Source organism: Anguilla anguilla, chromosome 7 (assembly GCF_013347855.1).
Source record: "Anguilla anguilla isolate fAngAng1 chromosome 7, fAngAng1.pri, whole genome shotgun sequence".
In the NCBI taxonomy this organism is placed as follows: Eukaryota; Metazoa; Chordata; class Actinopteri; order Anguilliformes; family Anguillidae; genus Anguilla; species Anguilla anguilla.
The window spans coordinates 43,611,495-43,733,660 of NC_049207.1; the positions used below are offsets into that span (position 1 = coordinate 43,611,495).

General features: G+C 44.1%; 5 protein-coding genes across 19 annotated transcripts; 1 reads left to right on the plus strand and 4 right to left on the minus strand.

The window, feature by feature from the left end:
• Positions 1–3,087: 3,087 nt before the first annotated feature.
• Positions 3,088–47,055, minus strand: LOC118231533 (tetraspanin-9). Of its 3 annotated transcripts, XM_035425409.1 has the most exons (9): positions 46,754–47,055; positions 42,069–42,118; positions 22,256–22,335; positions 7,442–7,633; positions 5,080–5,154; positions 4,454–4,555; positions 3,917–4,048; positions 3,540–3,623; positions 3,096–3,465 (listed from the first exon to the last, which is right to left on the minus strand). In XM_035425409.1, exons 3-9 carry the CDS (start codon positions 22,316–22,318, stop codon positions 3,394–3,396), a joined length of 720 nt encoding a protein of 239 aa, XP_035281300.1. In that variant the 5' UTR covers positions 22,319–22,335; positions 42,069–42,118; positions 46,754–47,055; the 3' UTR covers positions 3,096–3,393. The 3 variants fall into 3 exon arrangements, with proteins under 3 accessions (XP_035281299.1, XP_035281301.1, XP_035281300.1); XM_035425410.1 differs by lacking the exons at positions 42,069–42,118; positions 46,754–47,055 and adding an exon at positions 40,982–41,398 and having other exon boundaries at positions 3,095–3,465; XM_035425408.1 differs by lacking the exons at positions 42,069–42,118; positions 46,754–47,055 and having other exon boundaries at positions 3,088–3,465; positions 22,256–23,226.
• Positions 47,056–50,633: 3,578 nt separating this feature from the next.
• LOC118232566 (ADP-ribosylation factor-like protein 13B) lies at positions 50,634–53,620 on the minus strand. Its single transcript, XM_035427630.1, has 8 exons — positions 53,574–53,620; positions 53,030–53,100; positions 52,300–52,549; positions 51,851–51,956; positions 51,500–51,693; positions 51,253–51,370; positions 50,995–51,040; positions 50,634–50,785 (listed from the first exon to the last, which is right to left on the minus strand). The coding sequence occupies exons 1-8, from the start codon at positions 53,618–53,620 to the stop codon at positions 50,634–50,636; spliced, it is 984 nt and encodes a 327-aa protein (XP_035283521.1).
• Positions 53,621–55,478: 1,858 nt separating this feature from the next.
• Positions 55,479–73,048, minus strand: tspan11 (tetraspanin 11). 4 transcript variants are annotated; one of them, XR_004766124.1, is made up of 9 exons: positions 71,974–73,043; positions 69,511–69,605; positions 67,375–67,566; positions 64,287–64,361; positions 63,929–64,033; positions 63,630–63,788; positions 62,279–62,365; positions 57,959–58,127; positions 55,479–57,264 (listed from the first exon to the last, which is right to left on the minus strand). XR_004766124.1 is itself a non-coding variant. In XM_035425731.1 (9 exons), exons 2-8 carry the CDS (start codon positions 69,595–69,597, stop codon positions 60,061–60,063), a joined length of 783 nt encoding a protein of 260 aa, XP_035281622.1. In that variant the 5' UTR covers positions 69,598–69,605; positions 71,974–73,045; the 3' UTR covers positions 55,479–58,127; positions 60,058–60,060. The 4 variants fall into 4 exon arrangements, 3 of the variants coding, with proteins under 3 accessions (XP_035281622.1, XP_035281624.1, XP_035281623.1); XM_035425731.1 differs by adding an exon at positions 60,058–60,138 and having other exon boundaries at positions 55,479–58,127; positions 71,974–73,045; XM_035425733.1 differs by having other exon boundaries at positions 55,479–58,127.
• A 1,792-nt stretch (positions 73,049–74,840) lies between these two features.
• LOC118231672 (protein arginine N-methyltransferase 8-B-like) lies at positions 74,841–89,820 on the plus strand. 8 transcript variants are annotated; one of them, XR_004766123.1, is made up of 13 exons: positions 74,843–75,976; positions 77,637–77,732; positions 78,741–78,959; positions 80,156–80,311; positions 81,587–81,650; positions 82,974–83,116; positions 83,611–83,698; positions 83,803–83,918; positions 84,837–84,987; positions 85,343–85,464; positions 86,758–87,770; positions 87,999–88,017; positions 88,113–89,820. XR_004766123.1 is itself a non-coding variant. In XM_035425727.1 (12 exons), the coding sequence occupies exons 2-12, from the start codon at positions 75,908–75,910 to the stop codon at positions 86,839–86,841; spliced, it is 1,308 nt and encodes a 435-aa protein (XP_035281618.1). In that variant the 5' UTR covers positions 74,842–75,072; positions 75,886–75,907; the 3' UTR covers positions 86,842–89,820. The 8 variants fall into 8 exon arrangements, 5 of the variants coding, with proteins under 5 accessions (XP_035281620.1, XP_035281619.1, XP_035281618.1 ...); XM_035425727.1 differs by having other exon boundaries at positions 74,842–75,072; positions 75,886–75,976; positions 86,758–89,820; XR_004766122.1 differs by having other exon boundaries at positions 86,758–88,017.
• Positions 89,821–89,989: 169 nt separating this feature from the next.
• Positions 89,990–110,874, minus strand: LOC118231671 (ras and EF-hand domain-containing protein homolog). 3 transcript variants are annotated; one of them, XM_035425723.1, is made up of 19 exons: positions 110,628–110,874; positions 106,342–106,663; positions 104,002–104,113; positions 103,384–103,579; positions 102,537–102,683; positions 101,070–101,160; positions 100,492–100,587; positions 99,257–99,444; positions 98,805–98,876; positions 98,197–98,242; positions 97,770–97,858; positions 96,492–96,996; positions 95,502–95,634; positions 93,460–93,541; positions 92,757–92,871; positions 92,453–92,554; positions 91,971–92,047; positions 91,559–91,677; positions 89,990–91,462 (listed from the first exon to the last, which is right to left on the minus strand). In XM_035425723.1, exons 2-18 carry the CDS (start codon positions 106,546–106,548, stop codon positions 91,578–91,580), a joined length of 2,358 nt encoding a protein of 785 aa, XP_035281614.1. In that variant the 5' UTR covers positions 106,549–106,663; positions 110,628–110,874; the 3' UTR covers positions 89,990–91,462; positions 91,559–91,577. The 3 variants fall into 3 exon arrangements, with proteins under 3 accessions (XP_035281614.1, XP_035281613.1, XP_035281615.1); XM_035425722.1 differs by having other exon boundaries at positions 89,990–91,677; XM_035425724.1 differs by lacking the exon at positions 110,628–110,874 and adding an exon at positions 109,732–109,927 and having other exon boundaries at positions 89,990–91,677.
• Positions 110,875–122,166: the final 11,292 nt, after the last annotated feature.

Sequence of the window (122,166 nt, forward strand, 5' to 3'; positions counted from 1 at the left end):
ACTAAATATAGGCTAATAGCACTTCTGGGTGGTGCTGGTGTTTCAAACAAGGAAAATGAAAACCAGCACTCGCTTCCAAAATTCTTCTTAATTCTGGAATATTGTTAATGTCACAAATATGAGGTCTCCATGAAGACAGATTCAGGGAATTCCATTCACTTTATTCAAATGTTACTCATACAAAATCAGCTTTACAAAGGCTATAGTAGGTATGTTTGCATAGAAAGAAAAGTGATGTTAAATTAATGAAATGGCCCCACATTACAAATCACATATTTCATTAAAACAGTACAAAATCCATACAACCCTACATAATTAAATACAGAATTAGACAGCTTTAAATACAGAATTTCTGCCTCCTTGGAAGTTTGGTTTCTTCAGTAAATAGGAGTAAATGGAGAGGGAAGGCTGCACACGGCTTCCTTCCTCAGATCTTAAATCACTAATTAACCCTATGAAGATCAATTGTTTTGGAATGTCTTCTTTTCAGAATTCTAAGTCAGTGTTCTAGAACTCCACTGCTTTCCATTACTAGTGGTAATTGTTACATCAGCATTAGAATGTTGAGTTAACATTCTATTCACCTTTTATCTCATGCCTTAAAGGGTTAAATACTGCATGCTGCTAATGACTCATAACACAGGATATCAGAAACACAGCACAAGCACTTACTAACTGGGTAATGAGGAGCTCAGTAACCAGGGAAGTCCCAGGAAAAATCATCAATACACTTTGAAAGCACAAGAGGCTAAAGGCTAAGACCCATTCTACACAGAAGAATAAAACACATGCTGCTCATAATATTTAACAATGGTAGTAAACTGAAATCCCGACTGCAAATTCACTGAAGGCTCTTCTCTTGCCTGCCACGCCCATGCCCCAGCTGAAATATGATAATCAAGACAGACAATACTGTTGTCACTCCTTTTTTAATAAAAATAGCTGTTTTATGACAATAAAAAGGATGAAACAGAAATGGTTGTTAGCCATGGGTTTCTCTCATTAGAGAGAAACCAGCTGTGAATAGATACATATGCAAACAGTAAAGGACACATGAATGACTGGAAATGCTCTCCACTCCAGGAAACCCCAAAAAACTACAACTGAATTATCACACCTGTATTCATCACACTGAATTATCACACCAGTATTTATCACACTGAATTATCACAATGATATGAATTATTGCACTGGTATTTATCACTTAATTATCACACTGGCCTTTATAACATAGAATTATCACACCAATATTTACATACAATGACACAGGTATGGTTTTTAAACTGACTTGTGGAGCACTGACTTCCTATGAGCCACATTTGACATTAACAGTTTCATAATCATTTACAAACCAACCCAAACCAACCCCAACCTTAAACACATTAATTGTTCATTCATTTCTGACCCCAACCAAACCCATAACACATCAGTCAATCAATGAATCAATCAAGCAATCAGTAAATCATTTGTAACCCTAAACAAATCAGTCTTTGTCTCACGGAGCTGCTGGCCCTACAGTCCTTATGATAATTCAACGTGTGAAATGAAGGGACAGTGTGTAATATTCAGCTATATGTCATCCATTTGCTTTAACAATCCCTTTAATTTATGCCCCTGAATCCAAACACGATGGAGGAGGAGTATCTGAACCAGTGCCTTAGCATTGAAACACATAGGCATCATATCAACCACAGGCGCCACAGATACAATAGCAAGGAGATTTTAAAAATATAGGAGTCTTTTGAGGCAAATCACTGAGAAGAGTGAGGGTGGCAGGGGACAGAGTGGGAGAGGAATGAGAGTGGGTGGAGACTAAGAGAGGGAGGAGCCTATGTGAGGGGGGGACTGACAGTAGGAGGAGACTAAGAGGGAGGGGACTGAGAGTAGGAGGGGACTGGAGATGGAAGGGGACTTAAGGAGTGGACTTAGTATGGAGCAGTCAGTGAGCATTCTGCTTTCCCTCTGCACTACATGCAGCACTCCACTCCTCCTCTAACATCCACAGAAGGGGGGTGGGGCCAGGGCAGGGCTGAGTGTGCTGAGGATACCAGCAGAGATTCAGAACACAGGTATGGATATAGCCATATTACCATTAATGCTTAGATATAATGCGCTAAACAGATATTTCAGAAAGACTAAAAACCCAAATGGGAATAACAAAAGAAAACTCCTCTGAGAAGAACCTCCATCTTCACTTGACAGGAGACCCCCTGGAGAAGTCTAAAGGTTCATGGAGACTTTTAGAAATTCCTGGAGAATTATGGAGATTCTTGGAAACTATTGGAGATTCTTGGAGAAGTCTGGTGACTCATGGCAACTGTTTGAGATGCCTGGATAAGTCTAGAGACTCAAAGACTACTGGAGATGCCTGAAGAAGTCTGGAGACTCATGGAGACTACTGGAGATGCCTTAAGAAGTCTGGAGACTCATGGAGACTACTGAAAATGCCTTGAGACTGAAGGAGGCTCCCCAGCAGCCGTTTTCTCAGATTTCTCCTTAACAGAAGCAAGAATCAGTTCTGCACCATCTGGTTAACCATGGAGCTGTACTTAACATAAGTGCCACAGAGGGGTTGTCTGCTGCACTTTATACACTAACAAGACAAATTCAATACCACCAGGGCTGAATATACATGCTTCTGAGGGAAAAGCTTTTACCAATCCACTGGAATCTCTGAAATTCACTTCTAAGCTTTCTTCGATGTGGCCAATGAGTGGCTCTCCTCATAAGCATGTATCAGATACAGATCAGATCTCCTCCTTACATTCAAATGCTCTCTCCAAGGCACACCGAGATGGTGGCTCCTCAGTATATCCAGGCTGTCTTTCCTTACTACATCCAAATGGTCTCTCTTCAGATGGTCTCTCCTGTTCTCTGTCCAGTCCCACTGGCATTTTTACCAGCAAAATTATATATGCAATAAAACACATCCATATTTTCCACAAAACACAAGTTAGAAAAAAAATGGATTTCATTTTTTAAAAACTTTAAAATAACAGTTATCCACTGATTAGAAAAGAAAGCTCTGGCATGCGAGAGTTAAGCTTTCCACTTTTTACAGGAATTATTTATTTTGTATTTTGTCAACATTCAAAACCATTTAACTTGGGGAAGGGGGCTAAAGTCTTTTTTTTTAGTAAATAAGTGGGCCCACTGTTTAAACTGTTTAAAAGGATTAAACCACAGGAAGAAGGAGCAAATCTTGCTCTCTGTTTCTCTCCAGTTCAGTATCTCTTTGGCAATTTCAGTGTGATTACGAACTGTAGCCAGCTGGTGTGGGTGTGGCCCAGTGATGAGGGAAGACATGGGGCTGTCCTGGGCCTGTGGGGTCCCTTTCAGTGTCCCCCTGGGGGGGTCGCTGGGCCCGCCCTTTTGTTAGGGCTCCACCCCCTGCTAGGCATCGTACTTCTTCCCCATTCTGTGGATCTGCTGGAACAGGGTCATGGAAAAGGCCATGCCAAGAAGCTGGAAAGAGGAAGTGACATCAGTCAAGCTCTGATGAGAATATATTGAAGTACAAACCAGCCCCTGGAGCTCACCTGTATCACCAGTATACACATGGCTATGGTGCCCAGAAGGTGCTTATTGTCATCTAGCCATTCCTCTACCTTCTCATAGCAGCCCTGTAGGGAGGAAGAACAGCACTGCATTAGATCAGGACAGGATGAGGAGTGAGAGGGAGCGACGGAGGAAAGAGCAAGAGAAGGAGCAGAAATGGAGACGCAGACACACGGACACACACACGCACGCATGCGCACGCGCACACAAATACATACAGTGACAGAGACTGCCACAGAGTCCCACCCTCATCTAGAATACCCCCATGATCTAATGTAGATGAGCACACAGGGGAACAACTTTGAAACACACAGGGAAAGCCCCGCCCCATCCAGCCCCGCCCCACCCCACCACTCACCTGGGTCCAGAACATGCTGGTGGCGTTGCGGCCGCAGCCCTGGAGGTGCTCCTGGCAGCAGCGATCTGGCACCACCCTCTCCCTCAGAGCATCATGCCAGTCTGAGAATCCTGTGACTCCACAGCACTTCCACTGCAGAGAGCCAGAGACCCTGCATTACTGCCTGTACACGCACATAGACACACACACACACACACCTACACACACACACATATACATACATACACACACAGGCATGCATATACACACAAAATACACACACACTCATACACAAACGCGCTCACACACATATATGAACACGTGCGCACACACTCTAACTGTTACGCAGTCTGGGTCAGTCCGTAACAAGAAATACAGTAAAGGAACTGGGAAGTAAAAGGCAAATGGGCAATGGAAATAGCTGCAGCAGATGGGCAAGCAGCTTTGTGTAAGGATGCTGAGGTGCTACTGGTGACTTTCATGAACCACATGATGAATTCCTTGAATTCCCATGGGAGGCACGGGTCACATGACTGATGCTGGATTGACGCAGCGCACCTCTGCTTGGATGATGTTCCACGCGTTCCTCAAGCCCACGTTGTTGTCCGTGTTGTACAGTGCCAGCCCATCCTTCAGGTCCTGCTTGGCATTCTCATTCACCTGTGCATCATGGGAGAGAGTGATTGGTTATGACAGGCTACATACAGGAGAGAGTTATTGGTTAGGGCAGGCCATGGGAGAGAGTGATTGGTTAGGGTCTGATGGTTAGGGGTAGACCTGCTCTCTCATGAATCCCCTCTCAACTTATTATTAGTAGGCATTGCAGTGAATAAACATCACCACACTGAGCTGTTCAGACAAGGTGGCGGGAGGGGCTTACTGCTTGCTCACCCTCCACACAGGAGGTACGACAGCAGTGTCAGATTAGAATTCGGCAGGAAGAGAATTAAATCCCCCTTCATACATCTTGAAGTCACAAAACAGAGCCGAGAGACAGGAGGGATGAAGAAACGCTTAATCTCTCCTGGCAGTGAGTGGCAGATCCATCGCTCATACACACTCAGGAAAGCAGTGCAAATACACATCAGCGTGTATTTCTCTATTACCAAGTGTGTGTGTGTGTGTAAAGTAATGTTGAAATGTGAGGAAAGTTTTGGAAAAGGTGATATTTTTCACAGCCTTACCTTATCCATATAAACAAAGAACAGAATGAGCAGTATCAGCTCTGCCAGGAGGATTACCAGCAAGCTGATGAAGAACTGTGTGTGAGAGAGAGAGAGAGAGAGAGAGAGAGAGAGAGATCATCACAAATTAATTTTTAAGACTAGTGCACAACCATGCTAAATTACACTGATGACAGCTTTATTGTTTACTTCTTGTTCAGTTATTTTCTCAGATATATCCCATGCAATATAAACAATAAAACTCTTTAGATCAGCAGCTATTCAAAAATTGTTTAATGTATTTTTTCCAACACATAGCTGAAATGGTCTCTTTGATTATGAACCGGCTGATTGACTGCTCTATCTCACGTGTGTGTGTGTGTGTGTGTGCATGCGTGCATGCCTGCAGTTTGAAGTTCACCACCCTGTACTTTTTATCCTTTGTTTGTGCCAGGCTGTTATACTCTCTGTTGATACACATTTGATAGGACTAAACCATTTTTTTCCTCTGAATTTGGAAATGCCAAATCCTATTTTTAGGCCAGTATCTCCCCTGTATGGCTCTCTCATTCAGGCAGCTGAGCTGCACAGCTGCTCATGGAGAACACCGGTGCAGGCAGACTGCAGAGTAGGTCACAACCAGGAACACATCCCTGATCAGTGAATCGGAAATCCTGCTGTAATATCCCACTGATTTATTAACAATACAAGTGTAGATGTACAGTCAAATTAACATAACACTTAAAGTGCACATGCAGTCTCACTAATATTACACTTAAAGTGCAGATGTAGCCTTATTAACATTACACTTGAAGTGCAAATGCAGTCTCACTAATAGTACACTTCAAGTGCAGATGTACAGTCTCATTAACATTACACAAAGTGCAGATCTACAGTCTCATGAACATACATAAAGTGCAGATGTAATCTTATTAGCATTACACAAAGTGCAGATTCACAATCTCATTAACATTACACAAAGTGCGGAAGTACAGTCTCATTAACATTACACTTAAAGTACAAATGTACAGTCTCAGTAACATTGAGCTTAAAGAGCAGATGTACGTAGTTTCATTAATATTACGCATAAAGTGCCAATATACAGTCTTATTAACATTACACTTAAAGTGCAGCTGTGCAGTCTCATTAACATTACAGCTACTTCACTGGTCACGATACAGTCTCTCATTAAAGTGTCAAATCAAGTACGGTCTACTGGATGGGATTTATCGTAGAGAACCAATTGTGAAAGCAGCGAAATCTTCAGTCAGTTGCTTCGTTTTATCTGAAGTTTCAGAACTAAAAATGACCTCAGCCTCCATTCATCTGCAGATTCTCTTTTCATCTTTCTTTTAAGTCATTCTCAAGCGATATTAAAAAATGTAATACTATGAAACAGTTATATAAATAAGACTCTAAAATAGCTCTTTTAAAATGACTTACCCCTGAAAAAATGTGTAAGAGCTGCTAGAGTATTCTTTTATGAATTCTGATAAGATTGAGATACAGGTAGTAGATCCCAAATCTGTTGGAGATATATTCCTACACTTTTCTTTAAATATAGATGGCTTCTCTGTCTCCGTCTAAGCAGCCATTTGAAAATCTAAGGCGTAACTTAATTCAGATCTCTCCTTTCAGCCCACATTAATAATATCATAAAACAGCCTTCTTCCACACGGAGAATATATCTAAATAAAGTAAGATGTTGTCCCACCAGGATACTGAAAAAATACTTCATGCATTTGTGTCCTCTTGGCTTGATTACTATAATGTTTTATTGCCCAGTTGCACCAATTTGGCCCTGAAATGTCTCCAACTTGTAAAGAATGCACCCGATAGGTTTCTTACTAGAACTATAAAATGGGAACATTAATCCAGCGCTCAAAACTCTTCATTGGCTGCCTGTCAAATTTAGAATTGACTATAAACTTCTACTGTTAACTTATAAAGCTTTAAAAGGTTTGGCTCCAGAGTACCATAGCGAGGTACTTATTCCTTAGTCTCCTCTGAGATGACTTCATTCACAAGATGCTGGCTATGTGAAAATTCCAAGTTATATCTGAAATTACAATGGGAGGGAGAGCCTTCTCGAACAGAGCTCCTGTCTTATGGAACAATCTCCCTACGCATGTTCGGGCTTCAGCAGACTCTCTGTCTTTAAGTGTAAACTCAAAACATACATTTTTAATCAATCCTACAGTTAAGCTAATCCGATAGTCCTACATCCTGATCCTGATCACCAATGCATTTGATGATTTGAATGATGATTTTATGCAATATAAATAAGCACGTATGCTCTGGAGCAGATCATTTTGGCTGAAGAAGCTGGGCATTTTGGGAGAAAGAGCAGGGAACTGTGGGAAACACATGGTGGATCACTCACACTAAGTAGCAGGCACTTGTTTTCCTTAATGGCGCCCAGGCAGCCCAGGAAGCCCGTCACCATGACAATGGTGCCGATGGTGATGACCAGGTTGGCGGCGGAGAGGGAGGGGAAGGAGGGCGAGAACGTGGCGAAGCTTCCCTGTGACACAGAGAGCCAGATCCCCACTCCAAGCAGGCCGCAGCCACACAGCTGTGGAGAGAAAGACACTGCGGTTACACACTGAGATTACACACTGAGATCACATACTGCCAGCCACAGGTGCACAGACACACTGAGATTACACACTGCAGTTACACACTGATATTACACACTGCAATTATGCACTGTGAGATTATAACATTACATTGCAGCCAGATAGCTATAGACACACTGTGATTACACAGAGACAACACACTGAGATTATACACTGCTTTACACCCCTGCAGACACATTGAGATTACACACTGCAGCCCATATCTGAAGAGAGACACACTGAGATTACACTCTGCTGTTCACAGCTGAAGACAGACACACTGAGATTACACACTATGTTCAGAAGAAAGCGCTTCCTGTATGCTGTTTTACTGCACCCAGAAATGCATTGGAAACAGGAGCCAGGAGCCTCTAAAGGAACTAATGAAAGCTTACACACTGAATAGAGAAAAACCCTCAGAGTCTCCATCAGCATGCTCCACTGTGACTTATTTTTCAGCAGCAGAGAAGCAAACACATTTACTCTAATTACAGTGAATAATTACTGCAAATCCACTAAGCTAATAAAGGCGCAAGAAGGGGGTCAGCCTCATGGGAAACAGACCTGAAACAGAACAGGCAGAAGCAGGGTGTCTGATGCAGCTGTGCCATGCGAGTCCTCCAGGGGGCACACTTCTGCCACGAGTTAGGGGCCCCACTGTCTGACAGTTTCCCATTCAGTAAAACGTAGCAGTTTGCATCAGGGCAACACTAAGTACAGCAGAGATTACCACAAAACAAGTGCTGCATGAGTTGCGGCAAATGAATTAACTCCTACTGTACCACCAAACAACCATCTGTTCTTCACTATTCACTGTGCAGTGACACAGTGAATTCCCAACTGGAGAGATCACTCAGCTACAGGAAGCAAAGCTGAAATGTTCACCTACAGAGCACTGCAAAAACTTTTCACACATATATATAGCGATGCATAAACCCTGCATACCTACAAATCACTGCATAAACACTGCATACATACATATCACTGCATAAACACTGCATACAGAGTACTGTATAAACACTACAAACCTACAAAGTACTGCATAAACTTTTCACACATACATAGAGCTGCATAAATCCTGCATACCAACAAAGGACTGCCTAAACATTGCATACATACAGAGAACTGCATAAACACTGCATACCTACAGAGCACTGCATAAACACTGCATAGCTACAGAGCCCTGCATAAACACTGCATATTTACAGCACATGGCATACATACTGAGCACAGTATAAACCTGAGCATACCTACAGTGCACATCATAAGCTCTGCACACTTACAGAGCAGTCTGAACAGTTCAGGACCTTGACTCTTTTCCAAGACCGGCACAAAAGGGGAAATGAATAATTAACCATGCGTGTATTTGATAAATTATTTGGTTAATTGTACTGACAAACAGCACCTTCAATACCACAGTGCACTTAAGAACAACCCTCATCCTTCAAGCTTTCAGTTTAACTAATGGCTCTGTCACCTATTTGCAGCGAGCCCATTCTTTCCTTTAAGTGGCTTTTTGTATGATTTTTGCCGTATGAAAAATGAAAAGCCTCCGATAGACAGATTGAGGTTCCCAGTGGTCTGGCATGTGGAGATATGAGACACAGAAGTGAGAATTAGAAAAGGAGGATTTAGAAACTCTGAAGGGTGCCTGCACACTAATCATCAGTAATGAGAGCGGGTGTGCATGTGTGCATCAGCGTTATGGTCTGGTCTTAGCATATCCACTCTGGTCTGTACTTGTGGGCTTCGGTGCTGGGGGGCCAGGATATGGGGGTCTCCATGTATGCGAATATGTTAGCCCCTTCTGTTGTGCCCCCTTTTTTAACACGAGCGTGAAAATGACATACCCAAAATAAAATGGTTACTGTCATTGAACCCTTTTGACTACACACATAATCCTGGACTCTTCTGAAATGGAACCCTTGGGAGTTTGATTTCCAAGACTAAAAACTATAGATTTTGTTCGCTGTTCGGTTCACGATAAATAAATAGATAAATAAATAAAAACCCCAAAACATGGGGAAGAAAACAAACTGCTGTTCCCATCAAAATTTCTACAGACATGAGAACCCCAATCCTAAACTTAACCTAAACCCTCAATCATAACGTATCATAAGCTCCATATGTATATTTAGCTACATATAAAATATTAATCTTTTTAATCTGATAAATGAGCCCACCATAGTAAGCCTGGGCAGCACGGTGGTGCAGTAGCACTGTTGCCTCACAGGAAGAAGGTCCTTGGTTCAAATCCCGGCGGGGTCTTTCTATGTGGAGCTTGCATGTTTTCCACGTGTCTGTGTGGATTTCCCCTGGGTGCTCCGGTTTCCTCTCACAGTCCAAAGACATGCATTACTTGGAGAGTCTAAATTGCCCCTAGGTATGAGTATGTGAGTGAATGGGGTATGTACCGGGAGATGGACTGGCGATGGACTATAAGCAGGTATAGGTAATCGATGGATGAATGGAATGCTGGGATGCATGCTTTATGGCTCTGATAGCTGGGTGGTTTAGAGGCTATTTCTAATCCAGCTCTAATGCGGCATTATTTTCCATCTTTAATTATTCATGCACTGAGGTATGGGCCAAGGGGATGATAAGAGAATACCGCAGGTTTATCTTATGCTGTAGAGCTACCCAAACCCTACAAATGCAGACAAAATATAACAACACAGAGCAAGCTAGCCAAACAGTGGGAGCCATCAGGGTCCTAACCTCTGACCCCTAAAGTCATGTTTAATGGGGGGATCCAAGCTCCTAGATCTGCAGCTACCCTTTAACCCCATACCCCCATTCAAAGTCACCCTATTCCCACCCCCAAAACAACCGCATTAATATCTCCCTCTCAAGTCCTCCAAACAACACCAAATTAACACCACAAAAAACACAATTACATTAACAGTGGTTAACACGCAATCACATTAACATTACCTAATACACAATGACATTAACACAACCCAACCCACAATCACATTATCACCTCCCTCACACAGAGGCTCCAGGGTGAGTGACTGAATCATAGCTGTAGATAACTCACGGTTTTATGTATAATAGCCATTCCACTTGACCTGAAGCCAAGCCTCTGAGAATCAGGAGAAGCTTATTTCCCATAATTCACTGCAATAAAATGTTACCATTTTTCTTCTCATCGCAATACGTCTCCACCACATGGACCTACAGGGCGCTTATACAATTGGAACAGCTAAATGAGGAGGATGCCATGATTGGTATCAGCATTTTCCTGACATACAACTGATATATTTTCCCGAAGGGCAAAAGAAAAAATGGATTCAGGATTCAAAATGGTGGTTTTGGATAATGATTTCATTACGGCAGTTTTAGATTTCAGGTTGGTCCTCTCAGAATGGCGGTTATGGGTAGTAATTTTAGGATGGTCCTTTCAGGATGGCGATTTTTGATAGAGGTTTCAGAATGGTGGTTTTGTGTTGGCGGCTTTGTAATTCATTGCTGTGTGCAGTGGGCAGCTGATAAAAAGCAGAATCAGTGCAGTCAGTGCAGAAGCTTAAAACCTGACCAGTGACAGAAGGTGAGACAGCAGCCCACAACTCATCTGGGAAGAGGGTAATACGCGGTTACTAACCTCCCCAAACCCTGACCCCTGTGTTACCTCAGTACTGTCCGTAAGGGCTCAATAACCTGATATCACAGCATGTTTCATGTTCTGTGTAAATCAGGGATTAAAATTCTTCATAGGAGAGTGAGCTGCATTTATAGGAGCGTGAGCTGCATTTATAAGAGCGTGAGCTGCATTTATAGGAGCGTGAGCTGCATTTATAGGAGCGTGAGCTGCATTTACATGAGCGTGAGCTGCATTTATAGGAGTTTGAGCTGCATTTATAGGAGCGTGAGCTGCATTTATAGGAGCGTGAGCTGCATTTACATGAGCGTGAGCTGCATTTATAGGAGAGTGAGCTGCATTTATAAGAGCGTGAGCTGCATTTATAGGAGCATGAGCTGCAATTATAGGAGCGTGAGCTGCATTTATAGGAGCGTGAGCTGCATTTATAGGAGAGTGAGCTGCATTTACAGGAGCGTGAGCTGCATTTATAAGAGCGTGAGCTGCATTTATAGGAGCATGAGCTGCAATTATAGGAGCGTGAGCTGCATTTATAGGAGCGTGAGCTGCATTTATAGGAGAGTGAGCTGCATTTACAGGAGCGTGAGCTGCATTTATAAGAGCTTGAGCTGCATTTATAGGAGCTTGAGCTGCATTTATAGGAGCTTGAGCTGCATTTATAGGAGTGTGAGCTGCATTTATAAGAGCGTGAGCTGCAATTATAGGAGCGTGAGCTGCATTTATAAGAGCATGAGCTGCATTTATAAGAGCGTGAGCTGCATTTATAAGAGCGTGAGCTGCATTTACAGGAGCGTGAGCTGCATTTATAGGAGCGTGAGCTGCATTTATAGGAGCGTGAGCTGCATTTATAGGAGTGTGAGCTGCACTTATAGGAGTGTGAGCTGCATTTATAGGAGCAGGCGTGAGCTGCACTTATAGGAGCGTGATCTGCATTTACAGGAGCGTGAGCTCCATTTATAGGAGTTTGAGCTGCATTTATAGGAGCAGGTGTGAGCTGCATTTCCCCCACAGTGCATCTCTGCAGGCCTGAATAAACACTGCGAGGTCTGCAATGCTTTCATGCCTCGCTAATCTTCAGAGACACCAGAGCTCTGAAGGACGAGCACGCAAGAAAACACACTTTGGACTTCTCCTGGGGAAAGGGCCTGAACAAGGGGAATGCATCACTTTCCGAGGAGCTCAAGCACTTCTGTACATCAGCAAGAAAAATGGTGAAAATCTTAAAACTGAGACGTGCGAGATACTGGTGATGTTAGCAGGAAAACTGATTGTGGTGTGTGTGTGTGTGTGTGTGTGTGTGTGTGCTTGCATGTGGCACGTGTGCGTACTTGTCTGTGCATATAATTTTGTGCGTGCAGTGTGCGTGGGGGTGTGAGTGTATGTTTGTGTGTGTGTGTGTGTGTGCTTTCGTGTGTGTGCACACATGCATTGTTTGTGAATTCCCCTCCTGACTGTCTCATTAGCTCAGTGTGTTGATCCGTGCTGTAATTTTAATTAAAAACTGAATCTAAGAGAGAGGGTGTGGGGTGGGCTGGGAGATTGGTTGCTGAAGCATCTTTTTTTTGTTTGTTAAAAATAAACTCCCCAGATCCTCGCACATAACACACCTGCTGAGTGCCAACAACAACAAAAAAATACAGCAATGAGCCGGGCTCAACCGCAATGCCGAAAACAGCCAAAATGGTGACAAAAAAAAAACATGGGTGGATCTAGCTTGAAGCAATTCATGTGTTATCCCACTGTGGTTCGATTGAAGTGACAGGTGATTGATCACATTTTAAACCATGCAACATAGCGGAAGACCCCATTCACCATTCAACATATCGAGGATTTGTTCATTCAATAACTGGTTAATTACCATTTAGCAAATGCAAAGTGCCAAATAAGTATTAACTACTATTCACAGTATTTCAGTAGTAGTCAAGTATGAAAAATAGATGAATATCCCTTTTAGATAAACCATGTCTCAGTTAGTTAAGTGTAATATAATCAATGTATTTAATTAATGTATCCTCTGCTTAACTCACATAATGTTATTCAAAACGTATATCAAATAGACTAAGCATTTATTTTAAATTCAAAAGGGTATTGGTCAGATAATTGTATACAGAATTATTTTTATTTTTATTTTTTAACTTTAGCACAGCTGAAAATAGAGGGACAACATAAAAAATCTGTTTCTGTGAAATGGTAAAACATACGGCATGTAAATACCATGAAATAAAAGACCATTGTCTTTTGGACATATTCATCTTCTGATCTGAAATCCAAAGTCCTTAAGTATATAGCAAAAATAACAAATTTCACTCTACCCACTTCTATGGTGCACATTAGTCACAACCAAACCCACGATTATAGTGTTCATTAATCACAATCAAACCCCCTCCCATAATCTACATTAACCACAATCAAACCCAGTCCTGTCGTCTACATTAAACACAATCACACCCACTACCATAATCCATGTTAAAACAATCAAACTGCCACAAATGAAAACATCTTAGAAAATATCCTCGAATTTCTGATTAGGAGGGATAGGTTCTCGTTCGTCTGCAGCTGATCCCTTCACAGACCTCCCAAGAGGAGAGAGCAATTAATATTCCTTAAGAAGAGATTAATGACAAGAAGCCTCTGCTTTTCACAAGTGCCTCACAGACAAAGGATTGTGGCGGTTTCTGCAGTGAGAGAGCTCTTTGGACAACAGGATTAGCTCCTGTTGTCTTTCAATGCAATGAAACATACAAAGTCCCGAGCCCATTTTCAAAATGATCTATTTTTCCAAAACTATTCCATCCTTAACTGACCTTCCCAAAATGACAGAGCTGGAGTACTCTTCCTCCTGAGAAAATAAATATTAAATGTAGCTGCGGAATCAGCCTTCTCAAATCAGTTATACCAGAAAAAAGCCTCACAATTCAACAAGTCTTATCGAAATACAAGCAACACAGTACGGCAGTGGGCTTGTTAGACCTGCACAAACTAGAGACAACTGACCTGCAGCCTATGTACTGAAACCATAATACACTCCGTCTCATGTAACACGGTACTCCACATGACAATGCACAGGCGGAGCTCCAGACGGACAAACAGCCAACAGCCAACCGGTCGGGAGCAGCTCCTCGCACTGAACGTGGCACAGTGTGCGGTAACAAGCTTCGACGGCTCCTGCAGGTAGCTCCAGCAGTTGGCTGTCCGTTTGGAGCGCTACATCATTCCCTCCAGAGCGACGGTGCAGCCTAATTGGAGGACTGCGGAGTGAAGAGACACGGTGGCTGGCCGCAGATGTTTTGGGGGAAGCACGTGTACCTTCCCTCTCAAAACCCGACAGCGAATTTTTTTTATTAATCAATTAGCTGACAAGCTTAATTAATCAACAGGTTGAATCACTGCCCGTTCATCAGAAACGGTAAAAGGAAACTTTCTCAAGAACTGTAGCTTCAAGTAGCAGTGAGAACGACGGGCTATCTGCTGCCCCAGCAGCATATGCGCAGTGAGACAGGCAGGCTATCCGACGCCCTGGCCACGTATGCGCGGCGAGCAGAGAACAGCCGGATACGTGATGAGCAGAACACCCTGCCCAGACAGAGTGGCTCAGAGAGCTGTGAACATGCTTTTACACCCTGGGCCATTTTCAGAGCAGCCCATACGGCACATTCATAGCCTGCTCCATCTCACTCGGGGAGCATCTGTCCACCGAAGCAGAAGCATGATTCCACACGCGGTGCCTCCTCCCGGGCCTCTGAGTGTGTGTGTGTGTGTGCATATGAGAGTACTTACACACAAGTTTGTGTGTGTGTGTGTGTGTATGTGCGTGCCACGTCCAAAAGCACTTCCTTTTTCAGACCGAGTCTGTATGTTCATGGAACAACAACAAACAAACCTAACCCTGAACCCTAACTAAAACCGTACCCTAACTCTCACCCTAACCCTCAACCCCTAACCATAACCGTAGTCAGAACAAACGAACCAAACCCAACCCCTATCAAATGAACCTAACCCTAACCCCTAACAATAACCGTAACTCAAAACCCTAACCGTATCCCTAACCATAACTGACTGGCACAGCAACCTATGTAGATAGTGACCAAAGCCTGGCCCACTTAAACCTACCATCCCCTGCCACCTGGTCACAAGTGATGCCAGCCATGCATTTCTGGTAGAGATTCCTGGCGATGCGCCTCTTTGGCACATTCTCAAGAAACTTGGGTTCTTATCGCGAGCAAAACAGCTTTTCAAACAGACGTGCTCTTTTCAGAGCTACGAGAGCCCATCCACAACGCGCTGCGCTAACCCCGCTCGCCGTCCCCCCTTCGGGACCAGGCCTTTTGCATTATGCAGCAGTGTACCACCGCCGCGCAGCTCGCAGAGAACTGAACTCATTCCTGCGCCCTCCCGTCTGTACACAGCCCACGTAGCTGGGAGTGATGCATCGTCCGATACGGACAGGAAGTACACAAAGGTAGTCACCTGACAATGATGATGAAACGCACTACGGAACTTCTCCCAGCGTGGAACAGAACAGCCCACAACAAAAAGAAAGGATTCGGCACAGTATCAAAAAACAATGTTGCAATCTTTTGTAGCTATGCGCCTCAGTGTAGTTGTTTCACATGGAACCTCCAGGTAACCAGTTGCCTGAGGGACACTACAGAATCTGCTCCCTCAGAAAGCTGTTACTCAGTGTGCGTTCAATACCTCCAGTGCAATGTCAGGGAAGTGATGATTTGTTTGTAATATGTTTATTTTGTGAATCCAGCAGCTTTAACAGTCAACACCCCTGTTTAACATTCAGCACTGAATAGCGAGCACAAGAGCATCAACAGTTAAAGATTCCAACAACAGAAGTGATGGTTGTAGACAAATACAAGTTGAGCCAGTAGCAATCTCTACCTTCAGGCAAAGTACTTTCCATGTAACAAAACCAAATCGCACTGCACTGGTTTCTGCTTGAAACTGGAACTGCTTCTAAAAATGTAAATACACAACAGGCAGGCCTCAACAACCATTTTCTGTATAGATATTAAGACTTTCAATTGATGATCTCAATTAAACGTCCATAGACTGGCATTCAAACTTAAAATAAAAATGGACGCTGTGATCCTTGTGGCTGTCGGTGGCCATGCTGAGCCCCGACCCCCCAATAGTTCTTGTGTTCTGTGTCTCCCCAGAAAGCAATAAAACTTTCAAGGAAAGAAGACTCCAGGACACCCCAGGTTTGTATATATAGAGATAAGAAACGAAGAGTGACCTTCCGTTGCCCCAAGAACTTCCTTTTTATGCCTGTGGGAGGAGGAAACAGACCATAATAATCCTACAGTCAAACAGACCAAGCTACTCAATCACAAGTGATACTGTCTGGACTACGAGCATGTTTGCCAGATCAAATTATATTGTCTGTCACTCAAAGGCAATAATCAAAACTAGATATCAGACAGAAATGTCAGTACCTAATATTCAGGAGAACCATGCTGAAAACTTGAACTAGGGGCAGGATCCAAATTATTACAGACTGCCCTGCCCCCCATTTGTAGATTGAGTCGATTAGACCAGAGCAGTTTGTGTCCATTCCATCTCTACAAATGACCTATACATGTCCCAAAGGGAATTTAGTGCTGCTAATGTGCTCACTCACTTGTGAAAAGCTTGTTGCTTAGAAAGCACAGTAAATTGCTTTAATAATGCCTTATTCAGCCAAGACCAAAAAAGTAGCCCTCAATATGGATTCAAATTCAAGAGAGGCTGTGTGTGTGTGTGTGTGTGTGTGTGTGTGTGTGTGAGCGAGAGAGAGAAAGAGAGGAACGTTTCCCCAGTAGAGCAGTTTTATGTTCAAAGAGACGCTAAACTTCTTTCCTCATTTGCAGCCTTGCATCCCCTTTGCGTGGGAACACTCTGTAAGGAAGGGTGAAGATGTGACTCTCGGAGGCTGAGAAACGAACACTTCAGCATGCGTGAGTCACCACCAGGTGGGCTGACAGTACTGTTCCACAGGCAGGGTCACTAACAAAGGCCTTCTGAACCCCAGGTAAGCCTCAGACTCGCCTATCTCTACAGCCCAGGAGCAGATGGCCAGTATGGGCTGCAGACCTGTCTGATGAGTGGGTGTGTGGAAGGCCTGTCCTTGTACCTGACACCATTTCCTGCCCTCCCCACACAGAGGCTGATGGGTAATCTTCGAGGGTAGACACAGGCCACCTGACTCCTACAACAACACGGCCGTTACCAGGGAAAGGGGCAGGAGTGAACGGGACCATCCCTGCTACACTATAGCTGCTCTGGGTACTATAGTAATGCTGTGGCTGTCATCCTATGGCAGGGATGCATGCACTTATGACATCACTAAGTTTCCTCCCCGGACTGAGCTGACTATCTGAGGGCACAATGTAGCACCAATCTGAGCGTCTGGGACCAGAAGGGTCTGCAGCTCAATGCACCATAACATCGCAGCACAATTCAACGCAACACAATGCAACGCATCGCAACACAACCGCAGTTCCGTAAAAATCCTATGCAATGCAACATGTACCATAACACACAGTGGAACGCAGTCAAATACAACGCATCACAACACAATATGATGCAAAGAGATGCAATAACATAACATGTTATTTTCAATTTTTTTGCAATTTAAACAATAAAAAAAAAAAGCTTAAACTTTACAGAGAGTGATGGGACTCATCCGGAGAAAGAGAATGACTTTGTTCTATCAATCAGCCTCATTTATTGAGCCGAAATGGATGCATTTGCAGTAAAACTATATGATCCATTTCTAAAAGCTTAGTGGAGCAGCATTAATGTGCAATAACGGCACAGGACAGGGGACTGTTAAATAAACAAACCTGGCCCACCTTCCCTGCTTTAACAGTAAAAGTCACTCCCCTGTGAAAACACACATCTGTAAAACAAACTCTAATCTGCAGTAGGGGTGTGTGAGCGTGGCCTGAGACCGGGTGTAAAAGCTGGACCTCAGGTATCGCTGCGGTTTTAATGAACTAACACGGGTGGGTCCCTGATGATGTGGATTCTGCATTCCGAATTATTGATGGTGATGTTCATTCTGTATTAGCATGCTGATGGTGATTTAGATTGTGTATTCCTGACTAGGCCCTTGACATGGATTGCATTTTGATTGCGTCGATTGTATTTTCACACGCTGTAGTTCAGCTAGTAGCTCCATTACATGTAGTATGGCTAAGTCGCTACTGGATAAAAGCGTCTGCTGCCCCCCCATTGTTCATCATGCAGCTGCTGAACATGCCAGCAGAGAGCATGGAGCATGGTGCATGGTGCATGGTGCATGATGCATCTGGAGGGGAGGGGCTTGCTCCAGATCCACCACCAGAGGGGTGGGGTTTTGGTCCTGATCCACCACCAGAGGGGTGGGGTTTGTTCCCTATGTATCACCAGAGGGGTGGGGTTTGGTCCTGATCCATCACCCCAGGGGCGGGGGTTGCTTTCAGTCTGGCTGATGGCCCATAAATCCAGCCAATGGAAAACAGCCTAAAAATCCAGGCAACGAGTAACAGCCAATGGAAAACTGTCCTGAGCACAGGGCTTAACCAGTGTCAGCACGAAAGGCTGGATCACTAATGAATATAATTACATGTAATCACAGATCATCAGAAACCCACATGATCTTCCTGGTAACTGGGGTGGATGGGGTGGGGGTATCCCACAGGCAGGGAGGTATAGTCAAGCCTTTGACACTAGGCTAGCAGGAAGCAGTGTACCTGCATTGATTTCACAGTTATCTGCTTTCAGATGCTGACTGCTGTGTTCTGCATGCATTATCTCACAGGAGAGGGAGATATTAACATCGATATTCTCAGCAGCTGGGAACACTAAGGACAGGACTACCAGGTCTCCTGCAGGAAGTTGCGCGTTATCACGACATTCACCCAATTACTGACTTCCCAATAAACTCCAATTTTCATAAGTGATTGTGCCAAAACTCAAATTAGTCTGAGCGAGAGAAAGGGGAAGAGAGGGAAAGAGAAAAAGAGAGAAAGATACAGGAGGGGGGAGAGAGAACGAGAGAGAAACAGACAGAGCTTGCAGAGTTTTCTGTCCAATCAAAAGAAAATTATATATGACATTCTCATTAAAATATGGCCCAAAATCTTTGACAGCATCATCTTGTCTATTGGATGATATGGACATGATGTATGGGGCACAGCCAGCCAGCAAGACCACACTAGATGGGACAAGCATCCAACAGAAACCTTGCATACAGAATTTTGACAAAATATTAAATTAAAGACACAAAGAAAAATGACTGCAGGACAGAATTAGGCTGATTTCCACTGGTAATAAACGGTAATAAAAAAGGGCACTAAAATTAGATACATTGAGAGAGAGAGAGAACGAGTGAGCGAGAGAGAGAAGTATAAAGTTAAAACTGATTATGCAGATTATTGTGCTTCCAGCTTGGTCTGTATTAGCACATTAAACAGAACCTGAGACAGTTATGAGATTCAGCCTGAGAAATGTGGCTGGAATGCATCCTGCGGTAACTACCTTTCATATTTCATACGTCCCAAAGCGCCACGACACCCCCACAGAACACAGCTGAGCGACGGATGGACACGCTTGGCCTCGGAAGCTAGCCTGAGCGCCTCCAGGCTGGACCGTAGCCAATCCCTGGTCCCCGCGCCATCGGGCTCAGGCGATGGCACTGAGCTACGCCGGGAGCCGTGGTAACGTGGCCATAATTGCGACTGAGCTCACCTCACAGCTGAAAAGGCTGTTTTTCTGTGCGCGCTCTATAAAAAGAGCTGTCCTCCAAGGGGAGAGAGGAGGAGGAGGGCAACAGCAGGATAACGATCCGCCAAGCCGAGAGGGCAGGGCCATTACTGCCCCGCTGAGATGCGGTAAGCAGCGCGTTACACCCCCGTGCAGAGAGCAGCGGGGAGTGCCATTACAGCTGCAGTAAGAGAGCTCTAAGCAGTGTGTTAGACCACCAATCAGAGAGCTGTAAGCAGTGTGTTAGACCACCAATCAGAGAGCTGTAAGCAGTGTTACACTCCCAATCAGAGAGCTCTAAGCAGTGTGTTATACCACCAATCAGAGAGCTGTAAGCAGTGTGTTAGACCACCAATCAGAGAGCTGTAAGCAGTGTGTTAGACCACCAATCAGAGAGCTCTAAGCAGTGTGTTAGTCCACCAATCAGAAAGCGGTAAGCAGTATTTTACACCACCAAACAGAGCGCAGTAAGCAGCGTGTTACACCCCCAATCAGAGAGTTGTAAGCACCCTATCAGACAGCTGTAAGTAACGTGTTAACCCCCAATCAGAGAGCTGTAAGTAGTGTGTTAACCCCCAATCAGAGAGCTGTAAGCAGCATGTTACACCACCAATCAGAAAGCAGTGAGCAGCATGTTACACCACCAATCAGAGAGCTGTAAGTAGCGTGTTACACCACCAATCAGAGAGCTGTAAGCAGCATGTTACACCACCAATCAGAGAGCTGTATGCAGCGTGTTACACCACCAATCAGAGAGCTGTAAGCAGCATGTTACACCCCCAATCAGAGAGCTGTAAGCAGCGTGTTACACCCCCAATCAGAGAGCTGTAAGCAGCATGTTACACCCCCAATCAGAGAGCTGTAAGTAGCATGTTACACCACCAATCAGAAAGCTGTAATCAGGGTGTTTACTGCCCCAGTCAGAGAGCGGTGGCATCAGAACACACCCCCATCCCCATCGTTAGCCCCCTAACACGTATACCCCGTCCCCCTGTCCCCCCGCCCCCCAGGCTGGGGACAGCAGGCTAACATTATCTGTATGTTTGTCCCCCATGTGAGCAGAGGGATGGATCTATGGATCATCACATTCTGCATGAATTGGTGCACAGCAGTGCTCATGCACACAGAGACACACCTGAGCCCACATGCACAGCCTAAACTCATAATCCACACTCAACATTCACCCAAATTTCATAATCCCCCAATATCCATTATCCATCCCACTCCAGGACGGAAAGAGGGAAGCAGACCTGCTAAGCTGCCGCCCAACTGCTGAGAGTTTCTTTCTGTTCTTTCTTAAAGGTACACCAGAGCGTACATATCAATATTTTTACATTACATCTACACGCATATGACATATATAATGCTGTTTCCACAGCTGACAGCAGTCTTCCATCACATGATAACATAGTAAAAAATGACCGTAGACACGTTCCATAAACCTTGGAAGGCAATGACACTTCCAATCAAAATAACATAGATAAGAACCTGCAAACTGCTTACGCTGACAATATCCTTAACACCAGAACTGCTGCTCTCCAGACCACATCACATGAATTCTTAAAAGATCCCATATTAGGCTGACTGAACAGCCTGTGCAAGTCTCTCCTTCAGAACTGCCAGACGGCACACAGTAGAGTCAAGGCTGTCTAAGCACGAGGAGAAGGTAAATTCACATAAACTATATTTCATATAATTAATCTGAACTATGCCTACCCCAACAGGACACGCATTCAAAAGAAAACTAATAACGATATGCAAATGATTATACGCACGGTGGAACACACCGGAGATGTAAAAGGGCATCGTAATTAGTGTCACTACTGACCTACTGCCAGCAGCATCCAACCCTACAGACAGCACAGAAAACAGGGTCGGTGTGAGCAATGTGCACTGGAAACAGGACAGTGTGAAGAGTGTGCACTAGAAACAGGGACGTTGTGAGCAGTCTGCACTGGAAACAGAGACAGTGTGAGCAGTGTCCAGTGGAAACAGAGACAGTGTGAGCAGTGTCCAGTGGAAACAGAGACAGTGTGAGCAGCACGCACTGGAAACAGAGACAGTGTGAGCAGTGTGCATTGGAAACAGAGACAGTGTGAGCAGTGTCCAGTGGAAACAGAAACAGTGTGAGCAGCATGCACTGGAAACAGAGACAGTGTAAGCAGCATGCACTGGAAACAGGGACAGTGTAAGCAGCATGCACTGGAAACAGGGACAGTGAGAGCAGCAGTTCGCTTACCCAGAAGACCAGGTTGAAGAGGAACATCATGTACTTCAGACAGCACAGGCAGCCCCTGGCCATGCTGAACTTCTTAAACTCTAGAAGAAACACAAAGGACAGATCCAGGTAAAACACCACGTATTTGTTTCCCTTGAGCACCCCGCGCTTGCTGGCTTCACTTTTGTCCTCCGCGGCGGCGGCGGCGCTGGCGTCCGCCGCGGGACGGGGCCCGGCAGAGCCGTAGAACGCTCCGACGGTAAAGCCGCGCCGGCCGAACTGGCGGTCCGAGGCCGAGGCTCGGTCCGAGTCGCGGCTCTCCGCCGACGGGCTAAGACGCACCGACTCCTCGCTGCTCCACTTCTCCATGCCGTAAAACAACTGCGGGGGAACCCCCCTTCACCGTGGGGGGCGGGGGGGGGGGTGTCTCAAAGTGCACAGGCTCACCAGCCCCGACCCCCCAAAGTCACCCGCGTCGGCTCCGTCCCGCCGTCTAATTTCCAAAGGAACGGAAAAGTTTCCAACAGCAGGAAGCAGAGACGAGGGTTACGTGCGACTGCAGTGACACGCGCTCTGTCCAAAGCGTGTGTGGCATGGGGCAGCTCTTCTTCGCACGCGCTCAGATGCTCCAGTAGCGTCCGTCAGCAGCGCACGCACGTCCCCCGTGACGCGTTCGCACAGAAACGCCGCTTCCGCACCGAGCAACTTTCAGCGCCCCGCTCTCCACGCTCCGATCTCTTCTTCCCTCCGTCTGCGATGACCACGGCACTGATCTCTCAACTTTCCCCCGCACTCCCTTTCCCTCTGTCTCTATCCTCTCTTCTCCTGTATGCCCTCACCCTCTGCCTCCGTTTCTCTCATTCTCTCCTCCAGTCTTTCTGTCTATTCCTCTCTCCCCTTCTCTATCTTTCTTCCGCTCTCTCTCTCTCTCTCTGTGACAGCGTTGGTTTCTGCAGTGTCCGATGTGCTATTACAGGCTCCGCGTGTCTAACGGGTTCTCCCTCTCTCTCTTTCCTTCCCCTCGCTCGCTCACCCCCCCCCCCCCCCCACACCCCAGCCCCCTCTCACAGCCCCCTCCTCACTGCCAGGCAGCCCAGCCAATCGGGAGATGGGATGCGGGCGCTGGCCCCTCCCCCTACCGTTTTCAGCGTCTTTAGTAAGCTGACGGCTACTTTGCTTTGACTGCACAACTTCACTTCAGACACTCATCTCTGTCCTGCCAGGACAGCACAGAGACTGTGAGCCAATTGATGAATTAAAAAATAATGAGCCAGTAGAGGGGGGGATATTAATACACCCCCACGTGACTGAGGAACCGCAGCGAACAGGGCAGAGAGAGCGGCTCTGTTTAATTTATCAGCTGCAGTCCTACTGCATGTGTCCCTCATTCTCACAGTGGCGATGGCTCACACAGCCCATCCTCACCGCGCTCTCTCACTGAGAGCGATCATATGCCCGCGTGTCCTTCTGCACGTCTGCCTGTCTGCGCGTCTGCGCGTCTGCACGTCTGCCTGTCTGCGTGTCTGCCTGTCTGTCTGCATATCTGCCTGTCTGCCTGTCTGCGTGCCTGCGTGTGGGAAGGCTTGCTGCAGGTCACAGGCCATTTGTTTCCTTGTAAGGTGCACGGATCTGGCGGCTGTGGAATTATAGCACCATTCAGAGCATGGAGCAGGCCAGCGGATAATAGATACAGACACACACACACACACACACACACACACACGGGCACGCACACACACACTCTTTATGACTCTTTCTCTCTATCTTTCTCTCCCTTCCTGTTTCAACATCTGGAAATTAAAATGCATTTTCACAAGATGAACAGTTCAGCTAAATATAACATAAGGACACAATAGGAGACACCAAAGGAAAAGGAACCTGTGTTTTCTCAGATGACAGATGTTGACTTAATCACAGTGTAATGTGTGTGTGTGTGTGTGTGTGTGTGTGTGTGTGTGACTGTAGGCAGTATGATATTATGTGTGTGGGTGTGAGTGTGTGCTGCATGATATTGTGTTTGTGTGTACGCATGTTTGTGTGAATGCATGTGTATTCAGTATTGGATTTGTTTTAATGGAGGTATTGAAATACTCCCTCTCATAGGGTCTAATTCTGTCATTTATTTTAAACACAGAACAGACCTGGCAGCACATTTCACAGGCAGAGGGGACCTATTAGCAAGAGTCAGTCCTCTACAGACCGCTGTGGAATTCAGCTCTACTGCTGTTGTCTTCAGGTCTGAGGGCTGGTTTAAGCTTGGACTCAGGGCTGGTTTAGGCTGTATGAAGACCCTGTTTTGTGGGGTAAATAACTGATCTTTCCATAATCAGACTGAGGTCAGATTCGTTATGAGGGCACTTTACCAGGATGAGGGTAAAATAATCAGAATGATTAAATTCAGAGCCATGGTTAAAGCGCTTACCCAATTACATGCAAAGCTAAGCTTTCAGCAGCCTCTCTTTTCTTTAACAACAACCATGAGAATCCAATTAACCAGTTTCATTGAGCACTTGATTGGACTACCAGATGAATTAGAAGCACAGAGATAGAGAAATTAATAGAGATTAATTAAACGCCTAAACACAACAAACACAACAGTGACTCAGAGCCACTTCACAACAAGACAAAAGCCTCTCAACATCAAGTGAGGGCTTTTAGAACAGCTACGAGACTTCACACTCACTGCTAATAAAAACTGATCCGCTGTGCTAATAAAAAAGATCCACTGCGCTAATAAAAGAGATCCACTGTGCTAATAAAAGAGATCCACTGTGCTAATAAAACTGATCCACTGTGCTGATAACGGTAATCAGAAATGTAACAGTAATTGGAGATTTATTTATCTAATAAAATACCTGTTAATAGAAGCACAAGACAGTGCTGCAGTCCTCACAAAATCCAGAATACCGAGCTGGTACAGGCCCTGTCTAGCGTAAACCAACGACACGATGTCGGATTATGCGTTGGGAATGAGCTGCTGTTTAAACCCAGTGGCAAACAGCTTAATACGAGACGGGGGCTGCGAGAGACACAGCCTGCAAAACTCGAAATCAGCAGCTCTGCTCCAGAGGAAGAGCTCAAAGCACTCCCGAATGTGCCAGGACTCACTGCTACGGCCAGCACACGCCCACTGACCCTCAAAAAGCGGGTCTCCGGTGATGCCGCGGTAACAGGTGGGTGGGTCACCGTGGCAATGACGCGGCAAACGAGGGCGACGGCACCCTGGCGATGGTACGTCAGATCCAGACAGGGTGAGAATGGTGGTGCCAGACTTCACCCGGCCCACCCCCATAAATATGAACAGAGCCTGCAAAACTGCCAAATGATGTTTTAAATAAAATATATGTAAGTGGCAAATGGTAAATGGACTGCATTTATATAGCGCTTTTATCCAAAGCGCTTTACAATTGATGCCTCGCATTCACCAGAGCAATTAGGGGGTCAGGTATCTTGCTCAGGGACACTTCGACATGCCCAGGGCGGGGGATTGAACTGGCAACCCTCCGACTGCCAGTCAAGCGCTCTTACCTCCTGAGCTATGTCGGCAAAAAACTGTAACTGGGATTCACATTAAAAAATAAGAATAAGAAAATAATAATAATAATAATAATAATAATAATAATAATAATAAATTAATTAATAAATAACTTTTATTGATTTATTCTACACACAGTACAGAGTTTATCAAAGACTACACATTTTCAGAAATCTGGAACAGAGATGACATGACACCTCCGAAGGACTGACACTTACATTAATCACAGATCTACATGCTAATTGGCTTCATTAAATATGGTGGTAAAATATGAGCAATATGGGCATGAGAATGGTCATGCACTCACTGATGTCGCTTAGCAACGCAAGCAATGAAGCACAAAATGCACAAGAAAATCATAAACCCTCTTATATGAAAGATGGGCTCTGTGATGTTTATGTCCAACTGGAGTCTACATCATGTCCAACTGGGGTCTACAGCACATCCGACTGGGGTCTACAGCATGTCCAACTGGGCTCTATAGCACGTCCAGCTCTGGTTGGCTGGTTGAAATAGGCGTGTGTCTGCTCCTATAAGGAGGGTTCTCACAGGGGCAGCATCTGTGTCACAGCCAATCAAGGGGGACAAGGCTGGATGGGACAGCCCACAGACTTCTGTATCCCACACACGAATTCTCTCAATTTAAAGTTAACATTAAAGTCAAAAGTACACAAAAGCACTAGAGAACTCATACAGAGAATTCACGGAAAATCAAAACTACATAAAATATGTACAGATGGATCATAAGCCAGCATCATAAATCTCTCCCACAAAAGTGGACAACCACCCACATGTTAAGTCAGCTTTAGTGCTTTGATTTATTTTCTGAAAAGTTAAAGACCTAAGGCCTTAAAGAATGAAGTAAAAAACATTTTCAGAAAATCACTAATCTTTTCCTGCCCTAATACAGCTATACTTGAACTGAAAATGTGAAACGTATTGAATGATGTGGGGTTTTCAGGTCTCTTGATATTAATTCCAATGCATCATGCAAAAATGTTCAAAATAAAAATAACTGTAAGAATGAAATATACTGAATTCAGGTGAAGTTATAAGGTTCTTCGGTGAAGTTAAAGGGTTTTTTGGGTCTTCTTTTCATATTATTTTCCATGAGTCCTGTTGGTTCTTCATTGTTGAGGTTTTTGGTTTTTTAGAGTTTTTTTTTTTTAAATCTATGTCCGTAGCTTCATAATATCATTTATGGGGAATATCTAGATATATGCTCAGTTTTAACTCGAACAAGCCCAGTTTATCTGAACCTCTAATTTGAAATGTGAAAGTTGAAATTTAGTCACCAAAATTAAAAGTAAAAATAATTCAGTTTCAACTTGCAGAACTGACCTGTACTTACATGTTCTGCATGCACAAAAATTTTATATAGCTCTTCATTTATGTATTCCGGTTCAAATAAATATGGGCGGCCTCAGGTTTAGGATTTGCATTTTCCACACTAACTTACAAAGGTGAGCCACACACCACTGTAAACAAATTTGCACATGGAGAATAGGTAAGCACAGTAGGTCAAGTTAAAAAGGAATTATTTTTAAATTGTGAAGCTACTGACATGGAGAAAAAACCTCTAAAAAACCAAAAACCTCACCAATGAAGCAAGCATGTAAAGTATTATTAGAATTGACAGGAAATATGGAAAATACTAAGAAAATATCCTTGAAAATCATGAGGCTGAAATTAAGAATGACATATTCTGAGAGAATGTAACCTCATCATGACTGAGGTGAAAAACTTGGTTTAATGATGGAATTGATTAACTCTGGCTGTACAGGGGAGGCAATTCAGGGCTTTCAGATGATTCATTAGGGATGGAATGGACAGGTGATGATGATATTGGGGTGTTGCGAGTAATAAATGTGAGTTTTGAGGATGATAAAAGCAGGGAATTATGTTTGAAGATTCCAGCGTGGTGTGGGTAATGTATCAGGGCATTGAGGTTAATACATGCATGGTTTTCTGGGTTCATCTCCTCATGCCTCTAAGCTGACTTTTCTGTCACTCTGGATCAGAACCATGGTGAGAACTGGGGGAATAATTCACACTTAGCCTTTACAGACTGTATTCCGTCCATTCCGTACAATATCTACCAAAACACAAAATTCAATTCAATTCCCACGTCTATAGTTAGTGCCGTGGGCTAGGTTACTGCATGCAATAAGCAGACAACATGAGAGAGAAAGAGAAAGACTGAGAGAGAGAGGCTCTCTATAGGTAATTAACAGGGCTGCTGTTTTTAGGGGATTAACAGGGTAATTTTATAGGGGATTAACAGAGTTTCTCTCTTTAAGGGCCGCTGTCTTTAGGGGACTACGAGGGCAGCTCTGTTTAGGGGATTTACAGGGCAGCTCTGTTTAGGGGATTTGCAGAGCAGTATTTACTCTTCATAGGGGACTGGTGTGACTAGCTAATACTGCCTAAATACTTTGGCACTTTATTCACGTGAACAGGACCTTAAATGCACTATATAGTGTTGGTGTATTGATTCTGTTCTTGACTGACTGATTAACTTGCAAATATACCAGGCAGACAATAACAGCGAATAAACACTTTCCAGAATAAATATCTATGCAAATCAACAGCACCAGTAACACGCAAACAGGTGCGTAAATCAACTTCAGCAACATTTACATACGTACCGGTACGCACACGATTCCTAGGAATTCAACCCTCAAAGTTTATAAAGGATAACTCTCTTTTGATGCATTTTACCTTCCCATGATTCCTTGCTGCGGAGTCCTTTTACAGATCTAAAAAGGCGCCATGGACCTGCACTAAGACTGAATATTTATAGCACACAGCCGCCGCCGCCGCAGTATTGCCGGTTGCCGTCGGTGTCCTTCTCCCTCATCCAATCAGCTCAACTCCGACGATGGGAAGACGATAGTTTGAGGAGTCCAACTGAGGGATTTAACAGTGTTTGATTTTGCACAGGCACAGACAGAGCTGAAAGGAGCTGGCTAATGACTTCCACTTGCTGCACTCCGCCTTCCTGTTTCAGAATCTAAAGCAAAGCGCACACTCTTCACTCAAGTTAGCTAAATAAGGTTGGTTCCTTTCAGTTCTGCCCAATGAGTTTGATCATAGCAGGCAGTCCAATCAGAGACTTAAAGTGATTATAAAGGTAAATCGGCGAATGGTTTCAGACTACACTGTATGCGGTAATTATGCTATGTATTAAGCATCGGCAATAGTACGAAAAATCAAGAACATTGCAATATGGACTTATATCAGTCCAAACAATAAACACTTCCATCTATTCCTTGGCGGGGATTAAATGGGTGGAGTTATAATTTATTCCCAGGCTCTGAGCTATTGGGTCCAGGTTCTTCATGACATCATGAAGGACCTGACAAAATGGCCAATAAATGTTTTGGTCTCATTGCATAACTCCTCCCACAGAGGCAAATGAACGTATTCTGCCCTGCTAAGCGATACACTCCTTTGCCATAGAGAAGTGCTACCAAGCTGGCTATCTAGCTAGGGTAGTTGTATTACCCCGAGAGCTAGAGCTATAATTTTCATTTCTTTATTTTTTCATTTTTTATTTCATTTTGTTTCGTTTCGTTACCAAGCCTCCATCCGCATTGCAAGCATGTCAAAGTTATCTCCTGTATGCGCCCACCCTCGATGCACAAACGTAGAGGATGAGGTTGAGGGTCACGTTCTGCTGTCTTTGTTCTCAGTTTCCTAAGAATGCCGCAATTCAGAAGACCACAACCACGGCCATACAATCCTGAGTTTTCTTTTTTTTTTCGATACAGATTTTATGTCTGAATTTATATTACAGCTATTCACATTCCTTTTATAGATACTTGGCGGATGTGTTGTTGAAGCTTCCCTCTCTGAAAATGTATGGTTTTTTAAAAAACTATTTTCAGCCCGCTTTAAAAGGTAATTTGAACGAAATGTGAATTTATTTAGCAACTGTTTAGCAGTCAGTCAGGCAGGAAGCCAAGGCCTTCAGTTGACTGTTTAAGGGAACACCTGCTATTCCATTACAGAAAGCCTCCTGGCTGCAGCGGTGTGTCACTGATGAAAACTTAGCTTCAAATCACCCACTTACACCCCCTCGCAGCACAAAAGGCCAAACCCAGTAATTCTCAGCAGAAGGCAATGTGAAAGAACAGGAACAGACATCACGCAGACCTGAAGGTGAACCAGAAACCCCGCTAGTCTCTGAAGCATCCTCAAACTACGGAGGCAGTAGAAACTGTTTTACATGCAGACTGCAGAGAGAGTGAGAGAGAGAGAGAGAGAGAGAGAGGCGACTTTGTTCTAGTGAATGCATTAAAAGACGAAGCTTGCAGAGCTTTCGGTGCAATCAAACGAAAATTATATAACAGAGACATTCCCATTAAAATCTGGTCCAGAAACTTTGACAGCATCATCTTGTCTATTGGACGATACGGAGGCGATGTATGGGGTATACTCAGCCAGACAGACTGCATTAGACGGAACAAGCAGGCAACAGAAACCCTGCAGGCAGAATTATGTCAAAAATATTAAAGATACAAAGAAAAATGATTCAGGGACAGAATTAGGCCAATTTCCGCTGGTAATACATGTCCAAAACAGAGCATTAAAATTTTGGATTCAAGTCCCCACAATGCTTTGCAATTAAAGATGCATCCAGTATCTTAGTCCTCTTATTGCTTGAAAAAAAGAGCCTCCTCAGTCATCACAACACAAAAATAACACAACAGACAATGAATCATTAGACGCCGTCCTGTATCACATTATCTGCATTATGTGCTTATTGTTTCTTGTTCCATTACACACTTCTTAAATCCACCAGATTCAATCCAGCAAGGACCTCATTACGCTGGAAAAAAAATAGCTTGGGAAGAATAAATGGGAAGAATGTTTTTAAACTGCAGAGCAGTGAATGCATGTTAATTCGGCACAGAGCAGCCCAGCAGAATGGATTTTTATTAAAGAATTGATTTTATTGCTTCAGTAGCTTTGTCGTATGCAAGTGGCTGCACCTGAATGCACTCAGAAAACTGAATTTTAAATATATCTATGGAAATAAATTGGATTTTACATGGCAAAAATGGAATTTTATCACTTCATATCATTTTTGAATTTGAGAATTTTTGTTCAGTGGCTTACTGCAAATGATGTGAGCATCTACATAATGAAGACAGAAAAATAAATGTCTTTTGTTTAAAATGCACCGTCAGTAAAACTATTCTCTTTCAGTGCTGCCTTAAATGAGACCTGCTGTGGTAGAGTGGCTGTGTCCAATTATGTCAGACGGTGTGTGTGTGTGTGTGCATGTGCGAGACTATGTGTATATATGTGTGAGACTGTATGTGCGTGTGCTTGTGTGAAACTGTATGTGTACACGTTCTTGTGTGTGCGGGTCTGTGGGTCTGTGTGAGTGTGTGTGTGTGTGTGTGTGTTCCGCAGAGGGGTATGGTGCAGCTGTGACGAAGAGAAATACCCCTGCCCAGTGAAAACATAACCCTAACCAAACCCTAACCCTAACTGAACCCAAAGAAAATTAATCCTCCCACAAAGGCAGCTATTACACTTGCGAAAAGGGAAGGATAAGAACTTATGTATTTTTTACTCTCGGGTAAAAATTCCTTGGGCTAGTCATTAATCCTTATTTTCAGCGCCAACATCCAGCTCGTGTCTATTTAACGGCTTCAGAATTCTATTCACACACAGAAAACTCTGCCCACCGGATCAATAAGCTCACATAGCTCGGCGGAAAAGAGCAAAAATAACCTATTAATGTCAGTAAACAGAAAAACAAACAAAAAAACAGGGAAGCAAGAGGCTCCAATTCCGATTTTCAGTTGCTCTTTCCTCTCCGCAGTCAGACAGGACACCAGCTGGCTGGTCACACAATGCTGTTTGCGATGCCTCACGGATAGCACGGATAATATCTTCTGCCATTTTAACCCGCAGGGCCTGTACTGCCCCCACCGTCCCACCGTCGCTGACTCACATATTGCCCCTCCCTGCCCAGGGCTCACTACACGATAGGTCAGAAGTCAAGGGTCACAGGGTCAGAAGGAGGAATCCTCATTGGACTGTGTGGTTGTGTCTATCCCATTCTCAGTGCAATATCACAATCCTCCTCCCTTACTCTTTTTGCTTATGATACACGTCTGTGTCACGAGGCTAGCGACCACTAATATTACAGGACCTTAAAAATGACTTGAGCTAAAGTACTTCATAAAATGACTCCCTTATTTCAGCAAAACGTCAATTCTATTAAAAAGAAATGGTACGAACCAACCAGTGAAAAATAATCAGCATCTAATATTCTGAGGTTGACTCCACAAGTCCTTCACATATTTTTATGGACCATATGCCGAGTCCGGCCACATATTGCTGTGCCGTAAAAATCCCAGAGATTCCCGCCTCCCAATTCCACTTGATAATGTAATGCGAGGAACTTTACGTGCCATTTTTATGCCTCCGCCATTACACTCTGTGATCACAGTTAATACTGGCAGAAATTGTTTCAGCTCTAATATTGTCTGTTTCAGTGCTTAAAACCGGCTCAGACTGCACATTATAAAAGCTTAGCACATGCCCAACAGACTGCTGTAGTCTCAGTCAAATAGAAGCAACATTTCACTTCAGGACCCGGCTATGAATCAGTGAGTCCCACACATAAAAGCCGAATCAAAACAAGCCCATTGCACTGAGAAGCGTTTTATACTCAGATTTGAAAAGTTGGGACTCTAGTAGAGGCACAAAGCATAAGGAGCAAATGAAAAACTGTCATCTCATATGCAAAAGTTATGAGTACCATTTTAACTTCATAAAATAATTTATCGATTTTTAAACTCACTGGATATGGTAGCTGTCATTTAAGTGTGAAAATATCACTAAACTTCCTCAGTAAAGGAATGTGTGTAAAAAGTCTATTTTTCCATGATAAAAAATCATTTCCTGGTGTTCCATTGAAGTAAATCTAAGCTTTCAATTCATGGTCCAAAAGGGACTCATTTTAAATGAGTCATTTCAGAGCATTCCATTGCATTGAACAAAAGATATTAATGTTCCTTTTGATTTTGGAGGGGTTATTATTGACCACTTCTCCTGTTCTTCAACAGTACTGACCACTTCTGTTCTTCTGCAGTACTGACCACTTCTCCTGTTCTTCTAGCCACAGGATCTTTCTGCTTATAAATGTTGATTACAATAGCATTTTTCTTGCTTGGTAAAAAAAATAAAATAATGTAATGTTCTTTTCAGGAAAGAACAGAGTACTTTTTTTGTGAATTAAAAAAAAGTTATGAGGAAGTGTTCTGAGCGTTAGCTAGTATTAGCTTGGAGCATGATTACCGCGTGATGCCGCTAATGCCGCAGAGTCTCGTGCTTTGCGTTTATGGTGCATCGGACATCCCCGTCCACACAGCCGTCCAATGAGGAGATGGTAATCAGCCATAACCGCAGCAATACAGAGGCCGCTAATTCAATAAACAGGCCAAAGTGCCATGTAATCCTGACTGCCTTCCATGACCTCGGCCACGGACGCATTGTGACTAGTTATTTTGGTCTTGCACGACACAGCTGTGTTTAGGCTGTGTTTACCATGTGCCATTGGGCAGGCTGGAGAAGCACACCGAGTCACATGACTTTCACGCCGCATTTGCACATTGACAAAAGAGCAGCTGCAATCTTTCATCCACGCAGGTGAGATTCTACATTTTTCCACAGGTCCTGTACAACCCCAGTATAACCTGTGTGTGTGTGTTTGAGAGAGTGCATGAAAATACATGTCTGTGTATCAATGTATATATATTTTATGAAGAATCTTCTGCACACATCCACTCCTGAGAAGGAACTGAAAGACTACTGTCTTTCTCAATGGAACACATCAGACTGAGGAAAGAAGTTTGCCAACACAAGAACAACACTCAGTTCAGACGCACAAATGTACTGCCTCCCCCACCCCCCAACCGTAACCATCTCCCTTAACTCATTCTGAGCTGTTTCTGTATATGTATAACACTAGCAAATGAATAATTCCACTCTATTGCTGAAGGCTCCAGGTTAGAAAATTCTGTAAGAAACCCCTCAGATACATCAAACAGTATTGTATACAAAGGAGCGTCAAAGGAACACTTGTAGTCCTTGGTGCTACTGCAACGGGATTATTGTTATCTTGGTTATCTGACTCGAAATAGTGCTTTAACCTTTCTTCTGTGTTAACAGTTGCACATAGAAGGAGCCTGCAAGTGATCCACCAGTAGCATGGCTCTATACAGACCGCTATATATCATAGTTGACACACGTGTCTCTGGCATATGTAGCCTGCATAGGTACAATTGTGTATCTTGCTACGGCATTAGTGTATAGGTGCATGTGTATGACTATGGGGTACAGATATTCTGAATTCTGTGCTTATGCTAGGACCCTAAAACAACTAGGTGTGCAGTGGTAACAGTCAAAAAAGAATGCCAGGTTAAAATGAATGCAATTTATTTCACAGTATGTTAATAATGATAATATACAATGGTGAAAAGGTATGTGTGGAGTTGAATGGCTATATGCATATACATAGGAGACAGTGTTGGCAAGTCTCCCCAAACCATTGCACGTTTCCCCTTATATACTCAAAGATCAAAGCAAAACACCAAGTCATCAAGTAAAGACACAATCATGATAAAGTACAGATCAATGATCCTGCTTGCACTATATCTGTGAGCATATCACACTGGGTTAACCTTTGTATCTGGCTGGGCGCTGACCCATAGGTATCAAGATCTTTAGTCAGCACCCCACCACTAAAGACACCAACTTGTTCCCCATGACATCAGCTTTCCGACAATACAAAACATTATTACATCATGGAGAACCTAAGGTTCACAATGCAGATCCAATGGCACATTTTGCAACTGAGCACCGTCTCTTTATCACACTAGCTAACTCCCTATCAGCAGAGTAAACAGTCTTTTGGGGGTCTATTAAGAGGCAGACTTCTGTGAACTACAATTCTACATTGCACAGATATAGCATAAACATGTGGAATAATACATTGATGTTTGTAATAATAGAATACATAGATTTTTGTAATAATACAATACACAGATGTGCGCAATAATATAATAAATAGATGTTTGTAATAATACAATACATAAATGTAATGCAGTCATCTATGTTTCATTTGGCTGCAGAGGAAGTGTATGCGGTTTTTTGTTCACATGCTACCCCTTGCGAGCTATAATTAAGAAAGTTGCATGTTGTGAGCTGCAGATGCGCATTGCCAGGCGCGCTTTGCGGACGGCTCGCCGCAGTCCCCCGTTATCAGGGCCGCCGAGGCATCGCCGCGGCAACGCAGAGCCCCCAGCGACGCCAGCTCGGGAGGGAAGACGACGTGCACCTGGACTCAGGTGAAGCTCTTGCTGTGAAGCCCAGAGCCAGAACCTCGGTCACAATTCCATATTCTTGCGACTGTGTTCCGAACACAGAGCGCGCGGCGAACTGATTGCTAATATTTATTAATGCGCTTATGGGAATGCGGGCTGAGGAAGCACGCTGCGCAGCAATGCATAATTAATGAATGCTCTTTCTAGGCAACGCGCACAAGTGAATAAGAACTCATTCACAGTCTCGTCGCCTCACACCAGCACTGCGGCTTCACAGGACAAAAAAAATACGTTTTTTTTTTTCCCCTCCCCCAGAACATGAAGAAACGGAAAATGAAAGCCTGCGAGCAACAAGGCAGAAATGACTTTCGGTTTTATATAATGTGTCTGGGGCTGCACCATCAATTATAGTGCATAAGAAATTTTAGAATTAAATCATTCAGCCTACCCCTGCCCACCCACCCTCACCCTCACACACACTCACATACACAAACACAGACACAGACACACATTCTCTTGCACTTGGAAAAGATGCCCTGGGCTTCTCAGGACTGACCTCGGATGAAATGCAGTTCAAGTAAATGACCTTTTCTCAAAAGCATAACAGCAGCACACCCGGTGGGAATTGACACCACAATCTTTGAACTACAAGCCCAGCACTGGACCCCATATCTCTGATTGGGTACTCTAGGCTGCTTCTCTCTGATTGGGTACTCGGGGCTGCTTCTCTGTGATTAGTTAATAGAGGCTGCTTATCTATGATTGGGTACTCAGGGCTACTTCTCTGTAATTGGGTCCTTACAGAAGCAATGTGCTGTAGTCTCTCTCATTCTGTAATAAAGGAGAACATAAATGCAGCCCCCCTCCCTGCTCTGAGATTTATGCCCTATAATTAAGACCCAAGACTCCCAGTCATATGATTCAGACTGGACTGCTGTTCCATGTGTTCTGTGAGCAAAAAGAGCTGCCATATAAAATGACTTTAACAGCACATTTCCAGTCCACAGGAGAAAAACCCACAAAACCTACAATATTTTTCCAGACATGGAATGGCCAAGCATATTTGTTTTTGGAGGTGAAATGGAAAGGTCAGACCATCAAATTAGCTGCAGAATGGACCTGTCCCAACATGCTCTGCAGAGTGAGCCTGTCCCAGCATGCTCAGCAGAGAGGACCTGTCCCAGCATGCTCTGCAGAGAGGGCCTGTCCCAGCATGCTCTGCAGAGAGGACCTGTCCCAGCATGCTCTGCAGAGCGGGTCTGTCCCAGAATGCGCTGCAAAGAGGACCTGTCCCAGCATGCTCTGCAGAGAGGACCTGTCCCAGCATGCTCTGCAGAGAGGACCTGTCCCAGAATGCGCTGCAAAGAGGACCTGTAACAGCATGCTCTGCAGAGAGGGCCTGTCCCAGCATACTCTGCACAGAGGGCAGGCGCCGACCCTCGAGTCCGACAGACACGCTGAAGGTGAACAGTATCATATTCACCTTTCTTATCTGCAGTGATCTGACAGAGAGATCACAGCAAGATCAGAAAGCTGCATCTACCGGTTACAACCTGACATGCTGCCAAAACACCACACACTTAAGCTGAGAGACACAGCTAGAGAAAAACACCTTTCCTAAGAGTGAACCAGACCTGTCAGGGATTCAGATTTTTTTGAAGAGATTTATTACAGATACTTTACACACTGCGAACTCTCAACCACTGGAAACAACCACTGAGAAACAGAACAGAGATACAGAAGCACTGATATACAGAAGCACAGAGACACCAAAACACAGAGATGCGGAATCACTGATATACAGAAACACCGGCATACAGACGGGCACTTACAGAAGCACGGACACAGAAGCACAGAGAGACAGAAACACATAGTTACACACGCACTGATTTACAGAAGCACAGACACTCTGGCGCAGTACAAGCGATATTAAATGACGTCACTCTGAAAATAATCTGCTGCTAAACCAGAGAAAAAGAACCCCATTCCTGTATGTTTCTATCAGCAATAATGGGTCAGTTAATGATTTAGCTTCATAAACCAACACCGGTTCAAGTGTAGATTAGAGTGCCTTTCGTACAGGGACAGACGGGCTGTCTTCATCTGTCATTCATGAGCCCACGATCAATTTAGACAAAATATCAGATCGCATAAAATAATAAAGAGCAGCAACTGGAATGAAGTCAGGAATAGACACGGCGTCCTCAGGTTCCTTTCTCATGGATATCGACACCAGCCTACTCATCCCCGCGGGCACATCGTTCTATTAAGCAGAGAGTCCAGCTACTGAAGGTGGGAAACAGTATTAGTGCTGTGATGATGAGTAATCTGCGAGGTTATTTCAACCGATATTACAAAAAAATATCAGCGTCACGGCTTTGGCCATCGGCTGACGTTAAATCAGAGGGAATCAATATATGTGTGTGTGTGTGTGTGTGTGTGCATGGGTGTGTGAAGATTCATGCAGGTGTGTGTCCATAGTAAACAGCATGTGTGTGTATGAGTGTGTGTAGATGCATGTGTGTGTACGTCCATAGTGCCGTGTGAGTGTGTGTGTGTGTGTGTGTGTGTACGCATGCGTGTATGTCCATAGTGCTGTGTGTGTAAATGCATGTGTGTGTTGTCCATAGTGCAGATACATGTGTGTGTGTATGTGTGTGTGTGTGTGTGTGTGCACGCACACGCATGAGTCATTGTCTCAGCATTCCTGGCATGTTTCCTCAAGAAAAAAGCTGAGTGTCTCAAACAGGTTTGTGATTCATTAGTGGGCTGACAGCATGGGCACTGTGATCTCTTCCCCTCCTCACCCTTGCTTTCTCATCCAGAACTGTGACCCTTTATATGTACGTACTCATCTACACCAAAAGTACAGCGGCTACCCCGGAGAAAAACAGAATCCAGTCAGTAACTTTCCTCATAGTGACATAACAAGTCTCCTGTGGCAGGAGACAGATGCAGGTGTCAATCAAAGCCTCCCCCTCAGAGGCCTCACTCAGTCACAGACGCGTCGGCAGGCGATGGAAACGGCCAAAGCTAACAGCGTGCAACTGTGCAACACAGACGGCACTCCAAACATTTCAAACAGTTCACCCAAGAATAAAATTCATTTACATTTCCCCTAGAGTGCTATCTATCCATCCAGAAAATTTTGCTGAGATTTGATGAGTTTTATAGCTTATCCACTGCAGCTCACCATGATACAACAGACCTCAAAGGGGCCAACATTTGTGACGCTCAAAGCGTCAAAAGCATCAAAAATTCAACAATAACGTCTCTCCAAATATAATGACACTATTACGAACCAAACATCACAGCTTTGTTTCGCACCCATTTCATCGGAAACTACTTTCTGCCGAAGTACGCCACCTGTGTATATCCACACAAAGTATCAACCGAAGCATGCCAGTATTCCGGGGCGCAGTATCAACATTGTTAAACCGGTATAGCTTTATTTTATGTTTGGGTGAATTTGCCCCTTTAAAGCACCAAATCCCATAAATGACAAAACTAGTGCTTTTCATTCCACTGCAATAAGCACTAAGCAATAAGAGTGGCAGTCGCTTAGATGACAGGTGGGTCAGAATGACACACTCACACAACACAATGAGCACAAAGTCCCATCTTTGGTGCCATCTAGTGATACTGGGAAAGAACACAGATCATCTATTCTCTAAACGGACAAATATATTAATACAACAAGGGTTACTATAGAAGAATGCCCCCAAAAGCTTGTTCATTATATGAATGTGATTTCTGTTCCATTCAGTTAATTCGTTAAATGCTCCAAAAATACTGCAGACTGACAATTTCTTCAGTCGGATAGTTTTTCTTGATAAAAATGTCACCTTGTAGTATTTGTCCTAAACAGTACAAGCTTGCGGAAATGTCCAAATAATATGTGCAAAAGAACTTATTGATTTTAAAGATATTTGTGTTCTTGTGCATTTATACCTTCTATACAGCAATGCTAACTGCAGAAGCTGTTATATCATCCACATTAAAATGCATCACTTATAACATCCTAAAGTCAGACTGAACAGCCCCCAAACCAGACTCCTAACATATAGCACATTTTAACAATCAGTATGTGAGCAATGACACAGTTAGGATGAATATATTTATCATAGAACCATTTCCCTGGGGGACTTTACAATAAAGAAACATGCAATGCGAATAGGGGGGACACTCCAGTTAGGCCATTTTGACTGTCGTGATCTTGGCCATTCTTAAGCACTGCCACAAGATGGCACCCACCTCACAGAAACATAAGTGATGAAGACAGCCCCTGTTACAATCTGCCAATCAGCAAAATTGCCCCAGGGTCCTCCTGCTTGATCTATAGCCCGGGCTGCTGGTACTGGGAAATTAGCCCTGAAGCTTGTTTAAACATGGATATGAGAAAGCTAGTCTCCTTTTTACACAAACACGGCTACGCTAACCACATAAATCCCCTGATGTAGCGGATCCAATCAAGCCCTGTAAAGGCTCCATCAATTGTGTCCTTGAGGCAGTTGGGAATTTTATGGAAACGTCCTCCTTTAACAGGAGGGCCAATGGGAGGAGGGTTGCCATGGAAATGTTCATAATGAAGATGAAGGCAGGGCCTCTGCTTCTGCAATCAACTCGCATCGCCAATCTGAGCCAATATGTGCCAGTCTAAACTAAACCTTTTTATACCGTCTGGAGCTAAACCTTAATGGATGCCTGAGGCAGGCGTCTTTTCTGTGAAGATGACTCCCTCTCTCTGGGTGTGTAGCACTGAACTGACACTGGCACTCACTGGGAAAAGCAAGAAAACTGGTCTCTCACGCTTGACACATCCCAGTGTTTCCCTTTTAGCATTAGCGGCTATGCTGAACAGATGCTAACAGACATGCACTGATCTAAAGCAGATGTTTGCGGACAGTAGCCTCTTTAAGCTACTGTGGCCGCTTTTGTGGCCATGTACACCACACCCCGCCTTTAATCAAACCGCCCAATCAGTGTATTACACCACCCCACCCCCCCACCCCCCCACCCCCAGCACCCTCCATCCAGCTTAGGAGATCACACAGCAACCCATCCAATCACAGCACAGCACAATTTTCACTTCCAGCCGATCAGCACACAGCCTAGCTTCATTACCCTACTGCCCAATCAGAGTAAAGCCCAGCTTCACAACCATGCAATCAGAACACAGCTCAGACAGCTTAATTATCACCCAATCACAAAACTGTCCATTTATTATTATTATTGTTGTTGTCATTGTTGATAATAATAATAATAATTATTATTATTATTTTTATTATTATTATTATTATTAGTAGTAGTAGTAGTAGTAGTAGTAGTAGTATTGTTGTTTTTGTTATTATTATTGAATGTGGCCAGTATTATTATTGAATGTGGCATCTCCGGTAAAAACATGGCAGCGGGCAGTCTTTGGCTCTATGTTCTGTGAGGGGAAGGAGACAGAGCCGCTTTCTTCTCCGACAGCTTCGAGCGCATCAGCAGAATGAGCCCTCTGTCAGAGCTGCCACACTCTGACCCGGCGGACGCGCTCGATGTTCTCACACGCGTTACGCAACGCCGGCATAACGTTATCACAAGGCTCTGACAACACATTAGCGGGGGCGGGACAGCGAACGCCGAGCGTCTGCAGTAGATAGGGAGCGTTTCCTCGCCGATAGCAGCACAAAATTGGGATAGTCCCACACGCAGGGTCGTGGCCTCTCGCAAGAACCCAGGATGCCGTGTTTTTCTCAGACCGAACGCCCCAAAATTAGATCTACATTACGGCCTCAGCTCCCTCCTCAAACCCCCCACAGCCCAAAAGGCATACCCCTCTTCTGCCTTCCCACTCCTCTGCAAACTATTTTTACTTACCGCTTAGTCATGGAACAGAAACCTCTGCTTTCGGCGAAGCTGTTGCAGCAAACTGAGGATCCCAAATTAGCCTCCTGAGAGCTCCCACAGGAAAACTCCCATGCTCCCGCACACAGGAGATCTCCCACAGTCCCACTCCCACACACAGCGAAGATCACTCAGCAGTGCTCCCAACTGATCTCAGCTTAACACGGCTCATTAAGGACAGGGTTTCTCTTCTCTCCGATCTGACAGCAGCACATGCAACACTGAAACCATGACCGATATGGCTCTGTGGAGCCTGACCCAAGACAGATTCCCCAGTTCAAATGGTCATTGAACCCATTTTGGGGCCTTTGGAGAACAAAGCATTTTATCCCAAAGACCTTCTATCCTCTTGCACCTGTGATACAGGAATATGAACACATTTTACCTTCCCTACTGCGTCAGCACCCCATTTGTGTCAGCCCCCTCAACTCTCTGTACTTCCTGCGTGTATAAGACCCCCCCCCCCCCCCCAAACTCTCTGTACTTCCTGTTTGTGTCAGCCCCATCCCCCTTACCCTCTGTACTTCCTGTGTATGTCAGCCCCCCTCACCCCCCCCCCCACCCTCCACCCCTTACCCACTGAACTTCCCCCTTAGTCACCGTACTTCCTGTGCATCACTGCAGTATGAGGTCACTTCCTGTGCGCCATGAAAGCAAGCCAAGAACACTTCCCAACGGGAAGCGGGGCCCTGACTAGCCGGCCCACTGCCCCTCCTACTTGCATTTCTCCCAGCCTTGGGGGGTCGGAGTGCTGGCCGCTCCGCCGTCAACCGCCCACTCAATCTGGAGCCCCTCACAGACAGGCATGCCGAAAAATGAGTGGGGGTAGAGGGGTCAGGCTGGGGGTCGGATGGGAGCTCAGCGTGGGCTTGTGCGTCTGTCTGTCTGTAGTTGCTTCTCGAAGTTCCACAACAGTAAGAGGGTGTGGTTGGTGGCCAGTTTGTTTAAAAAATGCTAACAATGGTGACCCAGACTCACTGGACAGCTGTGGTACAGCCAGAATCAGCACAATGAGAGAGAAATATGCCTTTAAATAACCACTCTGAGGCTGATCGCTTACCTGCTTTAATAAGGAAACAGACCAAAGCAGCTGCACACAGAAGGACAGATCTGCGAGAGAAGGAAAACAGAGATTACTGAAGCACTGTTTATTCATTACATGCCTTGGCACTGAGGACAGATACGTAAGAACTGACAGCTGATACAGACCTGAAATGCATCCGGTTTGTAGATAAATCAACTGGATCAGTGTAGCACTGTACACGTTACTGTTATGTTTCACTCTATTCAGGTCATTTTACCTTTGTTCCCCTCTACCTGCGCACATTTAAGCTGACAGGGGACAGACATGATGTTCCACTGACATTCAAAATAGTAGCTGTTAAAAATGTTAATCACTTATCTTCAGAACACTAAGGGGATATTTCAAATAATCAGTTAATTCATACTTAAGTGAAATTACTTTGCATAAAGACAACCAACCCTATTGAAATTCTGTTTTTTAAGTATTCAGTGTCAGTTCAGTTAAAAGTGGAATTTGAAAACTGCAAGCTCCGTTCAACCTCTCAGCTCTCTGAAAGCTTTCAGTCGATGAACATCCAGGCACTTAGAAAAAGCAGTTGTCCGCAGACATCAACCTGCTGGACAGCGTCACCCGGTTCATTTTCAATTAAATTTCTATTCCAATTCGATTTTAATTTCCGTTGTCAGCAGCGATCGTGGACCGGGGAGCCGATCGCCGCAGAAGCATAAATAATCAAAGGCGCGAGGACAACAGCATCGAAAAAGAAATTCACACCCTGTGAATAATGCACAGCACTGCACAATTAAAATGTGCTCCGCAAAATCATTTAGAACTTGAACTGTGTGGCCCAGCGAGGCTTGTGGCCCTAAACAAGCAGACAGAGTGTTTATGCCAGCAGCCAGCTCTGTTCCTGTGCTGTGAATCACAGAGTTATTATGAGCAGGGCTTTCCTGTGCTCCGAAACACAGAGTTATTATGAGCAGGGCTTTCCTGTGCTCCGAAACACAGAGCTATTATGAGCAGGGATTTCCTGTGCTATGAAACACAATGCTCTTTTGAATAGGGCTTTCCTGTGCTCTGCAACACTGTGCTCTTATGAATAGGGCTTTCCTGTGCTCTGCAACACAGTGCTATTACGAGCAGGACTTCTATGTGCTCTCAAACACAGAGCAAGCTTTCCAGTGCTCTAAAGCACAGAGCTCTTACAAGAACTTTCCTGTGCTCTGAAACACAGAGCTCTTATAAGCAAGCTTTCCTGCACTCTGAAACATAGAGCTCTTACAACCAGAGCTTTCCTAAACTCTGAAACACAGAGCTCTTAAGAGCAAGCTTTCCAGTGCTCTGAAGCACAGAGCTCTTACGAGAACTTTCCTGTGCTCTGAAACACAGAGCTCTTAAGAGCAAGCTTTCCTATGCCCTGAAACAGAGCTCTTACAAGCAAGTTTTCCTGTTCTCTGAAGCGCACCACTCTCATTGAGAGGCCCTGCTGGTTGGTACAGATTAGATGGGCCCTAGGGGCCTAGCATGGAGAGGGAACAGGCCCCAGGGCCACAGAGAGAGAAAATGTTGATATAGCACAGCTGGGCTATTGTTCTGTGTCAACAAGGGAGCCCATGATGCATTGCTACTGGTCTGCTGAACAGAAGCTTCCGGAAGGGCTGGAGAATGGAGGCGATGACACAACAAGGCACAGCGTTCCAGCTAAAAGCCACATCTCTGTGGAACAGAGAGCATCTATCCTGCACGGAAAAAACAACTGGCGCTCTTATGGGAGAGCCGCCCTCCAGGAAGCGGACCAGCGATTCTGATGATCCGGAACCAGTAGCGCGGACGTAACGCTGTGTGATGCCTCAGGTTGACCAGGCAGAAGGAGAGACGGACTCTCCCGAGAGAGAAGACAGGATGTGGAGAAATTTCTCTCCAGCCAAAGGGCAAACAGGGATCTGACCCAGGGCGGCAGAGAGGACTCAGATAAAGAAGCCCAACCCCCCCCCCCACACACACACAGACACTGCAGGAAATATAAATAACAGAGGCAGCAGTCAAGATACTGCAGAGCTGAAACCAGATATGTTGAAGTTGTCTTCCTCTTCACATTCATAAGTTGTGCCCTGGGAAATGTAGCCATATGATGTCTTTCTTAGTAAACATCCAGGCATGCGTGACCCGCGTGACTCCTGACCTTGCCAGGACCCATTTTTCCTTTCCAAAGCAAGCAGGCAGCAACATAATCTCAAACGGCTGTAGCAGGATATGTTATATTGCCTCCTTTTACAACAGACAATCCTGATCGTTCCTATATTTTTAATGAAAAGGGCTCAAAACGAACATGGCAAAATATTCTCATTGGATTAAATGACTGGTTTCATCCTGTTTGGCTAAAGCAGAGAGCACGCGTCATGGTCGAACGGGCTGTGCGTTCTACCATCTGCAGAATGACTCAGAAGAATCTGATGAGTTCCTTTAAGATGTCCCGTCCCTCTGAGCGCTTACTGGAAGTTCTGTTTCTCAAGTTTTCCGTGGACTGACTGAAAGTGTAGATGCCTTATGTGGGGAGAGCTGCCAAGTAAATTCAGAAGAATTGCACTAAACTCAACCAAGCAAAATCAATTAATCGCCTTTTTTTCTTCCCAAAAATCAATTAGTACTGACACACTGATTCTGTTCACTTGTGATTCGCAACACTAAATAACCTGACAGAAAGTCTTCCAAATAAGAATCGAAGACCGTACTTTTTTAGTAGTGCCAAGAATACAGCTCGGATAATCCCCCGATTACCTAAATATTTTTCCTGTTACGGGAAACGCGCAGCGCTCCATCATTTCAGACCCTCCCGGGACAATCACCACGTCGCGCCTCCGCCACATACCCCTGTGAATACCACCACTTTCAGCTGTTACTTTAGAATGTTCCCAATTAATGATCCAATTCCTCACATTCTTCCGCTCAGCAGATGTTCTGCTATTCCTATACCCTCCATCCTAGGTAATATAGTCGAATCACTAACCTTTTAGATTCATCCCAATAACCCATGAAAATATTTAGCCTATGACCTCTGTCAGAAAGTAGATACTAAAATAATCTTATGTCATTTAGCTGTACAACATGCTAAACATCCGAATTATTTTAAGTGTTAGTTTAAAAATACATTTTAAAAAATAAACGTGCACAGACAATACGAAGCCACGATGTCGAACTTTTAAATTAAAACGCTTATTTCACAAACACCCCCAGCAGCTAAAGACCTATATGGGAAACTACGAAAAACTACTGCGGTCACGCCATGTGCACTTTGAAAAAGCTCGGTCAAGCTATCGGCACTTAAAATCTTAGTGCGCAGTCAACATAACTCTTTACGGTAACCCGAGATAAATGTACTACTCTCAGAACACTCGACTAGATTCTTGAAGTTCGGCTTCCCAGGTATTCATGCAAAGATGTTTGTGTATTTTTACTGTTGGAATTATAGGATGGCAAAATCCTATAATTCCAAAATGGGCATTCAGTAAATACATGCCACTTTGTTAAGCGTTCAACAACATTTTGCAATTATGGGATGGCAAAATCTTACAAAATGGCTATCCAATCCTATACATCCCCCTTTTAAAAATTCAATAAAATAATATAAGCAAACTGTTTTATACAAAGACCGCCTTCCCAGGTATCCATGCAAGGATTCAGAGCATTTATACTGTATGAATATGGCGTTATTGCCGTTTTGGATGACTTTGCTATCCCATAATTCCAAATTACTACAGTAAAAATGCACGAAATCAATTGCATGAATACCTGCGAAGGTGGTATTCAAGAATGTGTTACAGTCTTCTGAAAACAGTTTGATTCCACTATTTTATGTTTTTAAATAAGCACCATCTATAAAATTGAATACCCATTTGGAGGAATTGACCATCCCATAATTCCAAATTATTTCAGTAAAAATGCACGGAATCCATTGCATGGATACCTGAGAAGGTGCTGTTCAAGAATGCATTAGAGTTTGCAGAGAACAGTTTGATTCAAATATTTTATGGGATTTTTGATTACATCATCTAGAGAATTCAATGGCGATCTGATGGTCATTTGCATCATAATCGGGTTACCGTAAAGAACAATGTAGACCGCACACCAAACTTTTTAAGTGCCGATAGCTTGACCGAGCTGTGAACAGATGATCGCAGTGGAAAACCCCGTAACATCGTTAACAGTGTAAATAAGAAAGATAATAACGCGTTATTTCAACTTTTTCCGTTTTTCCAATCTCCAGCCTACCGTAAGCCTTTGTTTTGTATCCGAGGGTGCGTTTTGTCATTTAAACTACAAAATTACACCCGTTTTGGTTGCAATGCACAATAAAACATAAGCCTATAATTTAGCAAGTCGTTACAATATTGTACACATTAATGTGATGCTATTTGATATCAGTTGTTATTAATCCTTTTAAAATGAACTAATCACCAGTAGCGACAATACAAAAAGAAAAACCTAAACAAATAGTTGATTGTTTACGACACTCTGTATGAATGATTCATGTGCCAACTCTGTATAAACAAAGAGTCAAAAGTTCCCCAACATAATAAAACAGCATTTAAAGACATTTTGTCAATTGTTTTTTTTGCAATTGCTTCAGCGTTTGTTCACCGCAAAGCAAATCAGGGCATGCGAATGTAAGTAATGTGAAAACATTTGGGCTTCAAACCTACAGTTGTATTTTAAAGCCTTACCTTGTAATAGTCTGTCTCCTGGTGTGATGAACACTATCGCTCTCAGATCAAGGCCGGGAATCAATGCCGCCGAACTTTCATGAATGTAAACTTAATCATTCAGCTCTTGCGTCCTAAAAACGACGTCTTCCTCAATCCAGCCCTGAACCTCCAGTTCGAGTTCCCACAAATGATTGGCTGTATGGAAACACACATTTGGTTCTGGTGCTCTGTGCCTGTTAATGCTGCTAACTCCTTGCTGAATAATGAGCGCAGCGATCTTCCCTCTCTCTGGAAGCGGAAATGGAGTGCGGTACAGAAAGAAACGGGATACGTACTGACTCCTAGCGACGGCAACAACTTTTTTTGTGGGCCAGCACGGGGATCATTATAAGCCGTTTTGCGGACAACTCCTGACAGGACGCCTTCATAGGATTTAAAGAATTTCCGTTATGTAGCATGTGCACCGTTTTATAAAACTCAATGTACAGACCCCATTTCCATTTTTTGGTGTTGAAGTGTCTATTAAGAATATCTGACAGTTATGAGAGACTGTAACGGGTAATTTCTGCGACTGTTCACACCACCTCTACAACTATACGGGGATATTAAATGTTTTAATGATGTCCGATATGCTACAGACTGAAAATAATTGGTGTACAGTACGGTTTCATTTTTATAGATCTCTGTTTTATCCACTTTACTTTTTTATTGCGATTGGAATGTGTTGGGGGAGGTGCTGTACGGCCTGGTGTGTCTCGCAATAAACCCCGCATAATCACACGGACTAACGGGCTAATCACAACACAGGCCGGGAAAATGTGCTTTTGAAAGATTTTTCTTGTTTCAGTGCATTACAAGGCGGTTTCGTCAATTGGATGAACACTCATTCTATCAAGTTCCACGCAAGTCCCTGCAGAAAGCGGCCACGCCGCATGCGTTATTTGGCTCTGCACAAGTACATGGCAACAGGAATTCAGAAATGCACTTGGCAACACAGACAGGAAACAGCAGAAAATTTCCACTGCACAAAAACAAATAAACACAATCAAAGTAGACAGATTTTATCAAATTCTAAACAAATACACTTTATTATATAAATAATACAACGTGTTTCTGCAGTATTTACGTACCTTTCCGTCATTTAGCTGATATACACACTGTTGAATTAAACATAACACACATATATGCATGCATCACACACACACACACACACTAGAATGTTTTATATAAAATTAGCTTCATAACCAAAATAGAATGTTACATATTTAATAAATACAACAGCTTTCACTACCGCAGACCAAACTTGTTCCAGCCCAGGCCAGGTGGGCTGTGGCATAAATGTCCTCTTATCAGGAAGTGAACAGACCTGGATGCCTGCTTTCGTTTTCCACAAGATCATCTCGTGTGTGTGTGAGTGTGTGTGCGTGTGTGTATGCGCGTGTGTGTGCCTGAGAGTGAGTGTGAGTCGGTAATCATCGTGGGGTGGTTATAGTATGTATCATCATGCTAATGTGTGCTGGTCTTCTGGTGTCAGTCTGATGCGCTTAAAATCCTGTCCCTGCCATGGCAACGTCGTAACAAAGAAGAACGTCGCATTTAGAGAAAAACAAACACCTTTCAATGAGAGATGTTACCGCGTGCGACATATCTCAGGAGGTAAGACCGATTGTCTGGCAGTCGGAGGGTTGCCGGTTCAAACCCCGCCCTGGGCGTGTCGAAGTGTCCTTGAGCACGACACCTAACCCCTAACCCCTAACTGCTCTGGCGAATGAGAGGCATCAATTGTAAAGCGCTTTGGATAAAAGCGCTATATAAATGCACTCCATTTACCATTTACCGCCAGGAAAATTACGTGTTGGAATGATTCCCACGTTCCGTGCATTAAGAATGTACCTTAAACCACCTCTGGAAGATTCTGCTGAATCTTACTCTCATTCAGACACTAATGGAGATTATACATAAGGCTCTTATCCTAGAGGGTGATGCAGACAGGCAAAAATATAATGTTTAAAATAGTTATTCTGTTTAAGAGGTAAAACTCAAATCATTAAGTTTATTGTATGAAACCCAATATTGTTCTGGTTGTGCTGTGATTGACACGCAGTGTTTGATTGATTAATTGTTACGTCACAGCCTAGAATACCAGGGTGAACCCCATTGTGATGTCATCAATGTGAGACCTGTCCTCATTTCATTCAGCCTTCATATGGATTTTCAGTGTGTGCTCTCTACTTGAGTACTCTTGCATGTTTTTTTAAAATGGAGTGAAGTACTACATAGCATATGTTTGCAATACAGCAAAATGCTTGGACCGTAGCAGTTCGTATTTTACTTTGACAGACAGAGGTGGAGCCACTAGTGTGCACAGTCTGCTCGAAATGTGTAATATGGAACTATTTCCTCTATAATGTTTATTTTCTTGGATCACAGCTGCTTTGGTTTGGTGCTATCTGCTTTGGTCTTCTACGGTTGCAGAACAGATTTCTTACAGGCAGACACTGGTGAGGCTGCAGGTTTCCGTGGCTGATGAAGTGTTATCCTGTTTGATTTGGGGCTAATTACTGTAACGCATGGGATATTCCTGGCCATGTGACTTGTGGCTTTACGGTGGCTTTGAGTTTTTATTCTGTCTTTTTTAGTGATGTCTAATTGTACTTGTAAACTCATTCCTTCTTAAATATCAGTTTAGGAGGGTGTGAACTACTTCATTCGTCCTCGAAGGCACCTGCGACTACATAATCATGGCATGCATTTTTGTTCTAATCTAATGAACATGTTGCTCATATCTGTAAAAATCCGATTGAAAATAGAGCACAGTCTCTTCTATCAATGTCCGGGTGAATTGCAACCCTAAATGCTGTTAGCCAGGTTTCCCTGGTTTGTAGAACTCCTTCATTCTTGCCAGCTGTTACTTTCTACAGAATTCTACTAGTGACCATCTCCGCAGTGGATTACAATTGTGACTTTTAAAAAAAAATCAAGATGCGTGTACCCTGGCAGATGACGTGATGCAGGCAGAGTCAAAGGACAACTTCCAAAAACGTGCAGTCATTGGCAATCAGTGCTGTGTTGTCTTTTTGAGCAAGTGCTGAAAATGTGTAAAATGCCTTGCATAAGTCTGGGACAGTTAGGATATGGCATTAAAATTGCAACCCACGCTTAAGAATGAATGTTCCACTGACGAAAAAAGAAATAATGCATTGAAAGGAACTTTATTAAACAAAACAGCACATTCACAGACATTTACCATATTGTATAATTTAGCAATTTGTATTATTATTATTATTATTAGCAGTAGTTGTAGCAGTAGTATTAGTTGTATTAGTAGCAGTAGGAGTAGTAGCAGCAGCTGTAGTAATAGTAGTAGCAGTAGTAGGAGTAGCAGTAGTAGCAGCAGTAGTAGCAGTAGCAGTAGTAGCAGTAGCTGAAGTAATAGTAGTAGCAGTAGTAGCAGCAGTAGTAGGAGTAGCAGTAGTAGCAGCAGTGGTAGTAGTAGCAGTAGTAGGAGTAGCAGCAGTAGTAGGAGTAGCAGTGGTAGCAGCAGTAGTAGTAGTAGCAGTAGTAAGAGTAGCAGCAGTAGTAGGAGTAGCAGCAGTAGTAGGAGTAGCAGTGGTAGCAGCAGTAGTAGTAGCATAAATTAAAAACTCTTAAACACTTATAAACACTTCAAATTGGATGGTCAAATTCTCAAAGCAAAAAAAGATTACATAAACAGTATAGTTGTGTGGAAACATGGTAATGGCTGTTTTGCTTCTCTATGGCAGAGCTCTTGGGGGGGTAAGGTGGGAGGGTTTGGCGGCTGGGATTGGAGGAGCTCGCACAGGGTCACCTTACGCCGGGGGGGGGGGGGGGGGGGGGGGGGGGGGGGGGGGGGGGTGGGGGGGGGGGAGGAGCCCTGTCACTGTGGCGTCACCACATTGTGCTTGAGCCAGCCAAACCAGCTCTTGAGGCAGCCGTGTGTTTTGGCGGGGCCATCTGGAGTCAGAGGTGCCACTCTATTATTCTTCCTCCAGAAGCTCAGCTTCCTCTTCCTTTTTGGGCTGTGGTCTGCTGGAGCCGGTAGGGGGTTACATATAGGATCATTACTGCTTTTCTGTAAAATGTGCGTTTCCTATAAACCAGTCCCTATATTTCCTCTCATTCTAAAAAAGTAAGCATCTGCATACTTCTACAGTTACAATTGGGCTAAAGAAAAATGTGTGTACTGTATTTGACAATTATGTGTAACATTGGAGAGGCTGAGGGGGAGGGACACTTACCTTGGTCACTGTCCTTCTTGCTCTCTGTCTTCTTCATTGTCTTCATCTACATTTTGAGCACAAACACGCACGTGAACACATTTGAACCACAGGTGTTCCAGTCATGACTCTTTCCAGTCTTGATTGTGAATTGTACAGTCTTCTGGTCAGATCCATGGTATATCTTTCCCTGTTTCATTGTATATTCAACTGAGTTGTGTTCAGCCTTCTCATCCCTGATCTCTTAGTATAAGTTATTATAGCCAGCTGTGTTCTCACCTCTGGGATGAAGTCTCCAAATGGCTGGACAGGGTTTCCCATGGTGCCCTTCTCCCCCTGATCCAGCTCTGCAGTCTTAGCCTCTTCCCGCTCAGCCTCCTCCTGCTGTCTCCTTTCCCTGTCATTTCAAATATTAAATCATTTTGAATCACACAACACAAGTAATTTCATAGTGGGTCCATGGATCGGCCCATCTATGCACACGTATATGTCTACGTAGCCTTGTCGGAGGGGGTACAGCTCTTACCTCTCCTCTCGAACCTTGCGCACCCTCTCTGCCCGCTCTCTCCTGAACTTCTCCTCCTGCTCCCTCTGCTTGGCCGTGTCCTTCTGCACGCGCCCATTGATGATGCCATAGGCTGTGCCCACAGACTCCAGAAGCCATTCCAGTCCATCCTCAATGGCCTTCTTGCCAACGGTCATCACAGCAGAATACGGCACCTGAAATGTTGATTTTGCCTCGTGAAGCTTTGATGCTGTCTCCTCCAGCCACATGATGCACACTTTGTGCCCAATACTACATCGCTGTCAAACACTGCATCAGAACAGCACTGCAAGGTTGTCATCTCCTTTCCATCAGACTCCTAACAATACTCACTACTTTACAGCGGCATTTGTTCTGCTTCACAAGCGTCTCCAGGGACAGGTGATCTACAATATCTGCCTCCCGCAGGGCTTCTTCTCTGTCCTGTTTGTTTGCCAGGCTAACACAAAAGGGACATTTTGTATATTTTCCAAATGTCGCCCATAAACATAATCCATTAGAATAAATTATCCATAGCAATATTCTCATCCTAAATTGAGATGATCTTTTCATGATTAAATATGATTTAATTGATTTTTGGGCTATGACTGAACAGCCCTGGAATTTGTGTCTTCATGTTCTTCATTCTCTGGTTGACTCACTAATTGGCTCAGAGGCGCTTGCAATAATTATATTTTACACTTATTTCACACTATTTAACTTGTTTGCGCTCTCTGTACAGTACCACCCTTTCCCTCTTTAGGACAGGTGGTGTCATATTCGGCGCAGCTAATTGTACTCACAGGAGAAGTGGCTTCCCCTTGATGAGGGGGTGGCTCAGAACCTTGGCCAGCGTGTCCTCGGTTTCCTTCATGCGCTGGCCGTCGCTGGAGTCCACCACAAACATCACGCCGTGACACTCGGCGAAGTAGTGCTTCCACATGTCACGCATGTGCTCCCCCCCGCCCAGGTCAAAGATGGACATGTCATACTGCCCCTGTTTCAGGCTCACGGGGCAAAATCCCACGGTAGGCCATACGTCTTCTGGGTTTTCTAAAGGAAGATCAAAATAAAACAACAAAAAAATCCTATCTTAATGTTTCAAGCGGGGGAAAAATCCATTCATTCTGAAGGTTTTTCTGTGTATCACAGTAATTCTGCTCTGGTACAAAAAATAATTTAATTAAGTCATTTAAATTTCCAATCCAGCATAATATTTTCACTAAAACTTACATATTTTGAACAACACTTTAAATAAAGAACAGCATAGGCTACATCTATGTACTTGAATCCACTAGGACTGTGGCAATATTACAGTCCAGTTTAGAGTACAAATGAGGTTTAGAATATTACATGCCTTGAATATTTCAAAATACTTTGAGTCTGCTGAGAATCAATGCAGTATTCAGTGTTTCACAGCATAAGCATTATATTAAAACTTGTGGTTGGGTCCCTAAACTAATAGATGTTTTATATTTTAAGCATGTTAATATAAACAAGCAAGTAATGTGGCATACTTAAATAAAACCTTACCTCCTTGAATGCTTCTGATTGTTGAAGTTTTCCCCGCATTATCAAGCCCCAGAATGGCCAAAGTAACTTTCCTAGAAGTTGAAAAGATAACAAGCTATAGTGCTATTTATGAATTGCAACTTATGTGGTGAGGTACCCAAGAAAGTTTCTTTCATAGAAATATATCCCGACTCATTCTGGTGGTTAGTTTGGCCAAGTTCAATATGTTATCTTTATTTATTATGTATTGATTTCTTCATCAGGGACAATGCACAGCTTGTACCATAGCTATAATAATAAATCATACATACAGGAGTATCCAATCTTGTCACACAATTAGCCACCACTCTTGTAGATATGCTATATTGCACACATTAGCTATCTTTCAGTTATTCCCTTTACTTTGGCCCTCCTTTATTTGATTGTTTTTACATGTCATCTGAGTAGATTCCTGTGAAATGATAGCTGGACTGGTAGTTATCACTTAACCATCTTGTTTCTGAAGCCTGCTTCTGGGACAATAATGATCTAATTGCAAAATAGTAAAAAAAAAAATTAATCTCACCTTTCAGGCCTTCTACGTTTTCTTAAAAATTTCCAACAGTTCTCCATCAGGATGAAAAAAAAAAAAAATTACACAACTGAAATTACACAATTAAAAGCAGAAATAGAATATCTCAATACAGATGATCTCCAGCACAAACACTGGTGGATAATGGGACATCCCACACTTAAATAGTTTTTGATTTGATTTTGATGTTATGATGTCACAGTATCATAATTCTATTGCCCTGGTAACATAAGAAACAGAATGCCACTGTCATAAAAGATTCTATCAACAGCACACATATTCAGGGTTTCTTCTAGGCAAACGTTCTGGACATAGGACATTCACTATACTCTTGTGCTTAGCTGTGGTTTGAGCAATCTCTGCTACTGTAGAGAAGAATCACACAGCCCGGCATTTCTGCAGAAAGCTTCACCGTTTTGCCATTTTGGAATTTTGCTTGTGTATACCATGAGCTTAAACTCATTTTTAAGAGTGTGCAAGAATGTTAATGAAGCTATTTGTTCCTTCTTTAATTGTGAAGGCTTTTCTTTGACGTTTGTATGCAGTCGATTAAATGAAGTAATTATAATCAAGAAGCCTTTATTATAGTGTAAACTGCAGTCTGTGTTCACACTCTGTCATTTGCACTAATGACAGAGAGGGAAAGAGCTGCAGGAATTGGCATACGGCTGCACTCAAAGCTTAGTCTGTCCCCTGGGCAGGACAACAAGTAACTGTGGCAGTGTTAGGTACTTACAGCTCGCCTACATGCTGTGGAGAATACGACTTTACTGGAAATAGTATTGTTGTACTGGAGAGTGTGGCTGTACTAAGAGAGTGTATGACTGTACTGGAGCGTGTGACTGTACTGGAGAGTATGACTATACCAGAGAGCGTAAGACTGTACTGGAGCATGCATGACTAACAAAGAAAGGGCCTTGTTTCATAAATCACCAACACTCCAAGTCACAATTAATAAGAAGGGCGATGGCCAGGCCATAACACCCTGGTGATAGGTAAATAGAACGCCTGAGGCTCCAAAATTAAGCAAGAAATATAGGTGTATACATGTAATTTAGAATACAGACACAAAGTATGGATGGACTGAGACAGGCTGATGCTGTTTGGCTGTTCCGTGCCACTGTTTCTTCTGTATGAATTTCTGTATAAATCTTGCCATGAGACAATCTGATGGTGTTCTAGGAGCTAGGAATGAATAATTGAGTAAATAAAATGGGCCTGGGAGACTGAATAAGTGAGCTGATATTCACATGAAGAGAGAAAGGCACATTCAGCCACTGCTGTTCTGCTGACTGTTTGGATCGAGCATGGGGCAGTCAGCCCCCCCCCCCCCCCCCCCCCCCCCCCCCCCCACACACATACCCTTGCCCTAACCCATCTCCTTTAAAGGGGCCACTGGCCTCAGCACTTAACTTCTCACACACTTTAAACTGGCTGGGGCTCATTCCAATCAGGTCCAATCAGGCAGATCTCATTAATCAGACCCCGCCCCTCTCCTCAATCACAGCATTTGTTACCACAGCTGCTGCTCGTTTTCTTTAATGAGCTGCAACTCAGGTGGAAGGGCCTGTCAGAGATGCTACGGAAACAAGCCTCTCTGTTCATTCTCAAGTCAGACCAGGACTCCAACTCCCAGAGGGCCATGCAGGAAACAGGCTGCTTTCTGCTCTAAGTGCTGCTTTCAGTACAATTGTTCGCTCGTGATATTTAGTGAATTGCAGGTAATAAAGCAATGATGAAGACTGTGAGTGAGCAGTTAAGATGTATTCAAGGTACTGCTGCACATTATGAGAATGTTTAGGTTTAAATGTATAGTTAATAGTAATGACAATGCACAGGTGTAAATGTCACTAATTATGCTGTTTACAATGGGAACTACTATTTAAGAAAGACGACAGGTTATTCTTAAAATATAGTTAGATTTATTGAGTTCTGCAAAATCTTTGAGTTGTTTGCATATCACATTCTCATTCTACATCTGGAACAAATACAAAGGCTGCATAATTTCTCCAAAGCTCAGCATTACATCAGGTGTGCAATGCTTTCGTACTTCAGGGGAAAAGGCCACATTAAGGCATTAAGGCAAGAAGTACTTCAGAACAGCATACATTTTTTTAAAACTTCAGACATTTTAACAATGAAACAAACAATGTTCTACAAGACAGATTAAATTATTTTGATGCAAATAAGAGAGATGAACACATCCATGAGCACATACACATCTACAGAAATACTGTATGCCACAACATTTGCTTCCAATTCAAAATTATAATGCAGAAGCTGCAGCACACAATAATGAACTCACTACATATTAGACATAATTTAAATGAATACACAGTATATATTCTAGCATTTATTTCACCTGACTGAATTAGCAGCTAGCTTAAATGGACTGACATGTTTTCTACATTTAATAATTACACTTTGTTTATTAAACTCAGTTCCTTTCTCACTTCTCACTTCCTCATCTCCAAAGCCCTACCCATTTCATATTGGACTGACAACTTTTACAAAAGAAAACAGACAACTGAAAGAATTACGTTAATAGCAGACTGGTGTGAAAAGAATAGTACAGTAGATTGGTCATTCATAAACCATGACTGCAGAAATAAAGTGTTTAAACTTTAGTCCACATAGCAGCATTTGGGAAGACATGTAGCAGCTGTTCCAACACCGGGCACAGGATAATACTATGTGATTATGAGATATTGTTTGGTCTCAAGATGATTTTCTAGGTCCCATTTAAGAAATATTAGGAAACTCTTGTTCTACTATTAGGAATGTTCTACTCAAATTGTATTCACCCAACAAACTATGACACACTTAATTACTCATTTACACACTAGTGCTATCATTAGTTGAAGTAAAAAAAAAAAACCTGCTAAATTAACTTGTCAATTAGTGCTTTGTGAGAAACTTAAAGGACTTTAATTTAACCCTCAGAAAACTGACACAAGGCAGGACACAAGCAGCACTGACACAAAGAGCACTGACACTAACAGTAGCAACAGAGTGGAGCAGCCCCTCTCCATACAGATCCGTCCATAACCCCACCCCCTCCAGACAGCTCTATCCACAACCCCACCCCCTCCATACAGCTCTGCCCATAGCCCCACCTCCTCCATACAGCCCTGTCCATAACCCCACCCCCTCCATATAGCTCCATCCATAATTCCACCTCCTAAATACAACTCTGCCCATAACCCCACCCACTACATACAGCTCTCTCCATAACCCTACCCCTCCATACAGCCCTATCAATAGCCCCACTGCCTCCATACAGCTTTGTCTATAACCCCGCCTCCTCTATACAACTCTGCCCATAACAACAGGGTCTCCTGTACCCCCTGTCTACATTTTGTACTTTGCAGCCAACATCATTAATCGTGACATGACAGGCAACACATTGGGGTGTTTGCTGCAGTAGGGCTATTAGCTTGGTCCAGAATTTATTTTCCTCAATGTACCCAAAATCTTTTTTATGATGGAAAATAAAAAAAACTATTTCTATGGCTTTTTGAAGGGAATTTTAAGATTTACACTCAGTTTAAAAATAAATGCTAATTAAACGTAAGTGTTGAAGTCACAAGCCAATGAGAGACACACAGTAATAATGCCCCGCCCATCAAATAAACACTGCTCCTCTACTCCTCTCTGTGTTTGTGTCACACTGCTACAGATCACACAGGTGTAACGGCTCTATATGCTCTCATAACACACACACACACACACACACACAGGAAACAGGAACTCTCCAGAGCAGTGCAGTCTGTGTCCCTGGTACACTGTTGTCAGTAGCTCTGCTCACATTGTGTTGTCAGTGACCCAGAATGCACAGGATTCCCAAAGGAGGCAGGCCTAATGCAGGACTGGAGGGGGACCGCCTGGATGTGACATATTTCATATTTCATCATGAAGTATTACAGCGGGGCATGAGAGCAGCTGAATGCAGCATCCTGAGGAACCATGAGTTCCCATGAGCCCATCCACAGAGGGGGCAGAGGGGCAGTCTTAGGGGGTAGGGAGGCAGGGTTAAGGGGCAGAGAGGGGAAGGGGGTGGGGTTAGGGGGTAGGGGGGCAGGTTAGGGAGCACAGAGTGGATAGGAAGTAGGGTTAGGGTATAGGGGTAGGGTTAGGGGGCAGAGAGTGGATGAGGGTAGGGTTAGGGGGTAGGGAGGCAGGGTTAGGGGACAGATAGGGGAGGGGGTGGGGTTAGGGGGTAGGGGGCAGGTTAGGGAGCACAGAGTGGATAGGGAGTAGGGTTAGGGGGTAAGGGCAGGGTTAGGGTGCAGAGAGTGGATGGGGGTAGGGTTAGGGGATAGGGAGGCAGGGCTGGGGGTAGAGAGATGATGGGGGTAGGGGGTCAGGATTAGCCGGCAGAGAGGAGAAGGGGGGTGGAGTTAGGGGGCAGAGAGATGATGTGGACAGACTTAGGGGGTAGGGGGCACAGAGTGGTTAGGGAGACATCATTAGGGAGTACTCCAGTCTTCAATAGGGATCCAGCTTAATTCTTCTGTGCAAGCAGCAGGTAAATATCATTCCGCAGATCTACAAAAGACACAGCACAAAGAAAGAGTGGAGTGACACATCTGGCACAGTGACACATCTGGCACAATGACACGTGCTGCGGTGAAAACTGTGAGATGGGGGTGAGAGGGTGGGGGTGGGTTTAGAGCATGAGGGCTTACCATTTACAGTTACTGATCTAGTGATGTAGGACTAGTTATACCTGTGGTGCTCTAATTAGGTCATGAGAGAAAGAGAGAGAGAGAGAGAGCACACCGCATCAGAGAGTTATACAGTTATAGTAATTAGCTTCCGTGTAGCGGTAGGTTTATGTGAGACAGTGGCCAATGGAGGCTGACTCCCATTGCAGTTAGTAGTAGGCACGGGTACAATCTGTGCACTAACGCACAACAACAGATTCTTCTTCTTAAGCTTCAACATTCTGGTTCCACCACAGGTAAAGACAGGAGTCACACTGAACTCCACAGGTACAGACAGGAGTCACACTGCACTCCACAGGTAGAGACAGGGGGGAACACTAAACTCCACAGTACAGACAGAAGTCATACTGACCTCCACAGGTACAGACTGAAGTCATACTGAACTCCACAGGTAAAGACAGGAGTCACACTGCACTCCACAGGTACAGACAGGGGGCACACTAAACTCCACAGGTAGAGACAAGGGGCACACTAAACTCCACAGTACAGACAGAAGTCATACTGACCTCCACAGGTACAGACTGAAGTCATACTGAACTCCACAGGTAAAGACAGGAGTCACACTGCACTCCACAGGTACAGACAGGGGGCACACTAAACTCCACAGGTACAGACAGGAGTCATACTGAACTCCACAGGTACAGACAGGAGTCATACTGAACTCCACAGGTACAGACAGGAGTCATACTGAACTCCACAGGTACAGACACAGGTCACACTAGGTACAGGTTTCTCTTTGGTATTTGGTTCCATGATGTTTGTTTAACTTAAAGACTAGAGAGTTGAAAATGTATGATGACCTGCTAAAGTGAATAATGTTCAGCTGTCTCAGAGACATATGTGACCAGTGTTCAGCCGCCCCATACAACATGTGAAGGATGTTCAGCCATTTCACAGACATATGTGAAGTTTGTTCAGTTATCTCACGTACATGTGAATAATGTTCAGCTGTGTCACAGAGACCTGGACAATATTCAGCTGCCTCACAGACATATGTGAACAATGTTCAGCCATCTCACAGACGTGAATAATGTTCAGCTATCCCACAGCCATGTGAACAATGTTCAGTCGTCTCACAGAAATGTGAACACTTTTCAGATGTCTCAGAGACCTACTACCATTTCAAAAGCAAGGGAAACATTTCCAGTGTTGACTCACTCTGGGAGGCAGTGTGTGGGCTGGGCGGGCTTGGGGGGGATGAGGACCAAAACAAACAGAAATAAAACTGAAAGATCTGCTTTCCTTCCACTAATGAAAGCCTGGGGAGCTGATAGTGTGTATTTATATCAGACTGAGCCTGAGGTACACAGCCAACCTGTGTCTGACCGTGAAAGCTTCACTATCAGTGCTCAAAGGGAACACAAAGCCTTCTGGGATATGAGAAGAGGTGGAGGGGATTTCCGTGGTGATGGGCAGCCATGCATAGCTCAGCATATGGGCGGAGACTCGCACTCTCCCTCTGGAGTCAAGCTGCATTAACTGTTAGCCATTAGCCATTAGCCACAGTTAGCACAAGATACACATTCCATGCACAAGCCCAAACCCACCTTCTTGGTTTTTCTTTCCCTCTCACTTTTTCTTTCCCCCTCACTCTCTAATTCTCTCTCACACAAACACTCACACACACACATACACACACACAAACACAAACACACACACGTACGCACATGCACACACACGCACACACATCCTCTCAGACCCTGTCAAATCCCTCCTACTGTACAGGACCCCAGAACCAAACAGAAGCTAACCAATCACACGTCAGAGAAGAACTCCTCCTCTTCTTTATAGAGCACATAGATAAAACAGGAAGTCAGGACAGCACCAGTCAGCTGTAGAGGTGGGACAGAAGAAAAGGTTAGAGTGCCAACCCTAGGACAAGACAAGAACTGCAGCCCAGCTTGAGAAAACATGACAGACACACAGAGATAACTCATACAAACTCATCTGCATCTGTTCTGGACTTTAGTACAGACACATATATCACACATATAACAGACGACAAGGAACACAAGTTACTTACATGCACACACATGCACACACACACACACACACACTCACAAAACATATCATGCATAAAGAATCTGAACCAGAGGGAATACTTAACGAACACGCTTTTGATTACAGGTCTCCGGGGAAGAGGCTGCTGGGAAAGCTGATGTCTCTTTACACTCACTAAAATCTTCATTCACAGATGCAAAGTTCCTAAGCAGGATGTCTGCACCAGTCCCTACATCAGTCTTCTCTAGTGTCCTCACAAAGCATGTGGCGAGCAATGAAAGGATCCAGTGTAGGTGCAAAAAGATAGTTGAGCAAATAAAGTAGCAACCTGTCATTTTCAGACAGAACTGCACAGCCTCAGGTAAGGTTATTGACCGCATTACAGAAGTAACGAAAGGTTCAAACACATTTTATCGCAACCCTTTACCCTAATGCTGGAGAAGTACTATAATTAAACCAACCAGGTAATGTGCAAAAGCAATTAAAATTAATGGGAGCACATCGTTAGCTTATGAAAAGACGTGCAAGTCAGCTAAATTTAAACAGAGGTAAAATAAATAAGAAACTGGAATACTTGAACTAAGTTTAAAATGAGGTCATCTGTCACCTGACCAAACCAGGTCTAAAATGAGGTCATCTGTCACCTCATTAAACCAGGTTTAAAATGAGGGCACCAGACACCTGGCCAAACCAAGTTTAAAATGAGGTCTCCCATCACCTGACTAAACCAGGTTTAAAATGAAATGAGGTCACCTGTCACCTGACCTAACCATAAAAAATATTCTGACTTCCCAAAACACATACATGGCCCTTTTATAAAGACAAATAGTGCTCAGGGTTCAGTCTGTAATTTACAGGGTTTATCCTTCAAACTGTGACACGGCTGTTCATCAAATCTACCCAGAATCCTCGAGTATAAAGTCATCTGCCCTGATGAGGGGTTCGTCTCTCACCAAGGCATCATCGTTTATTCGCCATGACCGCTATCTATGGCATACAGGAAACAACAGCTATTTTTCAGGAAACCAAGAAACTTTCTGCGCAAAATTTGGAAGATTAATGATTTAGTTCCAAAGCCATCATTTTAAGTTTTTTTTTCTAAAGCGCGGGGACAGAAGAGTCAAACACAGCTCCACAGAAAGATAACGGCTATCTTGTGCGAAACTGATTGGGATTGTCAAAAAAATTGAAAGTCATATGGCTCTTCTGGAAAAGAGGTCAAACATCTCATTAAAGTTTTCTACTGAATGCATTCCAAAAGTAATGAAAATCATACAGGCCCCAAGCCACCGCATCTTGTACTTTGCAGAACCTGCAAAATTTTAAGTTTTGTTCCAGTTGCAAGCCATGATGCCACTGTTATGCCCCAAAGCTCATACTAAGAGCTACCAGGCAATGTTGGGAAAGCATGATGGCCAGTGTTCATGTTAAATCTGGACCAATCTCCATCAAGCACAAATAAGCTGAGCGGCTCTCCGTCAACCATAGAAACCCTGGAATATTCTCTGCCAATCACAAACACCTCCACATCTTTACATAAGCAGATGTTGAGCCTGGAAAATTAGAGCCATGTTCACTATAACAATAACCCAAAGGCTTATTTTTCAGAGGGTTACCTGACAGACACTTGCACTAACTGCTGTCTGGGGACCGCTTTTGAAAGGAAATTCTGCTCATTATATTCTGGGAAATGACTCGTTAAATTCAGTTCTTGGAATAAATCAGAAAATTATAACATATACCCCAAGAGTCTCATAATGATTCATGCTCTACCTGAATGACAGAGTTAAGAACTGCTTTACTGACACAGCTAAATTACAAAAGGAATATTACATGTATATGCCTTAAGTTTTAGAGATCTCACAGAATTAGGCATATTGATAGCAGCCAGGCAGTGCTTTAGCTTCGAGTATCTGTTCTGAGTGGGGTTTAGTGATCCCTCAAGTGAGCTGTACAGGTGAGGGGGCTTACCTGCAGACAGGCCACACCGATCCCCACCGCCCCGATGATGAGCAGGTGATCGGCCAGATACTGCTCCAGCTTGGTGATGCAGCCGCCCTGTTCAGGAGAGAGACGATCAGGATAAGCACATCACTAGCATGTACACTGAAGAAATACTGCCAGGTGCACTAAAAGGAGGTGCACTGAGAGAGGAGGTGCAGGGAGGGAGGAGGAGCAGGGAGGGAGGAGGAGCAGTGAGAAAGGAGACTGAGGGAGTGAGGAAGTGCAGTGAGAGAGGAAAGGCAGGGAGAAAGGAGGTGCAGGGAGAGAGGAGGTGCAGGGAGTGAGGAGGTGCGGTGAGAGAGGAGACACAGAGAGAGGAGGCGCAGGAAGTGAGGAGGCCCCATTATTCAAACACATAGTTTCCTCCATCAGCACCATCTGGCACCAGCGCCCGCTGAGTCTAAACAGCCCCACAAATCACTTTCCTTTCCTGCATCCTCTCTCACCTCCAGCTCTGTTCCAGCCCATGAAAAATCAGATACGGGCAGAAACATTTCAGTCACAAAAGTCATTAGAGAGCCAGGTCTGCATCCAGCAACGGGTCTGTGAAGGGAAATCCATCTTTACAGGTTGCCCGCTTTTACTACCCCATTAGTTTCAGCAGGACGTTTAAAAATGTAGTTTCTGAGCTGTGGCTGCCCTCGCTGGAGGCGAAGGGAGGCCATCGGCCGTGTAAACCTGAGCTAAGAACAGCATCTGTACAACACCCTCCAGACCCCCGAGCGCAATTCCACAGCACACTCGTTCATGACGCTGACCAGTTCTACCTCAAGTCAACGTTTCACAGTGTCCATGGGGATATTACACTTTCACTGCTGGTACTGTATCAACCTAGCAAGGGACTTCAGTTACACAGAGCTGGAATGTAATCCATCTGTTAATTCTGAATGTGCAGGGTTTCAGTTTAACCAATTTGAACAGCAATTAAATTTATTGTTAAAAGATGTTTTAAAAATGGCAAAAAAAAGATATTTAAAAAAAAAAAAAGTCTTGTATTCATGTATAAAATTGGACAAAGACTGCATGACAGATAGAGCCATCATAAAGTCCACAGGCAGGTAGAGCCAACATGGAGTGTGCACGCAGACAGAGCAAACAAAAAGCCTGCAGGCAGGGTAGAGTCAACATGGAGTCTGCAGGCAGATAGAGCCAACATGGAGCCAGCAGGCAGGTAGAGCCAAGATGAGAGATGGAGGAGTGTAGTGAAGTGTAAATAACGGAGGGAGGTGTAGAAGATGGAAAGATGGACAGAGGTAAAGAAGATGGAAGGAGGCATAGATGATGGGAGTGATTGAGGGAGGTGTAAATAGAGACCTACCTCCACCTTGTAGATGTTGGAGGGGTGGTCTCTCTGGCCACACTCAGGGGTGGGCGTCTTGCAGCAGCTGTCCGGCACCACCCTGTCCCCACCCTCAGGCGAGGTCACATACACGCTATGCAGCCAATCAGAGGAGGAGTTGCTGCCACAGCACTTAAACTGCAGCAGGAGAGGAAATAGGAGAGATCCTGAGCGAAGGAAAATTGTCTTTGGGGTTGGGGTTATCATACAGGGCATCACACAGAGCTAAGGCTGGGGTTAAAGTGTGTCACACACAGGGAAGGCTGGGGTGTGCTTACGTCCTGCTGCAGCCTGTCCACAGCTTGTGTGATGGAGTCCTTGCCTTGCTGCGCATAGCTGCTTGTCATCGTCTGGTTCAGATGCTGTTTCAGCTCCTCACTCAGCTGCGCAGAGCATTCAGCCAATGAGAAAGACACAGACATGCACACACGCAAGCACACACACACACAGATGCACACAAACAAACACACTCAAGTTTGGGTGAATGTGTTCAGGTGTGTAACACAGGCAGTGTCTACTGCTCCCTGTTCACTGCCAACAGAGAACAGACATAAAAAGGAGGTGTGTGGGGGCCAGTACGTGCATGTGTGTATGTGTGTGTGTGTGTGTGTGTGTGTGTGTGTGTGACACACTCACCTGTTGGTAGTATACATATGCCAGGACTCCGGCCACAAGCTCAATCAGGAAGATAAGCAGCAGGCAGGAGAAGTACTGCAACAGAGGAACCGAGCAGCTTAAATTCTGCATGAACAGCACACTATATATGCAGACCTGCACACTTAGATGTAAGGACATACAGACCTATAATCATACAAATATATACAGACCTACAGATGTAGATACTGCATACAGACATACACAAGGTGTAGATACCAGCAGGTACAGAACACACACCCTGCAGGTACAAGTGTGATGCAAACACAGTGCTGACAAATATGATGCAGATTTTTCTTCTCTGTACAGTATGTAAATTAGTTAGTTGAGGAGAGTAGGGCTGGTCCTGCTGGAGTACGCCGTTGTGGTCAGTATCACTGCACTCACACTGAGCATGCTCACTGGAGACGTGCACACTGCACTCACACTGATCATGCTCACAGGAGCCATGTGCACTGCACTCACACTGAGCATGCTCACTGGAGCCAGGCACACTGTACTTGCACTGAGCATGCTCACTGGAGCCATGCACACTGTACTCGCACTGAGCATGCTCACTACAGCCATGCACACAGTGAGTCTGTAATGCAGTGGATTTCAAAAAGCCTGTTACTGTAGAGTCTGTGCATGTAAATTAGCCTCTGTGCTAAGATACAGGGTGTAGTGTGGACAGGCAGGTTCTATTTTTACACTGAAATAATTCAGTTATCACAGTGGAAAAGGCCAGAGCTTAACTATGAGGAGGGGGTCTGACAGAAACCCTCCTGAAGATGAATCTGGGATTCAGGCATTATACATGCTTATTGTCGTCATGGTGACAAACAGTGGTTCAGACATTGCACATGCTCATTGTTGTCAAGGAGAAAATCAGGGGTTTATGCATTATACATGCTCAATGTTGTCATGGTGAGAATGAGGGGTTCAGGCATTATACATGATTATTGTTGTCAAGGTGACAATCAGGGGTTCACAAATTATACATGCTCATTGTTGTCATGGTGACAAATGTCCCATTCTTACATTTCTGGGAGAGATGAAACTACAGTTGGGCCACAACCAAGATTCTACCTCTCCACCAATCAAAATCTGACACAACAATTTCCAGTGTATCCTGTTATAAAGTTGGATATACTGTATACTGTACCATGCTCGCAGTGTCCTACCTGGGAATCAAACCTGCAACATTTAGGTCAGAAGCCCAGTTGCCTAACAATTATACTATATTGCTTTGTTTACATGCAACACTGCTCTTGCCTGCTCAAGCAGTAGTTTATGATGTCTTTTTCTGGTGTTTTGCCCCCACCCCCATCACACATAAACCGCTGAGTAACTGTGGAAGGATCCAGATAAGAGATGTGCAGTGACAGGTCTCTGAAATAATCCACAGGATCAGTCCATAAATCATCCATGAACTGCACCTTCATCTTCCTCTGATAAGAAAGTCATTTCCTCTCCTGCTTATGTGTTTTCTGTTGCAGAACAACCCTGAAAATACTCCACAAGCCTGTGCTACGCTGTGCAAAATTCAGTAACTGATAGTCGGCATAAACACCTAATAAATTACAAAGGCCTAGTTGTGGACATGTCTCAAGTGTGCGCTCTCAAACTGCAAGTGTGTGCTCTCAAACCACATAAATCTCTGACACTGTGATTAAAGTTTTACCCAACTGAATTTCCTTTTGGTTCAAGCCCAGGTTTTTTAGCATCACACAGAATCACCAGACCGGTGCGGCTTTCGTGGTTTTACAGGTCTGTGAGCGGAAAATGTTCGGCAATGCAAACAGAAACTGATAATTGCATCAGCCAGTAAAGCGGATCAGAGGCAATGCAATCGCTTCTCTGCTTTTCAGTTCAACTGAACTGCGGGGAAGCAGAGCACACAGTTTGATCCCAGGGAAGTTCACACCGTTTTAAACCGCTTCAGGACAGATGTTGTACAGGAAATCTTTCGGACTCCAAACGAAGCCCCAAGGAGCCTGTAAAATGGCTGCCAGTGATGTCGCTTGGCCGTAGGCGGTCATGTTAGACGGCAGTGATGTCATGAAATGATCCCGACAGGCAAATTGCCATAGTGCTACTCTCACCATAGAGAGCACAGAGCCAGGGAGCGCTACCGGAACCCCCCGGCGTGAGCCCGGTTATAAACCACACACGTGCAGGTGGAGGTCTTCATTCTACTTGCGTTATGAAATCTGACTTCACAGGAACCATATGCACAAAGCTTACAGGCCCCACGAAGAGGATGCGGTTGCCATACAAGCTTATTTTTGGACCGGATCTCCATGTGCCCTTGGCACGTTTCTCAATCTGTGCATCTGAATGATTCTTTTAGTAATAAAACTAGATCCATTCCATATCAGAATCCCCCTTTATCTGTAGAGGATGAAGGAAGATAAAGCTCACTCACTGAAACCCCCCTTCCATCAGCCCCCTGGTGTCTCAATCTGGCAGCCCATCTTCTCTCTTGGGGGGATATGGGACATGTGATGCTGCCATTCCTGTTCTTATCTCCACTTCACACACACAGGTTCCATCAATCCAGCCTTTTCCATTAACATTTTGAGAGTCAGTCAAGGTTGCCTTTACTGAAAAATCCTGATAACATCAGTTCCTCACCAATGCTCAGTCAGCCTCAGGACATCAGTCACCCCTGAAAACCCAACACACCAACACTGTCTCACACACACAGATATCCAACACACCAACCCTGCCTCACCCACACAGATACCCAACACGCCAACCCAGCCTCACTAACAGATATACCCAAGACACCAACTTTGTCTCACCCACAGATATACCCAATTCACCAACCCTTTCTCATCCACACATATACACAACACACAAACACCGTCTAACCCAAATATACCAGCACACCAACTCTCTCACCTACAGCAGCACCCAATACACAGCATGATCACCTCTATTTCCATCTATCTCACTCAGTCTTTGTCTTTCTCTCCCCGTCTCTCTCACTCTCTCTCAGTCTCTCTGTCTCTCTCTCCCCGTCTCTATCTCTCTGACTCTCTCTCTCCCTGTCTCTCTCTTTCTCTCTCCCCCATCTCTCTCTCACCATGGACAGACAGCTCCTTTGTTCTCGGATCACAGCGCAGCAGCCCAGGAATCCCGTGACCATGACCAGGACTCCAGCGAGGATGAGGATGTAGGCAGAGACGGCGAAGGCACTGGACTCCAGCAGGCTCAGGTAGTCACTCTTATCCACCAGCGTCCAGAACCCAACAGCCATCACTGCAGCTCCACCAAGCTGGCGGAGAGAGGGGAGAGAGAAGGAACCTGATTTAAAGTGGTGTTGGAAGGTCCACCTTATTACGTCAGATGATCAAGTGGGGGAAATTGTGATTCTATATGCAGCACAAATTGACCGAACTATGATGCAACACTCTTGCCAACATTCTGCATGGACTGTAAGACATTTCATACAATAAAGCCATAAGTGAACCACAGCTACAAATGTAATACACACAGACATTCTTTGATAACTACAGTACTGAAGCATTCGACTTATTTCCCTGAAATAGCCAAAGATTGCTTGCTACAACCAGCTAGTCAGTTGCTAGCCTAGAAGGTAAACAGCCCAAAAGGAACTGACGTGCAGTCACTCATAAGGCACATAATCAATCAGATCTTTCTTTCAATTTTCCAATCATGAGGCACGTGAACGCGAACGAGTCAGATGGCTGAGTTGTGATGTATTCCCGACTCAGAGAAAACTAATGAGCAAACATCACTAGAAAGCAGGGTGAGAGAAGACATGGCCACAGCCTTACCAAATTACAGTAGCGCAAATGGATCCAGCCTCATCCAATCATGCTAGCACCAAGTGCTCAAGTCCTATCCAATCATGGTAACGCTAATAGATTCAGCCGCATCAAATCAGATTAACGCCAATGACTCCACCCCCAACCAATCAAGGGAATGGTGACGGCTCAAGTTCCACCCAATCACTGTAACACTAACAGTTCCAGGCCACACCCACACACCAACACTATTGATTCCACCCCCACTAAATCACACTAATGCTAATGGCTCCAGCTCCACCTGGTCATGCTAATGCTAAGGGTCCCAGCCCTACAATATTTTCCCTACCAATCAGACACACTGATTTCTTTCCAAACAAACAGTCAAGATTAATGAAACCTTAAGACTCCACAGGGCTAGTGAAGACCCCTCCACCACACTGCCCCCTGGCCCCTACCCTCCTGCTCAGACCCACAGCTGCCTACTATTGCAGAATCTCCTAATTTTTTATCTTCTGTGTTTTGTTTTGTCGTTTTGGTTTTCTATGCATCACTGCTGGAGTAGATGTTTTGCTGTGATACAGCCCTGATGCTAACTGCATGGTTTAATATCAACAGGAAATATATATATATTCCTTGCGTGTGACCTCTGACCTGTTCTGCATCCAAAAGTAAAGCAATCTGGATAAAAGCCATTGGTATAATTGCCCTACGAAGCACTTAGCCACAGTGGTCAGTTCCAGTAATCAATGTCACAGTCCAACAGCTGGTTCATTGTATTCTTGTAGGAGCGTGAAGCAAACAGCGTGTAGCAAACAGGACTCAAAGTCTAGAGTGCCCCCCTCTGGAAGCCTTGTGTGCTGCAGGCCTCTGTGTTTTCAGTATAAATAATTAATGACGAGCTACACTTCTGAGAACGAGCTATTTATACACAAAATCCTCCTCCTGTACACACACACACAATCACATGCACACACACACACACACACACACACACACATTGATGAGCGATATAATAAGAGGAAAACAAAAACATACCCTTCCATTGCCCTCTGGTGAGACCAATATAAGGGGTTATCAGGGAGTATGAGAGTATATTGGGGGTTATATGGAGTTTTAGGGAGTTGATTGTATACCTGGGAATATATAGTGGTACAGGGTAAGTTTATAGGTATACTGGAATATTCTGGTGTATTTGGGGGTATCATTGGCTATTTGGAGGTATTTGGGCGATGGGCAGTTTAAAATTGACCTTACCCACTTGACTTTCTAGATTTTGATATAGTTGTCTGCAGTTCTACACCCCTCTCTTTCTGCTAACATTACTGGACTCTTCTCTGTACTTACAGATCATAATTACGCTACCCCTGTCCCCACTAGTCCTGCGAGCTAATGGCTTCAAACTGAAGCCCAAATTAGGCAGACATTCAACATAAGCTTTTGAAACTCACCCAGAAAAGTAAGTTGAAGACAAAGAGAAGATATTTCAGACAGACGGTCAACCAGTCGTCATGGTCTTCTTTGTACAGACGAGACATCTTTCCCTCTGAAAGAAAAAGAAACCACATTACCAGCTTCCGTATGTCAGTGCTTTCGAGCTCAAAGGTCAAAAGGTCAAAACGGGCTCGACAGAGCCAATGACACAAACCAGAGCACTCTGAAAATTCCTCAAAGTAGAGAGAGAGTCTCTAAATAATTTTAAAAACATAAATCACTAGACCTGCAAAAATCTGTTCCAATAAAAATCAAAGGGGCTCGTCTTCTTCCTGTAATCACAGCCTCTTAACCACATTTACTTTAACCTGGGCACATTTTTCATATGTTGGCAGATCAGGTCCCCTTCATTGCAAATGATAGATTCTGACCTTCTCTGGGTGGTTTTTATCCCTCAGTATCTCACAGCAGTAAGAAGGTATGAAATACAAATGGTACCATCCTCCCTAAAACATTTCCATAAATACAGGAACCTAGAACAGAGTGTGGTAATCAAAGCTAAATGCAATGCTAAGGAGCTAATTCCTCTTTCACTGGTAACTGGACTAATTAACAGCTGACCATGATCATCTGGCAACTGACACAACCATGAGTCAATGTATTGTGTGTTCCTAAAGAATATTAAACAGAAGTACAGAAAAACACAACGTTACGTAGGCACAGTTTCCGAGGTATTGTTACAGAGGTGACCTTACTCACTGAGTAACCATTACGAGGTCCCATTACTAAGGAATCGTTACTGAGGCATCATCATAGACGCATCGTTACTGAAGTGCCGTTACGGAGGCACATTTACCGAGGAACCGTTGCCAAGATGCCTTTACCAAGGAACCATTACGGAGGTGCGGTTACGGTTTCTCCCTCCAGAGTGAGCTTCTCGCTACTTCATCTGCAGATGAGTTATTTTAACAGCACTTTTATCATTTTAAATCATACTAAACATAAACTTGGCAAAATGTCAATCAAATCCTTTATCCTTCTACCACATAATTACAAAGCTTGCCATCTGTTGGCCAACAGAAAGTTTCCCTGTGTTTACATTGCACTAGTGAGAAAAATATTCAAGCTCGCAGCAAACCCCAGCACTGTCATTTCCATCCTCTCAAAACAGGAAATGTGAGAAGTGGGTGCGTATAAACACATGCAGTAGCCATCAGGACTGGTGCCCAAACCCAAGCCATTCTGCTAATTACTGCAACACAAGCCTGGCACCCACAAGCTGCAGATTATTCATTATATTACTGATTTATCTAAACAGTTTCACTTCCTGTGTCTTTTAGATGCACATAACCGATGTTCTGAAACATTCATGCACTGTAATTCAGCACAGTGGAAGCAAGCTGTTATACATTCATATCTTTAAACAATAGTCAGTGTGTCCATCTGAAAGGGCTCTCTCAGAAACCAGCCTTTATTGAAAGTGTGGGGACAATGCATTACAGGGAGAGTGAGTGGAAGATGTGAAAAGTTTAACCTCCCTGCCCATGTCGACCAGCCGTGAGAATTGTCATGCATGTGCCAATATTTAATACATAATTGAGAAATATGAGTTTGATTATCAGAATAAGAAAGTCTGAATTAACACTGTCTCAATTGGATGTTTCTCTGCCATTGTCATATTCACTGATACATTAGGTTAGAGTAATAATATCAAGTATTCGGTTTCCTTCTGGAGAACTGAATCATTATGGCATGATACATTTAGCTTTTTTACGAGCATTTATAGATCATTCGTACTTTCTGTGAGAACTACTCATACAATTCCCTAGAAAATCTTCAAGTTCGGAAGAAGCCGCTGAACTGTGTGCTTTCAGTGGGAGAAAACAGCCATGAATGTAAATGCGTATTTCATTTGGACAGTCACAAAATTGACAGCGATTGTCGTCTATTGCGATAAGTACGCTGCTCAGATGTTTGTTTACATACTTCGACAAAGCCTTCTGTTGACTGCAGTTTCACATCTGTGACTGCGATACATTCAAACAGAGATATAGACAGCTTATAGCCTAAATAACGAACTAAAAAAACAAGCAGAATTTTCAACAACAGCGAATCTAATAAAAAATGCACCTTCAACATATTTACTTCCCCGCAGTCATGTCGATGAGGACACTACGTCAAAGCAGCACCTCCGCTACATTCTGAAACCGCGAATGCGCTATGCGCTCACGCATTTAAAACGTACCGCGCAGATATAAAAAAATCTAATAACGCGTAGTATCCATAGTAGCCTACATATTCATACTACTTCCAATATTCTGTGATACACATATAGTTAAGGATAGTCTTAAACATCCGACGTTCCCACATTCCCCTCCCCCCAAAAGAATGAACAAGTTTGTTGCACCTGTCAGACACAGCTTCCAAAACATATATGGGAAAATATAATAGTGCATTAACAACAGCTGTGATAAACTCACCATAAATATCCTGAGCGCAGTGTAATGGAGTATATGTCGTTGATAGACGGCGTCCAGCGGTTCCGTTATCTCATCTGATCCTATCTGCAGCTCGCTGCTCCACTGTCCCTCAGCGCTGGGAGGCGAGCGGGGTCGACTTGGGTTCAAAAGGAAATGCAGCAATCCCCCGCCTCTTTGTTTCTGTGTAACCCGATCTAACTTTAAATGAATGACAGCTGTCAATGTAACCCCACGCTGGTTACATTGTAACTTTTGAAAGACAAGCAAACAGTGAAAGCAAACACATTGAACTCCATTGAAGAGTTCTGGCATTTAGCTCCAACAGCAACTATATCTGCAACATCTGACTGAAACTAAATTTATAAATTGACAGTATTTGAGCAGCTTGTTGGTGAGGGAGAGATGGTGCTGCACTGTGATATGTGCACCACTAATGCAGTGGAAGCATGGCTATGAGTGCCTCCGCTACACTGTGAATGAATGAATGCATGCTGACACAGAACAGTAGGTATCCATTTCATCTGAATGCAGATGGGATTTCAGTATCATGCAAATGCTCTGATTAAAATCAAGGTTTGGGCTGCAGCACAGAATGGGGTGGTTTCCCTCATGTTCCCGAGACTCATCTCACGATGAAAGACAGATCCAGAGCTCAGAATAATAATTGCTCTGGTGGAAAAGTGCTCTGTCTGACCCGCTGACCTCACGCCTCTACAAGCAGAGATCTCAAAATTTGCCATCCTTCGTCCTTTCTCGACACCAAAGGGCAGATCTCCGCAGTCTCCCTCTCTGGTGTACAGTGCGCTGGCTCAATTCTGCTTAATCGAATAAACCAAAAGCCTATTAAGAAGTGATATATGGCCACAGGGAGAAGCTCAGGAAATCATCACCTGTTATACAGCCACTCTGTGTGAGGAAACAATGTATCACCAGCCACAGAACGGGACGGTCTGCATAAACAATGTTACTGAGCCGGACCTCTATCTAATTACCCCTCAATTTATACATAACTCATCTATATTTAGCCAGCATTAATGTCAGGATGAAATGAAAAATAGATGAAATGTAGAGTAGCATGGACGATGGCTGGAGATATTATTGTGGAGGCAGGATTGGCTGTTTCTTCCGGTGATCTTTGCGCTCCTTTCTACAGCATGACTGTAGCTTTGACTTCAAGGTCAAAAGCCTTTTTCGTGACTGTGCGCTACCGCCTAATATCTTCTGAGAAAGAGCAATGGGTTCAACCCCGTCAAGATAAAAAAGCAGAAACTTGCCAGCAACAAGTCTGTGAATCAGCTGCCACTCAGCCAACAGCGAACCCACAAAGAAATGGTGAACCCTGCTGGAAAAAAAACAACAAAAAAACTGTCAAAAATGAAAGGCCAACCACACAGCCAACCAACAAGCATAATAATCAATTTACAGTTTCACAAAGCAAGAAGCCACTAAAAAAAATAAAAACTACATCATAAAAATCAAAATCTAACATTGACTTGTTTACTCTTCTGTTCTTTTTCATACAGCTGTGAGATGCTGTGACTTCTTATGGCAACAAACTGTGCTCCCCGTCCAGTCAGTGACAGTGAGCTGGACCTCATACCCTGAGGGTTAGCCAGATTCATATCCTCAATTTCCCTTTGAAGAAAGAGAGAGAGAGAGAGAGAGAGAGAGAGAGAGAGAGAGAGAGCATCGGCATTAGTCCCAGAGGATGGAAATGAATCAGCTCTGATCTGCTCATCATTGCTTCATTTTTATAGTCAAAACAGAATGTCAACAACAGTAATTCAACACTCAAAACAGCAAGAAATTACACAAAGAGAGTCAAAGCAGACAAAACTACTTACTCCACACAGAACTATTAACAACACATTCATCTTCATCATGCATTCGACTGCTTTCACACTTCTGTTTGAAATGGCAGAGCAGATAGCTCATGCAACTTTAATGTGAACGATTTGCTATTATGGCTGACTGAAATAGAGGATATAAAATATTATTGGTGAACAGCTTCCAACCAAAGTGCAGACCAACAATTTAGCGAGATTATGAAGAGGGATTTGTGTGTGGGTGAAGATTTTTTGCACCAGAGGCAGTCATGAATTTGCTATGTGGTACATCTCCGTCCTGAGTTATGCAATCAGAGGTGTAGGCGGCAGAAGAACAGCATCCTTAAAATAAACACCAACCTGCTTAATGTACAGCTGTGACCTGCATTCATCTGAAAATAAATAGCAACCTACATAATATACAGTTGTGAGCTGCATTCATCTGAAAATAAACACCAACCTATATAATCTACAGCTGCAGCTGCATTCATCAGCATGACGCCCATTCCATCAAACGCTATCAGGCTTCTCTCCATAAAATTTTATGGTTTCTCAATTTGCACAGTTAAACTAACCAACATTTTTGGGGAGTCCTAACAGAATTACAGCCAGAGATTAAGCCAAACAGCCAAGCGGGAAACAAACATGCATCTCCAAGATAATTTATAGAAACATCTGACGAGACTCACCATTCTTTTTTTCTCTGATAAAACACATTTTAATATTTAACAATACAACAACACACAGTTGGTAATGAGAAATCTAAAGCAACCGAATAAAGTCTAAAACGTGTGGTTCTGGGTGCAAAGTATAAGTGGCAGTTGAGGAATAGCCATCATAGCCCATATTATTCCTCCTCATCCTCATCTTCCTCCAGAGAAGAAGAACAAGATCAACACCAACAACAAAAATACCGCTTACAACTTTGCGGCACTAAGTGTTGTAATTAGGATAGACTACTCTTTATATATAAAAATAATATAATATAAATCATTTATGATTATAATTTCACTCGGGCGACACAGTCGACATCGTTCATTCTCAGTGATCAGCCGAGGCAATGCGACGATGCAATAGACCAGAGAGTTTGACAAGATGCGTCTATAGCCTATTTCTCGGATGAAAGACACAGCCGACATAGCGCGTAGGAAACAGGGAAGCGGTGATCCTATTGGTCCTTATTGCTATAGAGATATGACTCCGATTTCCACATTCTCTAATGCACAAATCTAGTGCGAACTGCGAAGGTAGAACACCAGTTGGCGTGTAGGAGGTAGCGAATTATGAAATGCATTCTTGAACATGGAGGTCGAATGTAGGATTACTTTCCTATTGTTCCAAATGTTATTTTCATATTTCAGCCTCGGCAGGTTAAGTTAAACTTACGCTACATGACGCGGGCGAATAATGGTGAAACGCAATACGAAATGGGGCAATTAAAACTCAAGAATATTTACGTCTAACGCAAAAGGAAACCGCATTATTTTTAAGAACAGGATTTCAAGAAATGGTCCAATTAGTGAACTGACAGGATTGTGATACCTTCGTCTTGGGAGCCCGCTAGAACTTCTCTGGGCAAATAATACAACGAAAAAACGCAGACACAGCACAAATACTGAAGGATCGTTAACATAAACATTTGATAAGAGTGTCGGGGACATAATTTAATTGTTTTTCTCCAATGCGATGACATGTTTTTAAACCCTATTCCGTTTACCGGGCTGTGATGAAGTTTGTGACTCTAGGCTACATGTCTCAATAACGCGCAGGGGGGTAACGGAACGCTTTCTGCACTTTTCACGATAGTTGCGGCATTAATGCTGCAAGCCCTCACAAGATGAAACACAACAGATAACTTTTGCACAGTGGATTCTAGGACCCTTTCAACTAGAATTAGAGGTCGCACTTCTTTGGGGACTTCACCAAGTTTTTAATTGTTATTAATTGTTTTCTCAATTAAAATAATGTATTTGGCCATTGAATAGACTAGTGTCGATTAACAGGATGGACAAATAATTTAGCGGAGCTAATTATACAGGAGACATGTTCTATTCACCTGATTTCTCGGTTTTTTCCTCTCCTCGAGTTGAATAAATCTGGTGGCTCTTATGGGAATGAAACACTCCTCCCGCTGCATGCTCCTACGGAGAAAAATGGCGGAGGCCGAGAACCCAGAGGTAGGTAAGCGAGAAGTATCGGTGCAATGCTTTCAAATGTGTCTGCAATTATTTCCTTGTTTGCCTTATGTGGCTTCTCGTGTAGTTTAAAAAAATATATAAACCCAGTTTTTTTTCTGGCTGCAATAGCTTATCGCTTTTTCTGGCTGTCACTTCTCTACACGGGCCGGTCATCTGCAGCAGGGAATGCAGCAAGCTGCGTGTCCTACTCACGTCCGCACCGGAGAATGTCACCTATTTTCACTTCTGCGTTCGCATATAATGAAAGCAAATTCAGTTGTGTGAGATGTTGAGACCGTGGAAAAACTAGCCTACGTCTGGTGTTGCTGACACTGTGTATCCGAGCTAAATAGCCTTGCATGAATGATAGTTTTCGCACGGCTGCTTTATATTTTGAAACCGGGTTAATGAATTCCCTGGTTAAACTAAAATTAACTGTCACTAAATTGCAGGCCGTTGCAGGTACAATGAGGATTCCCGGCGCCCGGGGATTTGATGCGGTAATACGTAGAGGCTGTAATTTATCTAAAGTGGACCTGAGATCCCTGTCTTGCCTTACCAACTGTAGTCCGGTGCGTTGTTAGTAATGATTAGTTTCGTCTTCCGTCTGTTACAGCTTGACACATTTCAATCTCTGCTCCGTGTTTTAGACAGAAATCTCCGGTGACACAAGTGAATTACTAATATTTTTGTTCACTACGGATGTTTAGCCTGGCCTTATGTGGCCAAAGCACTACACGATTCATGCCTGCATCACAACCTTAAACGTGTACATTGTTTTACACAGCATTTTCCCAAAGAAATAATAATAATAATTTGATTACATTTATATTTTTATGTTGCCAGCCACTACACAGAAGGTGCATAGTTTTACGAATATGACATATATTCAGCAGCCTATGACTGATCGGGGAGAGAGACAGAGGGAGAGATCTAAATCTTAACATTAAAATCTGTGTGTGCTATGGACAGGAGTGTAGGATACATTCCCAAGTGTGTGTGCTGTGGACATGAATGTCTGGTGTGTGAACTATGGACAGGAGTGTAGGATGCATGCCCTAGTGTGTGTGCTATGGATAGGTGTAGGACACATTACTAAGTGTGTGTGCTGTGGATATGAATGTCTGGTGTGTGTGCTTTGGATAGGAGTGTAGGACAGATGCCCAGTGTGTGTACTATGGGTAAGAGTGTAGGATGCATGACATAGTGTGTATGCTATGGATATGAATGCTTGGTGTGTGTGCTATGAATAGGAGCGTAGGATGCATGACCTTGTGTGTGTGCTATGGATAAGAATGCTTGGTGTGTGTGCTATGGATAGGAGCGTAGGATGCATGACCTTGTGTGTGTGTAGGGAGGGTTCTTTGAGGAGATAGCCTGTTCTGTAAATATGAAGCCCAGGATGTTCCTAATGGTGGCACACAAGTCACCCTTGGAATGGAAGGAGAATTTGTGTAGATGTGTGGATTGAAGATGACACATTGTGTTCAGATCAATGGATGTCTCTCTTACACATGTACATACATGCGCACACACGCGCACACAAACACACGTACCTTTAAGAGCTGATATCGTGGCGTTGGCCCTTCCTGTTGCCATGGCAACGGGTTGGCTGTTCCACAACTTTTCCGGAATTAATTTCAGGCTCTATGTCCACCAGGCACGGGAGACACAATGCAGAGAGCCTGGAAGACAAAACATGGTGCCGAGTGGGACAGGACATGGTGACACGTCTTTGAAATTGACCAATCAGGAGGTGCTTCTTCAATTAGACTTGATATTGAACTTTTATTTTGGTCCTGAAGGGTTGTTACTCAGTGGAGTTTGAGATGCATGACTGAGAGTCCCACAGGTTCCCTTCCAAAGCTCTAAGTGAAGTAGCTGTGTGAAGCTGTTCGCATGGAGACAGCAGTGAAGCTGTTTGCATGGGGCATGAAGACAGCAGTGAGGCTGTTCCAATGGCATGCAGAAACAGCAGTGAAACTGTTAGCGTGGCACATGGAGACAGCATGGAAGCTGTTTGCATGGCGCATGGAGAAAACAATGAAGCTGTTTGCATGGGGCATGGAGAATACTTGGAAGCTGTTAGCATGGCGCAATGAGAAAGCTTTTTTTTTAAGGGAGTATCTAAAAATAGACTTCCAAGAAAATGAGGAGATGATACAGCATGGCAGTGGAGTCTCAGTACTTCCCCCTCAGACTGTGAGATGCTTAGAGTCTCTGTGCTGTCGGGAGGCATGTACGGTCTCTGTGTTGTTGTTCTTCAATGTTATGCGTCAGTGAGGTGTGTTCTTAAGAATTGCCCTCTCACTCTCATTGCAGTTCTCACCACAATACTCTCATTCCTGGCTGCTGTGGAGATATCTCACAGCTTAAAAACGCAGCCTAGCAAAGCTTTTTTAACACAGTGGCTTAAAAAATTATCTGGAGCAATTGCATAAGTCTTCACATTGGTGAGGTTTATTTGATTAGAAAATATATTCCGTACAGTATTTATTAATTTTGAGAGCAGTTTCACAAATATCTGTACTTTATTGTGATAACTGTACGTTCATTCACTGAGTCAGGGATCTGTGTGAGCATGCCTATGTTGTCTTGAGGTGTGGTTGAAACTCCTCCCACTTATGATCCATAGCCTTCTGCTTATTCTTCTCTTTCCCTCTCTCTCCCTATCCCTGTCTCCCCTTCCCCTCTTCTCTTTGTCTCCCTTTCTCTTTTTCTCTCTTCCTCTCTCTCTCTCTTCCTCCTCTCTTTCTCACTCCAGCCCCCCATCCGTATTGTCCCTTCCCAGTCTGTACAACCCTCCTCCCGGCCCAAACCCATACCCTCAGTCAACCATGTGCCCCTCCTGCCCCACACACCCCATCCAGGGGGCTCTTCCAGCTGTCCCGGTCGGGGAAAGATGGCTAAGTTCCTAAACCCTGAGGAGATGACGTCCCGCGACTATTACTTTGACTCGTATGCTCACTTTGGCATCCATGAGGTATGGTGGCCTGGTACCATAAGTCTTATCCAGATCCCCAGTCTTATCCAGAAAGGGCCAGTGTGGGTGCACATACCTGATTCTACTAATTCTACAACCACTAGAGTTTTTTTGCTAAGCACATTGATTAGTAGAATCAGGTGTTGTGCACCCACACTGGCCCTTTCTGTATAAGCCTGGGGACCCCAGCTCTAAAAAATGAAAAGCACTTGCTAAAATTCTGGGCTTGCAATTGACATTGGAATGAAAACCAGCATACACAGCGGTTCCCCAGGACCGAGTTCGAGAACCGCTGACCTAGTGGATTACTAGACCGGTCGCATGTTATGGCATTCATGAGACCTGCATTACAGGGCCAGTACCTAATGAGGTTAATAAGGTGTAATGGCACTCAGTTGGTGTAATGGCACTCATAAGGTGTAATGGTACTCATGAGGTGTCATGTCACTAATGAGGTGTAATGGCACTGATAAGGTATATTGGCATTGATGAGGTGTTATGGCACTTGTGAGGTGTTATCACATTGATGTGGTGTTATGGTACTGATGAGGTATAATTACATTGGTGAGGTGTTATGGCACTTGTGAGGTGTTATCACATTGAATAGGTGTAATGAGTCGCTGAAGAGGTGCTTTAGCATTGCTGATGTGTAATGAAACTGATTAGGTAGGATGACTGAGAAAAATGAGACAGAACAAAAGTGTTTGATTTCTGTTGCATTTTTACTAAATAGGTCAAGCCTTTCCGTGCACAGCAACTGTGGTTTGCAGAGAAAAATAATAATAATAAAAAATAATAATAATTATTATTATTATTATTATAATAATAATAAGAAGAAGAGAAGAATGCAAAGTTCTGGCCTGGCCTGTGGCTCTGTAGGTTACTGACCTCATTCTTGAACATTAGCCTTGTTTTATACATCAATACACCTGTGAGATTCATGTATCTACTTCAGTAGGCTTAGAAATATTGTACCATAGCAGTAATAGATGTCATGTCACTGAAAGCTACAGCCTGCTTCTGCCATGCGCTTCTGATGGTGTTGAAACTGACACTCATTGCATTCTAGTTATATACATCTATTTAAGATCTGAAATGTAAAAGGGAACAGAGATTTGAGAAGTGGTTGTTTTGTGCTGTAGTGCATAGCAGAGCATTCTATGTTTAGTGTTTGAGAGATCCTTCCCTCCCCACAGGAGATGCTGAAGGATGAGGTGAGGACACTGACCTACAGGAATGCCATGTACCACAACAAGCACATCTTTAAGGACAAGGTGGTCCTGGATGTGGGCAGCGGCACGGGCATCCTCTCCATGTTTGCAGCTAAAGCAGGAGCCAAACACGTGTACGGGGTGAGAACAGCGCCCCCCTACTGACCTCCGGAGCCACACCTGTACATACAGTACCACACCCACACTAATATAGAGCCACACCAGCAAAGCACCCTTCTGCGTATAGATTCACTCCTATGGGAAAGCTGGTGAGATCTTTAGAGCCTTCTGGTGAGCAGCCAGGAGGTTAAAGGGCTTTAATGGCACTTTACTGATGCAGCCAAACTGTAGAACGAACTGTACAAGTGCAGGATGTGTATGTGCGTGCGTGTGTGTGTGTGTGTGTGTGTGTGTGTGTGTGTAAATGCCCTTGTGTATACGTGTGTGTGTTTGTGTGTGCGTGGGTGGGTGTGCGTGTGTGTGTGTGTGCGTGTATGTGTGTGTGTAAATGCCCTTGTGTATACGTGTGTGTGTGTGTGTGTGTGTGTGTGTGTATGTGTCGATGCATGTGTGTGTTTTTTGTGTGTGTGTGTGTGTGTGTGTGCACGCGCGTGTGTGATAATTGCTAAATCTGCTGTGTCCGACATCTGATTTCCTGTTAAATATCATAAGCGCTAATGTTCAGTATAGCTGAGCTCTTAAGTGACACTTTGCTGAGACCTCAAAGGAAGTGCATCTCTGGGCTTCTGTCCAGAATGTTAATGCCCAATATGGGTCCTACCAGACCTTTTCATCCCCCCCGAACCAGAAAGCGTGAAATGAGTCCTCTTTTCTTCACCTTTCAAATAAAACATTACGAGGATGCAGGAAGGAAACATTATAGCAGCCCTGTATCTACACACTACGCTACACTAAAGCTAAACAAACCCTACACAAGCACTACACTAACACTACACTGATACTACAAAAAACACAACGCAAACAGCTGACACAAGCACCACTGTAACAATGATTCTACAACGATGAGGCACTAAGCCATAACACAGAACCATACTGTGCCATTTAGATTTTCTGCCTCTACTGTTAAACGGTGCAGCTATATTCCTGAAGAGTCTGTAGCTACCCTAGCCACAAGAAGAAATTAAACTCAGCTGACAGGAGCTAATGTGTGAACACAGGCTGGGCCTTAGTGACTCCTGGGAGTACGCGATATGGTGATAATGCACAGTGCTGATGACAAACTGGGGATAAATCATAACATAACTATTAAAAAGGACTAACTGCTTCACATTGAAAGGTTTTCTAATCAAGCCGGTTTACCCTGTGCATGTTTTAAACTAAACAAACAGGTATGGGATTGTGTTTATGCCATTTTGAATTTTGTATACCCATAATGCATTGTTTCTTTGTTTCCAGATTGAATGCTCCAGCATTTCTGAATACTCAGAGAAGATCATAAAGTCTAACCACCTGGACGGTGGTAAGAGCAGCTCGTGAAGCTTTTCCAGGTCATATTCCGCACTTTATATTGGGCAGACAGGAGTGGAGAATGGCAGTCATACTCACTTGCTGTTTCTGAGTGTGTCTCCTCTCTGATCGGCTGAGCAGGCTGGTGACAAGGGCTGCTAACTGAGGTCACAGGTTGCCTCTGCTGTCAGGATTCACCTGACAGTTACAGGGCCTCTACTTGGTCGAAATGGAGGAAGTAAACACAATGAATTAAATGCAGTCAGACCAATTATTTTCATGCGGTTGTTATTATACACGGACATATACAACTGGTCTTGTGCAGGTATCAGTAGCAGGCTGGCTGCTCTTGCACAGTTATCGAGCTGTTTGTGTTTGCATGGTCCTGTGTACTGAGAGGTGACGTGCGATTGTCAGCACACTTGAGTCACGGCTGTTCTTTGCTCCAACGCATCCGCGGGGTCCGGTCCTTTTGCATTTTCACCACCAACGCAGGATCCTTCTCCAGATTTATCTGCTGTTTTCAACAGCGCAAAGACACAGGGCACATTGTACAATAGCATGGCTCTGCTTCCCCTGTAAAAGAGCTGCAGTATCCAGTGAACAGAGCACAATGCTGCACAGTCCATCGGGAACATTACAGCAGTACAGCAGCGAGCATCACCCTTTTTGAAACGGTGAGCTGCGGTCTCACCCAAAATACAACATGCCGCTTTATTTTTATATGAACTGAAGGATACATGAGCTTATGGGAATATTCCAAATCTGTGTCATCAAACATATGCTCCCTTTTCTAACGACAGTTTGCACATAAAAATCTATAATGTGATTTACTGATAGTGATACTTAATTATTTATGCAGAAGGCTGAATTCCACACATTTATTGGGGTTCTGAGAACAGAATGTCTCTCAAAGAGGAGGTGCCCAGCCTTTGGTGTAAGCCCCCTAAAATGGGCCCCCTTTGGCTGAGGACCCCCACAGCAACAAAATGTTTTACTGCTGACACATTTGTCACCTCCCACAACAAGCTGCAGTGCAGCCAATCTTAAAGGCACCAGCACACGGGTACATGTCTTAAGACCTGATGTCATACTATGGGTTTCAGGCTAATTTATGTCATTTTATTTATATGGCATTTAAAGTATTGTAAATATGTCACTGCTGTATTCCAGGATTAACTGAAATTTTATCTGAATATGATTTTATTCACATATGGAAGTATAATTAAAAATTCTATTAAAAAGGAAATATTTTTCCATGTTGCCTGGGACCCCCTGTATCCCCACTCCACAAACCCTGGTTTGGGACTGCGTCTTACGCATCTTTGTCTTGCAGTCATCACCATCTTTAAGGGGAAGGTGGAGGAGGTGGAGCTTCCGGTGGAGCGGGTGGATATCATCATCTCAGAGTGGATGGGCTACTGCCTTTTCTACGAGTCCATGCTCAACACCGTCATCTTCGCCAGAGACAAATGGCTGGTAGGCCCCCTGATAGTGTGAGCTGTCCTGGAATAACCTGCTAATGCCGAAAACAGAGTATACACGCTGGAGGAGTCTGTGTGTGTGGCGTGTGTGTGTGAGAGAGAGAGAGAGAGAGAGAGGAGGAGGGTGTGTGTGTGTGTGTCTGTGTGTGTGTGTGTGTGTGTGTGTGAGAGAGAGAGAGAATGAGGGTGTGTGTGTATGTGAGAGAGAGAGAGGAGGGTGTGTTTGTGTGTGTGTGTGTGAGAGAGAGAGAGAGAGAGAGAGAGAGAGGAGGAGGGTGTGCGCGTGTGTGTCTGTGTGTGTGTGTGTGTGTGTGTGTGAGAGAGAGAGAGAGAGAGAGAGGAGGAGGGTGTGCGCGTGTGTGTCTGTGTGTGTGAGAGAAATGAGAGTGTGTGCATGTGTGTGTGTCTGTGTGTTTGTGAGAGAGAGTGTGCAGTGCTGATGTCTGTAAATTGGTGAATCACTGACCCATTTCCTTTTTTCATTAACAGAAACCTGGAGGCCTGATGTTTCCGGACCGAGCTGCTCTCTATGTGGTCGCTATTGAGGATCGACAGTACAAGGACTTTAAAATCCACTGTGAGTGTCTTTCTCTCTGTCTCATTCACTTCCTCTCTGTATCCACTTGTTGTACTGTAGTTTATGTATGTCTGTCTGTGATTAATGTTGCCTGTGTTATTCAGGGTGGGAGAATGTGTACGGCTTTGACATGACCTGCATCCGTAATGTGGCCATGAAGGAGCCTCTGGTGGACATTGTGGACCCAAAGCAGGTGGTGACCAACTCCTGCCTGATAAAGGTTAGACATCTCTGCTGTGTGCGTGTGTGTGTGTGTGTGCTTGTGTGTGCTCTGGGTTTGTGCAAATTATGTGAGAACTTAACTTTCAGGGATTTGTGTTGTGAATTAAATATAATGAGTTTGCAGATATATACCACAGGGAGATGTAGTTTTCTGTGATTCAGTGCATGTTCCCTTCTCGACAGGAACTGCAGGTATGAGTCATCGCATGGGTCTGTCTCTACAGGAAGTGCTGGTATGAGTCATGGCACGCTTTTCTCTCTACAGGAAGTGTTGATGTGGGTCACTGCATGCTTCTCTCTCTGCAGGATATAGGAAGTGCTTGTTTGAGTAACGGTGTGTTTCCCTCTCTACAGGAAGTACTGGTGTGAGTCACTGCATGCTTCACTCTTCAGGAACTGCTGGTGTGAGTCACTACATGTTTTCCTTTCTACAGGAAGTGCTGGTGTGAGTCACTACACGTTTTATTTTCTACAGGAAGTGCTGGTGTGAGTCACTACATGTTTTCCCATCTACAGGAAGTGCTGTTGTGAGTCACGGCATGCTTTTCCTTCTGCAGGAAGTGCTGGTGTGAGTTACTGCATGTATTCCCATCTTCAAGAAGTGCTGGTTTGAGTCGCTGCATGGGTCTCTCTCTACGGGAAGTGCTGGTGTGAGTCACTGCTAGGGTCAGCAGATTTAGAATCTGTCAAAACCACACAACATTGACACCTGGGGGGCCCTCAGAACTGACATCAGACCTGGGAGTCACTGACACGCAAATTCATTACAAACTACCGGTGAAGTTCTTCCATCAATTACTTGGACCGGCAGTCGGGAACACAAACCGGATCTGTACAAATAATTTGAAAACCAGACATTCCGGTCGAAAACCGGACGTCTGGAAACCCTAGTCATTGCGTGGGCTTCTCTCTACAGGAAGTGGATATCTACACCGTGAAGATAGAGGACCTGTCCTTCACCTCGGCGTTCTGTCTCCAGATTCACCGTAATGACTATGTGCACGCCCTGGTCACCTACTTCAACATCGAGTTCACCAAGTGTCACAAGAAAACTGGCTTCTCCACAGGTAAGGCCCCAGCTGAGCCAGGTGAATATATAACCCGCGGTCTTACCCACTCCAGGCACCAGAGGGCGCTCTGCCCTGTCACACAGCATATCTAAATGACTTCTGCAGTGTTCAGCTTCATTTTTACTCTGTTTTTATTTATTTAATTGCAGGCATCATGCAGGCCTTACCTGCTGTTAGATATGACCTTGAGCTGCAGGTTTGTAGCACTGGAAAGTATCAGGTTCAGAAGTCACGCTGGTAAAGAAGTGGGGAGAAGCACTGTGGAACTTGTGTGTTTGACGACCCTGAAGAAGATCTGGGTCGCTCGCTAGCCTCTGAACAATAACTCTGAAAGCGTCTTTTTCCTGCACAGCCCCTGATGCTCCTTACACACACTGGAAGCAGACAGTGTTTTACCTGGAGGATTACCTGACCGTCCGCAGGGGGGAGGAGATCATCGGAAGCATCGCTGTCAAGCCCAACGAGAACAACAACGTGAGTGTCTGTGATTGAGTGTGACTGAGTGTGATTGAGCATGACTGAGTGTGATTGAGTGTGATTGAGCATGACTGAGTGTGATTGAGTGTGATTGAGCATGACTGAGTGTGATTGAGTGTGACTGAGTGTGATTGAGCATGACTGAGTGTGATTGAGTATGACTGAGTGTGACTGTATGTGACTAAGTATGATTGTGACTGAGTTTGATTGAGTGTGACTGAGTGTGATTGAGCATGTTTGAGTGTGATTGAGTATGACTGAGTGTGATTGAGTGTGACTGATTGTGATTGAGCATGAATGAGTGTGATTGAGCATGACTGAGTGTGATTGAGTGTGACTGAGTGTGATTGAGCATGACTGAGTGTGATTGAGTATGACTGAGTGTGATTGAGTGTGACTGAGTGTGATTGAGCATGACTGAGTGTGATTGAGTATGACTGAGTGTGACTGTATGTGACTAAGTATGATTGTGACTGAGTTTGATTGAGTGTGACTGAGTGTGATTGAGCATGTTTGAGTGTGATTAAGAGTGACTGTATGTGACTAAGTATGATTGGGACTGAGCGTGATTGAGTATGATTGTGACTGAGTGTGACTGAGCGTGATTGAGTATGATTGTGACTGAGTGTGACTGAGTGTGATTGAGTATGATTGTGACTGAGTGTGATTAAGAGTGACTGTATGTGACTAAGTATGATTGTGACTGAGCGTGATTGAGTATGATTGTGACTGAGTGTGACTGAGCGTGATTGAGTGGCTGAGCATGACTGTGACTGAGTGATTGAGCGTGACTGAGTGTTGTTGGGTGTGGCTGAGCATGACTGTGACTGAGAGTGATTGAGCGTGACTGAGTGTTGTTGGGTGTGGCTGAGCATGACTGTGACTGAGTGTGATTGAGTGTGACTGAGTGTGAATGAGTGTGATTGTGACTGAGTTTGATTGAGTGTGACTGAGTGTGATTGAGCATGTTTGAGTGTGATTAAGAGTGACTGTATGTGACTAAGTATGATTGGGACTGAGCGTGATTGAGTATGATTGTGACTGAGTGTGACTGAGCGTGATTGAGTATGATTGTGACTGAGTGTGACTGAGCGTGATTGAGTGGCTGAGCATGACTGTGACTGAGAGTGATTGGGCGTGACTGAGTGTTGTTGGGTGTGGCTGAGCATGACTGTGACTGACTGTGACCGAATGTGACTGCGAGTGATTGAGTGTGACTAAACCCACTCGGTTTCACTCAACCCTGTTTGACCTCCCGCCTGGACTGATTCGGCCCCTCTTCCCGTGCAGCGGGATCTGGACTTCACCTTGGAGCTGGACTTCAAAGGGCAGCTGTGTGAGGCCGCCATCTCCCACGAGTACAAGATGCGCTAGGCCCCCTGCTGCAAGGGTGCTACGGTGCCAGGGGGAGTCCTGAGCCCCACAGAGCAGCAGACACCTTCATCACAGTGGTGCTGACCAATCACATACCAGGATGCGGGAGGAGTCTTCCGTGCAGGCCGTCCAATCGCAAGCCGACACCAGCCACTCAGAGAATCACTCAGAGAGGAACTACAGGATGCAACACTTTCAAGTTTCAAGAACGTTCTTTTTCAGTGTGAATGTTATTAGTGGTAATTATACATCATTGTTTAAGGAATGATATCAAGGTGTATTTGTTTGCTTGTGCTATTGATTTCAGGCTATGCTGAGTGGTGTAGGTCTTGCAGAATAATGAGAACAGAAGACACTCTTTCTCACACTTCTTTATATTTTAAAAACGAGCTTTCACATGAGCTCTTACACCAGGATTATGTTATGAGACTGTTTTAGGGAATATTTACTGCAGTAAATGTACAGAACCAGAGAGAATTTATGTCATAATGAAAGGAACCATTTGCAGTATTGACTAATAAGTTATTTTTTTCATATTTATATTTATTTGCATGTTTAGCCATTTAGCCAGTCAAATCATGATTTGTCAATATTTATTGTACCATTTAGGGTATTAACATGTATATTTTTCAGAAAATCGACAAGGCTGTAAGATTTGAAACAGCCATTTTTAAAAGTCAGTGCTGCAGGGTTCTCATAGCTCTTATTTTGTTAACTTCTGCATTTAGGGATTGGGGGTTAGGGCTGGGTGAATTATGTAAATTCACTGACGTGAAGTGTGAGTGGTGGTGTGTTTACTGTAGGACTTAGGATGTTTTTGTGCAATAATAACAGATATGGAGGGGGGGGTGTTGCTTGTTGGCATGTGCAGTATGGTACTTAGTGTGTTTCAGGGGAAAAGCAGAGCCCCTGGACATCCAGGCTTTAAGGTGAACACTGCTTGCTCAGGTGAGAGAAGTTTGTTCAGGTGAACACTGCTTGCCCAGGTGAGAGCAATTTGTTCAGGTGAACACTGCTTGCTCAGGTGAGAGCAGTTTGTTCAGGTGAACACTGCTTGCTCAGGTGAGAGCAGTTTGTTCAGGTGAACACTGTTTGCTCATGTGAGAGCAGTTTGTTCAGGTGAATGCAGTTTGTTCAGGTGAACACTGCTTGCTCAGGTGAGAACAGTTTGTTCAGGTGAACAATGCTTGCTCAGGTGAGCGCTGTTTGTTCAGGTGAACACTGCTTGCTCATGTGAGAGCAGTTTGTTCAGGTGAACGCAGTTTGTTCAGGTGAACACTGCTTGCTCAGGTGAGAGCAGTTTGTTCAGGTGAACTCTGCTTTCTCAGGTGAGAGCAGTTTGTTCAGGTGAACTCTGCTTTCTCAGGTGAGCGCTGTTTGTTCAGGTGAACAGTACTTGCTCAGGTGAGAGCAGTTTTCTCAGGTAGATGCTCTCTGCTCTTGAGCATTGTTCTGTTGGTGGAGGAACTTTGGCTCCATATCCTCCCCTTATAACAGGCTCTCTTACACCAGGGGCACCCCAAAACCATGTTAATAGGTTTGGGAGGTATGGCGCTTCCTGTGGGACTGTTCCTCATGTACTGGGGTGCTAGTGGCTCTCCTGCACCCTGCTGGTCAGCCCTGGAACTGTGGCCTCCCCTCCCCATCACCTGTGCTCTTAACAATGGTCATTGCCAAGGCAACGGCTGGAGGCTTCATCCGGTCCAACTGTGAGCTCCTTCACAGCAGTGAAGTACTGTACTGACCCTTAAAGAGACATCCTATCCACTAATACTGTTCCCTATCCGGTAACACATAGCTCCAGCCTATCCACTAACACAGAGCTTATGATATCCACTGACTATGCTGCTCTCTATCCATTAACAATGCTGCTCCCTATGCACTAACTCAGTGCTGCTCCCTATCCACTAACAATGCTGCTCCCTATTCACTACACAGAGCTGCTCTCTATCCACAAGCACAGCACTACTCCCTAATAGTGCTGCTCCTTGTCTACTAGCAATTTTGCTCCCAGTCCATTAACACAGAGCTGCTCCCTATCCACTAAGCCAGAGCTGCTCTCTATCCATTAAGACAGAGCTGCTCCCTATCCACTAACACCAAGCTGCTCTCTTTGCTCTGTGCTTGGGGTTATTTTACATGCCCATTCTGCTGTCGGAGCTGCATTTGGTTCTGGTTCTGGATGACTGGTGGTTTGTCCGTCTGGGCTGTGGATAACCCTTCCCTAGCAGCATTGGGCACATCTAACTGGGCCGAGACAGAACCATCAGCACCAGCGCACAAAGCAAAGGACAGGGTTTTGTTAGGGATTAGGATGTCTCTGAATTTACTTTTTTTTTTTTTGGTTCAGTATGAAACTCTGTATTCATGTATTTCTTATGTATTATCATCTGGTACTGTACTGTGCATATTGGAAATACTGCAATATCTTTCTCTTGTGTCAAACATTTAGGACAATATTGATAAGAATAGATTAAAACAGCATGCATATTGGCAGTGTTGCCTTAAATATTTTTTGGGTTATTTACAGTAACAAAGTTAAGAATAAAAGTATTTAAGGACATATACAAAATAAGATTATTTATATTACAGTAAATGTTTTAAGGAATATTCTACTCAGAGTTTAATATAAATGATGGAGATCTAAAGGAATAGTCTTAGTTTAATGTTAATGAATAAGATCACAAAGGAATGGTCTCAGTTTCATGTAAATTACTTGAATCAAAAATCATCTCTGTTTAATGTTAATGACTAAGATCAGAAAAGAATAGTCTCAGTTTAATGTCTAAGATCAGAAACTGCCGAAACCTTTATTTTAGCTGAAGTCTTTTACAGCTCAAAACACCACCTGGTCAGGAACCTTGCTAATGTATTAGTACATATTTAAGATTAATAATGTCAGTGTACAGTTTTGTCTTCCTAATGTTACAGCTACCATGGAAGTTTTTACTGTCAAATTAATAAACTGACTGAACCATCTCCATGGAATTGTGGTACAGACTTTGTCCACAGGGTGGCAACCCGATCACACCAAGATCTAAATGATGAAGTCCTGGTCTAAGTGTACTTCTCAGAATGATTAAAGATTACACCAGAAAGGAGAATAATTTTAATAATCCAGGAGATTAATCAGAAACACATCTCACCCTTTCTGTGTTATATTTGTATTTATTCATAATTTACCTCACATATTTCTATTTTCATAATTAAACTCAATCATTAAACATATAACAGAAACTGTTTTTCCAATTGTACAGGAATGTGCAAATGCGATTGATAGAAACCAGAAATGAAAACAACAGTTTGCGAAACAGTGCTGACGTGTGCTGGTTTGGTGCTCTGCTCTGCAGTGTTCATTATCAGTGTTCATTTCACAGTGTACTTCGCTGAGTGTTAGAATAATAAAAGACAGATGCCCTTCTGATCCAGTGCAAAGTGATAAACAGAATCTCATACAATAGACAGTTTAGGACACAATCTAATTTTCCACAGTGGGGTATGTGCTCTTCTGTACTGTTTTAATGTCCTGGCCACCGGTCACCAGCAGAGGGCGCCACCGCACTAGAGAAGCTTTGAACAGGTTTCATTGATGCACAGAATGCTTTTAAACATCAGGCAAATCCATGCGCGTGGTAGCTAATGCTGTGTGCTGATGCGGATAAATTTTGACTTTTCAGGTGAATAATAACAGCACTATCGACATTTACACTGAAAAATAGGCCAGAGGATAACCAAATTATTTAAAGTTGACATATTCTAACAGGCTTCAGTGAATTCATGGTGACATCATGTTGAATCCCAAAAATACCTTTTCTACAGCGAAAGTACACTAAGCTGAATAAATATTTGTATTTATAATATTACAGCTTTTGACACACTTTCAAAATCACAAACAATAATTAAACATTAACTTCCATGTAAAAAGAAAAACATTCGGTAAGCTATTCAGGACAATACTGTACATACAACGCACAGTTCTTATTACTGTAACTACCACCTCTGTCACAAATACAGTAAACTGTAATTACACAATATTTTACATTATCATCCAAGGTTTTCAGTCATGGTGTGTGTTTACATGGTAACCAGATTCAAAGAAACCTCACTGGACATTTTAAGCTCAATAAGGAAAATGGTCTTTCTGTACTGTATTTTTTCCAGTTGCAGTAAAAGACCAATCAAAGATCAGAAGAGATGGACAGCCCCTTGTAGAAACTGTACTGTAGGACCATCTTAAAGTAAACAAAGCATCTTTCTCCCCTTTGATTTACAAGTAAAGCCATTCTGTTTTTGTTTTGAGGAGGAATTATTTTTAATTTTTAAAACTATTTACGTAGGAAAATAAATTGCTATTTTATATATAATAGTGCATCGAGAAACTAGATAAATTGGCAACATTAATAATGGAATTCACTCTTGTTGCTCAGATGTAATATTCATACAGCCAAGACTGGGTTCTCTTCAATGTCCCCTGCAGTAAGCTCTGGAGAGCCCACAGAACCTTTTAAATGTTTAAAGAGGTCCAGCGATAGAGGAACAGGACACAGGAGAACCAGACCGTGGGGCAGAGGAGAACTTGGGACGTGGGGCAGGAGGGACAGAGGAGGTGCCGGCTGTGGGGCAGGAGGGACAGAGGAGGTGCCGGCTGTGGGGCAGGAGGGACAGAGGAGGTGCCGGCTGTGGGGCAGGAGGGACAGAGGAGGTGCCGGCTGTGGGGGGACAGGGGAGGCCCAGCTTTACGATCGGGAGCAGCAGGATCTCTTGGTGTTACTGGGGGACTCCTGCAGTAACTGCACAGTCTTCTCCTTCTCCCGATCCTCCTGCGCCTTCAGAATCCTGCAACACACACACACACACACACACACACAGTATGAGCATGGTATGTGTAACTGTGTATGTGCGATGTTTTGTGCGTAAATGTGGTATGTTGTATAAGTGTGTAAGTGTAGTATGATGAGTAAGTGTGTAAGTATAGTAAGGTAAGTGTGTAAGTGTAGTATGGTGTGTAAGTGTGGTATGGTGTATAAGCTTGAAGCTGGCAGGCCCAGGGGCATACTTATCCCATTCCCTTTAACATTAATATTCCCTGTAATATTAGACAGAACGTTCTGCATTAATTGAACACTTGCCTGGCCAGGTGAACCATGGACTCCACCACATTGTGACCAGAGAGGGCGCTGCACTCATAGAAGATCAGCTGGGAGTCCTGCAGAGGGGTGGAAGGGGTTCAGGGCAGGGAGTGGTAAATGCAGAGATATTAGTATTCCAAGCAGCGAAGCAAACCCTATTGTTTTTGTTAGGATTTTTTCTCTCGTTTCACTTCAAGCAATCGTGAGCTGGAATGGCCCAGAATCACTCATGAGGAACAAATCAGTCTCAAGGACCCTTCAAGTGTGCCATACTGAATTTTTCACACCAATTTTCAAAATGCTTCTTCTCCTTGAGAAATTGTCTGATTTGGATGAAATTTGGGATCTTGCCTCATCTCAAGTACCTTTATGCAGGTGTTCCTTTCCTTGTGGTTATATTACAATATAGCCGAATGATGATCCAATCAATTTGCAGAGGGTGTAGCTTATCACTGTCACGAACAGGCCCCTTGCTCACTCACCTTGGCTAATTTGTCACCCAGTCTCTCCTGGACCTCCCTCGCGTTCTCTTTGTCCGTTTTGTTGCCCAGCAGCATGATGGGAATGGTTTCCCCGGCTCCTTCCTGGAAGCATCAGTGGCACCTCAGTGAGGCAGATAATTCAATACCTCTACCGAACGTTCCCACAACGCATCCAGCACCTACGCCAAACGTTCCCACAACACTTTCGGCACCTCTACCGAACGTGTGTAATAATGCTTATCCCTGTCCGTGCACAGGTTAGCCTGATCGGCAGCATCAGGGCTCACCTGTACGCCTGACTCACCTGTATGCTGGTCAGCCACTGGCGAACGGCGGTGAAGGTGTGCACGGAGGTGATGTCATACATGACCACAACTCCGTCTGCTTTCCGGAAGAACTGCTTGGTGATGCTGCGATACCTGCGCAAGCAAACACGCCTTCAGCAAGGTAACCGGGTTCTCACCTGTAGTGAAGGCCAGGGGCATATAGAGGGGCTGCAGTGCTGGTGATTTCCACTCTGTCTAGCTCACTGACGGACTCTTATCACTGCTGCTTTTTAGACTTTTATATTCAATCGTTTTTTTTCTTTTTCCCATATTTGGAATGGCCAATCATGTTCCTCCTCACTGCAGCAGGTCTGCTAGCTGAAGTGCTCCGGTTTGCTATCTGAGCTGTGCAGTCCACCAGCTGAGCTGCGCAGCCAGTGCGTCAAAGGAGTGCACTTAATTTGCAGCTGTTACAGGCACACTGCACGTCTCTGGTCAACCAGAGGAGGCGCTGGTGCATAATGAGATGAGGACCATCCAGCTGACCAATGAGTACGATCCCCTCCCTCCCCGGGCAACCCTACAGCCAATCATGGTGTGGGGGCTGCCAGACCTGGTTCTACAGCAGATAACAGCAGTCATCACTACACTGATAACACACAGTCCTGGCTGAATTGAGTATACTTTTGATTTTAAAGGGAAACAGACAGGACTGTGAGAGTAAAGGCTCGTGGATCTCACCTCTCCTGTCCAGCTGTGTCCCACATCTGCAGGGCCACCTTGCTGTTCTCCACAATCAGCGTCTTCACACTGTAGTCTATACCTGCGGGAAACCCAAAGAGCGCAGGACAGGACCTCAGAACTGAACCCCAGATGCAATTTATTTGAGGTATTGGTTAGTGTGTTAACACAGACACACAGCATCATTGATGCGAAACACCATGAGTGCTAATGGCTCCTCACCAACACACTCACGTTCAGCATTTTAAGCTTGCTAAACGTGAGTGTGTTGGTGAGGAGTTACAAGCCAGCTATGGAGGTGCTTTATATCTAAAATACTACAAATACAAAACTGAAAACAAATCAGTAAAAAGTGTTCAAGGCCGCTACATTTCAGGTAAAAAGTCAGTTTTCCGTAACTTCCTAAGTAGAGCTGCAGGGAGGCACCGTTTCCCCCAGTACTCTCTCATGTAGAAAAATCAATTTTAATGAGAAAATATGCATCATTTCCAGATGGGAAAGTCAGATGAAAGCGCAGCCATTGATTTTTAGAAATAATTTTTTGCAAAAAATAAAGAGCAAAGTACTCATCCAAAGGAGAAAAACAAACCCGAAAGGTCAGAAATCACAGGGCTTTTAAATACAGTACTTCACTGCAGTCAGCTCTTAGTGCTCATATTAAAAGTACGATCCCACCTTTAGATACACTAATATTTACAAGAATTAACATTTAAACAAAAAAAAAAGCAACGTTACTGTACAAAAGTAGCAGGATAACTCTCAAAAAGGATACATCATGATACAAACAAACTAAAGCAGATGAAAAGATATGGTTAAAAGGTTTCTCATTAAATAAAAAAACATATCAGAAAACAGAAAAGCTCTCTTCAGCACTAATGGATGCAGTGAGTGAGAAACTACTGTGTGTGTGTGTGTGTGTGTGTGTGTGTTGCTGATAATTCGCACACTGCTGTCACTGTGCAAGAAAAAGTCCACTGTAACTGGAACAGCCAGCAGCTCTGCCTGTCCGACAGTCATCATTACATTATGAAGAGAAAGAGTCTTGCTGAACTGGGGAGAATCCTGTTGTGGGGTGAGAGACCGCAGAGAGACTGCAGGGTAAAGAAACCACAGGGTACAGAGAGACAGCAGCGTATAGAGACCACAGGGTACAGAGACCTCAGGGTACAGAGAGACTGCAGGGTATAGAGAGACCTCAAGGTAAAGAGAGACCACAGGATACAGAGAGACAGCAGGGTATAGAGAGACCTCAAGGTAAAGAGAGACCACATGGTAGCGAGAGAATGCAGCGAGAGATTTCCCTTCAAGCCCCTGCATGTGACGGTGTTTGGCCCCGTGCTTTTCTGTGCTGCTCAAACACACGCCCTCACGCACTAATCTTCCACGCTGAATGCACACAAAGAGTTAGATAAAGAGTTTAAGACAAGAATGAGCCATTGTTCTTCGGCCAAATGTTTCTGCACGAGAAGGGCTAACAAGCATGTTTCCGTGATCTTTATTCCTACAGCGTGTTCAACTACGACGAATGCGACTACGGTAAAATTCCCACACCAGTCATTACAGCCCCCAGTGGGCTGTAACTCTGTAGAGCAGAGACTGTAGGGGGGTCTAGCATTGAGGCCTGTACTGCTCTCCGGCTGTACACCACACATGAACTCGCCCACTTGTCGAGAATATGGCGAAGGATGACTCATCTGACCATATCACCTTTTTTTCCACATTTGTGTCCACTCATTTATTCAGGTTTTTACTTTAATTTGTCACCCATCTGTATATGCAGCACTATGTGCCGTTCATGCCGGAAGTAGGTACACTTACAATTTAGGCATTTTCCAGACTTGCACAAATTCCATTTTCACACACAATCTATTTTTACAGATAAGATATTTTCTTTGCTTTACTCTGCACAAGGGTACAACCGTGTACTGTTGTTACAAGCTCAGTTCCTTACCCATAATGCTACACTGCTACCTAGGACAGGTAGAGGGTGCTATATGCAATGAGAGCTACAATTATGGTGTTATATACTGCACTATACATACCCACAGTTGCAGAGGTTCCTGGGTAAAAGCAGTCGTCACAGAAACGGCGCAGCAGAGACGTCTTGCCCACGCTGGAATTCCCCACCAGCACGATCTTAAAGAGGCGGTCTGGAGTGGAGGCCACGCCCTCCTCCTAAGAGTGACAGACACAGCAGGTCACTCCTGGACAAGTCTGATGGTCACAAAATTGAATAACAAAAAAAACTTGATACACTAAAAAATAAAAATACACTGACTTTAATTTTCTGTTTCTGACTGAATACGCCCAAAGTCCTGCTGGTATCAAATGAGTAGCAGCTACATTTGTCTGGTGGACTTTTAATTTGTGCTAAAATGGCTGAAAGGACAGTTGATGACTGATGATCTGAGGAGACTGCTTAAAAAGTGCTGTTTCAGAAATTAGGCAAAACATAGGAGTTGTTTAAGAGCGCTATACATGGACACACACACCTGAGGCAGCGTAGTTACACCATACAGCCTGACCTAATAAGAGAGCAGCTCAGTCAGACCGTACACTTTGTCCTTATAAGAGAGAAGGCCTGCTCTGGCCTCCTGAGAAATGGCGCACCTGCCTCCACCATGTGACCTTCCTCCCGTATGCCAGTTCATCTGATATGGAAAACCCGCACACCTTTCCCTCTGGGTTAATTATCAACTGACAGGTACAGACCCATTATATGGGTTCTGCATGGGTACAGACCCACTACACAGGTGCAAGAGAGTTGTGTCGGGGTGTGTAGAGGAACCAAGCTCGTGGTTTGGAGGTTGCAGGTTCAACTCCCGAGTGGAGCATTGCTATCCTACTTTGCTCTGGATAAGCGCATCTGCTAATTGCCTGAATGTGTAAAGTAAATTGGTAGCAGAGAGAGAGGGCGATATATTCCTAGGGAACATGTGAAAAACAGGAAATAAAAAAGTTTAAAGCTTAAAAGCAAAGTACATTTTAAAAAGTCTTTTACAGTAAAACAGCAGACAGGGTGCACAGCTTACCTGCCGGATGGTTTCCTTGCCGACAGGCTGCCCCCTGGGGGAGGAGGGCGTGTCTGTGTCAGTGAGGGGCGTGTCTGTGTCAGTGTGGGGTGTGTCTGTTTCAGTGAGGGGCGTGTCCGTGTCATCGTGGGGAGTGTCTGTGTTGGCGGGGGAGGGGTGAGCCCTCTGCTCTGTGGGTGGGGAGTCCTGTAGGGTTTCGGGAGCAGTGGAGGTCAGAGGGCAGGGGTAAATGTCACTCATCTCCAGATCTGAGCACTCCTCCCCCTCCCCCTCCTCCTCCTGCTCCTCCTGCTCCTCCTCGCCCCACTGCTGCAGCTGAGCCTGGTAGTGCTGCTGCAGCAGGTGGGGCAGGTGGTCCTCCTCGATGGAGATAATCCTCTGGAGCTGACCTTTACCGGGGCCCGCTTTCGAACCCAGAGCCTCGGCGCTGAGGCCCGGCCCCTGCCCGTTCACACCCCCCAAGCTCTTCATCGCGGACAGCAGTGCCAGGTCGTCCTCATCGTCACTAATGAACGAGAGAGAGAGAGAGAGACGTCCTCTGTGTGTTATTCAAGAGCGTGTGCTACCCACAGACCACTACATGTGTTACTCTGCACCATGTCACTCAATTTAATCGCCTCCAAACCCACAGACAGCACAGCTACAGCTGCACGCTGACAGTAAATAAGCACTGCAAAACAAATAAGTCTGGAGCACACTGATACAAAATAAGCCCTTTAACGGTGAAAAATAAAACGGATGCATTTCAACGCTACTGTGTCATGATCGGTCATATAAGAGAGGCATAGTACAAAATCAGCAGCTCTTAGTCTCCAACAGATGTAGCCAATGATTGACACAGATCACGTGCTTCCAACAGGGGCAAACATAAGGCCTGTATTTGAATATAGACTACCAGAACAATCACCGCAATACTTACAGCAATACAAATGAGACAACTAAAAAACAAATCACCAATCGGAAAAAACAATCGACAATAATAAATTGTGTTTCTGTTATGCTGAATATCAACACTTATAGAAACCAGGACAGATTAAGAAACTCGTTGAGACCCCAGGGTTCAACCATATTGAGGGTATAACTCCAAAGTGAATCTCTACAGAGAAGACGATTCGCAACGTAAACATGCCCTGCGTCTGACACAGCTCTCAGTCGGAGCAGTACCCATCCTCCACCCTTTGCCCTTTCATGGCATGGCAACTGTTCAGGTGTCCCTTACTTTCCAGTAATGGCACAACTCTGTGCGTTAAAGTCACCGAACGCGTCTGAAACGCCCACCTTTTTAAGGACTGCTGCCTCTCGTCGTGGTGCAGCCCCAGCCACCCTGGCCTGTGCTTCCGGGACTTTCTGAGCGAATCCTTGGATTTCTGCCGCGGAGTGAAGAGCGGGAGTCATTTCTCCGGTTTCTTTTCAAAGTAAGAACACCGAAGTTTGTCTGACAAAAATTCGCTACAAATGCTAAAAGCGTTTTCATAATAATACTCTCCTACAGTGTGGCTCCCTAAATATCAATCAGTTGCACAGTTCTCCGAATGACAATAGGAAGGGAGATGCATACGCAGCTTCATTAACTTAACAAATTATACCTTATTATCAGAATATGAAAAACCGAGAGACATTGAGCAGGTGTTCCGGTCCATGTCTACCATGTGAATCCCTGTGGTCTGACTCGATCCCGCAGCTCATAAAAAGCACAGGTACTTACTGAGTAACACACGTCCCGCTCGTCTCTCAAGAGTTTATTCATTTCCCTGGACAGAATTTGGGGGGTGGGGGGAGGGGAGTGGGGGACACAGAATATCAAGCGGTATGAGCACATATTGTACAAAGCAGCTGGATTAACTAAGAGAGGGACATGTACAACATACATGTAAAATATATGTGCTATATATGAAATATGCTGAATGTGTATTTGCACCACTGTAATTGAGACTCCTCTTAATGTCCAAACTGCACACTTACACAGATGTGACTGCCAGGTGAGAGGGTTCTATTGCTTCTACTGTTCTACTGGCATTAGAACATTAAGGGATACAGGGTGTAAGATGAACTGTATTGAGGTGACAAGATGAGACAACAAGACTGAGCTATCTTATTCTTTCTGCAGAAACCCTGCTATACGCACATTACATACTGTATACATGCATCATGTGTGTGTATCGCGGGATTACATACACACACATGTTCAGCAGGTCCAGACTGTGTCCGGTTCTGCTAGGTTCTGTACCTCAGCAAATCCAGACAGTTTGTGGTTCTGTAATGTTCCGAACCATAGAAGGTGCAGATTGTGTGCGGTTCTGCTAGGTTCTGTACCTCAGCAGGTCCAGCTGTTTTAGAAGGCTCGCCCTCTCTCGCTGCATCCCCTCTGTGACTCGATACAGCTCCCTGTTCACAAAACCACAAACAAAACAGCTCACACACACCTCTGCACACAGGATCCTTCACTCTGCACACAGGATCCTTCACACAGTATAGAGATCTGCTTCATAACTTCATAGCAGAGGCAGGCGCTGGTCATTCACATTTATGACTCTGTGATAACTCACATCTCGTGTTCCTGTAGCAGCGCACGCACGCACGCACACACACACACGCACGCATGCACACAGACACAATTACCAGTCTGTTATATGCGAGGGAGAGAAGATTACTCACAGCTCGCGGTCCTGGTGCAGCGCACACACATACACACACACACACACACACACACACACACACACGCACAGTTATCAGTCTCTTATAAGTGATGGAGGGAGGGGGCTCACAGCTCGCGGTCCTGGTGCAGGTGGGAGGCCTCCTCCTGCAGGCGGCTGAGGCTCTCCTGGGCAAGACTGAGCTCCTGGCAGGTGTGTCTCAGCTCCCGCTGCAGCTCCTCATTGGTCTGTTTGAGCTTCACGTTCTCCACCCTGCTCTCCAGCTGCTGGCTCTCCAGGTCCTGACACTGCAGCTCCAACTGCACACACACACACAGGCGTCAAATATGAACACACACACACACACACACACACACACACAGGCGTCACATATGTACACACACACGCATGCAAAACACAAACCCACACACAAACACACGCACATACAGGTGTCACATATGTACACATGCAGGCATGGAAAACACAAACACACACACAAGTGTCACGTACGTACACACATGCATGCAAAACACATACCACACACACACGCACACACACACATACAGGCGTCACATATGTACACACACACACACGTAAAACACAAACACACACACACACACGCACAGAGGTGTCACATATGTACACACACGCATGCAAAACACAAACACACGCACACATGCACACGCACAGTAATTCTGCACGTTAACACAAGCTGCGTTAATCCAGCATTGATCCAGCTTCATGCTGGCATTCCTTTTGTACAGAAACGATGTTTACAGAGAGAAACGCGGAGCTACTCATTAGCGGCAGTAATTAAGGCCCACCAAGCACCCCGTAAACAGCTTTTAATGACTGTGCCAAGGAAGATGCCAGCTTCTCTTTATTAAGAAAGAACTCAGGGAAATTTACAAACTCATGTTGACTTTCAGCACAATTAGCTTGGGTGGACTGCAGAGGCAGTACACAGATTTGTACACTGAAAGTCACGTAATGAGAGGCCAAGCCGAAACAGCTCACTTCTCTGATGGGTTACGCTAAATCAGTTACAGCAGCTGTATCTGCCATCATAACTAATATCATTTATAGAGCTAGAGTGACAGTCAAACCTGTTGACTGGGTGGATGGGAGCTGGAAAATGTTTGTGGGAGAGCGTGGGATGGAGAGTGGTGAAACTGGATGGGGCGTGGTGAAACTGGATGGGGCGTGGTGAGACTGGATAGAGAGCGGTGAGAATGGACGTAGAGTGATGAGACTGGATCGAGAGTGGTGAGAATGGAATGGAGAGGGGTGACACTGGATGGAGAGTGGTGAGAATGGATGTAAGGTGGAGTCAGGCAGAGGAATAAAGAAGTAGATGCAAATCTCACCCTCCTGTGTTTGTGAAAGATCTGCTCCAGCTCCTGCTCCTTGTGGTTGAGCTGCTGCTCCAGGTCCTGACTGCGTGACAGGAAGCGCTCAGAATCCTGCAGGAAAGAGGAAGAAAGACTGCTAGAGCACTGCATGCTGGTTACCACAGTCCTATTTGCCGGCACCAACTGTACTTGTGCATGCTAGATAAGTAAAACAGCACCTGTAGCAGTGTATGCCAAGGGTGAGCATACTGTAGCAGTACATTCTGGGTGAGGTGATGATACCTGTAAGGGTGCATGCTGGGCATGGGTGACAGTTCTTGTAGCAGTGCACACTAGGTAAGAGCAATGTACCTGTTGCAGAGCATGCTGGGTAAGGGTGATGTACATGTAGCAGTGCATATGGGGTAAGGGTGACAGCAACTCTAGCAGTGCATGCTGAGTAAATGTGACCACACCTATAGCGGTGCATGCTGGGTAAGGGCGATGTATGTGTAGCAGTGCATACCGGGTAAGGGTGACAGCACCTGTAGCAGTGCATGCCGAGTAAGGGTGTGCATACTATAGCAGTGCATGCTGGGTAAGGGTGACCATACCTGCAGAAGGATCCTGTCCTTCTCAGACTTGATCTGTTGCTCCATCTCCTCGTACAGACGCTGAATCTCATCGTCATGAGTCGCAGATTTTCTGCAAAAACAACCTCAGCTCTGAGCTCTGTGCCGACTTCGCTTGATAAGAGGAAAATAGGTGAAAGCTCCGTGAATTAATTTCTATATCCTGAACCACAAGGACCCCCATTTACATTCCTCTTATACACGTGCCTTACGTAAGCCTTATAGGAGCCATCAGCACAACAACAGACAAAAGACGTGGTCGGGACATCACAAAGCATTGCTGTAGCACAGGTGCTAATCAAACGCACATACAGACACCAGAGAAAGCGGCAATTAAAAACACTCTTTTAGACTGCCAATTAAAATCACTCAATGTACGTTCAGTGAGTGCACATTCCACTACCTGCATGCTCCTAATTCTCACTTACAGGGGAAAAGATTCAAAGAATGTATTGCTGGTCTTAGTAAAGTCACACTGTTTACAGACACACATGTTTTTCCTGCAGATTACTGGTCATTTGAAAAGGATAAATTACACATTCTGTAAGGCATTACTGTACCACCATACCCGGACCTTCGAACGTATCCTTGAACGTGATAAAGAAGCTGTCCATTAAATCACATTTACAAGGAAACCTGAGTGAGGAGATGAAATAAGAAAGCTGTATCTGATGGTATTCCTACAAGGACCAAATCAGCCTTTCAGGGTTTGATAGCAAATGGTTGTTTTTCAATAAGTGGGGGGCCATGTTGGGCTGGTTGTTTGTAAAAAGTGGGGTGTTTACGCAGCAGTTGCTTTCATGTGTTGTTTATTCACTCACCGGCCACTTAAAAACACTCTAAAATCATAAACCATTGAAGGACTGAAGTGTCGGCAAATTTAGGGTTAAAGAGATTCAGAGATTCCAGACGAGGGCAGGAGTTTAACAGGCTCACTATGTGACAAGTCAAAAAGTCACATGTTCATTCTTCTGAAAGGCCCAAAGTCTGTCAGCACAAGAGCCCTGACCTCCCTATTCCACTCACGTCTAAGCTCATACATTCGTAACAGGCATCCCCATTCTCCATCCACCCATTATCTAACCCGCTTATCCTGGTCAGGGTAAGCGGGTGGGAAGGGGGGATGGGGGGAAGGAGCCTATCCCAGCATGCACCGGGTGAGAGGCAGGAAGCACCTCCATTCTGTGCTAAATAATTTTTTAAAATGTTTTTATGAGTGAAAGAACACTTCAACATTTGCATCTCAAAGATCCACAGTATCTGTGATGACTCAGTTTGATGCATTTTTCAACACATATTCACAAATGGGTGTGACCAAGGCCAATATTAGTGGGGTTGGATGACCTGTTGTTGGACGCACATCTTTATGAATATTAACTGACACAATCAGGAGGAAGTAGAAAGGTTGAGCTGGTCACCTGGTTCCCATACAGACTGTGTGGCACTCACCTCTTGAGGGCGCTCTCCATCTCCTTCTTCTCCTGGTTGGCCTCGTTGATCTGGAACGTGACCCTGGCCAGGAACTCCTCAAAGTTGGACAGGAGGTGAGGCTCATCCCGACGAAGCTGGGCCCACAGGCTACGTACCTGGGCTGGGCTGGGGGCAGGGCAGGAGAGGTCAAATTTGGGTATGGTCTACGCCTAGAGAGGAGACGTTGGGCTCATTCCAATTACATATTTTATCCCTCTTAATCACCTCAGTCCCCGCCTGACCGGGAAATTGATCGAGGTATGCCATTGTTAAGGACATTCCAACCCGTAATATGCTCCTCGGAGGAGCCTGGAGGCTCCTGGAGGATGCTTCAGCAAGGATACACGAGTGCATCCTTTGCCGAAGTATCTTTTGGAACGTGTGACATATCGGCCTGTGGATCCACCTCTCCACATCTGTCATGTCTGTAATTGATGTGGCTTAAAATTGACTGAGTAAGGGCGTTCCATTTGCCTAACACACGTTTCCTTGATTCCGCCGTCCATGTGTCCCTCCCTCGCACCCTTTCCTTGCGTCCTTCATTGGATGGAGCCAAGCAGCGAGGAAAGAACGCAACTGGAATGAGCCCACCGTGCTAAGTCTCATAGCATCAGACAGAAACTACTGCAATTGACAAAGAGCACCTTCACAAGAGCTTGGAAACAGTTTCCGAACAGAAACTAAATGAGCCACAGACATTTAAATTTGATTTGTTTCAACATGTGGTACAGCACAGAGACCAGGCCCCGCCTCATCTCCACAGCCCTGCCCAACCCTGTAGCCCCGCCCAAGCCCCACCCCATCCCTTCAGCCTCTCTGCTCTTACTCCTCAAAGATGCTGCTGGCGCCCAGGCTCTCCATCAGCATGCAGAAGTGTCTCTCCTCATCATCCTCGCCTCTCACCAATCGCGCCTCCCACTGCCTCTGGTACAGCACCTCCAAGGAGCCTGGCGCCACGCACGCCTCCCCCTCCACCTCCCCCGCCTCCGCCACCGAGATTCTCCGCCCAAACAGGAAGTGACCTGCACAGGGACATCACCCAACACAATCTATCACATTAATGCCAACAACCCCCAACACATCACTAACGCCAACACCTGTGACCTGTTACCAACTGTTACCATGCATACTTCATGTAAATATATTTTTATGGTCAAACTAATTCATTTCTTAAATCTTTAAGTCAAATTTTTGAATTCCTGACAAAATAATGAACTATATAGTTAACATCTTCAATGCAGTTTTCATATAATCATTTTCAATGTGTTTTTGCTTTTAGTTTTTGAAGTAACTGCTTTCATTTTAAATAATGGAAGTATTTAAAACAGTATAAAATGACCGAGGCAAATAACATAACCCTGTCCTCTTCCGTTCTAAATGCTCCAACAAAAGACTGACAGCTTGGAGCTGACATGTGACATCTGAGCGGCCAATCAGAACCCACTGAATCCGGAAGAGAACTCCTCCAGGGTGAGGTAGCCGTTGGCATCGGTGTCCAGCGTGTCGAAGACGTTCTCCAGCTCGTCTGCGCTGAGGGACAGGCTCCTGTGCAGTCTCTGTCACACACAAGGTTCAGGACGGGGTCAGCCAATCAGGTTTAATACGCCTTCCACCATCACAGCTTTCAAAAGACCGCTGCTGTGTTCACAGGCACATAAACCCAACACCTGTCAATCACCTGAAGCAGGGAACAATCACACTATGAGGGGGAATTTGTCAATGCACCCTCGTCTTCCCAAGAGACTATGTACTCTAGCCAATTAGCTCCGATGCTTTCTTTCAAAATATTCAATTTGATCGCAGCTAGCAACATTAATTGTTTCAGGAATGTTACATCTTCCAATTTTTTTCTTAAACTTTCTTATCACATCTTGTTAACAGAGCAGTGGGCTTCTCATGTGAGTGTAAGTAACACTTACATGAAGGAGTTAAATCCACACAGGATTAGCTGCACATTACATATCAAACACATAAAACACAGTGTACTCCAGAGCTGCTGAATCTACAGCATACATTAAACACATCGTACTCAAGTGCTGCTGGACCAGCAAAACATGTCAAACTCAGTGTACTTAAGCCGTGCTGGACGTGCAGCAGAAAGACTCACTTTGCATAAAGCTCCATTTAGAAGCATGTTTATTCTAAACAGGGTTTTTTTGTTTGTTTTTTTTGTATGAATACAGCAGGCATCGTGGGTAAATTATGCATTGGTTTGGTTTGATAAACAGGATCAGAGCTCTTCAGTGCGTGAGGCTGAACTGTAAGGACAAAGGCAAAGCAGAGAGGAACAGAGACTGCATCTACACAACAATGCAGAGAGGAGAGGAGGAGAGGAGGAAGGGAGAGGCGAGGAGAGGAGGAAGGGAGAGGCGAGGAGGGGAGGGGAGGAGGAGAGGGGGAACGGAAGGTCGCCTATAATAAGAGCCTGAGGTTGTCAAGGGCCCCCACACTACAAAAAAATATCTGTCTTAACAAGTGTTTTAGCCTTATGATGAGACTTCAAATCTTTTTTTTCTTTCAAGTACAAAATATTAGCTTGTTTTAAGTTACTGCTTAAATTAAACTGTCTTACCCCACTGGCAAATCTTGAAAGAAGTCAAACAGACACCCCCATTGGTAATCTTTTGCCTTGTTTAGCAAAAAAAAAAAAAGTAATAGAAATAATATAAAGTCTAAATATAAGACTAAAATACTTATTAAGATCAACATACATTTTGGTGTTTGCAGCGCAACCCCTTGAACCCACAGTGTTCACTAGTGTTGGAAGCCCTGATCAGCCCAGGTGGGGCAGAGTGGGCATGGTGGGGCATGGGCGTGGGTGGGGGTGGGGGTGTGTGTGGGGGCAGGGGCAGGGCATGGCAGGGTGGGCGGGGCATGGCATCCTCCCACTTAATTACAACAGAAGCTGCTCTGGACTGCCGCTGTTCTCACAGCACATTTTATCACATGGGGGGCGGGGGGGCGCACACAGCTTTCATCACCATAACTGCCCTTTGATTTGAGGCTCTTTTTAACAGTGAAACACAGCAGCAATTAATGCCCAGTGTGGCCGGCAAGAGATCTTACAGCAAAACCTTCTACATCTTACTGTCCAACAGCACAGCAAGGACCCATTCACACACAGCATGGAGATCTGTGTGAGAGTTTTATCAGCCCAGGACTGAGGGGAATACAGATGAACCATTCAATAAATGTATGCCGTTTGACAAAACTGGCATCCTGCAGTCATGTTTTCACCAGGTCAAGTGTAGGCTATACCTTGCGAATACCACACAGCTCACCACTTCACAAACACCACTGCTTACTCTCTGAGGGACTTCCCCCTCCACTATCTGTTTTCCTGGTGGAAACATTGTGTGTGTGTGTGTGTGTGTGTGTGTGTGTGTATTTGTATAGCACTTTTTACTGAGAACTGTCACAGAGACGCTTTACAGAGTAGTGAAAAAAGCCAGAAAAAAGGGCTGCTGTGTGTGTGTAAGTGTGTGTGTGTGTGTGTGTGTGTGTGTATTTGTATAGCACTTTTTACTGAGAACTGTCACAGAGACGCTTTACAGAGTAGTGAAAAAAGCCAGAAAAAAGGGCTGCTGTGTGTGTGTAAGTGTGTGTGTGTGTGTGTGTGTGTGTGTATTTGTATAGCACTTTTTACTGAGAACTGTCACAGAGACGCTTTACAGAGTAGTGAAAAAAGCCAGAAAAAAGGGCTGCTGTGTGTGTGTAAGTGTGTGTGTAAGTATGTGTGTGTGTGTGTGTGTATGTGTGTGTGTCTGACATGCACTAGCTGTACCTGCATATCTCTGCGAGTGATGAATCCTTTGTCTTCGATGTCACATATCCTGAAGAACTCCAGTGTTTTCTCCAGGATGGCGGTTGGGCCAGGGTCACTGAGGGCACCGGCGTTTCGCTGTGGGGTTCCAGTGTTCCTGGATACCTGGTCCCTCAGACAGACGCTGTGAGCCGCCTGGGTCGCGCTGGTACTGGGGGCTGCTTCCATGCTGTCGCTCTCTCTCTCAGCCCCCGACGGGGTAGAACCGGGCCCAGACCAGAAAACCCCCCAGCATCCGCTCACAGCCAGGTGATGATGTCACCGCTCATTATCGCTTAGCAACCTGAACAGGAAACAGGCAGGCAAACAGAGAAAGAGGATAGAACGCCGTGTACAAAAAACCTAACCCTTAACCTAACCACATACACAACTCTAACCCTAACCCTATAACCCCAACTCTAAACTCCAATCTCCACTTGTCACAACAGCTGCAAATGCTGCTTCTAAGTATTTAGGGAACACGGAAACTTTGGCTGAGTATGAACTTCATACAGCCAGTCATGTGTACACTCATACTTCACTTTCCTCTGGGTTCTTTCGCCCAGAACGAAAAAGAAAGGTGACAGACAGACATCAGCCTCAATTCAACAAAAACAAACAAAGATGTTTTCTTCACAGTTAGTGTGTTAATCATATTGAGTCCGGCACCTGCTAGACTGCCTAGGAAGAAATAACCCAGCCCTCTCTTTACCTGAAAAGTCAAACTTCAGCGTAAATAAATCTAAGATAACATGACAGTGTGCAGAGATGCGAAGAGCAATGATGTGACATTAATGCATAAGTGACCACATCAAAGACAGATATCACACAGTAATGCAACCATGGCAACTGAAGAAAAATCAATAGCAATCCATACTTCCGCAGAATGTGTTGAAAGGTGAATTCTGGTTAAAGGTCATTAGCCTGAGGCACGGTGCAGCTGGGATGTAAAGACATTTAGAGCGGACTCTGCCTATGGTCGCCTAAGGGAGGGGCTAAATCCTGCTCATCTTTGCAACAGCGTGTCGACGCGACTTCACCCCTTCAGTCAACAGACAGCAGGGCGGGATCCTGGGGCGAGGATAATCCCTTTATTGACATCTGTGGGTCGTGTCCCTGTAGGTTATCTAACCCTCCAGATTTGACGTGTTGGGGCCCAATGCACAAACTGGGCGGGGCCAGCTGATGGCCCTCGACTTGCAGCTGTTTTCTATGCCTGCACACCTGTGGCGTGATACACATGCACACCTGTGCCATGTTACACCTGCACACCTGCGCTGTGTTACACCTGCACACCTGTACCATGTTACACCCGCCCACCTCACTGTGTTACACCTGCACACCTGCACCATGTTACACCCGCCCACCTCGCTGTGTTACACTTGCACACCTGCACCATGTTACACCTGAACACCTGCACCATGTTACACTCGCACCACATTCCACCCACACACCTGCACCACATTACGCTCGCACACCTGTGCCACATTACAGCTGCCTGACCTAAACTTTTAAAATGTATTATCACTGAAATGTATTTCACGAATTATCCGCTGTTCCAGAGTCTAGATTAAAAATCAAGAGGTGATCGAGCCTTCACCATAATGGCCCCTAGGCTCTAGAGCAGCCACCCATACAATATTAGGTCTGCTGATACAGTCTCTGCTTTTAAAACCAGCATAAAAACTTTTTTTCTTCTTTTTTAATTCTTTTTTTTTTTACTGAACTGCCTTCTGTAATGATCGATAGCTATATACTGTGATTTTTACTTTTTACTTGCTGGGTCCTACTGCTGCTGTTTTATCATTTCCTTGTATTGTTTTTTTATAAAAATGTGTTTTACTTACTGTGCTTCTTTCCTCTCTTGGTTTTATTCTTATTCTTATTCTATTCACGTTTTATTATAGCTTTCTGAATGTTGCTGTTTTATTTGCTGTTCGTTCTTCCCTTTTATGCTGCTTTTACTGTACCCCTTGTGTTGTAATTATACTGTATACCTCATTCCTTTATCTGCTCTAGAAAGAACTGTGTGCTCTATGCTTGAAAGGTGCTATTTAAATAAAATGTATTATTATTATTATTATTATTATCTTTACACACAGACAAAACTTTCTCATACGTGCACAGAACATCATCTCAACATAGAAACCAGACTTACTCACATGTGCACAGACACAGTAAGATGATATGAATGACAGTTTAATCAGCAAAATGATTTGCCAAATACACAATTTAGAATTGGAGTTCTGACCCCAGAAAGCCTAACTCCAGACCTCTGCCACTTAGATCCCTCCGACTTTTACTCCACACACACACACACACACACAAACAAACACACACACACATGCACACGTCACTCAGCTTTCCTGAACCACAATGTACACCTTAACTACTAAAATAAACTAAACATAACTCACCAATGAGAAGATAGCAAATACATTTTATATTTTGTCTCAAAATGACAAGGCTTTGCATTGCCACACAGTTCTGTCATTCTTAACATTCTAAATTATGGCAACAGTCTTTCCATTTGTTCAGATTTTTCCATCTTTCTGTTGGATACAGAGCCTCTTTACACACAGCCCAAGTGAGCAGGAAATATATTTTCATTATACCTTCTACTGACACCTGCAATGTATGTGTTTTTTTTTTTTTCTTTCTTCTTCAGTGTTATCATTTACCTGGTGTATTTAGTTTAACTCGGTGATAGACTGCCATTGGTCTCACTAGGCAAACGGTTGTAGTAGTGGCTTGGCATTTGTGACGTAATCTAAGAATGCGTCTTACTAGCCAAACACAAACTCATATCAGGCTCATATCAGCACACACAAGAGGGAGGTCTGTTGCGGCTATTTCTAGTTTATCCCGTCTAACACCAGTCAATTTGAATATTTACTTCCTAGTTATTAAGGTTACCACAACATAATGTTTGTAGCCTTGGTAGTGCTACCTTAATGATCACTATATATTTTTTAAAGAGCCATACAGACGTGAGGTAACTGCGTCTGTCCAAGAACATGTTTACCAACACTTGGACATGCTCTAACCAAATAAACACGTTTTCTCTTAATTTAGCTTTGTCGGATAGAAATCTTTGCTCTATAGGACAATGCAATCTTGTTCGTTTAAAACATGCAGCTGCTGCAGCATGGGCTTCTGTGAAGGTTTATTTCCACTGTTTTAAAATCCAGATAATATATAACTGTATGTATCAAGCACGCCCTTCGGTGACTTCGTTCCCTCATCTTATTCAGTAGTGAAGGACGAACATTAACAATACAAACAACACTGGAAAGACCAATGGGACAGAATCTCCAGGTAAAACAGAAGAATTAGAGAAGTTTCTAGCAATCGCGCTTGACTAAAACTTACTGATCAAACTTGCCAAAACCAACACCTGTTGGTTGTTTCTCTGCTTCACTGCAACAGTGAACTGCTACGGTGCGACAGAGCTCGTGTTGCACGGTATCAGAGGGTCAATATGTGAGTTTTACTGCCTGCAGTCTTTATCAGTTCACTCGCCTACCCTGAGCCAGAGAACTGGTGCGCCAGAGTAGATTGAGAAAGGAAGCGGTCTTGCGGTAAAAGCAGCTGCTTTTTCCGACAAAGCGTGGAAATGGGTGTGTTTGTGGTTCGTTTGGTGTGTGCGTCATATTGACTTTACAAGCACTGAGCGTGTGATTCTGCAGTCAAACACGCTACTAAGACAGTGACAGCACATTTCAGAACCGTGCGTGTCTGTGGTAGGCTATATCTGCATCATCGCTGGTTGCAAACTCATATCACTTATAAAAGGACATCCAGTGCACGCTCGTTTAAGCGACATCCTAATATTTCAGCATGTTGTGGTATTATTTCTGCAAAATATAAAATATTTTGATCCCTAAACAAAAATTATCCTTGCTTTACTTTGAAAGACAACTGAAATCTGTTACTTTTACCAAAGGAAACAGGTTGTCAGCAATTATCTTTGCATTCTATAAGTTGACTATAGGAAGAGATCCGATTTAGAGAAACACGAACTAACTTTAACTACAATAAAAAGAACGTAGGTGCCAGTCTGGCTATTTGCGTTATTTTATGACTGAATTTGTGAATTAGGCTACTTCTCACTTTTAACACAGTGACGTGGACGTTATCTTGGAGTTACTCTTAACAAAGACCACGTGTGACATTTGCGCTTCATAAAATGACTTGAAACAAACCAAATATCAAATAGCTCCGATATAAAGTTGCATTTCACAGGCGGAATAAAAACAGAAACTTACATTTATGTCTGGCTCCGACCGAGATGTGGCACTGCTCCTAGCTCATACTTCAAGCGAACGCAAGCGGGTCGCTCAAGTTTGCTTTTTGTGTAGCCTGCTGTATAACTTTTAAGTAGCTCCAGTGAAATATTTAATGGTTTATAATGAGACCAGTCGGTCGACTCAGGAGAACTGCTTACATTCGGCTCGTGTCACTCTTTAAACGAGTATCCTACATCCAGGACACATAAAAACAGCGACTCCTTAAAGCGTGTAGGTGACTGTGGTCGGAGGGTGGGACTTATTGAACTAATGAAGCATCGTAGCCATAGCAACAGCGGCATTGCAAAGTTCAGCAATCCTACTCATCTTATGTTTGTGACAAAGTTATTTGATCTAATCATATTAAATACTGTAGCGTCCATGTGCTAGTGTAACACACGAGTAAAGTAGACATATGCCACACGTCCTGACGATTATTGCAAACGTTCACATTATAAAATAATGAAAAAAATTGCATGTACATGTGTCTTAATAAATATCCTCCTCGATGTTCTTAAGTTTCCTTTATATAATTCTACAAGCGTCGAAGACAAACTAAGATGCGCACAGAAAAGGATTAATTGCACATATTGTCAAACATAGGTTAAGATCTTTTCCAGACATGCCATAACTCCACTGCAGTACTCCAGTGCAGTAATCATTACTGTAGGCTACAGGGTTCCTGTCCCCACCACTGATTTGATGTATTTGAAAGTTGGAACGATATAGACTTACTAATAGTGTACCAAACGGCTCATATTAACGATGGGCTGAACAATTCCTACGCCAGCTTGCATGAGGGTGATAACAACAATGATAATACCTTTACTTGTATAGGACGTATCAAGCATATACAGCACAAAGTTCTTTTAAAGATAAACACATTTTCATTTAAAAAAAGAAGAAGAAAAGAAACACACGTTTAAGGAAAACCGAACAGTGAAATAGCCTATAAGAAATAGAAGGGTACCGTCATAAGCGGTGGGAAAGGTGGTAATAATTCCTGGGGCGCAAAGAATACAATAAAAAAATATAGTAGAATCATGTGTAACTTCATTCATTGGTGGTGGGCCCCAATGTGAGATCTTTTCACGGGGCCCAAAATCACTGGCAGTGCCCAGGTATCTGGTGTGTGCGTCCAGATGTATACTCTTATTTGTGTTTCATAGACATTGCTGAGACATAACAGCATCACCGCTGAAACCCGTGAAAGGATGGATAAACGAATCCCCAGAAAACGATCATGAAAACACATACTGTCCTCTGAGATCACACAATGTGCCATCACTATTCCATCGTTTCAGTGGACAGCCTCTGATCTTTCGCATTGGACGTGCAGCTGCATGGTACTTCAACCCAGCGCGTGCGTAGGGTGATTCATTCAACTGAAAGCTCTGATCGTCTACTTCAAAGCTTCTTCAGATTTTAAAATGCTTATGTACTATTATTATCATCGCACTTCCGTCTCACTCCTTTTCTGGACAGATATGTTTTTTTTTCTATCAGGTGCAAAAGATTCTCTTTAGTAGGCTGTTGTTTGCTTGATTTGTCAGGATTAAATGACATGTGGGAGTGTATAAATTGTACCTGTGAGTGTACACTATATTATAGGCTTCCGTCTGTGAGCGTATCTACACTATAATCAGGATTTCTTAAAAAAACCAGACGAATAAGATAAAATGACAAAAAATAAAAATAATAAAGCATCAAATGAATGTACGTTTCGCATAAAGCTCAATGTAAACTGCAAAACAAACTATTCAAATGATAAAAGCCGGACATAAAAGCCGAACATTTTTTGTTGTTGTTCATTTTAGGACAAACATATATAGTAGCCTACAGGCCACTTTTATCTCTAAACAGAGAACATTACGTTTCATTACATTTATTTGGCAGAAAAAAAAAATCGGCGTACAATAAGTGCATAGCGTAGGCTACAATAAGAGAACTGAGTTATGTTTGTGATTCTGGTTTGTTTTTGTAATTTAACCATTTCTTCTCAAACACAGAGCTGCATAAGACCTGCACAAGAGGCTTCCTGCAGAAAGAACATCATACTGTATCATGACATTCAGTTAATAAAGACACAGATAACATGCAAACTATCGCTTCAAAACTACAGCCAGCATTTAGGATGTACCAGTTAAATTGGCAACGATTTAAACTATTTAGATACTAACTGAAGTAGGAAAATGAGTAAAAATGAATTAGTTATTTCTTAAAAAAAATAAAAATAAGAATCAAGCTTTGACATTTGACATTTTACTTCATGTCATTCAACAAGTGGCAACAGCTAAACCAGTTTCTTGCGCCAGGCTACCATCTAGCGGTCAATACTTAAAGTAGCATAACATTTTTTTTGTAGTCTGTCCTTGTAGAAATTCACCAAGATCGTTTTTTTACAGGCATTGTTAAAATGTCGTTTTTCTTTTTTCTTTTTTTTAATTTTTTTTAATTGTTTTTAATTGAGACTCGCACGCAACTAGCCGCGATAGCATTTCCTCCCAGTAGTTTTTGTTCGTGCTTCTTCAAAATAGGCTAAGCATTTACTCTCAACATTTGGTCAACTGTAAATTATTTCTTTATTTTAGAATTTATATTTGTACCTGCTTATCAATTAAATTGCATAATACTCTGTGTGTAACACTACCATGTGTGTTTAACGACCCCGTGTGTTCCCTTACTTTGCTGTTCACCAAGGCTGAAAACTGTAAATCGAGTTACTGACTGCGCACAGCAGGGGGCGCTACCACATTTGATCAGCCAAGACAAGGCTATTGCAAGCTTTATTCTCACCGTGGCTTCTGATACGTCCGGTTGCGACGGCTGTTAGCCAGATTACCAGGTGATGCAGGAGCTGACATTGCTGGTCATCACAGCTTCAGCCACAAAGGTTGGGATTTCATCAAAGTCACCATAATTACTACAGATGGATTCGCATTAGCACATGGAACCTGCTTTCACATATGTGTATAAATGTTCTATTTTGATTAAGAGCCAGTGTAATGATTGATTCCATCAGTTCAGGAAATCTGAAGAACAGGAAAGAACAGAACTTTTCTGTGGGACGGGGTATTTATAGAATGTGTTGCGTGAGTGTTGAAGCAGAGTCCAAACACATTTGTGTACAAAAAGCACCAAGTTCTTGAAAACTGCTTTCAACTGAACTGACTGAACAGACTTGGAGGGTGGAAAGATGACCTGTTATCGGTCTCTCTTTCAGACCTCCTTTCAACAGCCAACAGGAAGAGGGGGGAGGTGGGTAGAGTCTGGTATACTATGGTGGGGCGTAAGGGGGGGGTGGGGGGGGGGTTGGGGGGTTGAGGGGGTGGTATGATTTGTCAAACCCTCCTGCCCTCTGAGGGAAACAGACCCTTTCAGCCCTACACAGCTCCCGCACAACAATGGCATGTAGAAATTGCACACAGATGTTATTTACACAATGTCAATGCCCCGTCAGAGAGATTAATAGTTTAATTTAGCTCTTTTTTTTAACAAACCAAAACTAAACCTGTGATTTTTGGCTCTGGCCCCTAAACTGACAGTCTGAAAGTGTGGAGACCGCACCCCTATCACTATGAAGGACAGGCTATATGTGAGAAGACGCCTCCTCTCAACGAATGGCAGGCTATAACATAGACCACAGCCCCTCTCTATGAAGGACAGGCTATAAGAGACCACGCCCACTGGCAATGAAGGTCAAGCTATAGCCAAGACCACGCCCCCTTTCTATGAAGGGCAGGCTATAACTGGGACCAGGCCCCATCTCTATGAAGACCACGACCAGGCTTGAGACACACACACCACACACACCACACACACACACACACACACACCTTTCTTTAATAATTTTTACTTTTGTTCTTAAAAATGTTCCTACGAAAAACAATATGAGATTTATGACACGTGCAGCCCTTTGTTTTTGTGCATATCCCAGGTGTATGAGATGATGAATGCTGAATGTTTGTAAATTATATGCGTAATGAATGCTAAAATGTTCTTGTTCTTATACGCAGTTTACGATCAAATGTAATCGTACATATGTTTTGTGAACGAGGTCCATTATGTTCCATGACAATCAGTGAATCAACAAATACAGCTGAAAATTCTGAAGAATATATATCATAAGTACAGCTCAATGTTTATTGTTTCTGGGAGTGAAACAAGACAATATGGAAGATTTCATCACCTTTACAACTATGGAACTGCTGGTGTATATGCACTCGTTATGACTTATTGTGATACTTGAGTAATTACAGTAAGCTGCTTGATTGCTTTATTAATTGCCCTCAGTGTTTTTGTTGCTCTTGCTTTGTTAGGTCTGACTTTCCTGAGTTCCATCAGGGTCCAGAACACCAATATTGTTCTTCAGATAAGATGTTTTGCTATGGTTGTTCAGCAGTCAGTGTAATTCTGTACAGCACATGACATCACTTCCTGCTGAGAGGGGTTCAGTCTGTCTCCCAACATATCCCAACTTTCCAATATGGCTGCCAAACTCCCCTGTCAGACCGTCAGACCAGGAACTGCTGGCTGCCGTCAAGGGAATATATCACATATGGATTTTCAAACGTTTATAACTGGAGTAAATCCAGTATTAAACAAAGAAGTGAAATGAACAGAGTATCAAAACACCTGCCTTTTGTACTTTATATTTATTATCTGGTAAAACATTGTAATAGCAGATTTTGTGTCAAAGCAAGCCAGGCTATCATGAGAAACTGATACTCCAGACTGACAGAGACAGTTGAGTTTCCACATTCCTGCATCATGCTGATCATCCCCCAGAAGCTTACCTCACTTTTAGAGTTTTATATTTTTATTTGATCCCACCTGATATTTAAGAGTTGTATCTGGTTACAGAAACTACTGCTTTACTCTTGGTCCAGTTCAGGAAATATCTGTCTGCCATTTTGAATAACTCAACAGTGAAAAATCACAACAGGGCGGTGCAGCAATGTAAAGCTATAAATTTGTTACTTAAAGAAGCAAAAAAAAAAAAAAAAAAACGGAACACACAGTAATACAATGAAAGCTTTGGATCAGCGATCACTGTAGAGATGAAGGGCTTTTTTTTAAAGCTCCTCCTCCTGCTCACTCTGCCAGGCTCAGTACAGTAATCAGGGTTTTTGCACATTCTTGTGTTCAGGGCCCCCACCTCTAATGAGGCTCTGAGATTAGCAGACCGCTGGTGAGAAGGCGTAGATGAATGTCTGCCTTCACGCTTCACAAACACGCCGGTGTTTTCATACTGAATCTGAAGGGAGCGATACAGCCGCGTGAGTGAATCGCTCCCGCTGCCAAGAGAAGCTTGTTAATCTACCCCCAATATTTATGATAGATAGTCTCTCTCCACCGTTGCCGTTCTCTGCCCGAATGGCCTCGCGTTGAATGAAGCCGTCCGAACTGAACAGCACGCATCGCCTGAGCTCACACAAGAATCCACCAGAGAAATGTTTTTTCCTGTTGGTCAGAGTTTATGAGGTTGGTTAAACACACCCTTCTCCCCTGGTACACAAACCGGGATTTAATTCAAGAATAACCCATAATCCTATCTGATAAAAGGTCTAAAATCACCCATAATCTTGTCTGATACTAGGTCTAAAATCACCTGTAATCTTGTCTGATACAGGGTTAGGTGACACTAAAACTCACACAGCACATCTGTGTGAGACTGTAGAGGAAACTCTTCTTGTGTTCCCAGTAGAGCCAATGGCAAGGATGGATTAAACCTAAAATAGGTATCTTGAGCTCCTGTCAATATCTTGAGCCCCCCTCTAACCTTATAGATATCCTCAATAAATGTACCATTTAAAAGTGCCTCAATGTTTTCCTCCCTGTGTGGTTTCAATACTGTCTTTCATCAGTAGGTCATCTGAGGAAAAGTACTGAGGGTCAAAGGTCAATATTAAAACTGCGAGCTTTGAAGTTATGATTTCCTATTGGGACAATACAGTACCAGCCTGACCTCCACCCCGATCCTTACCTCCCTAGACACCCCACCCTAAAGACTGTATGAATGGGCGTGCTCATTTACGGGTGGTATCCTCCTGGCCTGGGAAGTGCATGACATCACCACTGGTCGCCGATGCATTGCAGTGGGCGAGTTTGCAACCTCCCGCTGGGAGGACTCGATTTAAATCAAGTGAAAACTCCACCCAACTGCTATGTCACCTACTGATTGGAAGCCTCTAACTGAGTGCACCCAATGACAGAACGAGTTGTGCTGAGAGGAGGAGCCTCAGTGTTGTCTGTTAATATGTAGCCCCTCCTGCTGCAGATGACTCAGCATTGCTGGCGTCTGCTCTGAAGCACACAGATAAACAAACTTTTCTGTCTTTTCTTTTCAGTTTCCTGCAACACAGAGCCAAGTTAATTTGCTGCCATTGTGTCTGCTGGATTGTTTCTGTGTTTGCAGATTAACTCAATTTATTTTGGTTATATAATATGACGACCATGTAAACAACTTAGAAGAAGTATATGAGAAAGATTTAAAAATCCCTCCTGCTCAATGGAAAGCAGTGTATTATTGGGTTTTTTGCATTTGAGTGCAACCTCTTTTGAAGGTTATACTGCATTATGGGAAATGAAGTTCACTTGGTCATGAGACTATGCTGTCAGTGTTACATTCTTTTTATCAGCTTTCAAAAGTTAACAGATGTTCAGTTTACAAACGGTAAATCACAGGTCACTCTGATAATTTGTGAATTTTCCTTTTAGATCAACCAGATCACCATAAATTACACCCTGAGGACAAAGCACGAAAGCTTCATTCTCTAGAGAAGAGTTTAAAAGTAATTCCCAGTATGCAAATGTCACAAAATGTTTAATGTTTCGATGGAGATGCATGCAGTGCATGCATTTCCCACAGTTGTCACTTTTAAAACAAAACCTTGAAAGGGAAAAATATTTCAACCAAGAAACAGACAGAAATATATGCAGGAAATGTTGCATCTGAGTAAAGGTGAGCAGGATTAAGAGTAGTTTTTTTGTAGTGAATGGAGTCTCTGTTTTCCCAGATGATGCGAAGTTCTATGGCAGAGAACAGGGCTGCAGCGTGTAATTTAGACTCAGTAATAAAAGGTTGGGCAGAGGGTGTTGACCATAAGTTTCTCTTCCTCACCTCACATCAGTGATGCTTGAACTCTGATCTCTGAATGTGGCTCAACCAAAATATCCCACAGAAATAAAGGATGTCCTTTTCTAGGAAGACCTGGGGAAAAGGCCAGGTATTAAATTTAAGTGCATCATCTTAGCGGGGCTGTTAAAGGGACAAGTCATCCCTGGTCCAGGGCACTGAACATATTGTCAGTAACACTGCCAGCTGAGCATTTGCTGTCACCTGAAATCAGACGTCATTCATGCCTGTGTTTGTTCTTCCCAAGCCGAGAGGAGTTTGTCCTGAACCAGAAAATGCACAGTTCTCAGATCAGCCTGAGCCAGGGAATGCACTCCTCTCAGGATCAGTCTGAACCAGGGAATGCACTGTTCTTAGATCAGCCTGAACCAGAGAATGCACTGCTCTCAGGATTAGCCTGAACCAGGGAATGCACTGCTTTCAGGATCGGCCTGAACCAGGGAATGCACTGTTCTTAGATGAGCCTGAACCAGAGAATGCACTGCTCTCAGGATTAGCCTGAACCAGGGAATGCACTGCTCTCAGGATCGGCCTGAACCAGGGAATGCACTGTTCTTAGATGAGCCTGAACCAGAGAATGCACTGCTCTCAGATCAGCCTGAACCAGGGAACGCATGTGTGTTTGTTCCATCCTCCTTTCAGAGGTCAGTTTTCATCAGATAGGTAATGAAACCATTAAACCACTGATCCTCTTCCATTGCCTGCAGGATCCATATTCTGAACAATGAAACCACTGAAGCCAAAGTACTATGGCAGTGGCTGTTCTGTACTGTAATGCAGCACCGGAAACTCCTCTTACCAACCTAGACTTCCTGTAGGTAAGTAAGAGAGAGGATGGAAGGAATGCGAGAGCTGGTCATCACCAGGGAGGAGCTGGCCAATCACAGCTGGTGTTCATTATGCATTTTGTTATTCCTAAAAACAAAAGTTGGAGGCGGAAGGAGGGGTACAGAATACTATGTTTTTAAGCACAATAGCCTACAGTGCACACTAAACATCTCAATACACTGGAAGCTGTTATATAGAGATGTTAGGATATACAGCTGAATTGTATACAATTAAGGCAATTATATGGAATCAGTCCTGTGCAGTCTGGCTCCGTGTTTATTTTAAGGGACTGACGTTGTTATGGCTGACCATAAGAATGTGGAAGGATGAGGCTGCGTGCGGTTTCAAACTCGGCTCTTATGTTTACACATTTCAGAGCACAAACAAGGGCATACTTTAACAGCCTTTGATTTAACTCCATATGCTTTAACTGTGTGTGCCTTGACTGCATATTCTTTAACTGCATATGCCTTGGATGGATTAACAAGAGTCCCACTAACCAACCCATTACCGTGCGTATCCTGTAGGATGTAAAATAGTCACTGGCTCTCCTGTAGTACTGTGCGTTCTATAGGGTATAAAATGTCACTGGCTCTCCTGTAGTACTGTGTGGCCTGTAGAGTGTAAAATAGTCACTGGCATTCCTACAGCATTATGTGTGACTTGCAGGGTGTAAAATAGCCATTTACTCTCCTGTGGTATTGTGTGTGGCCTATAGGGTGTACAATAGTCACTGGCTCTCCTGTAGTACTGTGTGGCCTATAGGTTATAAAACAGTCACTGGCTCTCCTGCAGTACTGTGTGTGGCCTGTAGGGTGTAAAATGTTACTGGTTACAGGTGAGTGAATTGGAGGAGTGACTGTGCTTCAGCCAAGTGGGTGGCACAGCGGGAACCTGAGATGGGTAATTGGTGGTTCCAAACTGGAGAGAAAAATAAAAGGAGGAAGAAAATGTCATTAAAGAAAGAGAAACGTAGCAGCAATCAGATCTGTGGGACCACACAGGAGGAGCTGCTGATGGCCCTGAAGGCAGGGCTGACACAGGTTGGGCTGATTGCAGACAGGGCTAATGCGGGCACGGCTAACACAGATAGTGCTAATGCAGACAGTGCTAATGCAGGCATGGCTAAAGCAGTTAGTGCTAATGCAGACAGGGCTAATGCAGGCATGGCTAACGCAGACAGTGCTAATGCAGACAGGGCTAAAGCGGACAGGGCTGACACCGCTTGGGCTAATGCAGGCAGGGCTAACGCTTGCATGTCTAACACAGACATGCCTAATGCAGGCATGGCTAATGCAGACAGGGCTAATGGGACTAATGCAGAAGGCCTAAGGCAGACAGGCCTATGGTGCAGGTGGCAGGATTCTGGCATTCCCTATTGGGTTTCGATGCTCCAGTCAATCAGATATTCTCCGCTGAGAATTATTTTAACATTTTATTTTACTTTAAATTATTTGTGTAATAACCGAACACAATACCTGAACACATGTAACACACTTCAGGAAAACAGCCCAGTCCCGCAGCTGGCCACAGAATCAGGGCAATAGAGCGTTAATGTTAAAATACATGTTGAGCATCGCAGTCAGCTCAGCGATCACATAAGGTAATCCACCATCCATGCTACCAGCATAGCCAATAGCAATATTGATTTTAAATCATAATAATGGATGAGCTGCTTAACCATCGCTGCTCTTCCACAATAGCGTTCAAGTACGTGCGAGCTGGGGAGCCGGCTTGTCTATCCAGAGTTTCTGAGTGTTAATCACATACTCAGATCATCACGGAAATACTGTAATAGTTGGAAAACAGGCTGTAGTTCCTGGCAGACATGAGCTCCAAACTTCACAGGACATAAATCTCCAGTTATAATCCTTTACTTGGGGGGTGGGGGGTGAGGGGGAGGGAAGAGTCTCTCCGCTCTGTGGAGGGATGTGTAAATCTACGGCTTGTTATTCCAGATGTTTCTCCCAAAGCCAGAGTGTGAGTAGAGAAACACGCAGTGCGCTATCTATCACGATCCGCCCTGTTGGCTTTTTTTGTCACAGTGAGCGCCGACAGGGTCATTTACTGTCCCCTGTCCCAAACACAGGTGGGGTCTCCCCCCGCCCCTTTATGAAGTCCTCTGTTGTTTAAAACATTTTTTTCCCTCCCAAACGGGAACGGCTGATTTATTTGTGGATGTGTTCGTATTGTCACGACCGGGTGCCCCCCTCTGTTTCTCTCTCTCAAGCCTGTTCCAACCCTTTATGAGAACAAGGGGAAGTGATTCACTTTAAACTCTTTTATTGGCCTGCTTACTTTCCGACCAAAAAAACTATTTGGGTATTGCACAGTAGCTCGAAAGTTCTAAATTAAAGAGTTGCAATAGTTCCCCGTTGCTAGGCTTATTGTACAAGCATTTGTCGCTGAAAATAAGGAAGAGCTGTTTATAATAGAATATTCATTTTTAAAATTATTTTTGAGATGACTACAAAAGGCAATTGTATCGCGGTGCAAGCGCATGCATTAGACATGCACCAGTTTCAGGTTTTAGTTTCCCATAGAACCACAGGAAGGAATATCAGAAATGACTGATGAACCAATAACAGGACACATCTCCCAGATCTCCCCCATTACAGTGAGCTCTGAAGTGGAAAATGTGCTGACAGGCAGTCATCTTGGCCAAGTCTATTGTCTTTAAAAATGAACTTTTGTCAGACAATACTTCTTGAAGTTTGCACAATAAAATATGGCCTAGTTCAAAATGTGTTACGGTTCATCGCTGGGATTTGTATTCAAGTAATAAAACAGCACAGGGGGAGCATTTGTTTGGTGCTGGGCTTGGCTCGAATATGACGACATCCTGGAGGTTTTAACTGTTACACAAGTCTTCTGCGGGGCCAAACGAATCCTGAACCTCATTTATTACTCCACGAAAAGGCATCATATCATAAATATTGACCCGGCCTTGGGGGCAGGACACCTCGTTATGGCCCTCGCCAGGTTTTGAAAGAGAATGGGAGCATTTTTGTTTTTCAAGCCTATGTATCACGTGGTGCAACTGTGTCTTAGCCCTGTTGCAGGTCTTGGCATCACGATTGGGCTGTTGGGGCGGAGGGGTGCAGGCTGCCATTGACTGGATTCAGGTGGTTCAGCAGTGGGCTGGATTCAGGTGGTTCTGGCTCAGCAAAGGTATGAGATGAATTCCTCTGCATCAGGAAGGCTATGAGGAAACAGGAACCGTAAGCACAGACTCCAGGCAAACTCAGGAATGTTCTGACCTCACGCCAATGAAGTCTGATGGGGGTTTCTCAGCAATTCTCATTTAAAATGATTTCATATGAACCCAGAAATACAACACTCTTTGCACCGATGCACCATTTCATGTGTAAAAAGATTAAATTGTTCCTCAGGAGCAACTGGTTCTTTGCCAAGAGGAAAATCGCACTTCTCACACATGCACACATACAAGCACACACACACAGTGTACACACATGCTCACAGAGTAAACACACACACACACACACACACACACACACACACACGTGCAGTACTCAAAGTGCAGACACACAG

Bases quoted from the DNA above. Each gene is read 5' to 3' on its own strand.
- LOC118231671 (XM_035425723.1), bottom strand. From the start codon at position 106,548: ATGGAAGCAGCCCCCAGTACCAGCGCGACCCAGGCGGCTCACAGCGTC. The intron at 103,580-104,001 runs GTGGGTTCTGAT...GTCCCTGTGCAG, and splicing joins GGAGTTCTCTTCCGGATTCA to GTCACTTCCTGTTTGGGCGG. The intron at 92,872-93,459 runs GTGAGATCCACG...TTGCTTGCGCAG, and splicing joins GACACAGCTGGACAGGAGAG to GTATCGCAGCATCACCAAGC.
- LOC118231533 (XM_035425408.1), bottom strand. From the start codon at position 22,603: ATGGAGAAGTGGAGCAGCGAGGAGTCGGTGCGTCTTAGCCCGTCGGCG. The intron at 7,634-22,255 runs GTAAGCGAACTG...TTCTCTCCACAG, and splicing joins TCTTCAACCTGGTCTTCTGG to CTGTGTGGCTGCGGCCTGCT. The intron at 3,624-3,916 runs GTGAGTGGTGGG...TCCTCCCTACAG, and splicing joins CCAGCATGTTCTGGACCCAG to GGCTGCTATGAGAAGGTAGA.
- LOC118232566 (XM_035427630.1), bottom strand. From the start codon at position 53,620: ATGGAGAACTGTTGGAAATTTTTAAGAAAACGTAGAAGGCCTGAAAG. The intron at 52,550-53,029 runs GTAAGGTTTTAT...ATCTTCCTTTAG, and splicing joins AATCAGAAGCATTCAAGGAG to AAAACCCAGAAGACGTATGG. The intron at 51,041-51,252 runs GTGAGAACACAG...CTCAAAATGTAG, and splicing joins TTGGAGACTTCATCCCAGAG to ATGAAGACAATGAAGAAGAC.
- tspan11 (XM_035425731.1), bottom strand. From the start codon at position 69,597: ATGTCTCGTCTGTACAAAGAAGACCATGACGACTGGTTGACCGTCTGT. The intron at 63,789-63,928 runs GTAAGCACACCC...CTCCTGCTGCAG, and splicing joins TGGACAGGCTGCAGCAGGAC to TTTAAGTGCTGTGGCAGCAA. The intron at 60,139-62,278 runs GTAAGCCCCCTC...CCACCTCTACAG, and splicing joins TCGGTGTGGCCTGTCTGCAG to CTGACTGGTGCTGTCCTGAC.
- LOC118231672 (XM_035425727.1), top strand. From the start codon at position 75,908: ATGGGAATGAAACACTCCTCCCGCTGCATGCTCCTACGGAGAAAAATG. The intron at 81,651-82,973 runs GTAAGAGCAGCT...TTTGTCTTGCAG, and splicing joins GTCTAACCACCTGGACGGTG to TCATCACCATCTTTAAGGGG. The intron at 83,919-84,836 runs GTTAGACATCTC...TTCTCTCTACAG, and splicing joins CCAACTCCTGCCTGATAAAG to GAAGTGGATATCTACACCGT.